This window comes from Hibiscus syriacus, unplaced genomic scaffold, assembly GCF_006381635.1.
Source record: "Hibiscus syriacus cultivar Baekdansim isolate YM2019G1 unplaced genomic scaffold, ASM638163v2 tig00002219_pilon, whole genome shotgun sequence".
Classification (NCBI taxonomy): domain Eukaryota; kingdom Viridiplantae; phylum Streptophyta; class Magnoliopsida; order Malvales; family Malvaceae; genus Hibiscus; species Hibiscus syriacus.
This window is the reverse complement of record NW_024061915.1, coordinates 1-113,797: the sequence shown is the minus strand read 5'-3', so window position 1 is coordinate 113,797 and position 113,797 is coordinate 1. Positions and strand designations below refer to the sequence as shown.

General features: G+C 36.5%; 6 protein-coding genes and 5 pseudogenes across 8 annotated transcripts; 3 read left to right on the top strand and 8 right to left on the bottom strand.

The window, feature by feature from the left end:
* Positions 1 to 16,764: 16,764 nt before the first annotated feature.
* Positions 16,765 to 17,270, bottom strand: LOC120138390. The gene has a single exon (XM_039153870.1). The coding sequence runs from the start codon at positions 17,094 to 17,096 to the stop codon at positions 16,773 to 16,775; it is 324 nt and encodes a 107-aa protein (XP_039009801.1). The 5' UTR covers positions 17,097 to 17,270; the 3' UTR covers positions 16,765 to 16,772.
* A 15,420-nt stretch (positions 17,271 to 32,690) lies between these two features.
* On the bottom strand, positions 32,691 to 33,401 carry LOC120138309 (annotated as a pseudogene).
* Positions 33,402 to 34,265: 864 nt separating this feature from the next.
* On the top strand, positions 34,266 to 38,896 carry LOC120138361 (ATP-dependent zinc metalloprotease FTSH 10, mitochondrial-like). 3 transcript variants are annotated; one of them, XM_039153855.1, is made up of 8 exons: positions 34,266 to 34,419; positions 34,508 to 34,730; positions 35,061 to 35,132; positions 35,504 to 35,630; positions 36,190 to 36,673; positions 36,851 to 37,618; positions 37,867 to 38,094; positions 38,304 to 38,896. In XM_039153855.1, exons 1-8 carry the CDS (start codon positions 34,369 to 34,371, stop codon positions 38,784 to 38,786), a joined length of 2,436 nt encoding a protein of 811 aa, XP_039009786.1. In that variant the 5' UTR covers positions 34,266 to 34,368; the 3' UTR covers positions 38,787 to 38,896. The 3 variants fall into 3 exon arrangements, with proteins under 3 accessions (XP_039009786.1, XP_039009782.1, XP_039009778.1); XM_039153851.1 differs by having other exon boundaries at positions 34,511 to 34,730; positions 35,504 to 35,637; positions 36,194 to 36,673; positions 38,304 to 38,786; XM_039153847.1 differs by having other exon boundaries at positions 34,369 to 34,419; positions 35,504 to 35,637; positions 36,194 to 36,673.
* Positions 38,897 to 39,286: 390 nt separating this feature from the next.
* LOC120138381 lies at positions 39,287 to 41,127 on the top strand. Its single transcript, XM_039153862.1, has 5 exons — positions 39,287 to 39,455; positions 39,764 to 39,852; positions 40,311 to 40,392; positions 40,498 to 40,562; positions 40,783 to 41,127. The coding sequence occupies exons 1-5, from the start codon at positions 39,414 to 39,416 to the stop codon at positions 41,027 to 41,029; spliced, it is 525 nt and encodes a 174-aa protein (XP_039009793.1). The 5' UTR covers positions 39,287 to 39,413; the 3' UTR covers positions 41,030 to 41,127.
* A 1,022-nt stretch (positions 41,128 to 42,149) lies between these two features.
* On the bottom strand, positions 42,150 to 47,516 carry LOC120138352 (annotated as a pseudogene).
* Positions 47,517 to 53,305: 5,789 nt separating this feature from the next.
* LOC120138341 lies at positions 53,306 to 58,579 on the bottom strand (annotated as a pseudogene).
* A 1,212-nt stretch (positions 58,580 to 59,791) lies between these two features.
* LOC120138302 lies at positions 59,792 to 88,294 on the bottom strand (annotated as a pseudogene).
* Positions 88,295 to 89,266: 972 nt separating this feature from the next.
* LOC120138292 (protein TRM32-like) lies at positions 89,267 to 97,261 on the bottom strand. Its single transcript, XM_039153808.1, has 6 exons — positions 97,077 to 97,261; positions 96,549 to 96,746; positions 96,283 to 96,368; positions 95,731 to 96,193; positions 90,030 to 91,118; positions 89,267 to 89,895 (listed from the first exon to the last, which is right to left on the bottom strand). The coding sequence occupies exons 2-6, from the start codon at positions 96,706 to 96,708 to the stop codon at positions 89,267 to 89,269; spliced, it is 2,427 nt and encodes an 808-aa protein (XP_039009739.1). The 5' UTR covers positions 96,709 to 96,746; positions 97,077 to 97,261.
* LOC120138319 (protein TRM32-like) lies at positions 94,662 to 95,651 on the bottom strand. Its single transcript, XM_039153827.1, has 2 exons — positions 95,514 to 95,651; positions 94,662 to 95,471 (listed from the first exon to the last, which is right to left on the bottom strand). Exons 1-2 carry the CDS (start codon positions 95,634 to 95,636, stop codon positions 94,680 to 94,682), a joined length of 915 nt encoding a protein of 304 aa, XP_039009758.1. The 5' UTR covers positions 95,637 to 95,651; the 3' UTR covers positions 94,662 to 94,679.
* Positions 97,262 to 103,062: 5,801 nt separating the features above from the next.
* LOC120138331 lies at positions 103,063 to 105,668 on the bottom strand (annotated as a pseudogene).
* A 4,213-nt stretch (positions 105,669 to 109,881) lies between these two features.
* Positions 109,882 to 110,352, top strand: LOC120138282 (17.6 kDa class I heat shock protein 3-like). Its single transcript, XM_039153800.1, has one exon. It carries the CDS (start codon positions 109,882 to 109,884, stop codon positions 110,350 to 110,352), a length of 471 nt encoding a protein of 156 aa, XP_039009731.1.
* The last annotated feature ends 3,445 nt before the right edge of the window (positions 110,353 to 113,797 follow it).

The following is a 113,797-nucleotide window of genomic DNA, read 5'->3' as shown; positions in this document are numbered from 1 at the left end:
TTGGTGGGATAGAAATCCCGAATATTTAGGGATTTATTGGTTTTAATTTGGAGTTTAGATTTTGTGAGATTTGAACTGTATATGATATATTTTCTTGATTGGTTTTGCTGTAGATGACAATAGTGAACAGTTGGGGTCAGACCGGAACAGTGATGGTGGCGGCGCTGAGGCAGAGAAGGGGAGGCTCGGCTTGAATGGCTGAGTCTGGGGAAGCTGAGGAGTCACACGGCGGCTGGAAGTCCAAAGAAGCGGCGGCTGAGTAGGGGATTAGGGTTTAAACCCTAATATGTTTTAGGGTTTGAAACCCTATCTGCTAGGTTGGGTCTGGGTAGCAGTGGGCTTCTGGTCTCTGGGCCAATTGGGCTTCGGGTTGTTGTAATGGGTCAGCTGGGTCACTTTGTAATCAGGCCTTAATTTGGCCTGCAAAATATGTAATTAATTAAAATAATAAATAACGATAATAATAATAATAATAATAATAATAAACCCGGAAAAAACCGGGTGTCTACAACTGCCCCTCTTTGCACATTCTTGTGTTAACAAGAATAGGGCAAAGATGAAAAGACATCAAGTTTTTATCTGGTTCTCTCCCTTTCAAACTTAGAAATTGAATAATGTTGGTTGTTGGGGACGACACTGCTCATACGTGATGAAGAGTTCGGGTCGTCTAAGGGAAACACGATTCCTACGTGATGAAGAAATCTGGTCAAGGGATGACACGGCTCATACGCGATGAAGAGTTCTGGTCAAGGGATGACACGGGTCATACGCGATGAAGAGTTCTGGTCATCCTTAAGAAGGGTGATAACTCGGTTCCTACGTGATGAGGACGGCTGGTTATCTAAGGTTGACATGGCTCCTACGTGATGAGGAAGTCTGGTCGTCTAAGGGTAGATGACATGGTTCATACATGATGAAGAACTCTGGCCATCTTTAGGAAGGGTGATAACTCAGTTCCTACGTGATGAGGACGGCTGGTTACCCTAATGTTGACACTCTCCTACGTGATGAGGAGATCTGGTCAGTTGATGTTGACTGATTCATTGCTTCAATAATGAAATAAGTCTTGAAGATCCTGTAAAAATGGTCATATGCCATGATTTCATGTTAGCAATATGCCCTAAGGATGATCTAAATGCATGTTTAAAGGGTTATGCTCAGTTCGATCCTGGCATTGGGAATCTCTCATACTCTTTGACCGGAATATGCGATATTTATGCGTTTGTCCATGCCTGGTTACTTCCTTGACCTCTCATTAAATATTCTTGACTTGGTCCTTCTGATCTACCCCGAGAGAGTTTATCTTGCCTCTTTGATTCTTTGGTCATTGATTGATTTTTCAGAGAAAATTCATTCAGAATGGTCTTTCCTTGTGGCATGCCTTTAAATTGGGACTTCTTTGCTTGAGAAAAGTATGATGTTGAAACTGATTTCTTAATTTAAACCCTTTTTTTCTCAATGGTTTGTTAATGATTATGGGAGCGTGCCTTTGTATGTGTTCTCTGGCGAACACCTGTTTCAAAATCCCCATACTCTGACACTTTTCCGAGTAAGGCATAATAACCGATGTTATTGATTAGTAATTTGGTGAATATATGCGAGGATATTGAATCAAATTCAAAAATTCACTGAAGATAGGTAATGAGAAAGTACAATCTTTTGGGACAAGAAAACAAGTATATACAAGGAAAACAATGGACAAATATAGTGAATATCAAATGCTGAGTCCTTCTATTTCTTCACCCAAATCTTTCTCGAAAGTTGACATGTGTTCGAAGATTCAGATCGTACAAAAATGTGTGAGCATGAGAGTCTTTCCTTAAACTGTTAGGCTTCCGAGGGAATCCACCATTTCAATTTCTGATTATTCGAGCCGTCCATTACGGATTTTCAACTCGAATCCTCCTTTGGTTTTAAGATGCCCATTTTGGGTTTTCATCTTGAACCCTCCTTTATTTATTTTCTTCTTTTTCATTTTTCTTTCTTTCTCTCTTTTTTTTTAAGTGTAATATCGTTTGACCGAATCTGAATTCACGGGATTAGGCAAATCTTCCCCATCCATTTCTGTTAACACCAAAGCTCCTCCTGAGAATGCCTTTTTTACAACATAGGGACCTTCCCAGTTCGGCATCCACTTCCCTCGAAAGTCTTTTTGCATAGGTAAGATCTTTTTTAGCACCAGATCGCCTTCACGAAATTCTCGAGGTCTGACTTTCTTGTCATATGCTCGTATCATCCTTTTCTGGTACATTTGCCATGGCAGATAGCCTCAGCCTTTTCTCCTCAATCAAATTAATTGATCAAACCTACTTTGTACCCAATCAGCCTCGTCCAGTTTCAACTCCATCAATACTCTCAAAGAAGGTATTTCCACCTCAACAGTAAAACTGCTTCCATCCCATATACCAAAGAGAATGGTGTTGCCCAGTAGATGTACGAACGGACGTGCGTAAGCAAGCAATGCAAAAGGTAATTTTCATGCCAGTCCCTATATGTTTCAGTTGCTTTTGTGATGATCCTCTTGATTTTTTATTCGCTGCCTCTACTGCCCCATTCATTTTTGGGCGATAAGGAGCCGAATTGTGATGTTTGATCTTTAAACTTTGTGCAAACTTCCTTCATTAAATCGTTGTTCAAATCAATGCATTATCTGTGATGATCCTTTCAGGGTTCCATATCTACAAATGATTTCTCTTTTTAGAAATCTGCACATGCTCCTTTTGTGACATTAGCATAAGAGGCAGCTTCAAACCCATTTGGTGAAGTAGTCTATAGCCACTAAGATAAAACGATGTCCATTTGAGGCCTTCGGTGAAATTGCCCAATGACATCGATGCCCACATTGAAAATGGCCAAGGTGCGTTCATTACATGGAGTGGTGAAGGAGGAACATGTATTTGGTTATCATGAATCTGGCATTATGACATCTTCGAGCAAATCTGATACAATCTCCTTCCATAGTGGACCAATAGTACCCAAACCTCATGACTTTTCTAACCATTGTGAATCCATTAGCATGTGTTCCACAAACTCCTTCATGGACTTCCTCAAGTATTTTCTTGGCCTCGATTCTATCCACATCTCAAAAGCACCTGATCCTTGCCCTTTTTATACAATATATCTCCATCAGGACATACCCCATTGCTAATCTTCTTAAGGTCCGTTTATCATTCTCCAGCTGCCTCCGGGTAAGCCCGATACTCACATACTGGAGAATATCATAATACCATGGGAGATATCATCCTCTTCTTCCTCTATGTTGCAACAATGAGCTGGCATTTCTCTTATACTCATCCGAAAGGTATCATTCGAGATTGATCATCGCCTTAAACATAGCTGCCAACGTAGCCAGGCATCTGCCATTTGATTTTCTTCAGAGGAAGATAAGCAAAGAATTTATTCAAACTCTTTGATCAACTCCATCACAAGTTCTTGTATTCTATCAACTTGGAGTCTCGAGTCATCCATTCCCCGCGAAGCTGATAAATAACCAGAGCAGAATCGCCGAATACTTCTAGGCTTTTAACTTTGCGCTCAATTACAGCTTGAATACCCAAGATACATGCTTCATACTCTGACATATTGTTAGTGCATTCAAAGGCGAGCCTACTAGTAAAAGGATAATGATCTCCCTCAGGTGAAACTAGTATTGCCCCAATTCCATGTCCCACAACATTAGAAGCGCCATCGAAGTTCATTTTCCATGCTTCATTTTTCGGAGTATATTCTTCAGTAACAAATATACTCATTAAGTCCTCATTTGGAAAATCAAATTTTACTGGCTCATAGTCTTCTAATGCTCTGCTTGCCAGGAAATCTGCAATAGCACTCCCTTTAACTGATTTCTGGTTCATGTAAACTATATCAAATTCGGACAACAACATTTGCCATCTCGCCATCCTTCCAGTTAGAGCCGTTGATTCCATCAGGTACTTTAACGGATCCAGTCTTGATATCAACCAGGTAGTATGATACAACAAATACTGTCTCAGCCTCTTAGTAGTCCATACTAAAGCACACAGCTTTTCGATAGAGGAGTATCGAGTCTCACAGTCAGTGAATTTCTTACTGAGATAGTAAATAGCTCGTTCTCTTCTTCCAATTTCGTCATGTTGGGCCAACACACATCCCATTGACTTCTCAAAGACAGTCAAATATAAAATCAATGGTTTGTTTAGGATTGGTGGCATCAAGACAGGAGCATTAATTAAGTAACCCTTAATTCTATCGAAGCATTCTTGGCAACTATCATCCCATTCTCCTGGGTTTCGCTTTCTCAGTAATCGGAATATTGGATCACATTTCTCAGTCAACTGAGAGATGAATCTGGCAATATAATTTAACCTCCCCAGAAAACCTCGTACTTCCTTTTGCGTTCTAGGGGGAGGTAATTCCAAAATTACTTTGACTTTACCAGGATCTATTTCTATCCCATTCTCACTGACTACAAATCCCAATAACTTCCCTGAAGTAGCTCCGAATGTGCACTTGGTTGGGTTAAGCTTGAGCTGGTATTTTCTTAATCTTAAAACAGCTTCCTTAAGACTTTTACATGTTCTTCTTCGTTTGTGATTTAGCAATCATATCATCCACGTACACTTCTATCTCCTTGTGCATCATATCGTGGAACAACGTAACCATTGCTCTTTGATATGTTGCCCCGGCGTTCTTAAGTCCGAAGGGCATCACCTTGTAACAAAATGTACCCCACATTGTCACGAAAGTTGTCTTTTCCATGTCTTCTGGGTCCATCTTAATTTGATTGTAACCTGAGAAACCATCCATGAAAGAGAAAAGAGCATGACCAGCCGTATTGTCAACCAAAGTATCGATATGTGGGAGTGGAAAATTATCTTTGGGGCTCGCTCGATTGAGATCCCGGTAATCAACACACATCCGAACTTTGCCATCTTTCTTTGGAACTGGCACTATGTTTGCTACCCATTCAGGGTACTTGGCCACTTGTAAAAATCCAGCATCGAATTGTTTCTTCACTTCTTCCTTGATTTTAATATCATATCTGGTCTCATTCTTCGAATTTTTGTTGAACAGGCTTGCATTCCGGCTTTATTGGTAGCTTGTGCATCACGATGTCAGTCTCCAACCCCGGCATATCTTGATAAGACCAAGCAAACACATCCCTATATTCCCGAAGAAGGCCTATAAGACCATCTCTTATTTTTGGTGAGAGTGAAGTGCCAATTTTAACTTCCTTTATATCCTCTTCTGTTCCCAAATTTATTGTTTCAGTTGTCTCTCTGTGGGGTAATATTTGTTTATCTTCTTGCTCCATCATTCTAACAAGCTCAAAGTTTAACTCACATTCCTCTTCATCTTTATAACCCTCAGATTCTTCGAGACACATATCATTTTCAAAATCAATTTGTGGTTCAAAGTATCATTACTCGAACAGTTGATATCTGAAGACCTGCGAATCAAAAAGGAGTATATTGGCTGTGGACAAAATTTTATCTAATTTATCAAGAAATAATTATCAATAAAGAATAAAGAATACTCAAGAGATGAATAAAATACTTGCTAAGATTAGAATGAAAGAAGAACACTGTTTCATTAAAGCAATGACAAATAACAATTTGTCCTTTTATAAAAGCCCTATTATATTTGGGTCAAAAGGAGAGATTTGTTATTATGCATTACTTTGAAAAGTGCTTATAGAACACAGGGAGTTCTTCAACATGTAATTGTTCAAAACATAGCCAGGAGGACACGGACGGATTGATGCCAATGAACACTCTCCAGTAAATCTTCTGTGATAACGTTGATGCTCAGGCTTCCCAATAAATCTTCAACAAATTCTGTATCTTCAATCCCCTGACTGTTTCAGCGTGTCAATCACAATCCTCCAACACAAAAGATTTGGAGAGAGGCGGAATGACCATGGGTCCCCAAACAAGGTCTTCTCCCTTTACTCTTGCCTTCCTCCTTTCCTTAAGCTTTTGTGCATCCTTGACTTTATCATGGTACGTTGGTTTGTATCCGAGACCAAAATAATTTCTTTTAGGAACTGGAGCCGGCCCTTCAGTGATGCCTTGCAGTTTCTTTCCCAAGCCTTTCCCTACCTTTGCTCCTCTAGCTAATGTCTCTTTAATTGCATCTTTGTATTTTTGAAATATGAGGAAGGGAATTCTTTTGCCTTCAGAGATAAAAGTAGCATTAACAAATTCCAAGGACTGGAAGAGGACTCTAGTGCATTTTCATCTACCCCTACATATGGTGCATCTGTAGTGATAGAGGCAATGATGTCTTCTTCCGCTTTGATGGTCACCAGAGTCCCATCAACAATGAATCGGAGCTTTTGGTGAAGGGAGGAAGGGACTGCCCCAGCCATGTGAATCCAGGGTCTCCCTAGCAAGCAACTATAACTCGGATGAATATCCATGACAACAAAATCTACTTCAAATGTTGTAGGGCCAATTCTGAGAGGGATAATCAACTTCCCCATTATCTTGCGTTCTGTCCCATCAAATGCCCTTACAGCATTGCCACAAACCCTCATTTGTGATACATCCACAGGAAGTCTATTTAGAGTGGCGAATGGCATAACATTCAAGGTCGATCCGTTGTCAATTAACACCCCTGAGACGATGACTCCTTTGCAATGAGCCGTAATGTGTAAAGCCTTGCCCCTGCCTTTTCCTTCTTCAGGTATTTCGTCATCATAAAAATAAATAAATTATCTGCATTAATATGATTTACCATCCTGTCCACGTTCCACTGGTATATCCTTCCCTACAAAAGTTTCATTCAGCACTTTGATCAGAGTATTTCGATGTACTTCCGAATGCAACAGTAGAGATAACATTGAAATCCGCGCTGGGGTCTTATGAAGCTGTTCCACAATATTATACTCGCTGTGTTTCAGAAACTTTAAAAATTCCTGAGCCTCCTCAATCTTAACAGGCTCATTCAATTTATCATCAGGATCTTTAATAACCACATCTCTTGCTTTATCAGCCTTTCCAGGAGCATAGCATCTTCCACTCCTGGTGAAAAATCCAACTTCAGCAACCTCTTCCTCCTTACTCTCAGGAGTATTAATTTGGCATGTATAGTCCCAGGGAACACTCTTGTTACTCTTGTAGGTAAAAGGCGCAGGGGTTTTGATTACCACCCTAGATGTTATACTTCCACTGCTGGCCTCGTAATTTGGTTTCGATATGACCAGGACAGGCTTTTTTAAATTCTTTTCAGCTTCCCTTGAATTTTCTTCAGAAGCGCAGATATATCTTTCATTCTCACTCATTCTTTCTTCATAGAACTGTAACTCCTGCTTGTTCATTAATTCTTGGACTATTTGCCTGAATTCTTAACAGTCCTGAATTTGATGACCATTTTCACCATGGTATTCACAAAAGTTTTCTGTCTTTTCCGTTGAGCATTCATTTCTAGGGTTCAACAACCCTCTCTTCTTTATTTGAGCATATACCCATTTCAGTGGTGTTCTTATTTCTTCAATTCTCCTCTTAATTCTCTGATTTTTCTCAATAGCGTTCACTCCCTGATTCTGATGATTTGGAAGCGGGTTTGCAGCAACACAGGGTGCTTCAGAATCATTAAAGGACACCACCTTTCTCTTGATCAGATCTTCAACCACTCTTTTAAAAGCGAGACACTTTTCAATGTTATGTCCTCTGAGATTTGCATGATATTCGCATGTCTCATTTTCGTTGAACCGTTTTGGATAAGGTGGTTTAATTGGATCAATGAATTTTGGTGACACTACGTGAGCTTGGACTAATCCATGGAAGAGCTCACTGTAAGTCATTGGTATGGGAGTGAACGTCATCCTTTCATTGTTATGCTCGCGCTTAGTCTCTCATTGGGATGAAGAAGAATTTCCCATCTTCGGCTTACTCACAGAGAAATTTACATTATTCACCTCTTCTTCTTTCCTTTTCACATAGGGTTTCTTTGCAGGAGTTTGGCTACCGACAATCTGCCCCTTCTTCAATGCTCTCTCGATCATCTCTCCGCACATCACGATATCAGAGAAGCTCTTAGTTGCCACTCCTAACATATGATCAATATAAGGAGATTTTAACGTATCTATAAACATGGTTATAAACTCCCTCTCAATAAGTGGTGGGTGCACTTGAGCAGCAATATCCCTCCAGCACTGAGCGTACTGTCGGAAGGTCTCATTATGCTTCATCTCCATATTTTGGAGAGTAACACGATCAGGCATCATATCGGTAACGTGTTGATATTGTTCTTTAAACGCATTGGCCAAATCCTTCCAAGACCCTATTTTAGCTCGGGTTAATTGGTTATACCATCTGACAGCTGACCCCGTCAAGCTGGCCTGGAAACAGTGAATTAATAGCCCATCATCCTTCACAAATCCTGTCATTCTTCGACAAAACATGGTCAAGTGAGCAACAGGACAAGTTTTTCCATCATACTTTTCAAATTCCGGCATTTTGAACTTTGGTGGTAATACTAGGTCTGGCACAAGACTCAATTCCTCTGCATTCATTCCGTCTTGAGAACCCTGCTTTCCCATTTCTTTAAAAAACCCTTTGCACCAGTCCTTTAAATGCTCTGGTACTTCTGTTTTAGGTTTCTCCATTTCCTCAGGATCTACATCAATATACTCATGAGGACTGTTTTGAGGGTTAGTCGTGGCCATTTGAACCTTTACAGCTGAAGACCCTGCAGGATTCTCAACTAGCTTTTCAGGTGAGATAACTAGTCTCGGGGTAGACTCCTGCCTAGAAACTTCAACAGGGGTAGTGCTTGGTTCTTTAACTGTTTCAGTACGTAACCCAGACATCTTGGTCATCATCTCATTCATCATATTAGCCTGGCTTTGCAGGATTTGATCTATAATTGACTTTTGTGACTGATCCATCTTTGCCTGCCATTCTTGTTGTATTCTTAGTAAATCTTCTTGCATTTCTTTCTTTAATTGATCAAGCTTGGCCTCCATGGCTCTACTTCGCGTGTGATAAGGATTGGAGTTTTTACTTGCCAGAATCGTCTGTCACATAACCCTTCGGAAATTAATTTTATTGTTCTTTTAAATTCGAATGCATATTATTGGTAATGTGCTATAAATGATACATTTTATTGGTGATGCATTATAAATGATGAATTTACTTATGCATAATGAATGATGCAAGTATGAAATGCAAATAAAAGGCGTTGACCCAAGCAGTAACCATTCGGAAATACTTTCATTGGATAAAAAGTTTCACTCATTACAAAGGAGTTATATTACATATAAGGCCTAACCCTCAGACTCAGCTCTACAATTTCATTCATAATGGCGATGATCTCCCTTGTATATTCAGAAACCGGATTTGTGCGCAGTTGGATGATCTCCGCTCTATTGGCTAATTCGTTCATGTACCGAGCCACTTCACCCATTTGAGCAATAGCTTCCCCCATCATGCGCTCGCGTTCTTCTACCAAGGATCGATAATGCTCATATGTATTTTCCCATCCCTTATTGATGCGTTTGATCTCTTTTTCTAGATTGGTAATATGAATTCGACATTTCTGGAGTTCACCCTTTAATTCTCTGATTTCCTTCTGGAAAGATTTGTTTTCTTCGAGAGCAACTCTTAGGTCCACTGAAACGGGAGGAACTTGCACTTGCAGAAGGGATTGCTCAAGGTTCGATACATGACTTTTGAGCTCATCATTCATAGCTCGAGATTGGTTCATTTCTTGTTCGAATCTCATCTGTAATTCTCCCATTTCTCTCGTGAGCTCATCTACTTGCTGACCTTTTGTAGAGAATCTCTGCATCCACGATCCAATCTCTGCCTGCTTTCTATCTAGGATTCGATTCCATCCCTGTCTCTCAGACCACATCTCTTCTTTCTTTTGCTTTCTTTCTTCTTCAAGCTCTAAAATTCTTCGATCTTTGTCCCCAAAGTCCTCAATTATACGGTTCATCTCAGTTTTTAACCCCTGGACTTGATTCTTTTCTTCTTCTAATTCTTTCAAGCTGACTTCTTTTTCTTCTTGGAGTTTTTGAGCTCTACGAGCCTCAGCTTTATACTGCTTGATCAATTCCTTTTTATCGGCGTCTAGCTCGCATACTTTTGCTTTTCCAGCTTCTATCTTCTTGATCTGACACTTGTTCTCAATTTCCAGACTTTTGATTCGCCGTCTTGCAGCTGCTAATTCTCTGGATCCAAGTCTCTTTCTCACTTGATGCACCCTTTGATAATCTTTTTTTAAGTCTTCTAAATTGGCTTCCACCTCCTCTTTCCGTTCTCTCATCATTATAAACTGTCTGGCATGAAATTCAGCCTCGATAGTCAACATGAAGTTTTCTCTCTCCATCTCTTCTATTTTCTTGGAATCTTTAGCCTTTTCCATTTCAAACTCAATTCTTTGGATTTCCAGATTCGAAGGGATATTTCTGATTTGTTCTTCTATCGACCTTGATCCCTCTCCAGATGTTAAAGGTATTTTATCATTTACCCTCCTGATTCTCCAGGCTTCATAATCAGGCGTTAAAATAGCATCCGCTCCAATTACTTTAGTCCTAAAAGTCATCCTCCAAGAATCAGCCACATCTTTGATTTTCTTTCTATAATTGCCTTCTTTATAATCAAATTCAGCACCAGTCAACCCATGAGTCACGGGAACAAACTGTCGGGCACCGTACTGTCTCAATATCAACAAAGGAGCGTATCCCACTCCTCCCCACAGTCCCAGTAATATAATCCAGTCCAAATCTCCACACTTGAACAAGATTTGTGTATGCATCAGCCACGGTGTTCGCCATGCTATGTTTTGACTTTGTAGATTCCGGAAGAAATCAATCCATTGATCTTTCTGAGATACTTCAGGCCACTCCTTCGTAAGGTACTCAGCAACAGGAGAATAATCTTTCAAAAAACGGTTATAGTTGACTTTTTCTTCCTTCCAGAAATGGCTTCTGATCCACACAGTAAGCAATTGAGTACAACCCATAAAACGACCTCCCCCCAACCTTCTACATATATTCAAAGATCGAAAAGTTTCAGCAAGAATTGCATGGACTGGATTCACCTCTCTTCCTAACTTCTCAACCAAATCGACTACTGCTAGCTCGATCAATCCCAAACATTTTGGAAAGATTACCAAACCATATATACCCAAAGCAAATACATCTCTACGCACGTTTTCATCTACGTGTGCTTCAGCTATCTTTTGTAAGTGAGACCACGGCACTCCCTCACTTTCTCCCTTGCGTTGCAAGCGATCATTTACCCATTTGTCGCTTGTGCCCGAGATCTTTGCAAGCTTTGACTTAAAAGAAGGCCCTTTTATCGACCGGGAGTAAACTTTGTCCACTTTAACGCTTGTCAAATTCAACAGAAATTGGTATTCCTCGAGGGTTGGAGTCATGTCCTCTCGGTTGAATGTGAAACAACTATAGGCCGGATTCCAAAACTGTATTATGCTTCGTATGAGAACCGGGTCTACCTTCACGTATATCAAATGAAATATATCCCCATAAGTCTGCTGAAAAGCTTGCCTCTCAATAAGATTCCAACTTTCCCAAATGGTTTTCAATCCCTGAAGCTCATTCTGTTTTAAAGAAGCTGGTGTATAATCAGACAGATCCGACACGTAGTTCCCTGATAGACTATCTCCCTGCTCTTTCTGCTTGGCTTCGAACCAGTTCCTTACATCTGCTGGATTCACTTCTTTGTTTAGGAAACTCCTTTCCATCGTGAAAGTCTTTCCACTTTATCGATACTCACAGATCAATCGCCTTTTCTAATGATATGTCTATGCAGTATGAAAAAAATAAACAAAACAAACAAAACAGTTAGTCAAAACAATTGCATAAATTTAACATAAAAAGATAAGTAAAACGGGAAATAAATCTATTCTATTTATGTATTATCTACCCGAACATGCTCTCTACCCTCCTAAATTAATTAAATTCTAACTGCACCTAAATTCTATTTCACATGCTTTAACAGAATAAATCTATTCTACACACTCAAAAATAAATAAATAAAATAAAAAGGTTAGAGGGTTTCTCCATTGTGTACGCCTATTTTGGGTACCTATTGACGGACAGAGGTTCAGTATGACTCTACCTAGTGTGACCATTCTATGGTTCACTATATGCATGGTTTCAGCTCTAACAGGAAAAAGGGACTCGAATTGTCCTTGATGTCGGTGCCCCCTTGGGCTACCAAACCCTCAATCCTCACCCATTACAGGTTTCAAATGGACCGAGTTCAATTCGAGGGGATTCACTACCTTATACCCATACGAGGAATAAATTCCTACGAAGGTATAAGGTATGTATCCCATGGGTTATTTGCCCAAAACTCATACGAAGAATAAATTCTTACGAGAGTAAAGCAATCACCCTAACTAATTTGGATCGAAACTCATGTCTAGAGCTCATGTTATGCTAATGAAAGTGATGTGTGTGAGGAGAAACAAACAAACCTTTGACTCAAAAAACAGGAAAAAAAACACTCAACGAGAACTAAAAAAATCTGAAAAAATGAAAACAATTAAAATGTTAGTATATAAAAATAAATAAAAATTCAATACATAGATCATAGTTTTACTAAAGATTCGAACTTATAATTTCCACCATAACGACCATATATAAGCGACCGACAGCCTGACTCTCTAAGTCCCCAGCAGAGTCGCCAAGCTGTCATAACCATTTTTTTTTACAATTGAATATATTTTTTTTAAACAATTATGACTTTAATTTGGAAAATTTGGTGATTTTGAATGGATTTGAATAAAATTGAAAAGAGTCGCATCGACCTTTGGGTTAGGTAGGTCAAATACCTAAAAACGTCTTTTAAAAACAATTTTAAGAAAAATAATTTTATAAGACAAAAAATTTGGTCTACGTTACCAAAGATTCATTTAAAACAGGTTCGGGAGTCGGTTACGTGTGGGGAAGGGTAAACACCCCACAACGCCCAAAATTGGTACTGTGTAGCTTACACATCGTCGTAAATGGTGAAAATTACAATTTGAATATAAAACTAAAATATGATTCGTTTATTGAGATTTAATTAATTTACTTCGAATTATTTTATCAGAGAAAATTCTTTAATTTGAAAGGAAATCTCGAGATTAACAATCCTCCGTCGGGAAAGTTAACTCGTCTATTTCTTATCTTTTAAAGAATATTCTCTCATCATTTATTTAAAAACGTATCGAATATAAAATGAAAATTTAAAATTTACATTCACATAAAATAAAGTGAGTGTCCCTTAAGGTACCACATATTACATCATTTTAATAAATTAATTAGTAAAATATACTCGACTTGTTACAAGTCCCTATGTCGTAAAAATGCCGTATCGGATCGTACCACTTCGACCAAGTGGTACTTTCCACGCCCATTCTACGCATACGTGTTCTTGAAAATATAATCGAATATTTCTTACATAGATAAAAATATAATGAAAATAAATGTGATTGGAAATACAAAGATTTACATTAAATTAAAGTAAACACAATACCAATAATTAACTAATGAGTAAAATGCACATCCATACATAAATGACTAAAATACAAATTAGTAAATATTACAGCCCAAAATAAATATTAAAACATTTAAGGGGCTAAAATATAATTAACAAATATTTAAAAAACAGTAAAAAAAAATAAACCATAAATCATATTAGGGACCAAAATGAAATGAAAAAAACATAAAGAACTAAACCACAATTAAGCCAAATGTTAAACAGGGACTAAAACGAAACATGCATAAAATAATATGGCCAAATTCGAACTCTAATAAAAATGTAATAATAAACCAGATAAGGACTAAAATATAATGAAAGTAAAATAAACAGACATTAATCGATATTTAACCCAAAATATGAGAGTAGTGATCAAGATAAAAGTTTCATAAATAAAGAGTACAATGTCTAAACTTTCAAAAATATTAACAATAACCAGTCCAGTGACCAAAATGAAAAAAACATAAATCACAGGTCCAAATTCGAAGATCATAAAACATACATAATATATAAACTAGTGATTCAAATAAAACAAAATAAAACTATAGTCTCGAAATAAGATTGCATGGATTTCATTTAGTGACCAGATTACAACCCTTACAAAAGCTTGAGGGACCTAAACTGTTGTTTACCCATAAATGCTAAGAACACGCGTGCAAGATTACAGAGGTAAGAGGACCAAATAGGCTATTAGCCCTTAATCCCATCACTCGGCCTCCCTCCTGCTTCAAAACGACGTCGCTCGACGTCTGAAATATAACCCCTTTTAGGGTTATTTTGAAACCCTAAAATCATTTGCTCACTCCCCATTTCCTCAGCCGTTTCACTCGTTCTTTCCTCCCCTTCCCTTCTTCCTCGTTGCCGAAGCAAAACACTCAACCCCGGCCACCGTAGAACGGTGGCCACGGGGTTTCACACACTACACAGTTTCCCCCTAAAATCGACCTAAAACTAAACCCCCACTCACAACCCAAACCCGAAACCCCCAAATCCGAAAGGTAAAAAAAATTACCTCCAAAGATAAAGCCTAATCACCCCGATGAAGCAATGGTGGTCGGTTATGAGTAAGCTTCGGTTCCTCTCTTTTTCCTTTCTGTTTTCTTTCTTATTTTCTCTCCTTTTTCTCTTTTTTATGTAAACCCGAATCTTTTTTCTGTCTTTTTTTTCTCCCCTTTCTCTCGTTCTATTCCCTTGATTTATGTTGAGTATTTGGTGAGATGATGATACCTAGTGTAGGGCATGGCTTTTTCTGATTTGGTGGGATAGAAATCCCGAATATTTAGGGATTTATTGGTATTTTAATTTAGAGTTTAGATTTTGTGAGATTTGAACTGTATATGATATATTTTCTTGATTGGTTTTGCTGTAGATGACAATAGTGAAACAGTTGGGGTCAGACCGGAACAGTGATGGTGGCGGCGCTGAGGCAGAGAAGGGGAGGCTCGGCTTGAATGGCTGACGTCTGGGGAAGCTGAGGAGTCACACGGCGGCTGGAAGTCCAAACAGAAGCGGCGGCTGAGTAGGGGATTAGGGTTTAAACCCTAATATGTTTTAGGGTTTGAAACCCTAATCTGCTAGGTTGGGTCTGGGTTAGCAGTGGGCTTCTGGTCTCTGGGCCAATTGGGCTTCGGGTTGTTGTAATGGGTCAGCTGGGTCACTTTGTAATCAGGCCTTAATTTGGCCTGCAAAAATATATGTAATTAATTAATAATAATAAATAACGATAATAATAATAATAATAATAATAATAAAAAACCCGGACAAAAACGGGTGTCTACAGTTTATACTAGTCTTCTCTCCCTCATAGACTAAATTATCAAAAGCCCCTTTTAGTTATATCGTTATATTAAATGTCAGTTGCTTCAAGCTCTGTCAATGGCGGTTTACTCATAGTAATCACTTCAGTATATTAGTAAGTATTGCTGAAGATGAAGTTGCTACAAATGGTGCAAGGAAGTTAGGAACATAATGAAGAACGTATTAGTCTATTGTTATACAAACATATCTCTGTGTTTAACATTCGTATTAGCGAAATCGAACCCAAAAAAAGAAACATACTCGTATCTTACATTTACACCTAAATTTAAGCTTTGGGGAGCTTTAATCTTCTTGAAAATTGAAGTGGTGGTATCCCTTTGTTTTGATGTAATTAATAAAATATAAATAAGACTGGCAGACATTTTAGCTAAGAAAATATGCTACTATTTGGTGAAGGGTGGAACTGACTGATGCAAGCATGATGGAAGAGCATGATTAAATGAGTATAATACATGCATCTCGGACACAATTCTTGGTTTAAGTGTGTTGTTGAGTTTAAAAATAGTTTTCCTTGTAATTTGTTTCCTCACGTTAAGAAGACTTAGCAGTCAGGATTTGCTGCTCCTTCCAATTAAGTTTTGAAAGAAATGTTTTTCACTGATTCTCATGCTTGTCATTCATCGTTTGTCCCCCTTTGAAGTAATCGTTTCCGACCCTCCAAATACCTGAAAGCTTACAGAACAAAATTAATCATATTTTCATTTACTGCTAGAAGAAGAACTTCTTGCACTAACCTGGATTGTAAAATCTTATCAAGTTTTGCTGCTCATCAAAAAACCAATTTCAGGCTTGAGCTGGAACAACAACAAAAAACGACCCAAACCCTTATTTAGAGATCATTCCATGGGTTTTCCCTTCCATCTTTAGCAGAACACACAGTTCCTGCCTCTTCTTCTGAAAGGGTAAGTAAAAAAGATGGGTTCTCATTCCCAATGCAGATCCAGTAGCCAATGATTTCCTATTATTATGTTGGCAGCTGCAACAGATGAAAGGAATCTCTGTGCCATCAATCAACACGCAAGAAAAGAAAGAACATAGGAAGAAATTTGAATAAATTACCAGTCAGAAGCCACCCCAAAAAGGATCAAATTTAAGTAGACCTTCTGATTTTGAGATCTGCTTTGATGAAGATCTCAAGGGGGTGGGGAAGCAAATCACATAGAGAAATGATTAAAAAAACTTTGCTAGTTTAGGATTTGAAATAAATCTATTTGTTGATATAGTCTTTTCTTACAACCATAAAACTTGTATCTCTTCTCATTTTATAATTACAAACGGAACTGAACTAATTAGAAAATGAAGGTAAGCAAGAAAAACGGTCTGAAATTTATCTGTAACTTGATGCAATGGATGTAAAAAACCCATGAGTTCAAGACAAAAAATCCAAGAATCATCTTGCATAAACGAAGTGGAGAAAAGGAATAGGAATTCCTACTGATCTATATATGATCATCTCCACTCGTCTTTTTTTCTTCAAGAATCTCCATGTTTATGCCAGCAAACAAGCATGGCAACACATCGCCTCATGATGTAAAATCTCGCCTTCTGTTCCTTGGCCATGCTACTACATTTACGCGAAACGGATGTCTTTTGTGAAAAACTTCTTGGTAGTGGACATTTAGACGATGAAGAAGAAGAAGAAGAAGAACATGAGTTTTTCTGTGAGAAACTCCTAAGAAGGGGAGCCTTGGAAGAAACACTCTTCGTGGAGAAACTCCTTGGAAGTGAGAACTTTGAAGAACTTGAACAATGGGTGCCTGAAGCTTCCTTCTTTGATAGCTTCCACTTATCATCCATGTAAAAATCTTGGAAGCTGCAACACTAACAATAATGGGATAGACAGTTCCCTCAAAGTTTGATCTCTTCAACATAAACCTGATAGCCTCTTCGTCTGCGCGTGGGAGAGATGAACAATGAAAAAAGAGAAGTTGAGAAGGGGATTTGACTGAGAAGGATTCCAAGGGCTGCAGACAGTAGTGGGACTATATGTTGTTATATATAAAGTAAAGTAGGGCTTCCCTCCTTAGAATTCGAGCTTTGTTAGTTTGATCTCATCAAATGTTTATTTAGCATTTTAAAGTGTCGATTCTCAACTCTCCTTAGGATTTTAGAACTGAGTTTTGAGTGTTACATAATAGGGAATGGATCATTCGTGCTGACCTGGCACTATAAATTTGGTCGGCTGTATGAGGAATTGTGAAGTCCTCATTCTTTGTTCATAATAATATTTTGCCTCATTTCTCAATCACATCACTCTTGGATGTCCATCATTTCTTTTTTCTTTTTTCTTTTTTCTATACACTATTGTCATACGGTGCTCCGTAATAATGCCAGTATTTTAAGTTTACATCATAAAATAACACACATGAGAGTGAGAGAGAAGAACAAAAGTGGAAGGAGGAGGGTGGTGAGGTGGGGTCACAGTATTGTTAGATGCTTCTTGTGATAAGGATCGTGTCCCTTTGTTGACAGAGTTTGAGGTTAAATTTTTCAAATAATTCTCTTTTGAAAGCTAGTGAATGGAACTTACACTTTTTACAGTGCCATTTTGATTCTTGACAGTGTCCCACAAACTATAAATGTTTGGGGGAGGGGCTCCTTTAGTCTCCTCTCCCCAGTTTCATGTTGGAGGCTTAAATTTCACATGTACCTTCCCTACCTGTAGTTGTACCACTTCTTTCCATTGGATCCAACTTTCACTCCACTGCCATTTATTGCTTATTCTTAGTCCTTAAAAACACTTTCATTTTTTGTTGATACGAGTATCGAAGCCCTCTCTCGAGACATAATTCCAGTGCCATATGATACTTCTGTCATTATGGACCATTGGATCTCTTCCATCCATCATATGACAAATTCAGGAGTTTATTCGGTAAGTTTCCTATTATCATATAGTTTATCTCGATTACAAATTAACTTTTAGCTTCTCAAAGCATTGCATAAATTATCCTCTAAGAGCCCCCATAGCAGTGAAGGATATCATTTGAATTCTTAGCTTCACGGAGTCTCAATTGAATTGAAAAAGGGTAAGCAATTATGATACGAGCCTAATGGTTTTTGAGAGTTGTAGACGAAGAAGAGAAATAAGAAAGGGATTACAGAAAACAGATACATTCATTCAGCAAATTCATAAGAAAAGTCTCAGCAGTACAGGGTTTTATTAATTTACAATGTACTGAATCTAGTGAGAATGTCAGTTGGCTGTACTGGTCTAACAATCTCTAACGATCATGTGCAGGTGTCATCTGTGCTTCTTGGACTGGAGACTTACAGGTTTGCTCCTTATATTCGGCTGAACAGGTAATGGGCTTCATCCTTATCTCTTTGGTTTTACTAGTCACCAGCTTCTCGTGTGTTTCTTTATTTGATTTCCAATCCCAAAATCCCCAATTTTTTGGCTCAAAATCCCTAACCCTTCTTCGATCATTCTCAATTTTCCTTCTTCATTTCTACCGTCTTCCTCCCCGATCGTGACAATACCCCCTTGACAGGATCCTTGTCACCAAGGATCGAATGATGGAAACTCAGCTCGTATCACCATATGATCTTCCCATGTATCGTTCGATGCATCAAGGTTCGACCATCTCACTAAAAGTTGAGTGACAAGTTTGTTGTCCCTCTTCACTATTATTTTTCCCATAATTGCTTGAGGATAAATCTTTATTTGGCCATCATCTTCTGCTGTAAGAGTCGTTGAAGGTGAAACACCCTAGTTCGTATACATCTCGTAATCGAATTAAAGATATCAAATCAATTTAACAGATATTTACTGAATTTAAATGTTTAAAAAAATTGTTTTGGTTTAAAATATTCTTTTTATCATTTTAAAAAAAATTCTTTTAGTGTATATAGTCATAACATAATAATTTATTATTCTAAATAAAGATGATTTTATGCCGCAATTAGACAGTTTTATGTTGTTTTATATCTATATACAACTGACTAATGTTGTTTGGTTTAAACTCATTTAAAAATATTCGTAATATTCATTCATAAATACGATTATACTGAAATTAACCAAACATTAAAATGGTTCTAAATTACTATTTCAGACCCCTTTTTAATATAAATATAATAAAGCAACCCAACATATATAATATACATGTCACTAATAAGTTAAAGTTATGATGTTTTATTGATACTATTGGTAGGTTTAATTTCCACAAGATGATGGCACACTCCTCACTTCACGTTCTTTTCTTTACTCAAATCTACGCATGAAAATCATCACACTCAAAATAAAACTTAGTGAGACAATAGCATAGCTAAAATGAGATAAAAACATAAGATTTCGTAAAACATTAGAAAAATAAATCTAAAATTAAAATAAAAATATTAAAACTTTCAAAACATATTATTCATGTTGCTTTCCTCTTGAAAACCTGAAAATCATCACACTCAAAATAAAACTTAGTGAGACAATAACATAACTAAAATGAGAAAAAAACATAAGATTTCGTAAAACATTAGAAAAATAAATCTGAAATTAAAATAAAAATATTAAAACTTTCAAACCATGCTATTAATGTTGTTTTCCTCTTGAAAACCAGATCATCTCATGATTTTATCAAAAATAATATAAACCATCATTAAATATAAAAAAACAACATCACATTCCTTCCATTCGAACATATTTTTCATTCGAACATATTTTAAAACTTTCACTTCAGTTATATATTCGATTCTTTCATATTCTTGTCATAACTTTTACATTTACTGTTATAGTTCATTGTATATGTAAGATAATACAAGGTTCGTGAGTCAGACGAGTGCTATCATATCAGAATCATAATATGCACACAAAGTGCAATCACATCTGAAAATATACTAGTGTACACACTGGTAACACCACAATATATCACATCAGAAATGAACACACATAGTGTTATCACATTAGAATCAGAATATGCACACAAAGTGCAATCACATTAGAATATATATATATATATATATAAGTGCACCCACCGATACACCATAGTATATTAAAATTGGAATATATAAGCACACACAATGCTATCATATCAGAATCGTAATGTGCACAGAAAGTACAATCACATCAGAATATATACTAGTGCACCTTCAGGTAATACCCCAGTATATTATATCACTCCACCACATGTACCCACGACTCTTAATGCAACATACAATAGGTTTTCAGATCATATTTCATTCATTTATAATTCAGCATTTTCAATCAGTAGCATTCTCATATATCATTCTCATAAAAAATCATAATTTAGCACAATTCATACCCTAATCATTCTTAAAATATTCATGTGAACATTATATAAATAATTCGTATTTAAAACAGAAAACATATTTTAAAATAATACGATGTTGACTTATCACAATTAATGTACTCATTTTAACACTTTACTTATAAATCAAAATATTCACTAAGTTTTAGGTTTAATCCTTTGCTTTCCATTGTTTCAACTACACTTTTATTAAAATTTTATATTATGGCAGTTTGCACTACCCTCAAAGAAATATTACTCTGTTTTAATATAGAGACTAAAAAATTATTATGTTTGAACCATTGAAAACTAGACTCAAATAAGAATCTAACCATATAAGGCACTCTGTCTATTTCCACTTGTACAATTTATAGCGAACTTTCAAAGTTGACTGACAGAAGCTATTTTGGGCAAAATCTGTTGTCCTGTTTTCTGACCTATCACTGATTAAAAATTCATATATTTTTTATACTCCTCGAAACCAGTTTTCGTTTGTTCTAAAGGAAACTAGACTGATATATGAATCCAATGGTATAAGATTCATCCTTCAATTATTTTTGTAGAATTTCTGGTAATTTTCTAAATTTACTGTAGATAACATAATTTCTAGGCATATTTCATTAACTTGTATCCTTAACAATTGAACATATAGGCTTGAATCATACTTCGCATACACTAAGAGTCACTTTTTAACGTAACTCCAACATTGGCTCATCGTAAGCCAATATTTGTTCGATAACATCAATACAAATTAAATGCACTCACATTTGCCTCGCCACCGAACCTTCTCGACAATATTCTTCTTGATCCCACACTTTTCCTTCCTTTCAAACTACTTGGATCACTAAATTTACTGTGGTATGACGATATTATATAATAATATAAAATATTCAAACTATATGTTAGTATCAAACTAAGATAATCTAAACGAAATTATAAAATTAGATATAAATAAAATCAATACTTGAATCGATATAAAACTAAATCATACTTCCTTCATAATTTCAAACTTCTCAAAAATGCTTATTTAATCTCATGAATATTTATTTCCATTATCAACGCTTCAATTTTTACCAATTACACCATCAAGCCATAAATTAAGAATTCTTTTTAGAATTCATATTAACTTTTTCATTTAATTCATAATGACCCTTCACCATTATGATCATTTTACATTAATCACATAAAATTTCCAACACCTTACTAAAATATTCAAATCAACACTTAAACATTCAAAAGCTTACAATTTCCTCCTAAACTTTCTTAGACTTTTCAATTTCAACCACACAACTTGATAAACTTGCAATTAAATCTCAACTTAATAATTAAACCCAAAAATCAGCATACTAAATATAATTTCCAGCATTGCAGTAATTACCTAAATGATACTTTCACATTTAATAAACTTGAAATATTGTCTCTATAATATTTATACTTTTCGAAATCCACCCTCAAGCTTTACCAAACTTGAAATTTTGTTCCAATCAACTTTCTAACTTAAAAATTTCAGCATTTCTAATATTAAAATTCAGCATTAACACTTCATCTATCACATTTATGCAATAATATCCCACAATTCTCAAAACTTGTATATTAGCCCTTTTACTAACTCAAGCTTCTAAATGGATCCAAATTGATTTCTAAAATACATAGAACACTTCTAATATCATTTCTAGACCATAGGAACTTTTTCAATATTTTCCTCTAATTTCCCTTATGGCCGAATATAACAAGTCTTTTAGGACTTGATTTTCATTTCATTTCAAGCATGAATTCAACTTCCTTAGATTAAATTCATGTTATTCTAACCATAACAACATCAAATTACATCAAAATCTCAACATTTCCAAAAACTCTAATTAGGCCAAATAGTATATAAACATGTACACATCAAATTAATCATCATACATGTCTTAGAATTAATCTCCAACCTTAAAAACATCAAAATTCTTCTTGAATTCTTCAAACTCCAAAAATCCTACATAAACCCTAATTCTCAATCTCAACACAAATGCATCTTCACCATGAAATATTGGTACCAAATGATATAAAATTTCATATATATTAATTCTCTATCTAATAGCTTAATCCAAAAATCAAGTGTATAACTTCAAAAATCAAAACAATTTTTTTACCTTGAGCAAGGTGGTTCGGACAAGAGAAGAATAACAAGCTGAAAATGGCTAATTTCTTGATTATTGTAACATTAAATTAGCCTTTACACCTATCTTTAAATTATTATAATTGAATTTTTTATTCAATTATGAGAAATTCCAAAACTAAAATTAATGAATCTTAAAAATTATCAATTGCCATTGTCATTTCCTACATTAAAATATTCTTTGGTCAAAGATGAATCAATTTGGCTTTGACTTTCTACTTTCGCCATGCAATTTTTTAAAATTGCATTTTAATTAATAAAATTCCACTGTTCAGTCAAATCTGAAAAATTACACTGTTCTAAGCCAAATTTATTTGATCTAAAATATGGAAATAATATTTTCAACTATTTTCTAACATCATTCAAAATTTTGTAAAATTTCGGTTTGATCCGATTATCTGATTTCAATACCGCTTTATTGCTTTATAGCTTTTAACACAAATCTCATACCTAAAATTTGATTCTCATAAAAATCTTTGTTTTAGACCAAACTGTTCATTTACAGGTTAAAATATATAATTTTTTTAAAATTACATTTTTAGTTCTTAAACTTTTCAAAGTTTACACTTTAGTCACAAAACTTATATTTTAGTCACTAGTTAAAATTTGGGGTATTACAGAAGGTATGATCGAATCCCCCACTATTTTCTCCAAGAGACTCGCATGAAATACTGAATAAGCAAGAAGATTCTGGTAAGTCCAAACAATAAGACACTTCTTCGATTCGTTCTAGTATTTTGTAAGGGTCATAGAACCTTGCAGCTAACTTTAATTTTTTTTCGAATAACCAGGGACATTTGGAGATGTGGTTCCTATTTGAGGTAAACTTCTTCACCCGCTACAAAGCTTCTTTCTGCTCGATGTTTGTATGCTTTTTGCTTCATCCTACTCAGGGTTGGGCTTGAAATAGCTATTCTTTAACAATTTGTCTCAGTTTTTCACGTTCTTTTAATATGACATCTACACTTTGCACATCAGATTCTGTTTTCCATGTCATGATAGGGGGTTGTAGCCATATAGGTCATTGAAAGGCGTTATTTTCAAGGTTGTGTGATAAGTGGTGTTGTACCACCATTCAACTTGAGGTAACCAATGTGCCCAGTGTTGAGGTTTTAAAAAAACAAAATCCTCTTAGTTACTGCTCTAGGCATTGATTAACACGTTCAGTTTGTCCATTAGTTTCAGGGTGATAAGCTGTGTCGTAGATTAATTGTGTATAGATGGACAAATCTGCATGTTGAGGATTTAAAGCCTTACTAAAAAATGTTATAGGTCTCCCCTCCTGAGATAGAAATGTTCCCACTCCTTTCAAATTTGCATCGGTTTCCAAATAAAATATTTTTGAAAAATTCGGCAGTGCTAACATTGAAGCAGAGCACATTGCTGCTTTGAGGTGATTAAAAGCGTCTATCCCTTCTTGTGACCAATAAAAGTTGTCTTTCTTCAACATTTGAGTCAACAGTTTAGTAGCTCTTCATAATTTCGAATAAACTGTCTATAGTATCATGTCAGTCCCAAAAAGCCTCAGAGGACTTAAAGCTCTTAGGTAGTGGCCATTGTTGCATGGAAGAAATCTTCGAAGGATCTGTAGAAACCCCTTTCTCCAAAATTATATGCCCCAAGTATTATACTTGTTGTTGGCCAAGAAAACATTTAGATCTCTTGACAAACAATTGATTAGCTTTCAGAGTGTCTAAAACAATTCTCAAGTGCTGCAAATGATCTTGGAGTGTAGGGCTATAAACCAGAATGTCATAAAAAACTAATACGAATTTTCTAAGATAGGGGTTAAATAAAGCATTCAATAGGGACTGAAATATAGCAGGAGCATTGGTAAGGCCAAAGGGCATTACCTTGAATTTGGAGTGTCCATGGGGTGTTCTGAATGTTGTTTTATAGATGTCTTCCGGTTTAATTCTGATATGTCAGTATCCCGAACGTAAATTGATCTTAGAAAAGTAAACTGCCCCATTAAGCTCATTCAACATATCCTCAACCACATGAATATGAAATTTATTCTTAATTGTTTGATTATTTAATTCGCGATAGTCGACACAGAATTTCCATGTTCCATCTTTTTTTTTACGATTAAGCAAGGAGAGACGAATGGACTTTTACTCGGCTGAATAATTGAGGAAGCTAGCATAGTAGTTATCTTCTGTTCGACCTCTGTTTTTTTTTTATGATGAGCAAAGGCGGTAAGGGCATAAATTAATTGGAGAAGCTTCAGGTCTCAGTGTGATGGCATGATCATGTTTGTATTTTAAGAGGAATCATGTTTGAAGTTACCTACATACTCATCATAATTATATGTACTTCCAACTCGGGTTCCATAACAGTCATTTTATGGAATGTAGTAGTATCCAGTAGAGACATTTTGCAATAAGTCGGAGTCTTGTTGTCATTGTATGACAATCAAATGAGCATCCTTATCAATGGTGAGTGTCATATTGTTAAAGTCCATTAGAATAGGATTGAAACGCTTCATCCAATCAACGCCAATAACCATGTCAGTGCCTCCAAGGTTTAAAATTCGGAAATCATGAGTAAAGGAATGCCCATGCATTACCCAAGTAACCTAGTTTGCCCTAACCGAGCTGAACAACTTTTATCCATTAGCAACAACAATGGCTAAGGGGTTGGTAGGCAACAACTCAATACCTTCATTCGCTCATCGATGTGTGAGGAAACTGTGGGTACTCCTAGTGTCAATTAAAATGCTAAGTGATTTACATTTTATCGTTTCCTTGAATTCGTAAGATATTATGTTCAATGCTACCATTAAGGGCATTGACAAAAATCTCTAATGTTTCTTCTGTTTGGTTTTCAGGATTCGTAACTTCTTGTAATTGTGCATCATCTTCTTCGCTATTAGGCTCATCGAGTGTAGTTGTCGAGTTTTACATTAGTGACCATGGGAAAACTTATCACCTCACTTGAAGCAAAGGTTGTCCAGTCTTCTGTAGTCAATGAGATTCTGTTTTTGTGGAGAGGTTGGAGTAGGTTTCGAGTGTGTTGTAATAGGTAATGGTCTTGAAAAAGTAAAGTGAAAAGTTTTTGAAGGGTGGTTTCTGTCGTTTGTTTTCAAATTTCATGGATAGTTCATACAACTTGGCTTGTCTAGAGGCCTCTGCTAATACTTTTGGATCAAGGGTTTTTACTTTGTGTTTAATGTCCTCCTTGAGTCCACTTATAAAAGGTGTGACAAAAAAGTATTCCCCTGAAGTAGGGTTCTGTAGCAGCATATAGGATCTTAGTTCCTCAAATCGATTTTGATATTCTTCTACTGTTCCTTGTTGCATCAATTGGCTAAACTCGTCAATGATATCTGAAAAAGATCTGTCATTGAATCCATGGTAAATATCCACCTCGAATTCATGCCAAAGTACTATATGTTTCTGCAAAATATACCCATCGAACCAAGTTTCAGCCTTCTCCACAAGATGCATTGTTGCCAATTCTACTTTTTCCTCTTTGAGAATATTGTAAAAATTTTAAAAAAATTGTGGCACTTTGGTACCCAACCCTTTGGGTTAGTGCCATCAAACAATGGTTAAGGTCTTGGCACCATAGACCCTGAACCCCAAATGATCCTCCTTGTCCTTTTTCTTTCATCCGTATAAATTTCTTGTGACACTTTTGTTGCACTGTTCTCCCCTACTTGCATATATGCTTTTTGGGTCTTTGAGTTCGAAGAAGCTCCTCTGGTTTGGATTTAAGTATACCAGGTTCGTCTGGTTGATATGAAAAGTGTGACTTTTCATTTATCACAGTCATGGTCACAGGTTTTTTTTTCCAGATTTTCTCCAGCAACTTTAGAAGGTTCAGGGATTCCTACTTGGTCATTGTCTGAGCTATTTGTCTCTTGCCCATCTTTCTTCCCAGTCAAGATGCTTAAGATCTGCTCTACATAACCCTGGGTAGTGTCCATCCTTGACTCCAGACTGCTGATGTGACTGTCTTGCGCTTCCCACCACTTAGAAGGGTTGGTTTCATCAGTTCCTCTCCTCACCAACTGTACTAAGTCTTCAATCTGCTTTTGTATTACATAAAGGTATGGTGTTTCTGCCATAGCCTAATTATTCTTCGACATACCAGCCAACGCTTGCAAGGAAATGGTGGTTCTAGATACCAATTAATACGAACTTGGGAGCCTACTATCTTACCTTCCCTTATCCCATATATATATATATGGAGAAAAAGGACAGCCATTTTAAGGGTTTTTTTAGAGAAGTTGTAGACGAAGAAGAGAAATAAGAAAGGGGTTACAGAAAACATACTTTCATTCAGCAAATTCATAAGGGAAAAATGTCTCAGCAGTTTAGGGTTTTATTAATTTACAATGTACTGAGTCTAGTGAGAATGCCAGTTGGGTGTACTGGTCTAACAATATCTAACGGTCTCGTGTAGGTGTCGTATATGCTTCTTGGGCTGGAGACTTACAGGCCGACTCCTTATCTTTGATTGAATAGGTAACGGGCTTCATCCTTATCGTTTTGGTTTTATTAGTCACCTGCTTCGCACGTGTTTCTTTATCTGATTTCCCATTCCCAAAATCCCCAATTGCTTTACTCGAAATCCCTAACCCTTCTTCGATCATTCCCAATTTCTCTTCTTCATTTCTATCGTCTTCCTCTCCGATCGTGACAAATTACTGCAGTAAAGCGGGGAATCTCTAGGAATCCAACATTTTCTGCTCTGATTTCATGGTTGATCTTAATAGATACTGTTACTTCTCCTTTAACAATGTTAGGTAAAGCAAAGAGCCTTTATCCCTTACTTTTTTCCCATAAAATTCTCCCTAGAATGCAGGCATGCTTACAAGAGGATATCAATCCATGACCACAATCTTGTGATGAAGAATATACTGCCTCCATGACTTTCCGCTTTATCCAAATTAGAAATATATAAAAAAGAGTATGTACGTATATAGAGTCACACTTTTCTCCTTTCTTATAGCTGAAAACAACAGTTGAATTCTGCTATATCTGTCCCACCAACCAACACATTAAATCATAAAAACTTTGGTACTTTTCAACTTGAAATCTTGGTCAGAAACACCAGTTATTTATAGTTATATTTTAAATGCTAGTAATATATATTAAGAATCATAACAGCTAAATTAAAATCATTAAAGTATCTATGGGAATTAGGGATTCACATGCACATGCAACCTTTAGGATCAGCAAACACAAGCTTGAAATTTCAAATACACACATACACACACATCTATATAAATGATTATTCTTCAATATGTAAATACATCCTCCTATTATAGAATATTTCGCCAGTGTGCCCTGCTGAACTTCACCATGTGATGAAATTGATTTCTGCAATGATGTTTCTTCTGGTATGGGGACAACCTGCAAAGATTTTCCAACTTAAGGAGATCTCTAATCTTAATAACTTTCTATCACAAACTTCATTCACTTTTCTAAACATATATAGTAATCTTCAAAGTGTACTCCTCAAAGAAATCTTTATATAGTTTGAGATAGAAAGGATTCAATGTTTGCTTTTTGAGATTGAAGTTTCGGGTTTTGTTTCTTTGTTTTTGGTTTGGTTACCGAGTACCAGTGTTTGCAAATTGTATTAAACTTTGATAAATGTTCCTCAAAACGTGGTGTTGACTGTCCACAAGACTATAACAAAAATAAAAGGGTGGTGGAATCTGAAGAAAGTAGAGAAAGAACATATATTGTTAATGAGACAATTTGACCGCTCAATGTTTTTTTTATAATGCAAGTTTAGGTCTTTGCTTTCATATGTTTTCAAACCAATGCTGGCTTTTAATTGTTGTCCATATTGCTATTAGAAAAATAAAAAGGACATTACAGTGAAAATTAGATATTTGGTGCTAATCTTATTACTCCTATTTATTTATTCTTCCTATAGGACCCGAGTTCAAGTAATTACGTTTGTAGTATATGCGCGTTATCAATAGTTTAAAAAAATTAAACATATATCATCTTATAATTATCGCATACTATTAATATATATATTATTTCATATGATATCCAAAAATACTAATATAATTTCCGTTCTCTTTACTTTACCTTTACTTCTTTTGAATCATATATGTAGATTATTAGATTTGATTGGTCAAACATATTGTGAGGATGGGTCAATATCAAATCACATGGTGTGTTGTAGATACAATAGAATGCATCTTTTTTAAACTTGTTTTTGTTAGGGTTTAGCGAAAATATTTTTAATTTTTGCAAAATGATCATGTGGGCTTGAGAATATCAGCATTTGGAGTCCCACATGAAGACATGTGCGCTGCATGAGAATGGCAGAAGAAAGCCTGTTAAACACCCTTCAATTTTTTTCTATTTAAAATAAAACATTATGGGAACCCTTTTTGTACCACAAATGGATTAAAAAGAAAAAAAAAACAGGTCAAAAAAATCAATAAATTATGTCTCAAAGCCTCCATTAATATAAATTTATGAAAACTTGAGTCAAAAAGACGTGCACATTTTCACGTTGTTTGTTCACTGTCTATTTTCATTACCAAAGATTATTGGAACACCCATCATCTTTCTGACGTTCAGATTTTGCCCAATGTTTTTTTTCTCAATATGTTACAAGGAAATCATGGTCTGAGATTTTGTTCGAAGTTAGAAAAGCTTGGTAATATAAAGGGTGACATGTTTAACACCCCTAGGACTCCATAAATAATTGCCAGTGGAGTTTAGGTCCACAATGATTCTAAAGTACAGTGAAAAATTAAACGAATTTAAAGTACAGTAAATAAAATATGAGAGAGAGTAAATTTTAGTGATGATTGTCATTTACCATTTTTTAAAACAATGAACTTAAGTATGTTTCTTTTTCTCATTTCTAAACTCAAAATGATTTAAATTTGCTTTATCTTTTTCATTGCAACAATGCAATAACCTTAGTTTGGGGGTCAAAGGATTACAATATTCTCAATGTATATGTGTATCACCCACACACACACACGTGTGTATATATATAATTGTCTAAACCTGAATTTTTTTTAAAGAAGATAACATTTTCTTAATCACTTAGAATCGTTTCTTGTGTTCTTTATATTTAAATACATACTCTGTAGGATCTTAATAATCAATGGTGGATCTACGTTGGTACAAGGGTGGACAAGTGTCTATCCCGAAATTTGAATTTCCTTTTGATAGTTCTATTTTATCAATACTGTCTACCTTAAATTTTATTTTTATTCACCTCATATGAGATTTTTGTATTGTTACTAGATACATATTCACCTTAAAAACGTTTATAGATCGTCATCGTTGATAACATGCTGAGAACGTCCTTGTGTTGCCATTGAATGAACTCCAAGGTTATCATGCATGCCGAAGTTCAAAAAATGTATTAGCATTTAGGTATATGCATGTTTGTGACATGTATGTATTAGTGTATATAAGCATATGCACGGCACGTGTGCCATGATATGCCTGTCTGGTACTAGGATTGGGGTTCGTTTTCAAAAAGACTGAGTATTGCTGTTATTTTGATCATATCTTTAATCTGTTTTAAGATTCCGTTTATGATGATTAAATTCGACAATCAAGGACGAACCTACGTTATTGGTGGGTTGGCGGTTGAACACAAATTTTTTTATATTGAAAAATATATAAAAATATCATTAATATTAATTGAGATATTTATCAATGTAAATCCCTTATTCTAACTTAACATATTTTTATTTCTAATTACACTTTGTCCTTGAACTTAGTTTCTGGTTCCATTCTTATTGACAATATTAAGTTTAAGCAGCAAAGTTGATTGTCTAAGGGGGGGGGAAGAAGATATAGGTGCTTCATGTGTTCTCAAAATCTATATATATAAATATATTATATCAAGTCAATATTTATTTACTTTTATACAATTTCTAAACTAGCCAAACTTTTCTTAGTTTAAACCAATCTTTTTAGATGTAATATTATTCGACAGAAAAACATTAGAAAAGCTTCATTTCATCAGAAATTTTGCAAGCATATTTTGGGACTTGTATACATCCACACACTTGTATAAGAAATGATGTATGCTATGATTTCATACGTTTAATCATCTGGATACTAGTTCATTCTGATCCCCTTAAATTCTTCAGGATGCTATACATGTATGGATGTTTATTTTGCATGAGTATATATCATACTCATAGTATAAAATAGCGGTTGCGGCATCTGTCGCGGTTGCGGATGCTGCGAACGTTTCGTAACGTGTTGCGACTGTCGCGGGCGTGATTTTTTAACGTGTTGCGGGTGTCGCGGGCGGTTGCGTTGTGTTAATATTGAGTCGCGGTGAGCTTCAAAACCGTTACACTGCGTTGCGGCCGCAATTTAATACCACGATCATACTGAGACATGTATCAACCTGCATGCGGAAGGACGTTCCATAGAAGAAGCATAAAATAACATGAAACAACATTCACCATTCCCTGAAGAGAAAAGCCACTACAAGTTGCAGATATCTAAAAGCAAAAGGGATATATCCAAATCTTCTTAAACTAAAAAACCTCTGAATCTTCCGTGGTGGAATATCTTGAACGTTGCAGCCGTCTTAAGGGTTGGGGATATCTAATATTTTTTTCAGACTAAGCCTCAAGCACCTAAGAAGGAGGAAAAAAAAACTGATCGAATTAATAGATGGTAAAGAAAAATTATACATCACCTGCAAACAATCTGCCGCCTTTGTTCGAAAGAGAAAAGCAAGGGTAAGCCAAAACGTTTGCTGATGCAGCATCATCAAGATTCCCATTTCTCTCGAGAAAAGAGAGACCTTTACTAAACCTTGCGAATCTTGATGATGCAGCGCCTGCAAACACTGACTCATCACCATGGCCACCATGACATGAGATCTCTCCCCATGCAAAATGCTAAGAAAAAAAAACCCTGAAGGGATAAGTTATATAGAGAGGGGGGAAAGTAAGAAGATCAGGTTGATTTATACAGGGTGTAATCTTCTGTACCAGAATACAATTCTTGAGGGCGTAAAGAGTCATCCATACCTAGCCCACTACAACTACAGGTGTTTAAGAAACAACAGTTTTTTATTAAGATAATGACTAATTAGGTTTTCCGGCTTTTTCGTGATGACATAATACACTAATGATGATTCTATAAGCACAAATTATAAAAGCCCAACACCCTGGGTTCTTTTAATATGGTATAAAATTAAATTAAGAAGCCCTTTCATGTGGATGTGAGGAATTACTTTGTCAGAAATCCAACTTTCAAAGATGCCTGATATTCTTGAGCACGCCAGCCAGTACCTTCCTAGATTTCTATATCCTTTTATTACTTATCTAATTTTACATTTATAGTACTCTATAATTTCATATCTTTTATAACTCTTTAAATTTATATCAGTAACATAAATTCGTACGTTTATTCTTATCTATGTTTTTTTTTAAATATTAGCTTATAATTTCAGTGTCCTAATGATTAAGTGACATTAATACCTCTTGTACATTAATAATACCTCTTGTATATGATTTTAACCTTGCTCTCTCTCTCAATTATAATAAAATAAGATTCTACTATCAACGTTGAAACCTTTGATGTCATATATCTCTCGCTATACATATTGTGAATTTTATGTAATGAGCCTTTCTCATGTTGTAGTTGGTTAAAGGATAAGATCAAAGCATGCACAAGATTACGGAATTTGTATGACATTCAAAGGTGGCAAGGCAACCTGGACACTTCCTCTCCACAATTTTTACAGAGTTTTCTAATGGATTATAATTCGTTGCAATCATAAAATGTTGAAAATAGAGAGTACGGATTCAAATATAAACGCTATTTAAATAGACAGAGATTAAGATGGATTAATATGACCACTGGCAATATCTTACTTTAGTGAGACATAATTAATGGATAAATAAAGGTCTCTTAAGATCATAATTAGTGGATAAGTTTTAGGGATATTTTTTCAAAGGTTAAATATGTTGTTATCCCTTTGTTTGATTTTTTTGTATCTATTTTACTTTGGAATCTCAAGCTAGTTCAAGGTTAAATAAGTAGTAAATAAAAGCATCGTAGATGCATATATCGGATGCCGAACCCACCTATAGGGCCCAAATTGGACAACAGCAGTTGGTACCACTACCTTCTCTGAATACTTTGCAAGATACAATGTTGAACTATATTGCATCAGAAGAGTTACTAAGATCAGTATCCACATTCCAACGTTGCTCCAACCTCCTGGGATTCGATGCAGCTCTGGTGCTTCAAACGCAGCAAGCCAGTGCCCAACCATGACTCCAACACAGAACAGAAGGCGATGCCATTTGGGTGGGTTCACATCCCACTTAGGATCACGAGGACGGCCATAATAATCTCCAAACAATCGTCTTCTTACACTAACATTGAAGAAAAAGAAATAGTGGTATACAAAGAAGAAGACAAGGGGCCAACCTTCAAGATAGCCATTGAAATAAGGCGGGGGTACTAGAGTTAGCCAAGTGAATACTGAACTAACAATTGCAAGTTGTTCTACAATGCTTGCCTCACCAGTCAAATGCTTTCGTAAAGCATGCAAGCCATATAAAGCAAGGGCTATAGCTACAAACCATGGTCAGAACAACCTACTCCAGCTGAAGTACATCCAAAAGAATGGATTGAAAACCAGATTAACAGTCCATTTGGTAGCTGCAATTCCAAGGGAAACAATAGCAGCCCATTTGACAATCTTTATAGGCGTTAACTCCAAAATAGTTTATTTGAGTGAATCAAAAGAGAGGTTTTTGAACGGGCCAAGCAAAAGGTTTCGAGAATCTGAGCTTGGAAGGTTGGAAAATGAGCATTCGAGAGGAGATAAAAACTGGGTTGTTGTTGTTTTCGGAAGTGGTGATGGTAAAAGACTGAAATTCGATGGGTTATGAATAGGTTTGAGGCTATGTTGAGAATAAGAGCCCTTGCATTGAAATTGTTTGTTGAAATGCCTGCAAGAAATTATCTGGTTGCCTTTCAAATTGAAGCCAAAAGGGATAGTTATCGACTGCAACAGCACTGAGGCAGTTTCCATGGCTCGTTTGAACAAAAGGAAGAAAACTACAATGGAAATCAATGGTGAAGCATTTGCTGTTTTCTTTAAGGATAAAAATGAAGAAATCTCTTATGCGGCCATCGACAATTCGCAGGTAAAGACGGATTTTCGGCCCAATTACTAACTAGGGCATTTATTCACAATGGCCCAACATGTTTTCTTCGGTATACCTATGCCCATTGGCTGAATTTTCTATTAAATAAATTTAAGCTATTGATAAATGAAATTTTAATGTATTCCAACAAATTATAAATATTAATTAAAATCCATACATGATATTTAAAATAAAAAATAATATTAATTCAAAGTAATATATTCTCTAATGTTACAATAATAGTTTTAAAATAATTATATTAAAAACAAATTCAACAATGGGCTACTGGGTCCTTACATGTGTATCTTGGCTGCCAAGAAAATGGAAAGGAAACGAACCGACCCCATTTGCTAATCTCTATACCAATACCATACTTTGTTCCTAATATTTATCATAATCTTCATTTCCCAATAAAACGAAATTCATACAAATGCATCGACTTTTTGACGCCGTTCACCATATTATTTCTTCTACTTAAATCTTCCGTATCTTGTTTTATTTTACCTCTGATCATTTTCTTCCTTCAACGTTCAAATTATGATATTTTCTAAGCTTGGCCGTTCATATTCCCGATCTTCTCATTCGAGGGTAAGTCTTTTCTTTTTTTTTAATTATATTTTATCTCAGTTCAATTTCTTATTTTTTTACGCTTATTCATCTGTTTTCTGAAAAATAGAAGTTGCTCCATCGTGGCGGTGGAGGTGGCTGTACCGGTGGACGCTCGCCGAGCTTGCCTCGTTTGAACGGAAACGTAGATCGACTAATTGGGGGATCAGGGTATTTGAGAGGATATTTATCTTCAATAGGAGCTTCAAAGGCTTTTTTGTCAGATTTAAATTTCGTTCTTGCTAACCCTAGAATCCGCCGCTTTTTCTCAAGTGAAGCCCCAAAGAAGAAGAGTAAGCGAAATATATCATTTTTTTATTTATTTCGAATTTTCAATGTTATATAATTTGTTCGCAAGTGTTAATGAATGTGACATTATTAGTTTTTAATAGCGAGATTGAATTATCTTTCTAATTTGAGGTGAGTGGATCAGTGGAATGGAATAAAGTATATTTTTATTGCCTTCGATTTAAGGGGTTGTTGGTATAAGTAGTTTAGACATTGTAATTTGTACCTTGAGAAAAAGCTTGAGGAGTTAATGAATAAATTCGTTTAGAAATTTTGAATATTGCATTGGCATAAACTTATAATTTTTACTTTTTGTTCATGTCTTCTATCTTCAGATTATGAAAACTTTTACCCAAAGGAAAAGAAGGAAATTCCAAAGAAAAATGACCAAAAATCTGACTCCAAAGGTGAGTACATGATCCTCCTCCCCCCTTTTTCAAGTCAGTTTTTCAATACTATCAATATCAATTCGCGGACCTGAAGTTATCGGTTTGACATCTTTTAAGGCTTTAATTCTATACACCTTCTCCGCTTGCAATCATGTGATGTGAGAAGCTGGAAGATAGGATTTTTAAAATTTCTCTTGTAGGATGATTTTCTTAGCCCTGTAGGCTTATACAATGTTGAGGTTGCTTACTAAAGTATGACACTGTGTCTACCTTTATTTTTCTATTTTAATGTATACAAGTCTTGTCTATGAATATACTCTGAAATTGCCTGCAAGATAGCTTGTATAGAGCTTTAACATTTTTTACTTTTTCTTTTTTATCAATTTCAGAGGACCCCAACACAGATGAGCAGGGAAACTTTCAGGAAACTTTCATGAGGCTTTTTCAAAATTTCGTTGCACCATTGTTAGTGCTTGCATTGTTTCTTTCTATGTCTCCCTGGACTGCTGAGCAGCAGCAACAAGTAAGCAATTCCCAAAATATTTCTCCCTAATTAATTTCTGGATATTTAAGTCGGTTTGTTTTTTCTTTGATGTGACAGTGATCTATTTTCAATGCTTTAGGAATGTTCATAATTTGAGCTTAAAAACATATATACTAGAATATTGAGTCATTTGTATAAGCATATGGTAAAAAAACATTTTCTTCCCTTTGTATTTACTAGTAACTTTTTGGTTGCATTAAGCATTTTCCTCTTACAAGTGATTTGTATTTTAAAGCATGTTCATCTCTGATTGGGTGAATTCTCCCCCGGTTTTAGCATTCCATGCCATCCACAGTTCAAGGTAACTAGTTAGTTCATTGTAATGAGTCTTATTTGGTTTTGGAATCTGGATCTAGAATTGAGTATTAGGTGGATAAAAAAATTAAATGAACCAAAACGTATACAGAATCAGTAATGATCATTGTTAGTATGGAAATTTTATTCTTTCTTCTAAATTTGTTTGGTTTTTAAATATAAGCAATGTTCATCTATTTTCTAAGCTTTGATTGGTATGCTATGGAAATCTTTCTTGCAGATTAGTTTCCAAGAGTTCAAGAACAAGTTCCTGGAATCTGGTTTAGTTGACCATATAGTTGTTTCTAATAAGTCAGTTGCAAAAGTGTATGTGAGGAACACGCCATACAATCAAACAAGTGATGATATTCTCCAAGGTCTTGGGAATGATACTTCTGTCAGAGGACATGGAGGTGAATACAAATGCTACTTCACTATTGGAAGTATTGAGTCTTTTGAGGAGAAGTTGGAAGAAGCCCAAGAAGCTTTAGGGATTGACCCACATGATTTTGTTCCGGTGACATATGCCTCTGATGTGATGTGGTACCAGGAGTTGATGAGGTTTGCACCCACATTATTACTTCTTGGAACCCTTATGTATATGGGCCGGAGAATGCAAGGTGGACTGGGTGTTGGAGGAGGTGGTGGTAAGGGTGGCCGTGGAATTTTCAACATAGGAAAAGCCCATATAACCAAAGTGGATAAAAATTCCAAGAATAAGGTTAGTTTTCTGTTTTGAGTCCTAGTACATAAAAAGTAAAACTAGAATTTGAAAATTTTCCAGTTTTCTTTGTCTTTATTTCCTAAATTCATGGGCTTGGCTTTTCTTTGTGTTGCTAGAATATGAGAAGGTACTCGGCCGTTATTTTCCTATCTTTTCTGTTTCTGGTCTGTGTAGGTCTATTTCAAAGATGTTGCTGGCTGTGATGAGGCAAAACAAGAGATCATGGAATTTGTGCACTTCCTTAAGAACCCAAAGAAATACGAGGACCTAGGAGCTAAAATTCCAAAAGGTGCTCTGTTGGTGGGTCCACCAGGTACAGGAAAGACTCTCCTAGCAAAAGCAACTGCTGGTGAGTCGGGTGTACCTTTTCTATCAATATCAGGTTCTGATTTCATGGAGATGTTTGTTGGTGTTGGACCATCCAGGGTGAGGAACTTGTTCCAAGAAGCTAGGCAGTGTGCTCCTAGTATAGTATTTATTGATGAGATTGATGCGATTGGTCGAGCAAGAGGTCGTGGTGGTTTCTCAGGTTCTAATGATGAGCGTGAAAGTACGCTAAATCAATTGCTTGTAGAAATGGATGGATTTGGAACTACTTCGGGAGTTGTTGTGCTTGCTGGTACTAATAGGCCTGATATCTTAGACAAAGCTTTATTGAGGCCAGGGCGATTTGATCGTCAGATTTCAATAGATAAACCTGATATTAAAGGCCGTGAGCAGATATTCCTGGTCTACTTAAGGAAGATAAAGCTAGATCATGAGCCATCATATTACTCTGAAAGACTTGCGGCTCTCACTCCTGGTTTTGCTGGAGCAGACATTGCAAATGTTTGTAATGAAGCTGCACTAATTGCTGCAAGAAGTGGAGGAGCACAGGTCACAATGGAACATTTTGAGGCTGCTATAGACAGGATCATTGGTGGTCTTGAGAAGAAGAACAGGGTAATTATCTCTTATAGTTGTTTTTCGTTTTTGTGATTTATCTAATATCCTTGAGAATATTGAAATTAGAACCTGTAACTTCTTTCAGTGGGTGGAACATTGCCTTTTTATCAGCCATTAGTGTGAGATGGTGATTATTACATTGCATGTTAAGTCCAGCGTAGTGATTAGATAACATTACATCATTATTTTATTCCTCCAATTTTCTTCTTTCACTCTAAAACCAAATTCTTCTGGGTTTCAATTAGGTAATCAGTAAACTCGAGCGGAAGACAGTTGCTTATCATGAATCAGGTCATGCTGTTGCAGGCTGGTTCTTGGAACATGCTGAACCCCTCTTGAAAGTGACAATTGTTCCTCGCGGAACAGCAGCACTTGGATTCGCCCAGTACGTTCCAAATGAAAACCTTCTCATGACGAAAGAACAGCTTTTTGATATGACGTGCATGACCCTTGGTGGCCGAGCAGCCGAACAGGTAAATTTCCAATTCCATGCATGGTTGGGTGCAAATAGAAACAAGAATTCAACGAAATATTTACTTGTATGCTCCCTTTTGAGTTTTGGGTTTTTGTCGTGTTATATTCCAAATACCAAAATATTCCAACATCGAGGCTCAAACTAGAACTCCAAGTATTTTAGTTACGGAATGTATGCATCTAAACTAATTTTTTCCCCGTGCTTCAGGTTTTATTGGGAAAGATATCTACTGGTGCGCAAAATGACTTGGAAAAGGTGACTAAGATGACCTACGCCCAGGTGGCAGTTTATGGCTTTAGTGACAAGGTAGGTCTCCTCTCTTACCCTCAGAGGGAAGATGGGTTTGAGATGTTGAAGCCCTATAGCAATAAGACTGGTGCTATCATCGATGGCGAAGTGCGTAAGTGGGTAGCCAAGGCATACAAAAAAACGGTGCAACTTATAGAGGAACATAAAGATCAAGTAGCGGAAGTTGCTGAATTGTTGCTTGAAAAGGAAGTTCTTCACCAAGATGATCTGGTTTGGATTTTGGGGGAACGACCATTTAAATCGAGCGAACTTACAAACTATGACAGGTTTAAGCAAGGGTTTGCAGATGAAGAAAAGAAGAGCACGCAAACTCCAGAGGGTGGAGCTGCAGACGACGAGGGATCCACACCCATTGTTCCTCCACAGGTTGTTCTAACTTGATCGGTTATCATGAATTTTGTACATTTGAGTTAATAAATTTTCTTCTTTCCACAACTGTTTTATACGCTGCATTTTAACAGTGTATCATTTGTACATTATTTTATTAAATACTTGAGGGGTCTATTTCTTTTGGGTTCATCTGTGTGGTCTATTTCTTGAAGGATATCGGGAGTAATTCACAAAATCCTTCAATATCGATTATTTATATTTTTTGCATTAAGTTTATATCATAAATGAAATGGTAAAAGATTTAGAAGATTCATATTTTTTGTATTACGTTTAAAAGAAATGATATATTTACTATACCGTGATAATATTTGAAGTTATTTTTTTCAAGAAAATCAATGAGATGTGCTGAGAAGGCAGTCATCAAATATACATAACCCGTAATAGATGCCAGCCGCAATTGAAGGGCCGGCCTTCCAAGACTTGAACCCATCAGTGGTTCGTCTAGATCGGCCCTGTTCGTACTCCTATTTCCCTAAACCCCCCCCCCCCTCCTCTCTTTTCTTCTACTGCTATTTCCCTCTTTCAAAATACCAAGACTCCTTGTTGCGACAATAATTAATTCGAATAATCTTATTTCCAAGGTCTTCATTTATCACTGAAGGAAATTTTGTCTCCTTAATGGCGAAGCGAGAGCTCTCCAGTACTTTGAGGGGTTTGAAGGTAATCCAAGAGCGCGAAGCTTTTTTCTCTTTCTTAGTAGTTTTCCTCCTTGATATTTTTGGGTTTTGTTTTAATGTATCTGGTTTATTATTATTATCATTATTATTATTATTATTTTTGTTGATTTTCTTTTGAATTTGCAGAAGTTTTTGTATTATAGGTTCCGTTTGTTCTCATAGGGTTATTTGAATTTTGAACTAGGCATTGTTTTAATTCACCTGGATTTCGTTTCTTTTTCGAGTTGGAAAAAGTTGTTATTTTTTAACTTGCTCGAGTTCTATTTTTCATTCTATTTCATGCAATAATAGTTCATGCAAAGGGCAGCTCAGAGAGAGGAGAAAGCGATTAAGGAAGAAGAGGTTAAACCTGAAGGGATTAATACTATTACTAGAAAATGGTACTAAAAGTTCCACCCTTTGTTTATGATTTGTCTTAAATCTCTAAACTATATTGAATTTTGTTTTTGCTTCAGCTTTGTTTTAGATTTCTTATGATATGCTACAAACCTTTGACATTATCATGCATCCGATGTGATTGTACCATTGCTTATTTATGGGTTATAGTATACTTCGTTTGCTCCATAACTTATCCTTAAACGAGCGAGAGAACAAACAATTCATAGTTTTTGCTTCCTGGGAGTTTAAGATTCTTCCAAAGCAGACCATTGAAATTGACCCTTAATAATTAAATTCTTCTGCAGGAAAATTATTTTTGTGAACCGAATGTAATGAGAAAGGAGGGCCTGTGTGAAAATAGATTTGCTAAGATGTACGTGTGGGATCTGCTTGCTTGCTTGTGAACTTGTCCTTGTTTCAATTTGTTTAACTACAACTTTTTACCTTTGCAAACATTCAGTGTTGTCATATTGGAAGGGGATCCTCGTCCCAGAGCAACTGTTGGGCGGATGTCATTTCAAAGTTTCAATCCTTCTATTGATGTGAGTTTAAAGGGTCAACTGACCTAAGAATTCTTGCCAATAACTTTCCATTTAATCTGGTTCTCTTGTTGCTTTTGTCCTCATTTGAAAGCATTGTCATGGTAGAAACTGAATGAAGCAGCATCAAATGAGTGTCGGCCAGATGCCTCTGGTGGAAGGACTTTGTCTAGGTGGGTATTATTTTTCTTTCTCTTTTTTCATGAGCTGTTGTTAATGTTCTGGTTATTCCTGAAAGCTTTGGAAAATAATGTTGCAGTATTGTGTTGTAATTATAAAAGTCTTAAGAAATGAAAGATTTGAATCAAACATTAGATACGTGTAGGGGGTCTGCAATGGTTAACTCGTGAGATGCATATTTTTATCTGACTTTTTGCCCTTGAATTGCAACAGTGAGAATGGATCTGCATCTGAAGCGACTGATTGTGCTAAAGTCAGCACGGATAAACACAAAGGTAATGGAGACCTTAAGAGAAAACAGTCCGACATAGTTTCTGAACCAGCACATCCAAATGAATCGCCCAAAAATAGTAATGCCTCTCACTCATCGCCAAGCAGCAGCAAGCCCTCCTCCAAAAAGCAGTCAAAGCGTGAGAAGCTCGACTGGAGTGTTCTCAGGCCACCAAAGCCTAATAGGTGATCCTATATATGAAATTGTCTTCAACATAGCGAGTACATTAAAATTTATTTTCATGTTCCCAAAACCCAATGTGTAACTCTGTTCTCGTTTTATTAAAATATCAGCTTCTTAACTTTCAGATGTGTTCATTTAAGTTGCATTACTCTCTCTCTCTCTTCCCTATCCCATTGGCAATCCACCTCAATATCAAAACCCTTATGGTAGTCTGATTTCAGAAGTCCTTGTTCTGTTCAATATCTTCTGCTCTAATGGAAGCTGCCTCAAACCAGCTTTCCGGTTCCTCAGCTGCCACTGCTTGTATGTTTCTGGTCTTTCAGTTCTTTCCATACTTTCACATGCCATAACATTAATGGCATCCCTTCCAAACATTTCTCTTTCAACTAGCAACCTATGTTTTGAGAATGGGCTTTTTAATGCTTGAACTAATTTATTTATTTTATAATAATTGTATTAAATGTGTTTTATATTATGTAAATTTGATGCATTGATAATTTATGTTATATACTTTTTTCCATTATAATAAATGATATATTAATCTAAACCCAAAACCATTAATGAATTTGATTAATACGAATAATGTATGAATTTATTTACAAAACAATTTAATCCATAAATAAATAACATAACAATTTCATTACTCAAAACCCACTTCTCAAATATCTTTTTCCTTAAAAATAAAATCCTTAACATTTTATAGGGGCTAACATGCATCTCTTTTTCAAGATCAGACATTTCCAGACTCGAAAAATCAGAGAAAAGAAAGAAAACCAATCCATTCTATTGTCAGCCTTTCAATTTACTTATCTGATACCTTTATTGTTTTAGCAAATTCAAACTCCAATAATGCATAAATTGCTTTTTGTGAAAGAGACTGAGGGTGACGTTCCAAGAGCTGGTACAAGCCAACCAATAGGAGAATGAGTGCATGATCATGCCAGAAAAGAATATTAATGATCTTAGCCAAATGATAAGCATACGTCCTCTTCATTTTAGATGCCAAAAGATTCAATTATTCTATTTATAATTTCAATTTGGGTTTTTCATGAATGGGTATTTTCTTTTAAAGAAAGTGTCGCCCTTTAAACCTCAAGATTTAATCTAAATAATTTACATATTCACCAAGTTCAATTCAGCTAGCACGTAGCAAGCTCTTATTACAACCATTTACAAAAGGGACAAGTATCGTTATTGGCAGAGCATACCATAAAATATTACATAGTACTTCTATTTCATCCTTGGCTTAACTTTTTTTTTTACATAATCATGATACAAATACAAGAAATCAATAAGAAAAACAAAGCAACGGACAATGTCCTAAACCCATCATCAAGCTAAGATTTTTTCATCAACATCACGTCGGCTACTAGCTATCATATTAGAGTTATGATAGAGAAGGCAGCTTTCCGGCAACGGCTGCTGCTTGGCTTGCTGCTGGGACCAGTAGGTGTGTGCATTTAGAACCCTGTCCAAGAGATCTTGGGGCACCGGATCCCCGCGCCTTTGCTGTGGGGATATCCTTGCAGTGTGCAGTAGAGTTTTCCACTTATCCTGCACGAGCCCAATAAAAACCATCACAACCATATGGAAATGTTTTCGATCTACTTATCAAGATGACTAAGAAACACGCTCTTTGTTTCCCATTTCCAACTGAAAGATCAAAAGCAGCATAAAGTTCCAGCAAGCCATATTACAAATATACAATTGTATTAAGCTAAAACCAAAAGATACAAACTGGAATTAGGCATTCGGTAATAGGCATGAAAATATGATAAACAAGATACGAGTAAGAAGCAGATTCACCAGCACTCAGCAGGTCGAGAGATTAGCCTAAGATAAGGATAAACAGTTTTTGCAGTGGCTTTATGAAAGTAGAGTTTGGACTTGCCTTCAAATCAACATAAGTGCGATGCTTCGCCTTATCAAAAGCTCTTAATTTAACATCGCGCCACCTGCATATCAATAAAGCCAATTAAACCATGACCGTATGCCTAACCCCACAAATAGGCCAACAGTTTCCAAGTTAAATCCACATTTTTTATGAAAACAACTTTCAGAGTATCTTCTGAGCTTTGATTACATTTTTTTCACAGAGCAAGCATTCATGCAAATATCTGACTGGGTATCATGATGAATTGATTGAAAATTAGCAAATAAGCAGCGTTTCTTGGTTAGGTTCAAACATACCTTCCGGTTCCAAGTTTCTCAACAGCTTGAACCAAGGCTTCAACTTCAGTAATAAAGAAAGGTCGACGAATTCTTCGCTGTGCAACTTCAGATTGCTTGGGTTTCTTATGAGCTCGAACCACAGCTAATGTCTCCATGCTCAATGCAGGTGCAGCTATCAATGCTTTAGATTCAGGTGTGCTTTTGTCAAACATGTGTCAGTAGGTGTGGATGCACAACCATTATTACTTTCAATGGAGTTTCCAGAATTAGGCTTGCGAGGCTTGGGTGAGAGATCACAAGTAACCTGATTATCTAAACCAGGATTTGCTGGATACCTGCCAAAAAACAGTATTAAATCATAAACTGAATCTGGCACAGTAACCAAATAACTCTTATTTGATCTGATGGTTAAGAGTATTTGAAAGAGGAATGAATAAGAATCTTGAATGAGACAAAATGTCAGCCAGCTCTTCAAGGCTAACACCTCTTGAATGAGAATACTGTTATCAAACAAAAAGTTGGCATCTTCTTCAAGTATTTAGGAGAAAAAGGTAGATCCTAGAAGATGAAGATTCTAATAGGTGCCAGCAATTGCAACATTATCCCGTTTTCAACAACAACAAAAAGAAGAAAAGAAAAAAACCACTAAGTTAAAAATACTTCTTTTCATATGTTTAAGTCTAGAACAACATGAGACCATACTTAAACCATCACAGACAAGTGGATATCTACTGAACCTGTAAAACTATTTTTATTACCTATATACAGGTAGTGGAGTGTCACGGATAAGTTTTAAGGGAGAATCCCCAGGGCATAATGAAGGGGGAGTATGAGAAGGGTTGGGCTCCAGGCTAAAACCTAGAGCATCCATCTGATTATCACAAGAAATCCCCGTCTGCAGCAGAGTTTTATTGTCATCCCTAACCTTCTTTCCTTGAAGAAGTACACCAACACACAATCCATCTCCAAGTATCGCCGTCACTGCCTCCATTACAGTCCTCTACAGATCAATTTCACATCATTAGAGGAAATGTAATTACCAAGCCAGCCAGTAGATGAGACCAGACAGTGGAATTACAATTTATGAAAGATACAGTCCAAGTATCCATCACGGATTGAAGTAAGATGGTGCTCTAAGGAAGAAATACAAATGCAGATAGTGATACTAATAGAAAAGACATAATTCTTCAAGGTCCAAAAGCAGCAAAAAGAAATCCAAGAGATATCTCTAAGCACTCTACTGTCAAATTTTGGAACGGCAGTCAAACCGACATTCTACCACAATGATCAGAATCATAGATCAGTATACCTTCAAAGAACCAACAGTTGCAGATTCTGGAACTTCAATAAACAATTCTGGCACCCTGAAAGATTTGATCCTGAGCTTCACTGAGTAAAGGGAAAGACATCTTGATGTAAGAACCTCTTTCAATGGCACATACCAATCAAGTGAAAAGAGTTACATGTGAATCACTGCATAAAAGGCTCTCATACCGTGGGAATTCCTAGAGGTGAATGATTGGTGTTGGTCTGCTGGTGAAGATGATTCTCCAGTGACTGCAAAAGATTTAGAACAAATCAGCAAAATGCAGATGTTAGCAATAAACACCAAGAAACGTAGTTACAGATGAGAAGTATTTAATTCACCTCCATGCATCTTTGAATATAGAAAGGAAGTATTTCCGTTGTTGTTGTTGTTCCAAGCTGAATCAGAAATGCCCTCACAGCTGGTTCCTCCGTCCGAGTTCGACTCTGAGCTACAGTAGAAAAACTTCCTTTTTTTGAAAGGATAGTTCCTTCCAGATGTTAAGCGTTTATAAGCTCTCCTATTACAGTAACCAGACTTCAAATTCTCATCTGAAGGATCAAGATATTCATTTAATTAAAAATTACACACTTGTAAATATCCTACATATGTTACCAGATGATATACTCAAAATTGAAATGATTTTGATTACAAGAAGCCACATACCATAATTGGAACACATCACATTCTTCGATCTTGAAGCAACTTTCCAGTATTTAGAAGCCAGAATCTTCCTTATTCTTCGGTCTCCAATATGAGGGGTTGACCTAAATGGTTCTCTTAGGGGGCTAGGGTGAGTACACCCTGAAGATTTTTCATCATCATCTCTACTAACTACATTTACATCATCCCATTTTTGCGGGAAAAGAAACAAGGGGATTGTGGTCCCTATAAGAACGTGCCTTAAAACTACAGTCTGAACTAAGTAGAGCAGGGGGTTTAACATCTGAGACCAGTGCATCCTCAAAGGAGCATTTATCAGCCACTTCTCCAATCGAAGCCTTATCAGTTCTATCCAGTTCCTCATCCGTCAACACTTTATTTCCAGACACTGGTTTAATACAATCACCAGATGTCCCACACACAGAGGGAAAACCTTCCATTTCATTCTTGATTTTGTCATTCATCAACTTCTGAGCATCAACTCTTTCTAAGCAATCAGAAGTTGCTACAAGGGCACCATTTCGAAGACTAGGGGATTCCTTAGAACTACAGTTTGGGTCACTAGTTTGTGGAATGGGTTCAGAAACAATGAATTCGGTATTGGCACCGTCTTGATTGCAAAATTCCAGCTTCAATGACTGATTTACATCCCCCCTTTCCTCTTTTATGGTATTTGTTTCAGCTGCAGGTTGATCTTCCGCAGTCCATGTAGTATTTGAAGCAGTTTCTTTATCTAGCAATAACTTTCCAGCAACAGTGGCCAGCAAATCAAATGCACTTATCTGGTTGTCTTCAACTCTCTTTCTAAACGGAACTCTTTTCTACAAAAAGGAGTGACAGTAGCGATTCAAAATAGATCAGAATATTTGCAAGTAAATATGAAATACAAAACTATCACACTAACCCTGGCTGATCTGGTTGCTCGAGGAATGGCAGGCACCTGATAGCCACTGAATCCATAGTCCAACCTCTTCTGCAACACCATGTCTCAATGATAGCACCAAATTGAACACGTCATTTGCGACTCACGGCATTCTTGAATCAATTTCCAAGACACTGAATGTAAGAGAAATAGAATCAATCAATGTCTCTAGGACCCTGGTAAGAGATGAATATAAGAGTTCAGCTAAATGATGTATATAATTAAATAGACATAAAAAAAACCACAACCATTTTAGAAATAAGTTGCAAAACAGAAAACTAAATTCAAGGCATGAAAAAAGTTCAAAAAAAGCAAATTTTCCTTCTATAAGAAAATAAACACAATAAAGACATAGCAAAAAATCATATGCCACTCCCAATTTTCAACTCCAAATGTTAAAAGGTAACTTCAAAAAGATCAACATAATCTGATCGGAAATGGAAAATCCATACCCAGCCCTCTACCTCAAGGGTCTTCTATGGAAAGATCCACATCAGATGCATAAAACCATAAAGTGCTTTTTTTCCTTTAATTTTTCAAATTGTTCAAAACATCAAAATTTTGTAAATTCAAAAAAGAGCTGGGGAAAGTGAAAAGAAATTAGCAAACTTAAGTTAGAAAGACAAACCCCTAAACCACAACAAAACCCCGATACAGAGTATTCAAAACCAAATAACCAACTCAGACGTCAACCCCATATATTCTTTGCAACTCAGGTAAAATTTGCTTTTAACAAGATCTAAAACCCTGGAGAAAAGATCTATCTTGAAAAAAAAAAGCTAAAAAGGATCTTTGATCATCCCCTCGGCTTTTCCGATAAATTGTCCAAGAAATCCAGATCGAATGCCTTATTGCCCAAATTCATCAACAAGCAGAAGAATTTAACGTCAAAAGTGACAGATTCTAGGAATTTTCAAAAGAAAACCGAAAACAGAGGATAAAAATAACAGGCATTTGAAGCTTAAAATATCAAAGCTCCGGTGTCCTTCATAAGCTTTGTCCTCGGATTACCATCGAAATCGAATTTTCCTTCCACTTTCTCACCATTTCTAGGCAAGCAAACAAAAGAGGCCCGAAAACTTTCGGCAGAAGGAAAATCTGGAAAAAGAAAACTCCTCTAAACTATGAACTTTTCGCTCAGAAAATGAAATTTACAACCAAACGTAAGATCGCAGAAAGAAGTAATAAAAATTAAAATTATCCTATCTTCCCAGGCGAGGAAAAGGAGAGATAAAAAGAACAATACTCACTTCTATTTTCTACCCCATATTTTCTCCCAGAAAACAAAAGGGAAATTTTCTCTGTGTTTTTCAAACAAAGGCCATTCGGGAATTTCCCTGAAAATTTACAATTTTTTTCTCACCAGAAAAGAAAACAATTTGTTTTCCCTCTTCTCTCTCTCTAATTGCCAAAACCCTCTGAAAACCACCTCTTTTTTTTCTTTTGCTTGCTTAAACCCCAGGTTTAATACCATTGTCCCCCTATGCTACCGGATCTATTCGTAGTCTTTGTTCCTATAGGATTTGGACACGTGGGGAAAACTTAAATCCTGCGGCTAAGACACAGTTAGCATCGAGAAAACCGACGGTTCACAGAGAGAGTGATTTATTTATATTTATACTTGGGAAACATTTTTCTATAAGACTGTAAACCTTATTTAATCTGTTTATTTTAATATATTAAATTTAATATTTTAAATTTTAAGATTAAAAAAATAATATTATAAGGTTTAAGATTTTTTGCTTAAACGTTGAAGTCCATATGTCTTCCATGAAAAAAATGAATAATTTATACATCTTTCTCTTGATACCGTAAAAAAAATCTTAATTTAAAAATATAATTTGGTGAGATCCCTGTCCAAGGAATTTTTCTTTTCCAACACCCGGGCGAGGAAGATGATAAAAATGTTTCGCGATTAGTTTTGAGAAATTTGTGGCCATATTTTTTTTAAAACAAAAACACGAATACCATTACCACGTAGGAAAAAGCACAGTAATCCTACGTGGTAAAAAGGAAGGCAGTCATTGGTCGCCTTTTGGTCCGTGTTATCGACAACGTTGTGGCTTTTTTTTTTCCTCTAAAAATTGAAATCGAAATGGCGCAAGAGGACTTCTGACGGTGAAATAGGAATCCCCGTCAATCTCAATGTTGAGTTGTTGACGGCGTGGTTTACGTGATGAATCCGGAAAGCCAGGACGGGGAAAACGTCCGTTAAATTTGAGGATAAGGGGGTGGGGAATCGTGGCGGGTCCTACATCACAGGTGGACCCCACATATATATTTTTTTTTGTCCTTAATAACGAAAACAACACATTAAGTGCGTTTGGTTCATGAAATGTAAGATTATCAGTGAGAATAAAAGATTATCAGAGAATAAGATTACTGATAATATTGTATTTTGTGTTTTGTTGGTTTAGGAGAAATGTAAGATTGTCGTGTTTAGCTAAAGGAATAAAAGATTATTGAAATATATATTTGATCAAATTATCCTTATTATATATTTGTTTTTTAACAAGTTAAAAAATATTTATAGATTTTTTTTAAAAAAAAATAAATTCATAAAATTTATATAGTTATTTTTTACAAAATTGAAAATATAAAAATTTTAATAAAACGATAAAATTTTATTTTAATCTCTTAACTTCATATAAAATTTTAATTATAGATTGTTTTGTAAATATAAAATAGTTTAAGGATAAATTTATAATTTAACCTTCGTAGAATTTTTTATTATTTAATGACAAAAGAATGATATTTTTGAAAAAAAAAATTAAGGGCATTTTAGTCCAAAACGTCGATAATCAAACAATACCTAAGGAAAGGGGTAATGACATTCCCGATAATATACCCCAAAAAATCCACTATTAGTGATAAAACATGATCGAAAATGAGATTTCTGACCAACCAAACGAGGAAATGTGAATTCCATTTCCATGAAAATCTCACATTTCCAGAACCAAACAACCCTTTAATTTTGTTGCAAGAAAGATCGATTATTTAGGAAATGTGATTAGATTAAAAAAAATGTCTCTTTCAATGAACTATAGAAAGGAACTTATAGTAGGTGTAACCAACTAAACTCTATGTTGGTTCTCTACATTCGTGTGCGCCTTTGATAAAGTAAATATTTTATTAAAGAATTTCTCAAATAAAAGTTGGGTAAAGTTCACGAATTGTCCTTTGATTATAAGATATTATTTTATTGAGTCTTTCAACTATTAAAAATTATAAAATAATCATCCGACTATATGGTGTTGTTTTGTTGAGTCCATTGACTATTAACAGTTACAAAATGATCATCTGACTGTTCATTATATTCCAAACTCATCATTTTTCATTAAAAAATTAATGATCGTCTGAGTTATACGTTAATATGCTAATTGAGATATGATAGTCGTTTGAGATTATGAAATAAGATTTTATCATGTCTTATTTAGCAGGTTAACGTCCACCTCAAACTATCATAATTTTTTTAACATAAAAGATGAGTTTGAAACTTATAAATAGTCATATGGTTGTTTTGTAATTTTTTAGTCGAGAGACTCAACAAAGCAATACCTAATATTGAGGGACTATTTTATAACTTTAAATAATTAGAGGACTAAAAAAATAACACCCTATAATCAGAAAATTATTTGTGTACTTTACCCATAAAATTTCATAATTAATTTGACTAATATTAATATGTTAATAAATGGTGTTTATTATAATAATTAGGAAGGTAAACTATACATATGATCATTACTATATTAATTAATTTATCATTTTTTCAATCAGATCATTTAATTTTACTAGTTTGATAATTAATAATAATTAAAACTTTATATAATTACACATTTGATTATCGTTACTTATGCATCTTATTTTTAAAAATTAATCAAATGATGATATGTGGTGTACCTATCCTATCATCTCATAATCAAATATATTAATTGATATGATTTAAATAATTAAATAATATTGTTAAAAATTAATAAATAGATTATCATATTAGAACTCTCATAATTAAATTATCTTTTATATAATTAACCTAATTGAAAAAATATTTTCAAAGCATTTGTATTCATATTTTATTCATTGATAGTGAAATCGGTGATGTGATTACTCAGTACAAGACAAGAGATAGATGTTAGATTTTGATGCTATTTTTTCTTTTATTTGTTTGATATTCGAATTGCATGAATTATTGCCCGTACATGCTTTACTTTGCTTGCGGAACTCGTAAAATTAATGAACAGAACAGTCTAGCATCTGCCAGTTTACAAGGACCGAGAACGAGAGAAGTACGATAGGTTCTATAGGGAGGAGGTTTATTGTAATATAATCAAAATAAAAACAATTACAAAATGTTATTTAAAAATACATTATTCATTTAAAATGTAAATTATTTTAAATATTTACTCAAAATATTATACCAAGAGTATAATGCCGGTGAACCGAAAACACTCTCATTTTGGATTAATTATTATGCTATTGTTAGTATTTAAATGTAAAGTTTTTAATATAATAACTATATTATCTAGATGTAATTATTATGATAAATAAGAGAATAACATGTGTTTAAGTGCATTCGAATTTATATTTTCCTAAATATTATAATAATAATCATGCTAATCAAAGTAAGACTCAAATAAGTTAATTCATGTAATATATGTTAAATATTTGATTTTATTATATGTTTTCTAAAATTAATAACTTTCAATTATATAATTCAACTAGCATTGTTATTATTACACCATACGAAAGAACTTAGGTATAAATATACATTATTTTAAACATGATTGAAATAGTTTTAAGATATAAAATCCGTATATATTCTTACACACACGCATAAAAGATCAATGAATTCCACTAGGATGAGTAGCTCCAAGCTTTTGCATTTGCATTTGCATGTATGTGCATGTCCAGATTAATGGGTGGGTCGGTTTTACTTACATTTGACACATAGTTCGTCTTTTAAATAATTTTCGTGTACATTATTATTATTATTATTATTATCCATTTCGTTTTCTGTAATTTTACAATTTTGACAATACGAATGATTAAAGGGAATTTTAATTTTTTTTTTGGAGTTTTAGGTTCGAGCGTTGTATTTGTAAGATAAATGTGTTTTATCAATAATTAAAATAGATTATTAATAGATATTATTTTGTAATCATTTTATATTTTTTAAGAAAAGAATTCGGTTATATTTTCGGGATTCAAGAATTTAAAATTATGCATGTTAGAGAAAGAAAAAAACAATTAAAATTGAGTTTTTATAAAAATAGTTTAAAATTCATGAACATTAAAGAAATCCCAGGAAAGCCGGGAAAAGTCAGCAGTCGTTGGCAGTCCTTAGGCGACAACCGTCGGATGCGATCAGGAGGGTAGAGTTGATTACAGTCGACAGTGCCAGAAGGAGTGGTCGACCAAGGAGGAAGTGGGTAGACTGCTTGAGATCTGATTTGAAGGATTTAGCCCTTACCGAGGACATGACCTCTGACAGAAAAGTATGGAGACTTAAGACCAGGATAGACGAGTAGTGTGGGTCACAACAATAGAGTGTAGCATCTCTGTCTTTTTTTTAATGCCTTTGTAGTAATTTCCATGACTTGTACTTTTTATACGTTTCTGTCATTGGAATTTATGAAGGCTTAGAACTAGGATATCGGAGTAATGTTGCCTTAGTTTAGGTTTTAACCCATTTGACTTTATTCCTTATCGTAACTTGCTATCTCTGACTACTGTGTAACCTTCTCTTCAGGTTTTCTCTTTTTAAATTTAGTCTGGACTTACGTTTCTGTCTATATGCTGAGATTTTTACGCAGGGATTTATTTGCAGGGATTATTTCCCATTACAGACACGCATATATAGACTACATATAAAGACTGTCCAACTATATATTTATTTATTTATACATGCATTGTATTTTATCTTTATTTTTAATTTTCTGACTGCCGGAGGTTTTCCACGGAAGTTGCTCCCAACCTGACGTTGGGGTCAACCTATTACTCTACTTTCCCCTTATCCCATTGCATATGGGAATAGAGTTTTGTTGTTGTTGTTCACATATTTAATATAAATCATTAAAAAAATCTCTAAAATACTTGTGTTTTTCATTCCAGGTATTTTTATTATTAATTTTCGCTTTCTAAATATTCAATTTTCTTTTTCTTTCAGATGTCTTTCTTTTAAAACGTCAGCTTGAATCGAATGAAATAACAGTGAAAATGATTAAATACTAAAATATAGGTGAAGTAGATGACAATCCTGAAACAACCCATAACAAAAGCATTTGTTGTTTAGTTGAGATGGGGGATGTTAAATGGCAACTTTATAGAATGGGAGTTTGGAGTGGAAGGAACTCTGCCATTTCTTATCGTAGAAGCAATGACCTAAGCTGAAGCAAGATGGTGTGAGCCTCGGATCACAAATTTTGTTTTGCACCCAAACATAAATTATTTTAAAAAAATCAAGATTTTATTTTGTTAATCACTTTTTTTAAAACATAAAATTACTCATAAAAAACTATAAGAATGGACGGATCTCGGAACTGTGGAACTAAGTAGAGACTATTTCTTACAAGCCAAACTTTATATATATATATATATATATTTACTTGAAGAAAAGCTTTCTTCCCAAAACAGGCAAGAAAAAGATAGCAGGTTGCCAAAATTCCAAGCAATTTGGGAAATTTAGGAGACGAATGGGTTGTTACCTGTCCGTATCCTCCAATCATGAATCATATATTTTCTTGTGATTAACCTCGAGTCTTGTAGCTACTACAAATTGAAAAGAAAAAAAACACACTACATAAACAACTGAAAAACACATTCAACTTAACAATGTCAAAAGAAATGGGACCAGATTTTGGAACAATCGAAACTAAATGAAAGATTCTGGTCTCAAAGCATTAGGGTGTGGTGTTTGGGTAAAAGCATTGTTGAATTCAAAATGATTTTGCATGAGCAGATAAATACAATGGAGCAACAACCTAAATGTGCTCTCCTCATGATGGTACAAACTACCGACACTAGACGGATCCAAGTTATTAAAAACATATCTCGGCTGACTTGTGAGTTTAGGATCAAATTTTGGATAATGGCTAACTACAACACGCAATTTGTTAAAAACCCACATCAACAAAAACAACTATGCAAAAGCCAAGTAATAACTAAAGTTGCTGTATCATCGTCATCTCATTACTAAACAAAAAACACAAACTGGGACTGTATACACTTCAATTATCATTTGGCAGTAGTATCACATATTTGTAAATATATACAGATAAGTAAACCAGCAAGATTGCTATGAAATTTTGAAAAATGTTGACACCTTGGAAAGTAGAACTCAACAAAAGAGCATTCCTTTCCATCCATCTATTCTGATGCTAGTCATCCACCATGCCCATGAAAAACACAAGTTCCTTAAGAAATTTGAAGAGAAGTGATGAAAAAGTGTTCTGAAACAGTTACAAGTTTCCCTAGTGATGATTATGATGGGATTTCGGAATGGGGACTACCAACAACATATTCCTTCTAACATGTAACACCGAATGTTACTAACTGCAAAGTGTAAAGGTATATATTAAAACACCAATACCTATTCGGTGATAAGTTACCATACTGCCATGGGTTGAACTCAATTGAAGCAATGTCAACCTCCTCTCTGCTGTCTGAGTTATCTACAGTAACCCGATGCTCAGTGTACTTGCCATTGTAGTGATAGATTTCCAAGTCACCCCAAGGCGTGGCTGAGACCTCCTCTGTCAAATCAAACCATCTAGGAGTAAACTGATGACCCTTGGCATCACGTGTCCTCTTTTCCGCTCTCTGCCTCTCTTCCAACCTGAAAAAAAAATCAAAAGGTAACACTTAAATATCTTGACATTGCACGGAAGATTTGATATTCTGAAACTATGAGAGGCAAGTAAACATTCTAAATATGTAACCATCTTTACCATACAAGAAAAATTAATAGAAGTGGCCGAAGGGAAAGAAAAAAAGTTTATTATCTTCCAGTGAATTCTCTGTTTTCATTTCTTCTGATCAAGGTACAAAGAAAGCAACTTCCTATTGAAGAGCCCCGCTATACTTTGTTTTCTTTAAACATTGGTGGATGGTCAATCAAGATGGAGAGTTTATCTTCCAAAATTCCCAAAACTACAACCCTTAAGTTATGCATCTGTTGATCAAGGTATCGGCCTCGAAACTATATCTGCAGGTATTGTTGCATCACCATAGCAAGCGAGGTTTGTATTCTAAATGGCATTGATAAGGGAAGATGAAATAAGGATCGTGCATGGTTAGGATTTAAGACCTAGTTTCCGGTATTCATTATATCATGCAAGAGGGAGGGAGACACAGAAATTGCTACATTTTCTTCCATTGCATTTCGGAAGTTGACAGCTTCATTTTAGACATTTTGGATGTATGCAAAAACTTTGGAGCATATTTTTCTGTTACATGTGTGTGTGAGTGATAAGGGGAGGGGGGGGGGGAGACCTGCTCTTCTCAGCACCAGCCTTTGATAAATCACCCTTTTCAAGTGCAAATCTATCAGGCCGCAGACGAGAGTCTGATGCTAACAATTTTTTAGGGGCAGTGTCAAAGCTGTTTATTTTATGTGCAAAATATGTAAACTGAAATTGGTCGTTTTTGGGAGTATCAGCAACATGCCAAACCTGCAGACCAAAAACAATAAAGAAGTCATAAATGTGATTAGCCTTGTTGATGAGATGAAATGTAAGGCCAAACTATAAGACAACCACATAAATAGAAGGGCTGCATTTTGCACATATAACATTTAGGTAATAAATGCATCAAGACTCAAAGGCTTTGACAAAACAAAAAGACAACCGACAAAATATTTAAAAATGAAATGCATCAAGAAATATTTCAAGGATAGATGCAATTGATAAGATGGCTAGGCACCACCATAGATACTTACATTCTGAAGAAAACTATAAACTGAAGCCATAGAGTAAGAAAAAGATGCATCCATTCAACATTATAAAGAATAGGTAAATATAGCAAATGGTTAATATTGTACAGTGAGGAAAAACATTATAAGAAAGAACCTCTTTTAGTTCTGTGCCCTGAAGGTTCCCCTTCCATATCACATGGCTGACAGCCCATTGACTCATTCCACTTCCCTGTCATCAATATTTTTGGTTCCTCAGCGGCATTATAAACATAACCATCCACTTCATAACGACCAGCTCTGCAATGAAATAATGCCATAAATCACTCTTCAATTCAACATTAACCACTAGCCAGATGCAACTGATGTAAAAGAGCATTTTAGAAACACAAAGACAATCACCGAAACAAATTTAGGGAAAAATCGACTGATCAATTACATAAACATATGCATCTGATTGGTATGAATTTCACAAATTAATTAACATAGAGTGCACTTCTGATCACATAGAGCCTCATCAGATTCAGACAGAACAAGAATAGATGACATGGGAACACAAGTGATGCAAGTCAAACATTCAAGTCAGAATTCATCTCAGAGCACACATATGCATGACAAAAACATACATATGAAGGTACTGCATATGAATGACAAAAATGCAAATGCTTAAACTAGTCTAAAAAATAGTATCGAGTTATGGAGAATACCCAAACCAGCCACATGGTTGAAAATATAACACAACTTTGTCCCCAGTAGTCAAATTTGTCATGATCATCTCTCCTGGGGAGTCAACCCAAGTTCGTCCGAATATCAGATTGTTAACCTTGGTGGGAGGAGGCACCAAATCTAAAACCACCCCATCTCTTTTAAGAGTAACACGTGTTCTGCAAAGAATAACCAACATGAGTATTACCTTCCAACAGATATTAACATATCTATATTATCAGAGAAACAAAAGGCATAATGGGAAAGCTAGTTTACAGAATGCAGCACTAATATTACCTTCCAACAGGATAAACATCAAGAGAATTCCCCAAAATTTTGTCTTTAATTTTGACGTGACATCATAAGTGAAATGTTCATTTTCAGCATGCCCAGCACTCATTGGAGGATGATGACTGACCTGAAATGATAATAAACAAATAAAGTAAACTTTGGATGAACTCAAATTGATAAAAATGAACATACATGACGCGATGTTCCCTTCAGAACATGAAAGAGAGTGGAAATGAAAGCATAGCATGCACATATATATAAAAAAAAAAAAACAAGCTTAAAATAATCAAATAACTTGAAAGTCACCTGTTCAGAAATGAATGTTACCCCTCCATGGTTAATCATCTCATATGTTTCCCCAATAATAGGATTAAAAGGTTTCCAAGTACGTTGGTAGGCATAGTACACAGATATAGCCCATGATGCTGTACAGGATCGAATCCCATTAAATTACAAACTAGAGCTTGCCCCATTAATTAATAAAGTTAACGAAGCATACTCACATGCGTATACCAGCCGGAGATAGGGGTCCTCACATTCGTCTGCTTGGTCCAACAAGTAGGAGTATTCCATCAACTGCAAAAGGCATAGCACATCTTATATTGAATAAGAAAAATGCTGCATACAAAGAAACAAATCTCCGCCAAGTAAACCTCTGCCATTTTCTGAAGCATAGTCATTGGTTCAAATATGAGGACAGGAAGCGTCACCATTGACGTAACATCTGAACCTATATATTTGTGCATCATTTTCCAGTAGCTCTCTCGCTCCTAACAATAATGATAAAAAGAAAAGAGTAGTCAAAATATCAGCTTCTATAACTAGTAAAATTAAAGAACGTGTGTCTCCATGGCTCCAAAGAATGAAAAAGTTACAATTACAAAGGACTATTTCTTTCCATCTCCAAATATTAATTTTCAAATAAAGCCTCAGTCTAATACTAAAATAAAAATTGGCAAAAAAGAAAGTAACTCAACCATTGCTAAAAATTTCCAAAGATAGAGAAAGCAAAGAAAGAATAAGATGATCTACGTTTCTGTCTATATGCAAAGATTTATTCGCAGGGATTTGCAGGGATTACTTCCTATTACAGACGCGCATATGAAGACTGTTCAACTATGTATTTATTTATTTATACATGCATTGTATCTTAACTTTATTTTTAATTTTCTGACTGCCGGAGGTCTGCCATAGAAGTTGCTCTCAACCTGGCGTTGGGGGCATCCTACTACCCTACCTCTCCCTTATCCCATTGCATATGGGAATAGGGTTTTGTTGTTGTTGTTGATTGTTATAAATATGTATACCTCCTGCTTCCATCTTCCTCTCTGAGCTTCGTCCTCAGCATCTTCTTTTCCTCCTTCTGGATTTATGACTTCTAACCCTTCATAACCTAGTAACCTAAAAACCATGGTAAAATGAAAAATGTATAATGCCTCCTTTTTAACTGGAAAATAAGACCCTTGATTAGGATGGACACTTAAAACATGGAGTCAAATCATACCAATTGCCCCTATAATTCACAATGACAAGTGGCAAGCAAATGCAATGTGCAAGGCATTGTATAAACTTATAAAATAAATCAAACAAATGATCTGATCACCTTTCTCGTGAAGTCCTTAAAAGCACACTTTATGATTACTCTATAATATGAATTATGAAGTTTGCAAATACAAAAAGCAGTAACTTACTAACAAAAACTTCTACACCTAGGCATACAAGATTTATTCAATCAACAGTCTTTATGAGCCATGATGAAGTTATTGATTAGTGACAACTATAGTGATATTCTGACAGTTTGCCCAAAAGCCATTCAAGTTGTCCAAGCAGTTACCAACCAACCAGGGAGTCCATTAAACAAGAATTATAGAATTGAGCTGAACAACATTGTCTGAAACAAGTAAAGTAGAAGTCTTCAATCAGCATATTGCATCTAACATGCAATCAATTCCAAAACCGACTTTTTTTCTGTCCATTTTTACTTAAAAAAAATAGAGATCACAATTCAATTAAACCTATAATTTGAAATTGTGTGCATTCAAATGAACTACAAAAACATCATACTAATTGCAACCCCCTCCCCCAAAAAAAAACGATTTCCCCCTCTTTAGCAACCTAAAATTAGCAAATATTTCCAGACGAACGGCGATATATCGTTAAAAAATCGATGTACATTCCAATCAAATATTTAACTAATTTAAAAAAATATCAAATCAGTTAAATTAACAAATCATTGAAATTTTTTTGAAATTTTCATAAAGATATAATCGTATAATCGGAATCGTCAACTATGTATTCTGAAAATTTGTAGGAAATTTACCCGTTGACAGATCTGTGCATGGCGTTTCCAAATAGAGATAAACCCGAGGTCATCGCTGCGAAAAACCCTTTATTCTCATCCTTCTTTGGACTTCCCATTTCTTTAAATTCCTTTTTTAAAATTGTTCGAAGATTAAACTTAAAAGTTCAATTGAATTAATTGGTTCTTATTCAGCAAATCGAAGCAAAGGGACTAAAATATAGAAGGGGATTCAGATTTTGAGAATTGAAAAAATTATTTGGGAGTGAAGAAGACGACGACAGGATCTGTAATTTCAGTGAAAACATCGATGAGAAGAGGTGGAATTCAAAGTATTTTTATAAATATACTTTCTTTTATTATTTTATAGTTTTTTTATTGGATGATGTAGTAAAATCTCACGCTCTTCGTGAACAACGTGAAGAATCCACAAAAATATATTTGAAATTTTGGGCAGAGTCAAAACTACGGACTTTGGCGTTTGTGCTTCACGCTTACTGAATGGGTAGACATCAATCTATAAAAGTGGGCTGGACGTGGCCCACCTCAACCCTCGTATTGGCATCCCCCGTTTTGTTTACTCAAATAAAAAAATTACCCGATTCACTTACCGGGCGTTTGGTTCCAAGTATATCATATTATCAGGAGAATAAAATGTGATTCCTCGTTTGGTTCGTATACATTCTCAACCTCCGGTAATAAGTTATTTTTAACTATGGTAGATTACTTATTCTCTTAGGTATTGTTATATTCACGGTATTTTGAACTAAAATACTTTTAATTTTTTTTAAAAATATCATTTTTATGTCGTTGAATAAAAAAAATTCTACGAAAGTTAAATTATAAAATTATCTTTAAACTATTTTAGATTTACAAAAGAAAATTCATAATTAAAATTTTATATGAAGTTTAGGGGTTAAAATAAAATTCTACCATTTCATTAAACATATTTTATCTTTTCAAATTTGTAAAAAAAATTATATAAATTTTTACCGTGACCATCCTTCCTCTAATTATTTGTTGCAACATGGTTCTTGAATCAAAGATACAGACATTTTTCAACCAACAACTGTTTGGGTTTGGAAACTAAATTACTAATCAGAAAAGGATTTAGTAACCAACAACCAACTCATCTAATAAGAAGACATTAAACCCTTAAAGTAAGATTAAGAGTTCGAATTTTAAAGTTTATGAATGAAACAAACTGATTGACAGTGTTACCTTATGAAGGATTTTTACAAAATTCGATTTAGAATAGTTGATTAATAGATAAAAATCGTTGATCAAATACAAAAGATTTAGTATTATATTTCTATCAACTTCAACGGTACCCGTCTTTCTTTCATATGATATCATAACATGACTAAATCAATGGGCCATGGGTTATCAATTTTCATATAAAAATCAGACTAGGCTGCTAATTTCAAAGCTCAACACAAGGAATGTTAAGGAAAATTACAGCTTTAACATATTAGAATCTATAAATGAAGAAATAACCAAGTTATTTAGTGTTTCTTAAGTTTAAGTTGTCTCCATTTATTCAACAACTACTCCACTCCCTCTTTCAATGTTGCCTCCCTCCCTTCTTTGAAATTCCATAATTTTCCACTTGGGTTGTACTCAATAATCTCTGCAAGGGCTGCTGTAACAGCACTGTATATTTCATCTCCATCCTCACTCTTGATGGCTTTCAATTGCTCATCTTCCTCGTCAAGTTTTCTCTGCAAATATCACATTTTTTAAAGTGAAGAAATCAGTCTATGGGGTGCTCAAAGGAAACCTTATGTTTGAACTAGAAGAAGCGCAAAGGAAGTTGATAAGTTAAATAACAGAGAACTGGAACTGGCACAAAAGAGCCTATGTTACAACTTGAATGAAAATGAGGAATGAAAATTTGAAGTATTATAATTGTTTACCAACAGAAGATTTGGGTTGATATATATATATATAGGAAAAATACCTTGGAATTCCCATCCTTGTCCGTGAGTATCTTAAAAGGATGCCAATTAGAATCTCTAAGGTAGTCCTGCAACTGGGAACAGCGCTCTGCTGCTTTCAAATTAGCTTCTACACCTGAGTATTTTCTTTTGGCTGCAATCCGAAAGGGCTTGATGTCCAGCTCTCCCATTCTCTTGACAGCAACAGAAGCACGAGTATTGGTGGAGATCAGGGGCGGATGCACTAAGCTCCCTAGGGGTCAAGTGCATCCCATTATTTAGGAAAAAATTTGAAATTTAGTATAATATGCTAAAGAAAAATAGAAAAAATAAAAAAATTTGTACCCATTACTTTTTAAGAAAAGAAAATTAAAATTTTAGACCCCATTTATAAATTTCAAGATCCACCACCGGTGGAGATAACTTTCAAACCCTGAAAACAAATAAATATCAAGTTTATTATAAGCAATCAAGAATTCAAGATACCAGCCCAACATCTCAACGGAGATCTAATGCATTATACGCTGAACTTACTGGGCATGAAAAATAATAAAATAAAAAGTTGTGATACATGATGTAACATATACTTACGGCGATTAATTCCTTTCGAGCATCCAGTAATTCATCATTTTTCTGGCGTTCGCTGACAACAAGGACTTGATAAAGCTCCTCCACACTGCTCCACTCTTCTTCCTTCTCTTTTAATTCCTCTAGAATTGCCTCCATCTTTTTCTTCATTTCCCCATCCCCTTCCATATGCTGCATCACTTCTATTTGCCCTTTCATGCTCTGTATCTCCAGCTCCAATGCTTGTTTAGCATCAAGTTGCTTCTCAAGCTCAATGATTTTTCTATGAAGTTTCTCCTTTTCACTCTGACATAGGAAGTGAATAAAAGGTAGGTAAAAAGCTAGAAAATTAACCCATATATTCAATAGTATTCAATATGAGGACTGGAAACATGCCTTCTGCTCTTCTGCCAATCTTAAGATTCTTTCATCAGCCTTCGTTTGCTCCAAGGTTGCCTTCTCATGCTACAGAGGGAAAAGGGTGAATCAAAATATTGTACAAATATTTTACTACTGCAAATGATAAGAAGGAACAAAAGGTGGAACTTTTGTAGTTAAACTTGAAGTCTGCTCGATTTTAACGAGTAAAGGTTAGCGAAAGATGGCGATGAGTTTTGTTTAAAAAAAAAACCCAAAGGCCAAAGCAGTATTCTTCACCATCATCTTTTCATGCTGAAGTTTTCTTGTCTCAGCCTCATTTTGAATCTCTCGATAGAACAACTCCTTCTCACGCTGCTCTAGTTCTATTTTCTGGTCAGAAAACTGCCAGGCCATCCTCTCATGCTCCAAGGAAATCTTCTTAAAATGGTCATGAGCATTCTGTTGCATCCTTTTAGACTCTGCATATTACATACCATTATCCATAAGAAACTAGCTATAATGAATTTAAATCATTTTAGAAGCTAATATTACAGGATACCTTCATTGTAAGCTTTGGTCATCTCATCCTTCTCATCCATCAATGCCCAAAAGGACATTTTTACCTCAGTATACTTTTTCTCCATTTCCTTAAGCCGTAGGTTCTTGGTCTCCAAGGTGTTGGTTAACGTTGTCACCAATGTTGAGGCCTTCCTGTGATCTTCGGCTTCTTTGTCCGAAACAGTCTTCAGGTCCCCATTGTTTTTAAGATAATTGCCAACTAATCCTTTTGAACAGTAGTCATCGTCACGAGCAACCCAACCATACACCTTATCTCTCTGCCTCCTAGGTGAAAAATAATCCTTCTTCCCAAACTGTTCTTGCTCAAAGCTCTTATCAAACATGAAGGCATTATTAAATCCATCCCACCCTTTCTTGAATTCCACAATGGCAAATCCAGAATGACCGTGTCGGTTCTGTCGCGACCGTCTTTCGGTTGGGCCCCAGAATTGGCTTCGACTTGGATTAAACGAATTGGAGTCGCCACCGACCACTTTAAAACGAATTTAGGTGGGTCGGACACCACCTTACCTGATCTGCGTTGTACCAGAAACGTATCGAGTTCGGGAGTCGGTTACGGTCAAGGAAGGATTAGCACCCTTGAACCGCCCTTTCGGTACCAATTAATTCACCGGTTGTCTTTAATTACGAAAATTGAAATTTAAATTAAGATTTAAAATATTCGATTCAAATTACTTACCTTTGATTGATTGATGTTATTACTAAAAATATTCAAAAAGAAATATCAAAAAAAATAATGATAATTAATTAATAAGCAAATCAAAGGAAAAAATATTAGAATAAAAATGTGACAAAAGAAGCAATGTTAGATTTCAAAAAAATAATGAAAACAATATGTAAAAAAAAATAATAATAATAAACATAATAAAAAGAGAAGGAAATCAATAATAATAATGATAAGAAATAAATTAAAAATAAAATAAAATGAAAAACGGGATAAAAATGTTAACAAGGACTAAAATGAAATAATTTAAAATATTATGACCAACATGAAACATATGCAATTATGATAAAATAAACCACTAGTGATTGAAATATAACTATTGAAAGATGCACGCCTGAAATAGAAAATTAAAACTTCATTCAGTGACTAAACAAAAACATTACAGGGAATGAAGGACCAAATGTGCGGTTTTCCCCCAAATTCTTGAAAACACGGGTGATAGAGGCCAAACGGCGTCGTTTCGTTTGGTAGCAAAACGGCACCGTTTTCTGTTCGAATATTTAAGCCCGAAAAAAGCTTTTTCTTTTGCATTCTCTTCATTTCTTCTTTGCTTCCAGAAAAGAGAAGGGGAGAGAGAGTTCAGACTCTCTCAACTTCCCTTTATCGGGGAAGAGAGCCAAAGCGGAGCTACGGCGGCGCACAGCGGCGCCGGTGGCCGGAACTAACCCAAACGCACCCAAAAGACGCCCTCTCTCACCCTTGACCTGAAAACCAAGTTAGTTTCGCCAAAAAACGTCCCTAGACGTGTAGATCTAGGAAATACCTTTTTGGAAAAAACCCGCGTCGCCGGTGACTTTTGGCGTTCCCGTTGCTTCGCACGGTGGTGATCTCTCTTTTTCTCGCTCTGGTTTTATTTTGGTTTATTTTGATGATTATATGTTGATCTCTCGATGATGGGTATGATGTTTTGTTTACTGTTTTTTGGTTATGGGCTTCGGTTGTATTGGCTCGTTGTTTGCTTGATTGACTATCTGGTTCTGTTGGTTTATTGTGTTGCTCCGTCCTTGGTTCTCGGTCGTTTCGACTGTTCTGGGTGTACTCACAGTGGCTTGATGATGATCTGGTTCGTGGGTTGTGTATTGTGGTTCTTGGTTCTCGATGACTCTCTGTTGTGTGGGTATTTTCTGTTGGCCGTGTTTCCTCCTCTTGGTTTACTGTACTGTTGATGTCCTCTTGGTGATGGTCGGTTTACTGTTCGGCTGTTCCCCCCTGAGTACCGTGGCTTGGTGGGTATTTATACCCACCACTGATGCTATCTGTTCTGCCCTCTACGGGATATTTCCGGTGATGACGGGGTCGTTCCCGTACCTTTCGGGCCTATCATTGCTTCACGTGGTCGGGAATCCCGGGATGGTGCAGTCCCGGTTTTCCCGGCCGGCCGGTTCTCCTCTTTGACTGGGTAACTCCCCATGCGGCGCCTGTTGCTTGGATGTGTAAACCCTAATTTGTAGGGTTTGGGCTGGTTCAGGCCCCAAACATATTAGACCCGAACAGTGGACTTCTCATAGACCCCATCTTGAACCTGGACCACAAAACAGAATAAATGAAATAAAATGAATAAAATAAATAAAATGAAAAGAAATAAAAATAATAATACTAATAATAATATAGACTATATAATATATATATCTCAAAAAATATATTTTTTAAACTATATATTATATTTAAAAACGTTTTCAAAACTATATACCATATAGTTTTCAAAAATGATTTTAAAAATATTATATAAGTTTTCCAAAATATTTTTAAAACTATATATTATATAAATTTTTCAAAAATGTTTTTTTTAAAACTATACATTATATTTTCAAAATGATTTCAAAAATATATGTTATATAATTTTCAAAATGTTTTAAAACTTATATATTGTATATAAGTTTTCAAAAACGTTTTAAACAAACTATATTATATATATATTTTCGGAAACCGTTTTTTGAAAACTATATGTTATATTTTTTAAAAACACTTTCAAAAATTATACTATATTATCGTATATATGCCTATAATAAATAAAAATAAAAAACTCAAATTCGGGTGAAAATGAGTGTCTACAGCTGCCCCTCTTTGTCCTTTTTCGTGGAACGAAAAATAGGACAAAGATAAAAAGACACAAATTTTCGCTCGGTAGAGTTGAAGAATAACTCCTTGTCGAATTGAGCTGCGGATGACCCCTCCGTCGCGAAGTCGAGTCCATCTCGAAATAATAGAGTTACAGCCGTAGTTCGGGATTGGAATGTGGCTTCTCGTTTGTAGTCCGTATTAGAAAATATTCGACTGGAAAGTAATTCTTTCACTCCACCATGTGGTTGACAGGCCCTCGAGCTGAATGAAATCGAACTCGACAATTTTATTGATAGATAGCCCTTCTTGCCTTGGGCTATGCTATAAATGATATGCCCTCGAAGTTGAGTGTAATCGAACTCGGGGGTCTTTGGCAGATAGCCCTTCTCGACTTGGATATCCTTCGTCGTGAAGTTGAAATCCAATCTAAAGATGAATGTTGCTGGTGAGCACGATTCCCTTCGTCGTGAACTTGAAATTGTGGATTGCCCCTTCGTCGTTAAGCTGAGCCTGGAATTGGATATCCTTCCTCGTGAAGTTGAAATCCAAGTAAGTTGTATTGTTCCAAGTCCAATATCCTCCGCCGTGAAGTTGAAATTGGCTCTGGAACTGGAAAATTGTTTATTGACAACCAGTCGTCCCTTCGTTGTGAAGTTGAACTTGTGTTGCCTCGAGTCCAATATCCTTCGCAGTGAAGTTGAAATTGGCTCTGAGTTTGGGAAATTGTTTATTGACAACCAGCGGTCCCTTCGTCGTGAAGTTGAACTTGCGTTGTCTGGAGTCCAATATCCTTCGTTGTGAAGTTGAAATTGGCTCTGAAATTGGGAAATTGTTTATTGACAACCAGCGGTCCCTTCGTCGTGAAGTTGAACTTGCGTTGTCTGGAGTCCAATATCCTTCGTTGTGAAGTTGAAATTGGCTCTGAAATTGAGAAGTTGTTTATTGACAACCAGCGGTCCCTTCATCGTGAAGTTGAACTTGCGTTGTCTGGAGTCCAATATCCTTCGTGGTGAAGTTGAAATTGGCTCTGAAATTGGGAAATTGTTTATTGACAACCAGCGGTCCCTTCGTCGTGAAGTTGAACTTGCGTTGTCTGGAGTCCAATATCCTTCGTTGTGAAGTTAAAATTGGCTCTGAAATTGAGAAGTTGTTTATTGACAACCAGCGGTCCCTTCGTCGTGAAGTTGAACTTGCGTTGTCTGGGGTCCAATATCCTTCGTTGTGAATTGAAATTGGCTCTGAAATTGAGAAGTTGGTTATTGACAACCAGCGTCCCTTCGTCGTGAAGTTGAACTTGCGTTGTCTGGAGTCCAATATCCTTCGTGGTGAAGTTGAAATTGGCTCTGAAATTGGGAAATTGTTTATTGACAACCAGCAGTCCCTTCGTCGTGAAGTTGAACTTGCGTTGTCTGGAGTCCAATATCCTTCATTGTGAAGTTGAAATTGGCTCTGAAATTGAGAAGTTGTTTATTGACAACCAGCGGTCCCTTCGTCGTGAAGTTGAACTTGCGTTGTCTGGGGTCCAATATCCTTCGTTGTGAAGTTGAAATTGGCTCTGAAATTGAGAAGTTGGTTATTGACAACCAGCGGTCCCTTCGTCGTGAAGTTGAACTTGCGTTGTCTGGAGTCCAATATCCTTCGTGGTGAAGTTGAAATTTACTCTCGAGCAAATTGTGAGTTCGAGAGAAAATTTTCAATCTGTCGAGTTGGTCGAAGTGTAGCTTCTTGCTGCCGAGCTAAGCAACCACCATCGTTCTTTAAAGATGCTTACTGTAGACGTTTGATTTCGACCATATCATATAATGAATATATTATATAATAATATATATATTTATACTTTTCTTTTTATTTTACAGAACCAAATAAGTATACAACGGCCCACTTGTGTTCAATCCAGTAACAAACCCTAAGGCCGATTAGGGTTCCTGATGTCTCGGCAATTTTCCATCTCACCCTAGCATCGCATGGTCAGCAGTCCACGTCCAGGAATCCCACGACCGAATCCCTCGGTCAATAACCATCACCAATGTCCGAGTTTCACGGTCACACGCAATGATCCCGAAACGTCCGACAACACCAACAACCCACGAAGGCAACCAAGTTAGAATAGGACTCAAATGCTTAGCAAATCCTAGGCTATAAATAAGGCATGTAATCAACACAGAAGGGGGGATTTTTTTTTTCTCAGAAGATAAATACCAGAGAGCTTTAGACACAAAAGTACTCAAAAATCCACGAAGCAAATCAGAGTTATTGTAATCGTTTCGAAAAGAAATAAAAAGGTAGCAGTGTTTTTACCTTTGTCCATCCGTTTTCTTGCCTTTGCATGCTGATTTCTAGGCCTTGCATTTTGATTCAAAAGACAACCCAGAAAAAAGAAAAAACGTTTTCAGCCGATGAACAAGGGGAGAGTTTCAAAACTTTGAAACTAGATCTACTCCCTGAGGCTCGTTATTTGTTGGATTTTTTTTCATTTTTGAGAAGCGTGGGTAAAGGGCTTTCGAACTGAAAAGAATAAATTTTTTTTTGCCGCCGATGAACAGCGGCCGTCGCCGTTCAACGGCGGCGGCGAGGCGGCGCTCGGAGGCCAAAGGCCGGATTCTGGAAAACCTGGTCCATGTTCTTCGTGTCTGAAGAACAATGGCGATAGAGAAATGAGAGAATGAGACGGGGCCTTTTTTTTTGATTTCTGAAGAAAGAAATGAAACTAAAAACTTTTTGAATCCTATATTAAGCCCGTTTCAGCCTTACGCCCGACCCGTTGAATTCCTCGGACCCGCGTGTTTTTGCAAGAAGCGAGAGATTTGCGTTTTGGTTCTCCAGTTTCAAAAACCTTTAATTTGGTCCTCTGAATTGATTATTGAACCCGAAATCCTTGTAAATTGACCCTTGAGTTTATTTCGTTTTCAATTTAGTCCCTACTATTATTATATACTATATTTTCATTATTATTATATTTTATTCCTTTATTTATATATATATATATTATGTATATTTTTATTTTATTTTATTATATTTATATATATATATATATACATATATATATATATACATAATCATCGTTATTTTTATTATTTTAAGTATTATTGATAACGTATATAAACATACATTTTTTTTCTTTTATTATTATATGTATATTTATTTCTATTCATTTGTTTTATTTTATATTTGATATTTATATATATTTTTTGTGTTTTTTAACATCATTATCGTTTTCATTTTATTCTACTTTATATTTTTTATTTTATTTTCATTATTCCTTTTTTATTTTATATGTACATATTTGATTATAGCTATTTATTTATTTATTTTTTTGTTTTTATTTATTACCATTATATATATCTTTTTATTTTTCCCAATGTTTATATCTTTATTATTATTACCATCATATATATTATTTTTATATTCTATATTTTCCTCATCTTATTTGTTTTCCATTTTACCTTAGGTGTTTTATTTGCATTTCTTATCTAATATATGTCTTGATCTTTTAAGGGTACAATTTAAGCAATCTAAGGTAAGTAATTTGGATTGTCATTTTACATTTTAATTTAAATTTACAACTTTCTTAATTAAAGACAACTGGAAATTACATAGTACCGAAAGGGCAGTTCAAGGGTGCTAATCCTTCCTTAGCTGTAACCGACTCCCGAATCCGACATATCTTTGGTAAGACGCAGAACAGGTAAGACATAAGGTATCCGATTAACCTATTTATTTTTAAATAAATAATCGGTGGCGACTCCAATCCATTTTTCAAGTCGAAGCCCAATTCCGGGGCCCAGAACCAAAAGACGGTTACGACAGCTTGGCGACTCCGCTGGGGACCTAGGTAAGCGAGTCAGGCTAAGGTAATTTCCAGTTGTCTTTTTAACGAAAAGGGTAAGTTTAAATTTTAAGGTAACATTTCGATCCTTATTGCTTACTTTTGATTATATTTTTCGAGTAAATAGTTGTACTAATCGTTTTCTCATGATTTCAGCTTTCCAAACATTTTTCATCTAAGGCTCTAAACCCGAGCTCCGAACCCGTTTTAAGTGGGGGTGAAAGCGACGCCTTCGTGTGAATTTATTCACCGTATGGGCCTAGCAAGTAGCCTTCGGGATTCATAAACCTTATGCCTTCGTGTGAATTTATTCTCCGTATGGGCATAAGGGAATGTGTCCTCTCGAGTTTAACTTAGTCCACACAAGCCTGTGATGGGTTTCGGACTAAGGGTCTGGTCGGTCCAAGGGGGCGCCAGCAAGGAGAACTCGAGTACCGTTTTTAGAACCCAAACCGGGAGGCTTTGAATAAATAGAGCCTACCCCAAAACCACATTCCAAAACCTAGGACATTTCTTTCCTAACCTTTTTATTTTTTATGTTTTTTCATTTAATATTTATTTTTATTTATTTTTATCTATTTCTATTTTTACTAACCTTTTTGCCTTTATGTTTGTTTTTAGCATTTGCATCATAACAAAATGCCATTGATCCCTAAAAAGGTGTTTATTAAAACTCAAATAATCTGAATTTATGGACAAAGGTGTCGTAATACAAGAGATTGAAAACGCTGAGGCACGACTATGGTCCGAGAAGACTCAAAGTGAAAAGGGAGACAGTCTTCAAGGAAGCTATGTGTCAGAGTTGGTTCGCTACACCCCTATCAGCCTAAAACAAAAACAATGTACAAGAGCTTCGAGATATCTGGGATAGTTGGAAGAATGATCGGAGACAGAAGTTCAGCCAACGGTACGGTGACATTGCACTCTTGCTTCATGTTAAAACTGATGAGCCCTTAATCAGAGCCATGGTCCAATTCTGGAACCCGGGATATAGTTGCTTCACTTTTAACCAAGAGGACATGGTGCCTACCATCGAAGAATACACTACACTGCTGCATTGTGAAAGCATCAAGCTTGAGCGAGCCTACATTAAACACATCAAAAGCCAACCCTTCAAGAATGCACTGGCCAAAGTTGCAGGAGTAGATGAGAAATGGGTAATCGATCGGACTCAGCGTAGAGGCAATGGAGAAGGAATTGAATGGATCCACATAAAGCAACTAATGAAAAACCACCCTGATGAGTGGAAGACTATAGACTTTTTTGCTCTGGGTCTGTACGGTTTGATTATCTTTCCGAAAGCCTTGGGGTGCATTGACGCTGCCGTGGTGGAACTATTTGAGCAACTTTCTAAACGAGTTAACCCAGCACCAGCCATCTTGGCCGAGACCTTTCGATCGCTCAACCATTGCCGAAGAACTGGCGGAGGAAGATTTACCGGGTGTATTTAGCTCCTTCAGGTCTGGATTCACAGCCACTTCTGGAAGACTAACGGGGTTGCCTACCGCCGTTTCAGCACCACCTATTCACCTCTAGGTGAATTTATTACCTTAAAATGGCATGAAGGCGCCTCGAAAGAAAAATGGATGAAGGTCTTTACGCATCTTCAAGACCGAGATATTGTCTGGAGAGCCCCTTGGTTATTCCTCAGTGATGTTCTTTTTCGATGTGGTGACTCCGACACTGTGACCTTACTTGGACTTTGGGGAGCAGTCGGGTATGCTCCGCTATTAGCACTTAGACAATATGGAGCACGTCAGTTTGTCCCAGCAACATGCGGGTTGGCTAGGTCAGAGTTTGAGTATCACGGCGACAGCTATAAAAAGATGATCAAAGAAGCAGCCGATTCGTAGAGGAAAGTATTCCGGATGGATGTTGTAGCTGCCAGAAGCATGCTCACTCCGGATTATGTGGAGTGGCGAAGATTAAGAAAGAATGACAACATCCCTGTGCCAGACTGTGATGACACCCGGACCATGGAAGAACATCTCAGGCATGTCCCTTCTGAACTCGAGATAGCCAAGACCGAGTTTGAAGCAGTGAATAATGAGCTGAAGCAAAGGATAAAGGAACTTGAAGCTGAACATTATCAGTGGAAGCTTGATGCTGACTCTCAGAAAGATCGGGCAGAAAAATTGGAAAAAGAACAAAAAAAGAGTTCGTTTTGAGCTCGAAGACTTGAGAAAGGGGTATCAAGATAAGGTCAAGGATAACTCCAAGTTGAAGGTAACCTCTGAATACTGGAAAGACGAAGCTCATAGCCTGAAAAGGAAGTTTGAGGGGCCTGATGAGAAAGCTTGGAAAGAACAAATGAAGACTGCCCAAAGACGTTTGGCAGATAGTCAATATCAGAACCAGTGCTTGAGAGTTCGGATAGCTGACTTAGAAAACGACATGAGAAAGATGACAAGACAATAGCTGAGTTAGAAGTTATTGTAGATGGGTTCAAGAGGCAAGCAAACGAGCTTCAGATAGTGCCTTTCGACGGAGGATTACAATGGCGTTTCCGTTGGGAACAAGCACAGCGAAGGGTGAGGGCCCGAGACGCAACCATCCGAGATTTCCTGGATCAAGTGCAAAAAAGCAGCTCGTCATCTTCACGGCCTAGCAAGGGAAGCTGGTGTGGTTCGACAAGGCATTCAACCAGTGACAGATGAAGGCAGAAGACTTGTCAACCTACTGGAAGCTGTTCGGGGTCTAGAGGATTTAGTCCGAATGTACCTTTAATCTGTTTTTATGTCTCTTAAAAGATAAGACATTTTTGTCTGAACAAGGGTTATTTATAATAATGAACACTTTTCTGGATCAATGCCTCCAATTGCATACATCATGCATTGCATTTCTTGCATTTTATATTTCATGTCTGTTTATTTTATGTTTTTCCATGTTTTTACATTCGTATTAACTAACAGAACATGTCTCAGACACCGAGCTTACCACCACAAGCATCAGATACACATCACCCGCACAATACTCGAGCAAAAAAGAGACAAATGGAAGCTAGAATGGAGAAAATCGAAGAGCACATGGCAAGACTTCAAAAGGAACTAGAAGATAAGATAGCTCAGAACAGTGAAAGTACTCTTGAGTCCATCAAGAAAAATCAGGAGTCCTTGGTTGACCAAATCGTAGCCAAGCTGTCGGGTCTACAGCAAGCTAGTGCATCAGGGGGGCATTTCTTCCGAGGGAGTGGCCATACCACCAACCCCGCAAGTGGTTATCTCACCCGGAATATTACCCGAGGACGCATCTGCTACTAAAGGGAAAGCAACACTACCCGGAGACTCATTCGTTACCAAAGCGAAAGTTGCACCTGCTGCGAAGATGCAAACTTCTACAATCGTCCCTGATGATCATCCGGATGATTATCATGTCCCAGACTTTGATGAGGAAGATAAAGCTAAAAAGATGGAAGAAAAGATAAAAAATATTAGAAGATCAAATAAAGATGGTCCAGGGAGACCATGATTATTATGGAGTGGACGCAATGGAGCTGAGCCTAGTTCCAGACTTGGTGCTTCCACCAAAGTTTAAAGTTCCTGAGTTTGAGAAGTTCGACGGGAACAGTTGCCCTTCAGCCCATATTACTATGTTCTGTCGAAAGATGACAGGATATGGCGGGAATGACCAACTCCTGATCCATTGTTTTCAAGAGAGCCTGTCCGGTTCAGCTATTCGGTGGTACAACCAGCTTAGCCGGACTCATATCAAGACGTGGAAAGACTTAGCCAAGTCTTTCTTGGAGCAGTATAAGCATATCAACGATATGAGACCAGACCGGGTCATGTTACAAAGCCTAGAGAAGAAACACAATGAGAGTTTCCGACAGTACGCACAGAGATGGAGGGATTTATCTGTGCAAGTTCATCCACCCTTGGATGAAAAGGAAACTAGAAAGCTGTTTGTACAGACCCTGAGGGCACCTTACTTCGGGCATTTGGTAGCAATCACGTCGGGGAGTTTTTCAGATTTAGTCATGGCCGGCGAAATGATCGAGTTGGCCATTAAACAAGGAAAGATTGAGGGAGGAAACTCCAGTAAAAAGCCTCCCATGAAAAACAAGGAGCGAGAGATCAACAATGTGAACACCTACAACGTCAACAAGGGGGTTACGATCTCAAGCTCAAATTCCACAGCAGCTGTACCATCCGGTACTTCTAGACAGAACCAGAGAGAACCAAGAAGAGAAAGGGAAAGGGAGCAGTTTGACCCCATTCCCATGACGTATAAAGAATTATACCAATAGCTCTTCGACACTCATGCAGTGTCACCTTATCCTATGAATCCAGTAAATCCCCCTTACCCGAAATGGTATGACGAGAGCGCCCACTGCGAATACCATGGCGGTGTGCAGGGGCATTCGATTGAAAGTTGTCTCGCATTCAAGAGACTTGTGCAACGAATGCGTAACAAGAATTGGATCACTTTCAACTCCGGAGCACCAAACGTCGCCCAGAATCCCTTGCCCAATCATCAGGAGACAGGAATCAATGCCATTACTACCGAAGGGGGCAAGAAAGTTAAATTGAGTGTTTAAGAGGTCAAATCTCCTTTGGCTTGGGTATGGAGCCAAATGGTGAAGGCAGGGCTTCTTGCACCATATCCAGATACGACAGAAAATGAAGATGGTAACCATTGTTGTTACCACAACGAAGAAGGACATAAAGTACAAGATTGCCCAGAGTTCAGATCGTTAGTCCAATTCATGATGAACCAGAAAGAGCTGGAGTTTTACGAAGAAATTCAAGAGTCTTTGGAAGCAGATGTTTGTGCCACCGGAGAATCATCAGATAGAAAATTTGGTAGGGGTAGTCCTTTGATAATTACCCCTAAGGCAAGCATGACAGTAACAACACCATCCAAGGTGGTAATCTCCGCACCTCGGCCTTTTCAATATAAGGACAATCGGCAAGTGCCATGGAAATACGAGTGTCAGGTGAGTACTTCCGGAGGAGGTAATAGTAAAGTGGGGCAGAGACCACTGGAGCCGTTCAAAGAAGATGTGTTGGTCGTCAATGAACCTATAAAGGAGGAAGAAGCTAAAGAGTTCCTCAAGATCTTGAAGCACAGCGAGTACAACATTGTAGAACAGCTCCACAACTTACCTACACGTACTTCAATGCTAGCACTATTTTTAAGTTCGGAAGCACACCGAGAAGCGTTGTTGAATGTCCTTAATCAAACGTTCGTGCCACAAGACATACCAGTCAGCAAGATAGATCGACTGGTGAACAATATTCAAGCTGATAATCTCATCTCGTTTTCAGATGATGAGATTCCATCAGGAGGAAGAGGCCGAACGAAGGCGTTACACATTACTACCTACTGTAAGGGGGCACGCTTTACCAAGTGTCTTAATCGATAATGGTTCAGCCCTGAACGTGATGCCTTCGATTACATTGAAAAGGCTACCAATAGATACCTCTCATATGAGAGCTTGTCAGAATGTGGTCTGAGCATTTGATGGGACCAAAAGAGAGGTAATCAGAAAGATTGAGGTACCATTGACCATCGGACCAGCCACCTATGATGTTGAGTTCCTTGTGATGGATATCATGCCGTCCTATAGCTGTCTTTTGGGAAGGCCGTGGATTCATCAAGCAGGTGCAGTACCCTCCACGTTGCACCAGAAAGTTAAATTTGTCATTGACGGGGCCTTAGTAATTATCAACGCTGAGGAAGATATCGTGGCAAGCGTGACCACGGAGGCTCCATACATCGAAGTAGACGAGGAAGCGGTAGAATGTTCGTTCCGCTCCTTGGAGTTTGTGAATGCCACATTTGTGGCAGAAGGAAAGAGAATCCCAAGACCTCGACTCTCCAAATGCACAAGGATGGAGATCAAGCAAACCCTAGGCCGAGGCGCCAGAACCGGGAGAGGTTTTTGGGAAATATTTGCAAGGGATGATCAATCCTGTCATTCCTATCTCAAAATTAGACCAATTTGGGCTCGGTTTTTAGCCCAGTTATCATGAAAAGAGAAAGGAGATCCAAAAGAACTGGGAGAGAAGATTGGCCAGATTGACTGGGAACGAATTTCAATGGAAGCCCATGACATTCCCGCCGCTTTTCAGAACATTCAAGTCAGGTGGTTATGTGTTTGAGACCACCACATCCGAGTTAGAAACGGCTCTGGAAGATCTGAACGTTAATGCCGTGACCACAGAAGATGTTGACAACGGAGATAGATCCGAGATATGCCTTCTGCCGCATGGGTTCGTGCCTAGCAGTTGGTCGGTGGAAGAACTACCTGTGGTTTACAAGAATCTTTCAGAGTAATATTCGAACTATCCCTATTTGCCTATGCCCAGGGCAATAGGTGATCTTTTGTAAGGGTGAATAAATGTTTTGTTTAAGTTTAATAAAGGATGTATTTTTCTTTTCCATGGCAAACAAATTTTTTTTTCTTTCATTATCTATCTCCTTCATTCCAGTACTTCATTTCCAGTTACTCTCAAAGTTAGTTCTTGACCATTCCGTGTGGGATATTATCCTCTCACACATACACATCTTCCTCCTTTCAGGTTCCCAGATAACGATAATGTGGGCACTAATGACCCTGATCCGGAGGTGGATTTTGAATCAACCATTTGTCTTGGGGAATTTGAAGAATGCGATAATGAAGAAGAGTACAACTTGCCTACCGAATTGTTGAGAATGATAGAAAAAGAAGAAAAGCAAATACTACCACATGAGGAGGCGATCGAAATCTTAAATTTGGGCACTGAGGAAGATCGAAAGGAGGTTAAAATCGGCACAACTCTTTCGACTGAAGCAAGAAAAAACCTGATAACCTTACTTCAAGAGTACGAAGATGTGTTTGCTTGGTCGTATCAAGACATGCCGGGACTAGACACAGATATGGTAGTTCACAAACTGCCAATCAAACCAGAATTCAAACCTGTGCAGCAAAAACTGAGAAGAATGCGACCAGAAATGCTCCTTAAGATCAAGGAAGAAGTCAAGAAGCAATTTGATGCTGGTTTTCTCCAAGTGGCCAAATACCCTGAGTGGGTGGCCAACATAGTGCCTGTGCCGAAGAAGGACGGGAAAGTACGCATGTGTGTCGATTACCGGGACCTTAATAAGGCCAGTCCCAAGGACAACTTTCCTCTGCCACACATAGACACTCTGGTGGACAATACGGCTGGGAACGCCTACTTTTCATTCATGGATGGATTTTCGGGGTACAATCAGATCAAGATGCATCCCGAAGACATGGAGAAGACCACTTTCGTCACAATGTGGGGAACTTTCTGTTACAAAGTGATGCCTTTCGAATTAAAGAATGCTGGGGCAACATATCAGAGAGCTATGGTGACCCTGTTCTACGACATGATGCACAAAGAAATCGAGGTTTATGTCGACGACATGATTGTCAAGGCACAGACCGAGAGTGAGCATGTCAAGAATCTAAGGAAGCTCTTCCAGAGATTGAGAAAGTTTCAGCTGAGACTAAACCCTAGCAAGTGTACCTTCGGGGTAACATCTGGAAAACTACTAGGCTTTATAGTCAGCAGGAGAGGCATACAGGTCGATCCAGATAAGGTTAAGGCTATCCAGAATCTACCTCCACCACGAACCCAAAAAGAAGTCCGAGGTTTTCTGGGCATACTAAACTACATAGCTCGGTTCATCTCTCAGTTAACCGACAAATGTGACCCCATCTTTCGTCTCCTCCGAAAGAATAGCCCTGGAGCATGGGATAAAAACTGTCAGATTGCATTTGAGAAGGTAAAAGAGTACTTGTCTCACACTCCTGTCCTGATGTCCCCTATCCCAGGAAAACCTCTGTTTTTGTATCTCTCCATATTCGAGAACTCCATGGGGTGTGTTCTGGGTCAACACGACGAGTCTGGGAAGAAGGAAAGAGCCATATACTACTTAAGCAAGAAGTTCACCGATTGCGAGGTCCGATATCCTCCTATTGAGAAGGTTTGTTGTGCCCTGGTATGGGCTACAAAAAGACTTCGACAATACATGTTATATCACACCACTTGGCTGATTTCCAAGTTAGACCCACTAAAATACATGATGGGTGTACCTGCTCTATCAGGAAGGTTAGCCCGATGGCAGATGCTTTTGTCTGAATTTGACATCGAATACGTGAGCCAAAAAGCGGTAAAAGGCAGTGCCATATCCGATTTTTTGGCAAGCAGAACTGATGAGAGCTATGAGCCGCTGGACTTTGATTTCCCAGACGAGGACTTAATGGCCATATCTTTAGAGGAAGCAAGCATTTCAACGGACGGTTCCTGGAGAATGCACTTCGATGGGGCATCAAATGCACTAGGACATGGCATCTGGCAATTCTAGTCTCCCCAGAAGGGAGTCACTACCCATTTACCAGCAGACTGAACTTTGATTGTACCAATAACATGGCAGAATATGAAGCCTGTGTCTTGGGAATTCGGGCTGCACTGGGGCAAAATATAAAGACTTTGCGGGTGTATGGAGACTCAGCCTTAGTAATCTATCAGCTCCGAGGAGAGTGGGAAACCAAGGATATAAAGCTGTTAGAGTACCGAAAACTAGTGTTGGATCTGCTCGAAGATTTCGACGAAGTCACCTTCCACTACGTGCCTAGAGAAGAAAATCAGATGGCTGACGCTTTAGCTACATTGGCAGCCGCATTCAGGGCTGGTGGGGAGTCTGAAATGATGCCAATCAACATGAAGTCGTATGAGTACCCAGCTCATTGTTACCAAATTGAAGAAGTGAAAGACACGAAGCCTTGGTATTACGACATTCTGCAGTATATCAAGCATCGGAGTTATCCAGAAAAAAGCCACCGAAACCGATAAGAGAACCCTTAGAAGGTTGGCAGCGGGATACGTCCTTGACGGAGAGGTTTTTATACAAGAAAAGCCATAATCAAGTTCTATTAAGGTGCGTCGATGCTGAAGAGGCAAAAATGATAGTGGAAGAAGTACATGATGGAGTTTGTGGAGCACATGCAAATGGGCATATGATGTCAAGACAAATAATGAGATGCGGATAATTTTGGTCCTCGCTGGAAAGCGATTGCATCAACTATGCTAGGAGATGTCATAAATGTCAGATTTATGGAGACAAGATAAATGTTCCACCCCATCCGCTTCATGTAATGACGTCACCATGGCCTTTCTCTGTGTGGGGAATGGACGTTATCGGGTAAATCCATCCGAAGGCTTCGAATGGTCACCGTTTCATTCTCGTAGCAATTGACTATTTCACGAAATGGGTAGAGGCTGCGTCATACGCCAGAGTCACTCAATCCACTATTTACAAGTTTCTGAAGAAAGAAATTATATGTCGGTATGGTCTACCTGAAAGGATTATCACCGATAACGCCACAAACTTGAACAACAAGATGATGAGTGCTGCTTGCGAACAGTTCAACATAAAACATCACAATTCCACTGCTTACAGACTAAAGATGAACGGAGCAGTAGAAGCAGCAAACAAAAATATTAAGAAGATAGTGAAAAAAAGAACTGAAACTTACAAAGACTGGTATGAGAAGTTGCCTTTTGCTTTGTTCGCTTATCGAACCTCGGTACGAACTTCAACTGGGGCAACTCCATTTTCACTAGCCTATGGAATGGAAGCAGTGCTACCCATTGAAGTCGAGATTCCGTCTCTCAGGGTCTTGTCAGAAGTCAAACTGGATGATGCAGAGTGGGCACAATCCAGATATGATCAGCTTAATCTGATAGATGAAAAAAGACTGAAAGCCATTCATCATGGTCAAATCTATCAGAAACGAATGATCCGAGCACATGACAAAAAGGTGCGCCCGAGAATATTCCGTGAAGGGGATCTAATCCTAAAAAGAATTTGGCCAGTCCAGAAAGATTTCCGAGGAAAATGGACGCCAAATTGGGAAGGACCTTATGTCGTGAAGAAGGCTTTTTCCGGAGGAGCCCTTATCCTGGCTGAAATGGACGGACTTGAGCTGCCACATCCCATTAACTCGGACGCAGTCAAGAAATACTTCGCTTAGGATGAAAACCCGAGAGGGCGTCCTAAGTTGAAAAAAAAAACAAAAAAACAAAAAAACAAAAAAACAAAAAAACAAAAAAACAAATAAACAAAAAGAGAAGAATGTTTAGGGTGAAAACCCGAAAGGGCGCCCTAAATTGAAAAAAGAAAAAGAGAAAAAAGAAGAGAAAATAAGGTGGGTTCAAGATGAAAACCCACAAAGGGCGTCTTGCAACCAAGGATGGGTCCAAGTTGAAAACCCGGAAAGGGCGATTTGGATATTAACGGTGGAAACATCCCGGCACATGAATCTTCTACGAACTCAACAAATCGGAGAAATGTTGCACCCTTCCAAACGTTGTCGCATTTTCAAATATCCTTTGGCAAAGGCTGCATTCAAAGTCACTAAAACGGCTTTTCAGCTCAGAAGTGCCCACGTTATCGAGATCTAAGACATTCATTTACACATCATTGTGTATTCGTCTTCTAGAATGTTTGCCATGTATTATTTGTTCTTCTCCTCCCTTATGAATAAAGATCATCTTTCCTCCAATTCCTTTCGAGCATCTTGAATTAGATTTAAACCTAATGGTTTATTTATTTTTTATGAAAGATAATCGCATATTACTGTACAAAGATTCATGGAAAAGTACAGGTACCCAGAAGCCGATCAAGGCTCATGCACATGATTGAGATGGTTGAGGAGCATCTCCAAAAAAAAAACCAGAATATGCACATCAGATTCAAACATTTGAAGAATTCAAGATCGGAACTTCAAGCTTTCAAAATCAAAGAGTCAACAACGACAGGCCACCGGAAATCAAGATTTCTCTCCAGAGCCCAGAATAACATATGTTGCCCATACATTTTAGGCATACCTAAGAGCATGACATCCATACCATCGCATATATGCATATCTTTGCAGGTTTTACCCAGAGCCAATTTCAACTTCACAACGAAGGATATTGTACTCTAGACAACGCAAGTTCAACTTCACGACGAAGGGACCGCTGGTTGTCAACAAACATTTCTCAATTCCAGAGTCAATTTCAACTTCACAACGAAGGATATTGGACTCTATACAACGCAAGTTCAACTTCACGACGAAGGGACCGCTGGTTGTCAATAAACATTTCTCAATTCCAGAGTCAATTTCAACTTCACAACGAAGGATATTGGACTCTAGACAACGCAAGTTCAACTTCACGACGAAGGGACCGCTGGTTGTCAACAAACATTTCTCAATTCCAGAGTCAATTTCAACTTCACAACGAAGGATATTGGACTCCAGACAACGCAAGTTCAACTTCACAACGAAGGGACCGCTGGTTGTCAACAAACATTTCTCAATTCCAGAGTCAATTTCAACTTCACAACGAAGGATATTGGACTCCAGACAACGCAAGTTCAACTTCACGACGAAGGACCGCTGGTTGTCAACAAACATTTCTCAATTCCAGAGTCAATTTCAACTTCACAACGAAGGATATTGGACTCCAGACAACGCAAGTTCAACTTCACGACGAAGGGACCGTTGGTTGTCAACAAACATTTCTCAATTTCAGAACCAATTTCAACTTCACAACGAAGGATATTGGACTCAAGACAGTATAAGTTCAACTTCACGACGAAGGGGCCGCTGACTGTCAACCGACGATTTCCCAGTTCCAGAACCAATTTCAACTTCACAGCGGAGGATATTGGACTCGGAACAATATTTGGATTTCAATTTCATGGCGAAGGATATCCAATTCTCAGGCTCAACTTCCCGACGAAGGGGCCCTGTACGATTCCAATTTCACAAACAGATTGACCCAACCTCACGACGAATGAGTCATCCGTAACGCATCAACACCAAAGTCTTCAGGTCGAGTTTCACCTTCACGACGATGTATCTTGAGCCAGAAGACGATTCAGGAGCCACTTGCTAAAAGCTTTGAGTTCGATTTCAACTTCACGACGAGGGATATCATGCTCAGAAGTTTCCAGTTCAACTAAACCTCACGACGAGGGAGTCATTTTGTGATTTAAACCAGTTTCAATATTGAATTTTAACTCTACGACAGAGAGTATTCGATACGGCCGAAATTTGCGTCTCTTAATCTTTGCTCTATTTTCGTTACACAACAATGAAAAAAGAGGGGCAGCTGTAGACGTTTGATTTCGACCATATCATATAATGAATATATTATATAATAATATATATATTTATACTTTTCTTTTTATTTTACAGAACCAAATAAGTATACAACGGCCCACTTGTGTTCAATCCAGTAACAAACCCTAAGGCCGATTAGGGTTCCTGATGTCTCGGCAGTTTTCCATCTCACCCTAGCATCGCATGGTCAGCAGTTCACGTCCAGGAATCCCACGACCGAATCCCTCGGTCAATAACCATCACCAATGTCCGAGTTTCACGGTCACACGCAATGATCCCGAAACGTCCGACAACACCAACAACCCACGAAGGCAACCAAGTTAGAATAGGACTCAAATGCTTAGCAAATCCTAGGCTATAAATAAGGCATGTAATCAACACAGAAGGGGGGATTTTTTTTTCTCAGAAGATAAATACCAGAGAGCTTTAGACACAAAAGTACTCAAAAATCCACGAAGCAAATCAGAGTTATTGTAATCGTTTCGAAAAGAAATAAAAAGGTAGCAGTGTTTTTACCTTTGTCCATCTGTTTTCTTGCCTTTGCATGCTGATTTCTAGGCCTTGCATTTTGATTCAAAAGACAACCCAGAAAAAAGAAAAAACGTTTTCAGCCGATGAACAAGGGGAGAGTTTCAAAACTTTGAAACTAGATCTACTCCCTGAGGCTCGTTATTTGTTGGATTTTTTTTCATTTTTGAGAAGCGTGGGTAAAGGGCTTTCGAACTGAAAAGAATAAATTTTTTTTTGCCGCCGATGAACGGCGACCGTCGCCGTTCAACGGCGGCGGCGAGGAGGCGAGGCGGCGCTCGGAGGCCAAAGGCCGGATTCTGGAAAACCTGGTCCATGTTCTTCGTGTCTGAAGAACAATGGCGATAGAGAAATGAGAGAATGAGACGAGAGCCTTTTTTTTTTGATTTCTGAAGAAAGAAATGAAACTAAAAAACTTTTTGAATCCTATATTAAGCCCGTTTCAGCCTTACACCCGACCCGTTGAATTCCTCGGACCCGCGTGTTTTTGCAAGAAGCGAGAGATTTGCGTTTTGGTTCTCCAGTTTCAAAAACCTTTAATTTGGTCCTCTGAATTGATTATTGAACCCGAAATCCTTGTAAATTGACCCTTGAGTTTATTTCGTTTTCAATTTAGTCCCTACTATTATTATATACTATATTTTCATTATTATTATATTTTATTCCTTTATTTATATATATATATTTTATGTATATTTTTATTTTATTTTATTTTATTTATATATATATATATATATATATATATATATACATAATCATCGTTATTTTTATTATTTTAAGTATTATTGATAACGTATATAAACATACATTTTTTTTCTTTTATTATTATATGTATATTTATTTCTATTCATTTGTTTTATTTTATATTTGATATTTATATATATTTTTGTTTTTTAACATCATTATCGTTTTCATTTTATTCTACTTTATATTTTTTATTTTATTTTCATTATTCCTTTTTTATTTTATATGTACATATTTGATTATAGCTATTTATTTATTTATTTTTATTTATTACCATTATATATATCTTTTTATTTTTCCCAATGTTTATATCTTTATTATTATTACCATCATATATATTATTTTTATATTCTATATTTTCCTCATCTTATTTGTTTTCCATTTTACCTTAGGTGATTTATTTGCATTTCTTATCTAATATATGTCTTGATCTTTTAAGGGTACAATTTAAGCAATCTAAGGTAAGTAATTTGGATTGTCATTTTACATTTTAATTTAAATTTACAACTTTCTTAATTAAAGACAACTGGAAATTACATAGTACCGAAAGGGCAGTTCAAGGGTGCTAATCCTTCCTTAGCTGTAACCGACTCCCGAATCTGACATATCTTTGGTAAGACGCAGATCAGGTAAGACATAAGGTATCCGATTAACCTATTTATTTTTAAATAAATAATCGGTGGCGACTCCAATCCATTTTTCAAGTCGAAGCCCAATTCCGGGGCCCAGAACCAAAAGACGGTTACGACACTTACGAATCAAGTATCCTTGACTCTAAAAGCTGCAAAAATCATGTATGCTAAAATGAGGAATGTGATGCACCTAAGTATGTCTAAGATGCATGCAACATGAATGAATTATGTGTTATCTCTTCGTGCTTTGTCTGCCAATCTGGTCCATGGAATCGATCATGCCCCATTTGCTTCTCGAGCTTGGGCTTTACAGACATTTCATATCTGAGATTGTTCTGTTTGAAAATGTTTTTCTCATTTTTCTTGTTTCAGGAGAGAAAATGATAAAAATGCTGTAAAATATTATTCGCAATTGAATCAAGTTATAAACGTGAGTTCAAAGAATATCAGAGGAATCAATAGCTCTTTTAACGTTTTCAGAGTTACAGCTCTTGGACCAGTGTCAAATGGATGGGTTGGCTTTAGCTTGGCCTCCTTTATAAGGTTTTGGAAAAAAATGTCATTTTTTTTGAAATATCGCAACATGCTTTGGCACTTCAATTGGGTGCGGACAAAATGACACAACTAGCATGATCACTTACTATACCTTTTATTTCAGTCCTCTGAAATCTTCTATTTGTTCAAGCTTTGTAGGCTCCTCTAACAAAGGCAGTGCAAAAACATCGGTCTAAAAATGAAATTCTTGAGTGCTCGTGTGTAGTTGACTATAACAGGTGTTCCTTAACTCCCTTAGTCCATTTTACCGAAAATTTCTTGCTTAGATAAATTTGATTTAATTTGTCGTTATCGGACTAGCTGAATCCATAAAGCCGGGGCGTTTAACCAATTGCTTTAGAGGGACAGCTTAATATTATAATCACAGTTATCAAGTTAACTGAAGGGTTCATCTCATCACAGAGTCTTCAGCCTGACAAGAGCAGTGGAGCAAACACCGAATTGCCAAGTGTCCGAGCAATGTCATGGTTTGAACGTAATCTACTCATAAGGCCAGGGCTTTCAAGTTTCCTCTATAACCAATTGCCTTAGCGGAATAGCTCAGTTTTTACGGATTTAATTTCTTAAGATTGTCAAGAAGAACCTGTCATAGTCTAGGTGTTTTTGAAAGTCAAGGAATCTCATCTTTAGAGTTCAATTTTCAAACAACTGACCTAAACTGGATTCACCTACTCGACTCTTTCATTTGTAAAGATCATCATCGTCATTGAACGTCCTAAATAAAAAGCATAGTAATGGTCATATGCAAATGATGCCCCATGTTGTCCGCACCTTATGAAAGGAAAATGTTATATTGGTTAATTACAAGAGCAGGGTACGGTGTTTAAGTGTATATTCTGGGTAAAGTCAAAGTCCTTGTTTTAAACTGCGTCAAAGATCTGTAACTTTGAACCACTTACAGAGTTTCTTAATTCATATGATATTCAAAGAATTGCAAGTTTTCAAATGTGATTCATTGCTTATCATCTTTAAAGTAACATAAATTTATTCAAAAGTCCTTACAAAAACTTAAGAAATAATGAAAAAACAGATTCAAACAGAATGCCTCAAATGATGAAAATGATCTTCCTCACTTGGATGCCCCCAAATTGTTAAAGTTGATCCGATTCTTGTTACGTATTTTCTGTATGATTCTCTTGATTGTGGAGTAATTCTCGATAGTGCGCCCTGGGACTCCGCTATGATTTTCGCAACGAGCGTTCTCATCATACTATCTGGGGTACGGGGCTTCATGGATTTCCCTGGATATGGTGACACCACATGTGTGTGTTAAAAAGTTATTTGTAGAGCTCTTTGTAGGTCATGGGAATAGGGTCGAAATGTTCCCATTTTTGATGAAACATGTGAAGATAATTAATGTGAATGTAAAGAAATGAACAAATGCAAAATGTTTAAATGCATGATGCATGAAATGTCCGAGGCATTGATCCGAAAAATGTGCCTATTATTCTGAATAATCCTTACTGGGGACAAAAATGTTACGTCTGAAGAGACAAAAAACTTTTTGATGGTATAGATCCCGCACAGTCTCTCGAAAGTTGATTCGTCTTCTGCTTTTTCACCGGTTGAATATCCTGTCGAACCATTCCGACTCCTTTGGCTAAACTTGTGCGGGTGATAGTTGCTTGCCCCAAAAAATGTCTCGAATGACTGCATCTCCGGCCTTCACTCTATGCCGAGCTCGTTCCAAACGAAAGTGCCATTGGAGCCCTCCATCCGAAGTTTGTCGACTTATTTTTGGAATTCATCAATAATGGTCTCCAGCTTAGCTAGGGTTTCACCATCTTGTTCTCGTAATTTTCGAAAGGACTCTCCGGGTCAGTAACTATTTCCTCGTCTTGCCCCTGAAACCTTTGCCTCTAAGTATTCTTTGATACCGGTTGGACTTCTGAGCTTTTTATCTCTTTGTATTATAACCCCTTTGTCCATTAATGCAGATTATTTACATTTAACAAACACATTTTTGGTGGATCAACACCTCGTTTTAATGATGCGAATGATAAAAAAAATGCCAAAAAAATGAAAGGAGAAAAAAAAAGTTAGTGAGATAATGATGATAAAAAAATGATAAAAATGAAAAGTCTTACCCCACATGATATCTACCCCACATGCTTATTATTCCTACCCGGACATGATCTCTATCCCGCATGCTAATTTCAAACAAATCATAACCGCATATTTGTCTAATTCGCATGCTTTAAACATAAAGTAAAGCAGGAAACAAAGCAACCTAGGGTTTGAAATGAAGCTTTGGGGTGAGCTCTAATTCCTTGTATTCTCCCGGTTTAGGTTCTAAAAAACGGTACTCGAGTTCTCCTTGCCGGTGCCCCCTTGGGCTTACCAGACCCTTAGTCCTAAACCCATCACGGGCTTGTGTGGACTAAGTTAAACTCGAGGGGACACATTCCCTTATGCCCGCACGGTGAATAAATTCACACGAAGACATAAGGTATATGAATCCCGAAGGCTACTTGCTAGGCATATGCGGTGAATAAATTCACACGAATGCGTCGCTTTCACCCCCACTTAAAAGGGTTCGGAGCTCGGGTATAGAGCCTGAGATGACAATTTTGAAAAAATCTGAAATCATTAAAAAACGTCAGTACAACTATTTATTTGAAAAATAATCAAAGATAAATAATTGGAATCGAATAAATAAATTAAAATTAAAATTTACCATTTTCGCATAAAAAGACAACCGAAAATTAATTTCGGCCTGACTCACTTACCTGTCCCCAGCGGAGTCGCCAAGCTGTCGCGACCGTCTTTCGGTTGGGCCCCAGAATTGGCTTCGACTTGGATTAAACGAATTGGAGTCGCCACCGACCACTTTAAAACTAATTTAGGTGGGTCGGACACCACCTTACCTGATCTGCGTTGTACCAGAAACGTATCGAGTTCGGGAGTCGGTTACGGTCAAGGAAGGATTAGCACCCTTGAACCGCCCTTTCGGTACCAATTAATTCACCGGTTGTCTTTAATTACGAAAATTGAAATTTAAATTAAGATTTAAAATATTCGATTCAAATTACTTACCTTTGATTGATTGATGTTATTACTAAAAATATTCAAAAAAGAAATATCAAAAAAAAATAATGATAATTAATTAATAAGCAAATCAAAGGAAAAAAATATTAGAATAAAAATGTGACAAAAGAAGCAAATGTTAGATTTCAAAAAAAAATGAAAACAATATGTAATAATAATAATAATAATAATAATAATAAACATAATAAAAAGAGAAGGAAATCAATAATAATAATGATAAGAAATAAATTAAAAATAAAATAAAATGAAATGAAATGAAAAAACGGGATAAAAATGTTAACAAGGACTAAAATGAAATAATTTAAAATATTATGACCAACATGAAACATATGCAATTATGATAAAATAAACCACTAGTGACTGAAATATAACTATTGAAAGATGCACGCCTGAAATAGAAAATTAAAACTTCATTCAGTGACTAAACAAAAACATTACAGGGAATGAAGGACCAAATGTGCGGTTTTCCCCCAAATTCTTGAAAACACGGGTGATAGAGGCCAAACGGCGTCGTTTCGTTTGGTAGCAAAACGGCACCGTTTTCTGTTCGAATATTTAAGCCCGAAAAAGGCTTTTTCCTTTGCATTCTCTTCATTTCTTCTTTGCTTCCAGAAAAGAAAAGGGGAGAGAGAGTTCAGACTCTCTCAACTTCCCTTTATCGGGGAAGAGAGCCAAAGCGGAGCTACGGCGGCGCACGGCGGCGCCGGTGGCCGGAACTAACCCAAACGCACCCAAAAGACGCCCTCTCTCACCCTTGACCTGAAAACCAAGTTAGTTTCGCCAAAAAACGTCCCTAGACGTGTAGATCTAGGAAATACCTTTTTGGAAAAAACCCGCGTCGCCGGTGACTTTTTGGCGTTCCCGTTGCTTCGCACGGTGATGATCTCTCTTTTTCTCGCTCTGGTTTTATTTTGGTTTATTTTGATGATTATATGTTGATCTCTCGATGATGGGTATGATGTTTTGTTTACTGTTTTCTGGTTATGGGCTTCGGTTGTATTGGCTCGTTGTTTGCTTGATTGACTATCTGGTTCTGTTGGTTTATTGTGTTGCTCCGTCCTTGGTTCTCGGTCGTTTCGACTGTTCTGGGTGTACTCACAGTGGCTTGATGATGATCTGGTTCGTGGGTTGTGTATTGTGGTTCTTGGTTCTCGATGACTCTCTGTTGTGTGGGTATTTTCTGTTGGCCGTGTTTCCTCCTCTTGGTTTACTGTACTGTTGATGTCCTCTTGGTGATGGTCGGTTTACTGTTCGGCTGTTCCCCCCCTGAGTACCGTGGCTTGGTGGGTATTTATACCCCACCACTGATGCTATCTGTTCTGCCCTCTACGGGATATTTTCGGTGATGACGGGGTCGTTCCCGTACCTTTCGGGCCTATCATTGCTTCACATGGTCGGGAATCCCGGGATGGTGCAGTCCCGGTTTTCCCGGCCGGCCGGTTCTCCTCTTTGACTGGGTAACTCCCCATGCGGCGCCTGTTGCTTGGATGTGTAAACCCTAATTTGTAGGGTTTGGGCTGGTTCAGGCCCCAAACATATTGGACTCGAACAGTGGACTTCTCATAGACCCCATCATGGACCTGGACCACAAAACAGAATAAATGAAATAAAATGAATAAAATAAAATGAAAAGAAAATAAATAATAATAATATATAATAATAATATAGACTATAATATATATATATCTCAAAAAATATATTTTTTAAACTATATATTATATTTAAAAACGTTTTCAAAACTATATACCATATAGTTTTCAAAAATGATTTTAAAAATATTATATAAGTTTTCCAAAATATTTTTAAAACTATATATTATATAAATTTTTCAAAAATGTTTTTTTTAAACTATACATTATATTTTCAAAATGATTTCAAAAATATATGTTATATAATTTTCAAAATATTTTAAAACTTATATATTGTATATAAGTTTTCAAAAACGTTTTAAACAAACTATATTATATATATATTTTCGGAAACCGTTTTTTGAAAACTATATGTTATATTTTTTAAAAACACTTTCAAAAATTATACTATATTATCGTATATATGCCTATAATAAATAAAAATAAAAAACTCAAATTCGGGTGAAAATGAGTGTCTACATGTTCCAAAGAGGATGAACCCTCAATGGATTAAATGCCTTTTCTGTCAAATCTTCACGCAACCTGCTTCCGCTTCCACCCACTTTCCTTCCATTTTGTATTGTCGTTGGTATATTGGCAATGATTCCCATCCATGGATAAACAAACACCTCGTCATCTTTCTTTTGAAGGTTAGACATCTGATCATCAACAAATAACAAATAGGCATCTTTTAAGTTTGCCAACACCTAGTTGAATCATGCAGATATTAGACACGATATTGTCTCTAAATACTTAGCAATCAAAAAACAGTCTGTAGAAATAGAGAATGCTTGTTTAATGATAGGAAACCTTAACGGATTTCAAGAAGTTAGGCAACGGAAGGAGGTGAAAAGCTGCTTCGTTTTTAAATCGAATCGTTTTTAGACGTCTGTAAAGTTTCTCAACAGATGAAAATATTTTCAAAACAGTACATAGTAAGCATCTACAAACGTAAATCCCAGATGACTTCTGAGTGTTAAGAGTTATATGAATCAAACAAGAACAAACCAAATAGAGAAACAAAATAGAAACTCCCCTTGTTTGGTTACGAGAAACAGAGAAAAGGAAGGAAACGGTGTAGACTGTAGACAACAGAGAGCTAGGCCGTATACAAATAGTGAAATCATTAAAACATGATTTTTGTATCTTTTAATATCATATTCTTCTTCATTCACTATCTCGTCAAAGCAAAACATGAAAAACATAAACCTCGAAGTGAAAAGCAACAAAAAAATGGCATTGCCTTGTAAAAGACGAAAAGTACTTACACCGTGAGTAAGAGGAAAGCTTGAAATATAGGGTTTCTGGGAAAAGAAAGCAACTGAAATTGTACATCAAAAGCGAGAGAGCTCTGCTTAGATATTACGTATTCTGCAAATGAGGCGCTCTGCTTTGTCTCTCGACATGAATATCTTGTCGTTCCATATTTTCCTTTACCAACACGGATAGCGATCCCCTGCGCCCATCCTCAAAATAGGTGTTTCGTTTTAATTTCTTTTCACATCTAAAATCTATTTATTTATTCAGAACTCATAATTTATTGCACGTTGCTTAAAAATTTAAATGTACAAAATTTTAGTATAATGTATGTCCAATGTAGTTTATTTTATACTCATAAATTGAAAAATATTAAACGATTAAATATGTTTATCCTCATAAAAACAAAGAAGTTATAAAAGCTCATAAAAAATTAAATCTGCTAGCTCAAGTGCCACGACTTCTGATTCGGCTTGAATGCTCATCCAGGCGTTTCTGTCCAAAACTCTAGCAACAATAGCATCCAATGACCGGTCATGTTCTGGTTGGGAAGCCAGGTTTTTGCTAACTTTGATCCACACTTCTTCAACAACATCGTTTCTCTTGAGCTTCAAGCTAATGCTAGTGTTGAAAGAGAAGTGCTTGGGGAAATATACAGATGATTTTTCACCCATCTCAAGTAACTCTTCATCGACGAGATCGAAAATCAGTCGGTGATCACGGTTACTTCCAAATTCATCAATGGTGGATTCCAGTTCAGGATGCAATAGAGTCTCCAATTCCTTGAACATTGATGGGTCCAATGGTTGGTCCGGTGAGAACCATATTTGGCGCCCCTCATCTCGTGTGAAACCTGAGAGCTCCAAAATGTCTTTGACATAATTGTACCAAGGATCAGCCTCCCTATCTGGTTCAAAGAATAGGAGCCGACTGCTGTTTCCCATGGTTTTATTGTCAACACTTTCCTGGCTTGTTCTGCGCCTTTCTTTCATAAAATACTCTGCTTCACTCTCGGGAAAGTTTGAATGATTCAGTCCTAAACCTGATAAACGTTTAGCCAAAAGAGTTAGCAGCCACTTCAACAATGAATCAGGAACAGATAAAAAAGCTTTGTTAATTGTTCATTGGTTGAATCTTAACTACATTGATGTGCAAGTTCATATTATAGACATTTACCTTCTGACAATGGAAGCTTCGCTGTGTTGGTCATGCCACTTAAATCTGAAGTTGATTGCGTCAGCTCAACTGCATCTTCATTGAATTCACATGGTTTAGCAATTTGTTCACTGCTTTTATCCACTGATAAACCAGTTGAACCACGGCTATTCAATCCTTCTCGTCTGTTTCCCTGCGATTCAGCCTCTATAACGGCTTCTACTTGTTCTAAGTTATCAATATCTTCAGGGAAACTAGTTGGTTTTGGTTCTATATGAGCATCGGTTTCCTTGTCTGCATCATTATCTTGGATACTCCTGATTGGGATCTCCGATGAAAAAGCATGATAAGGCACCTCATATAGAAGGGAGCAAAATGATTCAAGATCAGATAGGGATGAAATCCTCCTGAAAAACTTGGGAGCATTATTCCCTCTTGATGGAACTTCATCTTCATTTCTCAACTTTAAGCTCCTTGAGTGATTCAAATTGGCTTCGTTGCTTGCACTGTGCTGAAACAACCGAGTGTATCTCTCTAGTGACTCATTTATAGACTTTGTTCTTATCATCATTCTGAGTCTACCATTGTCGATATCATGATCTTCGGTATTGTTTGGAGGACAACTACTGGCCATTTTATCAGAGCTTTCCAATGCCTCTCTCTCATTTGTGGACAATGGATCTCTTGAAGAAACAAGAAGGGTGAGCTCATTGGACCTTGTATGGTTAATACTCTTTAGCCTTTCCTTAAGGGTCTGCTTTATTCTCTGCTTAATGTCCTTGAGACGATTCATAACTAAATGATTCCATCTTTGGGAATCAGATGCCTGGGGTGAAGAGCTTGCTTCTTCCTTGACAAAGCCCTGAAAACCATTGGCGCTCCTCGTCAAGGTCTTTGACTTGGATAATTGAGCACCTGCGATGGATTTTTCGCCCCTTCGGAATGACCAAACTTCCTTCTGCTTGTGCTCAAGTGTACTAGACCTAAGATATCCACTGCGAGGTGAATCAAGCATCGGAAATGAGCCTGATTTTGTTAATTTTACTGCCTTTGAAGTTTGCTTTCCAGGAAAATGATGTGAAATACGAACCTCAGGATCCTGAAGAATATCTAGGAATATTATCATGTATGTTGTATTATCATTGCAATGCCACTTATCTCAATAAACAAACACAATCAGTTACATTCTAATGGGCTACCTGAACAAGAAACGTATTACATATGCGACAAAATACTCTAATCTCACTCCAAAAAACACCATAAATGATATGAAAATTTCTCATTTCAATAGTTTTCTACAACCCTGTAAAGCATATTTGCTACATTCTTTCAGATTTTAGCAATGCACCTTGTTTCAGTGATAGAACTAAGACAAAAAAGCTCTTATACGTGTGTTTATGCAACTTTTAGCCTTTCAATACGGAGGTTAACTTTAAGTCCATGGTTACCTAAATAAGAGTTAAAAGAATCCATACCATAAGGATTATTGCAATTCTGATACCAATCAAATGTATATAAGCTGGAAGCGCATTGCGATCTACAACTAATCCACCATTTAGTTTGCCTAATCTAGCGAACAGAAGCAATGAACAATAGAGTTGAGCTTCTTTTTAAATCAAATTTGGCAAACCGAAGAACAGGCTAATTTTATCTAGTCTCTAGAATGTATCGATTTGATGGCTAGACTGACACTTCAAGCAGCAAAATATGGATATAGCTTAATCCACCAAACGAGGAAGACATATGATATATAAGTAATTTGTTAGCAGATAATCATCGAAACACAAAAAATAAATTCAATAAAATTATAATCAACACACTAGAATCGGAGAGCAAAAGAAATAATGTTGGAGCTGAGATTTAACCTTATCAACCAGTCCAGCTGTTGCACCAGAGCTCCGAACTCTATCTTCGATTAACCATCCAGCTGGCAACCAAGTCTCCGGAGGCACCACGTGTCGCTTCTCCTTAGGCTCAGCTGAGGAAGATGAGATGTCCGGGACTTGTTTCGGCGTCTCGGACTGACAGCCATTAGGAGGCTCAAACGATTGGCTTTGGCCGTTGGCGTCGATGAAAACTCCGGGTTTGAGGAGAGGATCGGAAGGTAAATCGGATGTGGAGGGTTGAACCGGGCTTGACATTGAGAAGAGGAAAGAGCCGAAAGGACTTTTCGACGTTTCGGAAAAAAAAACAGGGCAAAATGATACGGCACGAGATGGATTCGATTTAGCGTATCTGTACCTAAATCACCGCTAACTCAATAAAACCGTACCAGATATGGTAAGAAATCGTAAAAAACCGGGAAATTTATTGGCAGATTTTTTTGAAAACTAAATTTAGAAAATTATGAGTTTAGTATCTAAACTATTAATTTTGGTCTAGTTTAGTATATAAACTTTTATTTTTCAAAATTATACCTAAAGTTTAGTTTTTGTTTCATTTTAGTACCCCTTTTCAAAATTTAACCTTAAATTTAGACATAAATTGAAAGTTTTGATACTAAAATAGACCAAAACTTATAGTTTAGGTAAAACACCTTAAGCTTTAATGGTGGTACTAAAATGAAACAAAAACTAAATGTTAGGTATGGTTTTGAAAAAATTGAAAATTTATGTACTAAAACGAATCAAAACTAATAGTTTAGATACTAAATACATTATTTACCCAAAGAATTTTGGTATCAACAAATTACAAATTTAACAATTGAACTCTATTATCATTCTATTTTACTCATCGTATTTTTTTTTAAAAATTCATTTAATACTTAAAGTTTATAGATTGATTTTTGTCACTCCACCGTTTTTTTCTTTAACTTGATGATGAAATAATTTATTTTATTAATTATGAATGGCCATAAATAGTAATTAATGTTTTATTCAATATTTTTTTTAATTTTTCCACTCTTATATTTTATGTTCTTTTTCTTCTAAAATAGAAAAATACATCTTTAATGAGGGTAGATGGTCAGTGAAATCAAGATGAGAAATTGAGCATGCATGAAGGGTAAAATGAAAAAAAAAAATGTAAAAATTATTTATTTAAATTAATTCATAATATCCACTAGGGGTGGGAATAGGCCATGCCAGGCCAGGCTTTAATTGGCCTGGGCCTGACCTACACTAATTTGTATTGGCCTGGGCCTGGCCTGTGGCCTGTCAAAGGCTTTTATTTAGGTCTGGCCTGGGTCTGTTTAAAAGCCTGGCCTGTTTAAAAGCCTGTTTAACAATAAACATTTAATATTTTCAGTTTAACCATTAATTTTAGAGTAAAATCCCTATTAAGTCACTCTAACTTAGTATATTTTACAAAGTAGTCACTCTAAATAGACCGGCCTATTAGACTTATAAGGCTTTTTAATAGGCCTAAGCCTGAACTGTTTAGTTAAATATGCTTTTAAAAAGGCCTGGGCCTGACCTGTTTAGTTAAATAAGCCAGACTTTATACAGGCCAGGCCCAGACCCCTGGAGGCCGGCCTGGCCTATTCCCACCCCTAATGTCCACATAAAATTAACAGGAGAGTGACAAAAAATTTAACATATAAAATTTAATAATTAAAATAAAAAAAATAATATACAATGACAAAAAATATTCTAACATATCAACATTTAACACCGTTAAATTAAATTATTGGATAGAATTAAAAATATAAGGGACATTTTTAAAAAAAATACAAGGGACATATTTAATATTTTAAAAGTACATAACCACTTTGAGAGATTTGATAAAGTACAAAACAAAAGTTTTATGTACAAGTAAGACCAATTAATTTACCATATATCCTACAACTAATAAATATTGTTATTCGTACATAAACAAGAATTTCTTCGAGAACGCACATTTCATCAACGATCAAAATTCATGTACTGTTGAAAAAAGGGAAACGGTAATATTTGGCCTAAATGACTTTCAAAAACAAACAACTTCATCCAAAAGCTCATCAAAAATTAAATCTTCTAGCTCAAGTGCCACCACTTCTGATTCGGCTTGAAGGCTCATCCAGGCGTTTCTGCCCAAATCTCCGGCTACAATATCATCCAATGACAGGTCATGTTCTGGTTGCGAGGCCAGGTTTTTGCTAACTTTGTTCCCACTTCTTCAACAATATTGTTTCGCTTGAGCTTCAAGCTAATTCCAGTGTTGAAGAGAAGGGCTTGGGGAAATACACCGATGATTTCTCACCGATCTCAAGTAACTCCTCGTCAACGAGATTGAAAACCAGTCGGTGATCACAGTTGCTTCCAACTTCATCAATGGTGGATTCCAGTTCAGGGTGCAATAGATTCTCCAATTCCTTGAACATTGATGGGTCCAATGGTTGGTCCGGTGAGAACCATATTTGGCGTCCATCATCTCGTGTGAAACCTGAGAGCTCCAAAATGTCTTTGACATAATTGTACCAAGGATCAGCCTCCCTATCTGGTTCAAAGAATAGGAACCGACTGCTGTTTCCCATGGTTTTATTATCAACACTTTCCTGGCTTGTTCTGCGCCTTTCTTTCGTAAAATAGTCTGCTTCCCTCTCGGGAAAGTTTGAATGATTCAGTCCTAAACCTGATACAAGTTTAGCCAAAAGAATTAGCAGCCAAGTTTATTAATAATCATTGGTTGAATCTTAACTACATCGATGTGCAAGTTCATATTATAGACATTTACCTTCTGACAATGGAAGCTTCACTGTGTGGTTATGTCACATAAATCTGAAGTTGTTTGCGTCAGCTCAATTGCATCTTCATTAAACTCACATGGTTTAGCAATTCGTTCACCGCCGGTTGAATCACAGCTATTCGATCCTTCTCGTCTGTTTTCCTGCAATTCAGACTCTATAACAGCTTCTACTAGTTCAAGTTTATCGATATCTTCACGGAAACTAGTTGGTTTTGGTTCTATATGAGGGTCGGTTTCCTTGTCTGCATCATTATCTTGGATACTCCTGATTGGGATCTCCGAAGAAAGAGCGTCATAAGACACTTCATATAGAAGGGAGCAAAATGATTCAAGATCAGACAGGGATGAAATCCTCCTAAAAAACTTGGGAGCATTATTCCCTCTTGATGAAACTCTATCTTCATTGCTCAACTTTAAGCTCCTTGAATGATTCAAATTGGCTTCTTTGCTTGCACTATGCTGAAACAAACGAGTGTATCTATCTAGTGACTCATTTATAGACTTTGTTCTTATCATCATTCTGAGTCTACCATTGTCGATATCATGATCATCGGCATTGTTCGGAGGACAACTACTGGCCATCTTTTCCGAGCTTTCCACTGCCTCGCTCTCATTTGTGAACAATGGATCTCTTGAAGAAACCTGGAGGGTGAGCTCATTGACACTTGTATGTTTAATACTCTTTCTCCTTTCCTTGAGGGCCTGCTTTATTCTTTGCTTAATATCCTTGAGACGATTCATAACTAAATGGTTCCACCTTTGGGAATCAGATGCCTGGGATGAAGAGCTTGCTTCTTCCTTTACGACGCTTCGATAACGATAGTCGGTCCCGGTCAAGGCCTTTGACTTGGATAATTGAGCACCTGCGACTGATTTTTTGCCCATTTGGAAGGACCAACCTTCCTTCTGCTTGTGCTCAAGTGTGCTAGACCTAAAATATCCACTGCGGGGTGAATCGGGCATCGGAAATGAGCCTGATTTTGTTAATTTTACCGCCTTGGATGTTTGCTTTCCAGGAAATGATGTGAAATACCGACCTCAGGATCCTGAAGAATATCTAGGAATAAATCTTTGTTTACCTTAAATATCTCCAAAACATCCACAGCCTCAACCTGATTGTATGAAACTTGTTTATTGAGCTTTATAGACTCTGGCTTCAGATTTCGAGTTCCCCTATTATTATTAGCATGCTTTCCAGAATTCCCTTCATGTTCGAAGTGTTGGTCTGCATTCTTGCTTTCATGGATATCAGGCCTTTTACTCTTTGTCGAGGTCGTATAGGAGGTGTCGCCTTGCTTGCGGACAAGGATAATTGGATTCATCCAACCTAGACCGAAACCTGAATGTTCCAGGTGATGGGTTGAATCAGTTTGCTGCAACTGTGATTTTGCAGAATGCCCCAGAATCCAATCTTTATTTTCGTTCTCTTCCTTAGCCTTCTCTTTACTAGTTAACCCTTTTGTGGGCGCGTTGCCAGACCTTTTGTTGGTTGGTCCTGCTTTCCTTGTTTGCTGCTGAACCTGTTAAATTAGGCCAATCATTTTGTATTTAGTTCATCCCCATGTCCAATATCTGTAAGTGAAAATCAACTAATATTGTGTTAGCTTACTTGGATTTGTTCAGCCTCGGCATCTAATAACCTTTGGGATTCCACAGGTTCACGTTCCATGGATAAAGTTTGCGGATTTGCACACCCTGCGATTTCGAAAGAAGAAAAAAAGATAGAATCATACAAAGCTAGCATTTTTTGTTGTCTAATTGTACAAACTAACACGAAACTCTCGAACAAGCATCGAAATGCTTGTTAATTGCAGTTCGTAATAAGAAATTTTCTGAATTTGATGAAAGGGATGAGGCAAGGTGAGGTTTTATTACATCTCGAACGTCTTCCTCTGTTGAACTTTCTGTTTGGGAGAATCTTTTTGACATTATACCAATGACGGTGGTCAAGAACATTAAATATGCCCCCCATGCAACCTGGATGATAATTCTCCAATTCAACATCATCAGACCGTTGATGAACTACCCTTCCCATGTTGAACACACGACAGCCTCAATTGATTCCTGTTAAATCTGATAAATCAGACAAGAAAGAAAAAACAATTATCCTCGAGTGTTTAATCTGCCTGAATTAATCAGCAGAGAGGACTCGTGTTTGACAAGTTTGTGAAAAAAATGGATATTTTTAACATAAATTTTTAGAACAGAAGATGAACAAGAAAGGATGAAACTCATTAAAGGAATTTCAAGGTCAAGGTGATGTAAACATCAGAAAAGATTATACAGCAATGAAAAAACAGCTACCTTCGATAAATTCTGAAACATTAAATAAAATTAATCAAGCATCACAACAACAGATAAGAGAAAGAGAAGAAAAGAAACATCAGAACCTTAAAAGCTTACCTGAAATAACAGAGAACTCAAGATTTTCTTCAAGCATAAGAGAGCTCAAAGCACTAAAGCAAAGCTAGAAAACGGAAGACAGAAACCCCAAATCTATACAGAAAAAGGTTTTCTACATAAAGAAATAAGAAGGCAGAAAACAGGGTTTCTTTAATCTGGCCAAGAAAGAAGACGAAGAAGGTCGTTAGTCGTAGTAAAGTTTTAAGAGGACAAAAGGGGGGAAGAACCGGTGTTTAGACGCCAAAGTTGGAAAAAACAAGCTTCATTTTACCCGCCAAGACTGGTCCACACTTCTATAGTTTTAGACAAAGCCAAGTTCAATTATACACATTGCCCGTCAAACACAAAAGGTTACGTCTACCTGACCAAACAATATTATTGAATATTATAACAAAATATCATTGATAAAACGTTGAACTCCATTTTCTGCTGGTTACCAAGCCTACAAAAACCAGTACATTTCACCAACTTTTAGTTGTAAGAAGAAAGGGACTGAGATTGTAGGTTAGGCTGCTGTGGTCAATCCGTAATTTAGAACATAATGATTTTGTAACGCTGCTGTGAAGTTTTAACTTTGAATTGTTTTTGTCCATATTCCATGAATTTATCTTTGAAGATGCCAAGAAAAAATAAGGTGTTATTATCAGTGTATGACTGGTTCAAACTTCAAAGGGGGTGTGCATTTAAATAGTGGAATATACAAAATGAGGATTATTTAAATTGAAGGGTCAGTCAGCAAAATTATATTATCAAGTGCAAATGGACCATGTTGCTTCAATATGGAAGTTCTAGATTGATGTTTGACGACGAGTCATGTTAGGAAAAACATCAGACATTTTAAAGCAGCAGATAAAAGAATAGTTTTTTGTTGTACATATAAATTCCTGCAGCTGCCTGAAGAACGAGGGAATATGGATGTAGACTAATTCTAAAGCTGTTTGGTGTAAAGTTGACGTTGTGATTTTAGTCCAAGTTTTGAGATGCTTTCAAGCCCTAGATTGGACTGGTTCAATCAAAGGTTTCAAATTTTGACTTGAGAAGGGAGTGTGTCATGGGGTTCCCCCCCCCCCTTCTGGAAATTGCAGTCGCACCCAAATTTTCCAAGGTGAAGCTTTAACAAACGTAGGACTTCTATTATAAAATTGATTCTTTTAATTTAATTTGTTTTGAACACACCTTCGATATTTGAAACATAAATATTAATTAAAGGATCAAACATCTAATCATATTCGTTGATATAATAAAAAAATCAAGAGTAAATTATGCATTTAGTATCTCAACTTGTTCCATTTTAATCCTTCAACTATTTTTTTAAATTATATTTTGATTTTATTTTTTAAACAAATAGAATGTTGTTATCCAAGGAAAGTGGTGAACTGCTACAAACAAACATGGGTATCTAAAAAAAAGATACTCAACCCAAAAGACTCCAAGCACAACAAACAGAAGAATTCAAAGAACCAATCCTTATCATTGATCGTAATCAAATTTCTTGTCGAATTTCGAAAGATCCTACAATTCCATTCCTCCTGCAATACATACATAATCTTTTTCTAAATCCCAATAGAAAAATGGCATTCAAAGGAAAGATGAGATCTCGACTCAACACTACAGCACCAAGAATACGTTTATCATCCACCATCACGTCCATCCTTCTTAATCGGTCCTTAGTCGCCAACCTATTAAGAATAACAAGTCAAGCAATCATTGCATGTTTAGGAATACGTAATAAGAACCAAACAAGTTTACTCCACTGCACCCTATCCTCCCTCTTCTAAACTCAAGCCATAACTACTTGGTTGAAATTAGAGCCCCTCGAGATAACAAACCACTCGAAGGTAAAGCTTCACTTCTCAATGCAAAAGCCTTCCTAAGGCTCCAGCTGAGACTGCTCTTCACCTCCAAGTACCAAAATCATTCGTTTTAATAATGTAGGCATTCCCCAAACCACTCACAAGAAACCTTCATCAGTTAGGATGCTCCTCACCAATCGAATGAAGCACACCTCATTCCAGCATTGAAGTTTCTTCAAGCCTAATCCTCATTCAGCTTTTGGAAAATAAATTCTATTCCAACAAACTATATTCTCTTTTAACAAGGGCAAACGTAACAGGAAGAATGTTACGATTACCATATTGGACAACTCCCAATAATAAAACTTGCTTGTATTTTCCATACAAGAATGTACCATCAATTTGGACAACGGGTTTACATTATTTCACTACATAACGCATTGTGGGTAAGTCCAAAAAACACGGTGAAATTGGCATCGATCTCGAAAAACTCGATCATTATGGTAAGCATGGCTAGTTTCAAACTCAATTATTGTCCCAGGATTCAATCATTGAACCAGGTTAAACCAACTGGATAGTTCATTGTAAGATGAATCACATTTGTCGTGTAGTTTTATAATGACATTATGTTTTTGCCTTCCATGCTTTTTTGTATGAGACAGTGTACCTATATTGAGATTGTATTGTAGAAATTAGCAATGCAATAGGTATGTGGGAGCTTGCTCTGACCAAGGGCATAATGGCTTGGCAAATCACGTTGGAGTCCAAATTTAGATGGTTCTGGTTGATCCATATGCATAACATGTATGGGGACAACTGTATTTTGTTAGTTCCCATATGCCGATCTTCTTCCTCTTTAAAACGCGAACCATTCAATTGCAGTCATTATCACGTTGGACAAAATAACAAACATACTTTCGGTGGTAAATCGATCGACTCTGGACTGAACTGAAATATGAATATTGTAATTCTTAATTGTCATCATTGCTTCTTCTTTAGATGTGAACTCCATTCCACGATATAAATCACCATTATTAACTGATGAATGCCTCCCATAGTCTCCAAAATTGTGAAAAGCCGGACATCGATGTCTGTGACCCATACTGCGGTTGAGGTGTTTGTGGTGGAGAACCACCCGCAACATAATTCACGTAGAAACTAAGTATTGGATTCGTAAGCATAGTCGAAAATATCCGCTAATGGGTCATAAAACCCTGCGGGCTTTGTGCGAAACCAAACAGTGGTGGCATCTGAAACAACAGATATGGCATCTGAACTTGCGGATGTGGCATCTGAACCGGTTGTAGTGGCTTCTTAAACGGTGGTGTCCCCATGTGAATTGGAGGGCTAAGGATGTAAACCGACGTCACTGGTTGCTGGTTTGATGGTTCCAGTGGCATAGCTGAGGACGACTCAGAAACATGTTATTCGTCTAGTAGTGGGGGGACGATGATGTTGTGACGTTGGACTTTTTTTCGTCGACGATGAATTGCCCCTTCGTGCTTTTGCTGAAAGTAAGAATGACTACCCGTTTGAGTTGAACATTCAATATAGTCATCTAAAACCATCAACCAGTTTCTGTTATATACTTCGATGGGGCAAGCGTTGATGTCGGTTCTCCCATATCGTCAACCAATCTCTATGTTTCACCAACCAATTTACCTCTTTCTTGTCCCGTCTATCGATGTTATGCATATTGAGGTTCCTTGGTGCTTCTGGAATAAATTATGTAAACCCAAACTGACAAACACACGATCAATCGAATGCCACTCAATATAACATAACAAATAAGGGGCACAACTGCCACACATACATCCAGTATCCCACTAAGGTTAGACGAGATGCAAACCCTCAATTCGTCATTCAAATATGACAACCATTTGAACTAAAACAAAAATATAGGTCTCTTATCAAATTAAAATGAGATTCAAATTATATAAATACAATTAAATAAAAAATTAAAATTAAAAACGTACATCTATACCAACTTTATGGTCAATGAGTAATCAGATATCTTGTAATTCTTGTGGGATATCACGATGATTTTTCCTATTACTTGATCAACTATTTAATATAAAAATATATGTTTTCTATAATAATTGAAAATATTATTTAAAAATAAATTTACTATTGATACCTTTAAAGGAACGAAAAGACATATGATTCATTCACGATCGGGCACAAAGGCATGTGGTATCATGCCCACGATTGGAGAAGCATGATATAACCGTCAATAGAAGTCTTCTTATAATTCGTAGTCTGACACATTTCTCTAAACAAAAATGCCAACACTGCAGAGCTCCAACTCAATGTGACAACTACTTCAAAATCGATCAGATGCCTCAACCACATACAATGGACCTGGTTCTGAGATTTTTTAGGCATCAATATACCTCTAATGTTGTAGTATATGCTTGGGCAAATGATTTTGCCTCGTCCTCCGACCCAATTTCGCGCAACTCTTTAAATTCACTTTTCAACCACGCTAATGTTATTCGGCCATTGTTGAAACTAGTCGAATAACTTCCAAGATACTCTCTGCATAAACCCCCAATCATCATCTGCCACACCATAAATGACATTTCCATCGACTAGGAGCCCTAGTTGCATTGAAACATCCTCAGCATAATGGTACACTCCCCATGGTAGATGGAACGTATGTGTCTCTGGCCTCCATCTCTCAATTAGTGTAAAAATCATGGGCAGGTTCAAGTTTACAACCTCCTTCAATTTTTGCTAAGTAATTGAATCTAGCCATAGACAAATATGGCCAGATAAGCCTCGTTGTTTCCATCTTCTTGTTGCGAATAAAACTTATAATATACGATTTTCCTAACAAATAAATTCTAACCATTAAAATTTGAGCTACTATTTCAAATTATTTAAATAAATTCTAATAATTTAAATAATATATAATTGATTTCATAATATTCAAATTTAAAAAAGAATAGTTTTGTATTCTTACTGTGTTGGCAAAATGACTCAAAATATGATCAGCATCCAATCACAACAACGCACCTTCCATTTTTTTAACTTCAATTAATAAATATTATTGGTAGCCCAATGGGAAGGCGGGAAATCGGGGCGGGAGGGGAGGGGGAAGGGCGCCCAATGGGATGATCCTTAGGGTGTCAGAAAATTCCAGTAAGGCGCCTCTGGGGATGCACCTTCCAAGGGTATCAGCAGTTTTATCAGGTGTCAGCGGTTTTCGACTAAGGCGTTTCCTACCAACCGCGCCTTACTCCTAAAGCGTGTTTCACTAAACTCACCTCCTTCTCTCAAGTGTTAGATCGAGCAATATTTACAAAACGATGACTGACAGGTAATATTTTATTTATACGGTGATTTTTTGGTCAAATTGCCTAAAATTATTGGTTGAGTTAATTCATGTCCTCTCGTCTGGATTATATGTTCGAGAAATTGGAGTCAAAAACGTTGCACTGTCTACTAAGTTTCAATAAGATTGTATGTAAAATGATACTAAATTGCTTTGATTAGGTTTCTGGGATGAAAATTTATGTTTCTATAACCTATAGGCACTTGATCTGTTTTATCTTCTTAAGATAATGTTTTTGAGAAAGAACAACCTAATTGGCGTTTCTAGCATCATGAAGCTGTCTAAAACATCTGTAAAAGGAAAGCTGAAGCACCAAGAGAAAAACAAATATATGACCTGCTATCCTACTATTATTAGGAGTCTGTCCCCTTCCCTTTACTCATTGACCCTGCTATCCTACTATTATTATCCACATCTTACCTTCTTTTTCATCCCATTAATGGATCATAAGTTTAAAACTTTGATAGGGTCAAGACCCAATTCTACCTTTGACTTTTCCAAGTGGGAATTGGAAGCAGCCATTGGAAAATGTTGACAGTCACATTCTAGAAGAAGAAAAGGGGAAAATCTTTTATTTTTGGAATTATTTTTTTTCTCAAGAGCAATGCCACTTCAATCTAGAGCTAACAAATATATGACCCGATGAAGCTTCAAGCAAACTTATCAACTTAAACCTGCAACTCATTTCTTTTACTTATTTTCCCCCAAAATCTACATAAGCAAATGGACCTCCCCTCATCTAATATGTAACAAATATGGGTCCACAACTGGCCTTGATTGCTTGGTTTTTTTTCTCCCATCATGTGAAAGGGGATGTCTTTGATTGACCTCGCTTGGGATACTTCCAAGGGCCATGTTTTTTCAAGGCTTATCCATCCACTCATTTTCAGCAGCGATCCTTCCGGAGCCTCGGCCACCGATCTTGCTAAACGAACCAACCGCGGATAGGCTCTTGAAGCTGCTGCTTCCTTCACTGAAATTCCTGGACTTCCTCGGTTTTCTCATCTTCGAGGAACTAACATCCCTGATGTCGTGATCGGCTTCATCACCATTCTTTATCTTGGCTACCACCAACCGGACGATGGTGCTCCGGCAAAAGGGGCATACCGGGGGTGTTAGACTTGCGGTTGCGGGGTTTGGCTTCTTGTGGCAGCACAGTGCCAGTGTGCATTGTGCACACATCTGGTGGCCGCAGTCTTGAACTTCAATTGTGCAGATTTGTTCAAAGCATATGCAGCATAGTTCGGTATCACTAGCCTACATCGAGTATTTCCCCGCAAATATCATCAGCTCCATTACAGCAACTGTTGATTGTTATAGAGGTGTACTAAAGGAAAATACAGTAAAAATAATTATGCTGTGAATTGCTGGACCATGAAATTCAAGACTTTGTATAGCATCTCAACATGAAGGAGACCAAACTACTGGTATGCGAGGACCACAGATGAAACCTAGGCTCAAGAGAAAGTCTATAGATAATCATAAAGAAAACTAGGTAAGGATATCAAGCAAACACAAAATGGTTGAAGTTTATACACCAATTACTCATCATCGTAGTCTTAACTAATGACAAGGAAGACTTAACTTTGAACAAAAACCGGACTATTGATTCATGAACTAGATCCGATTGAAGTTAGAAATGCGAAAGAAAAGGCAAAGAAATCATTTGAAGGAAAGCATCCAACATTTTACCTCGGAAACTGTTGTCTAACCCGGAGCAGAATGTGAGGGTGAAGGAAGTAAGTAAGTTGTTCCCTTGAGGATGTTCTTCTCCCTTTCCCGGTTTGCCTCCATTAAGGCTTGTTCTAATAGTGTTTTTGCCTCCTCGTTAAGCTCACTGATGAACTTTAGTGGTGCTGGCCAGACAATAGGTTCGGCTGATGAAGGATTTAGCAGAGCTGCACATGCTCCATGTTTGTGCTTTAAAGCAACTACATAGGGTATTCTCCTGTAAACATACAAAAATTGAAATTTAGGAAGGAAATATAATGAGAAAAACTCAGGAATCGCATGCAATGCTTTCCCAAAACATCAAGAAAATACGACCTTTGATAAGGTAATACCTCAGATATCTATATACATAAAAGTAATCAGACCATACCCGGATGCATCTCTTTGAAGACGATCCGCACCCCATGCCAACAACTTGCGGACGCAATCAAGAGATCCCCCTCTAGCAGCTAAATGAAGAGGTGTGCTTCCAGGACAACTGAGGAAAACAAAAACCAATCATTTCTATCTTTAAAAAACAGAAACACAATAACAAAAACAATTGTAAATTTGTAATCAAGAACTGTGCAGGAATTATTACACATATCCACCGGTTGAGGCGCAAGCGAGGGCACCGTTGTCTAACAGGATATGTAGGCATTCAGGCCGCCTTTGACGAGACGCTAAGTGCAAGGGAGTAGCTCCCTTGGCGTCTCTTATATTCACAAAACGTGCATATCCCTGATATCAAAGCCGATCAAACATATAAGATCAAGTAAAAACTGAGATCAATGGTCAAAATTAATTCAAAATAGATTGGAAAGAAATATTTAAACAATCTTGATTGAGAGAAGAAACACACAAACACACCATGAAAAAGCAACAGGGCTGGATTGAGCGGAAAAGAGGATAGCTTGAAGGCAGTCGGAGTGACCATAATAGGCTGCATAGTGCAAGCAAGTTCTTCCATTAATGGAGTCAAACTTTAAGATCTGAAAGCATAAATCAGATCATTCGAATCAAATTTATATTTCGAATACGCATAATGCATTAAATCGTAACTTTAAAAATGATTTTAAAAAATGGCTCACATTTGCCCCAGCTTCAATGAGCTTCTTCACGCAGGATATCTTCCCATGCATTGCAGCCAACATAAGTGGAGTCTGAAAACATTCAAAAGAATGAAAAATGTACAGAAAATATATAAACCCAAAAAAAGAATCAAAGCTTTAGAGAGAAAAAATGACCTGCTTTGACGATTTACTACATCCGGGTTCACGGATTTCTCTAAAAGCATAGCCAAAATCTACCCAAAAAAGAAAATAAATCGTTTTCGCATCAAGCGGATGAAACCAAATATGGATCCAACAGCTCAAAACTAAGTAAAATGAAGTTTAAAAGAAGAAGAACATTTAATCCAAAAGCTATCTTCAAAAACTTGCAAAATGATTACCCACCTCGATCTGACCATAAGCAGCAGCTATATGAAGAGAAGAGTGGCGATCATAAATAGTTCTATGATGTAAAAGATTTGTTTCTCTCTTTAATAAAGCTTCCACAGTTTCAAGGTCTCCAACTTGAACTGCACTAAACAATACATTCTCTTGACTCGCTCCACAACTCAGCCCTTGACCCATCTTTCAAGATAGAAAACGGGGCCTTGCACTTTCTTCTGCCCTTTCACCACCGTCGTCGCCGACTCCCTCCGGTGATGGTGGTGGTGGTGGGTGGCTGTCTGGCCTATCTCTCAATTTAGCTAAAAAATATTCACATTCGTGTAGTCGTCTTTAAAGGCTAAAAGCGAGTGATTTTGATTTGGATAAACTACGTTATAAGTCCCTAAATTAATAGTAATATTCTAAATAGTCACATAATTTCAGAAAGTTACATTCAAATCATTTAATTAGTCGAAAAAACACATTTCGGGTTTTAGGCTTCTTGAATCGGGAGCTTCATTTGATAATCTAAACATGAAGAGGTTATTTTTATAAGATAAAGAACATTTCTCATTTCATTAAATGATAGATGATGTAGATTCGAGTTCAAAAAATTTAAAAGTTTTAGGGTAATTTCATAATTTTTGTGAGAGATTCGTAAGAATTTAATTTGATGAATTGAACAAAAGATTAAAGTAAATTTTATATTGAAATTTAAAATTAATTGATCATCATATCGATAATCGATGACAATCAATATAATAATATTTGACATGGTTATTATGATAAATTATGTATTGATTTAATTGTAATTTTCTAAAAATTAAATATTTTTAATAAGTAAAATATTTTATATTAAAAGTTTCTTTAATATTTAGTAACTAAATAACATGTTTGTAACAATTAGATAATTGACTACTTGAGTAACTAATTTATAATATTTTAAACTTAAATGACCCTTTATATAGTATTATTGATAATTGAGAGGTCCTTGATGTAATTTACCCTTTCTTATTTTTTTAGTTTTTAATTTTTATAAATGTTGGAGTATTTAGCTGACACGAGTTATCACTTATCAGATGCTTTTCGGGACAAATTAAATTCTTGTATAGACAATCCAAATGGAAGACCTCAGCCGTGGATTACTTTTGTCGGTGCGCATTAGGCGTACGATTGTAAGGTTAAATTGGAGAGGATGAATAACAAAATTGAAACGTTTAGCCAATAAAATTGCTGCGTGCAATTCAGAGTTATGGTCTTCTTACCTAAAATACCCTTTTCGTATATATATTTTTTTTTTCACTTTTATTAATTGTCACCTTGGTCTACTGGTGAAAATCAAGTCAGCTTCCTCCAATTATCTTCTCACCAAAGATAAAGTGACAGTGTCTAAGACTAATGAAACGACGACGTTTTACCCCTCAAAAGAAACTTCATTGATTGCTTTCAGAAAATGTAGATCTGGCACAGTAAATTGAAGTTTGAAAATCCATTTTGGTGGAAAGCTGATTTCTTTAAAAGGAATTATATTTTGTATAGTCCAAGCAGCTTTTTTTTTTTTTGCCTAATAAGCGACGGCAGTCTAAAGTAATCAAGGGATTTGATTTTTGGATAAACAATACAAGCCATCACTTAATTATATGAAAATTTTAATTTGATTATTGATTTTTTAATTTTATCAATTAAATTATATTTTTTGTTATTGGTTTCGTATTTACTAAATCGGAATGACCAACATCGTACACCTAGTTTTGGTGGATAAATTTCCCAACAAGGATTTTCTACTTACACAATGACTCAAACTCGAGACTTTGCTTAAGCGATATCAAACTGCTTACCAATTGAACCAACCCATGTTGGCTATCAATTAAATTATTTAACTATTTAAATGTTATCCATTAATCATTAATGATCGAGAAACACAACAATAATAGTGCACCATATTTGAACCCTGATTTTTATGGGAAATCTGATGATTCTTTTATATGTATTTAAATTATTTTCCCAATTCTTGAAAGAGATTGTTTAATTTAATTAAACATTTTAAACTTTGGGGTTGGTGTCAAGGCATTTGGGACTAATCTCAAGATAATTAGTGATTAAGCCAACTTAGTAACAAATGGTATCAAATTCTATTTTTTTCATTTTGAACAAAAGAGAGGTAAAAATGTCTTAGCAAATTACAAACAGATAAAGTATGCAAGTTAATTTTAATAGTTTTCATGTCATCTAAAAGGATTAATTTGTTACTCTTCATATATTAGATGACAATTTTTATTTTTTTTCATAATCAATGACTCGGTAAAAAAACTCTTTATAATTGAGGGATTATTAAGTGCCAAGTGCTGTCATAAACTCATCTCATACATGTCTGGGTACGTACCCGGATATAAAAAAACGGTCTTCAATTCTAAAAAATTTATACCTAATATTTGGTTAAATTACAAGTTATGTCATATAAAATCTTAAAATTTACACAATAGTTTCTAAAATTATAACTAAAATCATAATAATTTAAAATTTATACGGTGGGTAGTTAATGAATGGACAGATGTGAGACAGGTTGATATGGGGCGGATAAAATCTCAAACCCATCACCTATACACTACTTACGACGAGTATAATTTTTTTACATCTATACCCATCCACTATCTACCAAATCTATATCCATCCCCATTACAGATACGATATAAAATCCACAAAATTATAGGGTATGTCATCCCTACTAGCTGCTCACCTTGTTTGCATCCATTGATTTAATATTTTAGAGTTAAGCAGCTTTACCTATTCAAATATATAATATTCTAAATATCTTTTATTCAAACAAGTTCTTTTATTATTTTAACGGGTATTGAACTCGATATAACAAGGAAGAGGTGTTAGAAACACTATTGGGTTATTTTAATGTAAGATTACAACGGTTCCTTATCCAGGTTTCATAATTATCCTTTTGTTTTTCCTATCAGATCATGTGTTGAAAGCTACACTGAGAAAACACCAACGAATTCAGATTATTGAGTTTCCTGGTAGAAAATAAAATTATTAATATCAGTAGATATTTACTTCTCGAAGCTCTATTTTTATAAGAGTTTGCAACACCTAACTACTGATTTGACTTTCGTTTCCAATTGAATCGTTCCAAATGATCCATCGAGCGGGTCCATATGAATGGTCTCTTCAAGCAAACGGTTTTGTTGTTTTATGTTTTAGTTTTTTCTTCTCCACGGAGAAGACCATCGATAAAGATAGATTTAGGAAAATTGACAAGTTGCTGCAACTTGTGCCCTTACATGTATATAGCGAGTTGCACAGGTTGTCGAGTATACTAAACCCTAATTTAACATACAATCAAGAGAGAGGGTCAGAAGCATCCTTCGGCTGAATTTTATATATGCATTCAAGATGGTTACAGACTTGCAGATTGTGAAGTGTAAAAGAGTTTGATTTATAGTTGGTTTTGCCAGCTGATTATTCATGTTTTGAAGTTTGTTGGTAAAAGGTTAGGCATCCTTTGGCTGAATTTTAACTTGTTTCATGATAACACGAGTGTTTGGTTTTGACTTGTGTCGTATTTTCAGTTTTGTTTTGCAGTACAGAAGTACATGTAATATAACAGCAGCTTTGCTTTGAAAATAACAGCAACGAAAATCACTTTTATGTTTATGTTTTATCTTAGGAAGATCCAAAAATACATGTTATTTTCACCATCTGTCATGCATGATGACAGGGATGAACCTTCAAGACTCAACCTACCACAAAATTAATAAAATCAGACCCCGCTACAAAAAATACATTTTGTATAATCAGACATAAGATGCAAAATTGGGCTTATGCCTTGAAAACCTAGAATTAGTGCCTAATGATCTAAGGCTTGAATCACCCTCGACCACATCCTATTTGTTATTTTATAGGGCCATAGTGGCTAGGCTTTCTAGTTTGGGCCATCCAACAACCCAGGGAGAGGTAACCAAAAATGAACAAATATTTTTTTTAAATGTCCAGATAAGCAACAGCCCCAAATTTACTCAATTTTCACGTCAGAATCTGAACTATAATATATATTTTTCCTTTTTTATTTTAATCTAGAGTTTCTAAGTGGTATTATTTAATATAAGGATTCTAGTGTTCGAATTTAGATATTTAAAAATAACAAGTATTTTAAACTACTAAAATAACTTTAATTCGTACTATAACATATATCTTCTTGAGTAATGCTAGTTAAGCTTGTAAAATATCATAAAGAATATATATATATATATATATTATATTATCCAATCATACCCATTAAAGAACATTTATTTGAATTATTCAAGTATGGTGGGAGAAATGCCATGAAACTACCAGAAATCTCTTGCAACTAATAAACTATGAATAATTATTTTCCCTTTTCAAAAACTAGAAGCCTCTTTCATTTTTGTGTATCACTTGCATTCCATCGTGAAGAAGATTAAAGGGAAAAAACTTCCTTTGGCAATTTGTAGAAGTTTTTCATTTTTGTGTTGATTTCTTGTTCTTCACATTTTTGCATAATGTCCCAGCCAATTCTAAGCCTTTTCGGTGGTCGAAGAACCAATGTGTTGGATCCGTTTTCTCTAGATATATGGGATCCTTTGGACGGGTTCCTCCTCAACTCTGCCTTGGCTAACAATGTGGCATCATCAGGCTTGGTTAATGCAAGGGTTGACTGGAAAGAAACGCCCCAAGCTCACGTTTTCAAAGCTGACCTTCCAGGGCTGAAGAAAGAGGAAGTGAAAGTGGAGGTTGAAGAAGGGAGGATTCTGCAGAAAAGTGGAGAAAGAAGCAGAGAGCAAGAAGAAAAGAATGAGAAATGGCATCGCGTTGAGCGTAGTAGTGGCAAGTTCCTGAGGAGGTTCAGGTTGCCCGAGAATGCCAAGATGGATGAGGTCAAGGCTAGCATGGAAAATGGGGTCTTAACTGTCACTGTCCCCAAGGAAGAGGAGAAGAAACCCGAGGTCAAGACCATTGACATTTCCGGGTAATATTATCACTACTTCAAACGGAGAAAATTAAGCAAATGGTTGTTTGTGCGTGTGTTTTCCTTATAAATGATGTAAGATGTGTTCTGTCGCAGGCTTTTGAGTTTGGAATAAAGTAACGCTTGTTTGAAAGTGAGCGGCGGATCCTCTCCCGAGCTGGGTTGGGGTTTTGCCTTCAGCCTTGGGTTCTCCTGAGCATGGCCTGGGCTGTGAGGCCTTTCTTTTATTGTTGTATCCGTATCAGGCCTATCGTACCCCTGTTCCCCTCTTTAATGGAATTTTATGATGCTCAATAAATAGACAAAAGAACAATTTTGGATTAAAATAAAACAACCTAACTTTGAAATATAAATAAATTGAGAAAACATGAAATAAAAAATAATTCCATTTAAAATAATTATTTTAAGAGATGTGATACAATATTAATTATCGTTTATCATATCATATTATTATGAGAAAATAACTTCAGTGACAGAAAATGCCTTATAATATACGATTTTAACCAACGTTTTTTGGATTTGCGAAAATGACCAACAAATTCGCAACGCGAACTACTATTTTGCTACCCAGTTTCCAAATTCGCAACACAGAAGTCAAATTCGCAACACAAAAGTCAAATTCGCAACACATTAGTCAAATTCGCAAAGCGCGCTTATTTTCGCAACGCAAATTTTATTTTCGAATTCAAAACACAATATTAATTGAGAAACACAAATGTAAACAATATTATCGCAAATCATAACCTAAAACCCTAAATCACAACTCAGCCCCATCTACATCTCTCACTCTCTACGGCGACATCCGTCCCTATCTCCGACGAAATCTGTCTCCATCTCCGGCAAATCCGTCTATCTCTATCTCTCAGAGCAACCCTCACAACCATTCATGGTCATAAATGGAAAATCAACCACCGAGGGTTAGTTTAATCTCTTATTTTTATTTTGAAATTGTTGTATTATTATTAGATTTTGCTGATATTGATGATAAATTTACTGGTAATTTCAATATATAATCTATAACTATTTCACTTAGATTGCTTAGTAAATTCATTCAGTTGCTGTCAATACTGCCATGTGAAGTTAGTATTTGTCTTTATTTTGTCTTTTTGTTGAAGAAATGCAATTCATTCAAGTTTTAATTTGCAGAAGAATAGTTTTTGAAACTTAAATTCGCAACACGAAAATGAAAATCGCAACGCAAACATGAAAATCGCAACGCGATTTTAGTTTCGCGTTGCGGTTTTCATTTTCACGTTGCGATTTTCATTTTCGCATTGTGAATTTAAGTTTCAGAAACTACTTTTATTCTGCAAATTGAAACTTGAATGAATTGCATTACTTCAACCAAAAAACAAAGACAAATACTAACTCACAGTGTTGCGAATTTAAGTTTCAAGAATAAACTACTACTCTTTATGTTGTCCTTGAACCTGCACTAAACCTATATGTTGTCTTTTAAATGTTTATATAAGTGCTTACTTCTAGAATGTTATCTGATGTTTTGTGAACTATGATGGAATGACTTGGGTGAATACCGTGCTAGTTTGAAACATATTGGCTTTGTTTCACTGTTTAATATCATGTCTGTTTATAGTGTATAATTTGTAGTTTTTGGTATATCTAACTTTGTTTGTTTATTGTTTTTGTAGAAATTTTTTCGGCTGCATTGACCCTTAAGGAATAAATTAAGCATAGCCACTAAAATTGCGTCGACGCTTACACTTCTACAAAGAAATTGTTTGATGATACTTGCTTCGGGCCATGGCTGAAAGTACAACATCCGGGTGGAGATGCTATGTTGACACATTTGTTTCTTCAGACCATGACTAATGATCTACCTGAGAGGATACAACGTGGTGATGAAAAGATATGGTTTCATTTTCCTCCGGCGACTTGTTTTGGGCGGGAGGAGTTTTGCTTAATAAATGGTCTACGCTTCGGACACGATGATGTAACCCGGTACACTAGTCATATCTCTCCCCCATCATGGTTATCTCGGGTTTTTCTGAGCTGGCAAAGTCGAAGCCGAGTTTACAAGTCGACGACTTGAAGAGATTATTTGTTAAAGATGGTTTTACTCGGATAGATGACCTTGATGTTGTCCGAGTAGTATGCCATTTATTACTTTTGCATGCCGGTTTTTTAGGCAAAGAGGGCAGAAATCTATCTCTAAGGACCTAATATTATTGGTAAAGGACCTAAATGCATGAAACCTGTTTTTGTGGGGTTCATATCTATGGAAAGCTATCTGGAAAAGTTGTCGTCTGCCTTTGAGGAGCGAAAAATTTGCGGGGCGATGGTTCTAAAGACACTTTGATAGGCTTTACTTGGGCCTTAAGGTAAGAATTTCTATATAATGTTTCCAAAATTATAATTGATTTTAACAATTACTATGTTTGTGTATTATATTTTGTAGATTTGGATATTTGAGGCTTTCCCCAGCATGCAGACATATGCGATAAAAAATCAAATGATATTCCTAGCTGGAAGAGGATCTGCCATTGGATTGGGAAGAGTTACTCCATACACGACGATGAATGATGTAAGTTAACACACAAATAATACCATATATAAACAAGTTATTACTATTCACGTTTAACTTTGTTTGAGCTTTTATATTATTAGGAGGCCAACTATCCATTACAGAGGCTGACACCTACAGAGGCTGAGCTTGCCACTGATTGGTAGCAAGCTAGTAAGCGGTTTTTTGATGGGACGGATGATGAGCACCCCCCACTTCGAGAGCCATCACCTGATCGAGCTGATTCTACAACTTGACACCCGGAGCCATCACTGATCGAGCCTCTTCTCCACCTCCACCCACCATCACCTATTCCATCACATCATCGAGCCTCTTCTCTACCTCCACCATCACCTATTTCATCACATCATCGAGCCTCTTCTCCACTATCACCTCATGATAGGCGACCGTAAAGAGGCCACGACATTTATCTCCTGTTCTCCACCTCCACGGGATGAGTTAGGGGAGTTACGTGATGGTCGGTGTTTTGCGTCATAAGGTCGGTACTTTACGTGAAGACAATGGTGCATGGTGTGAGAGGTTCGATCTTTACGTGGTGAGGTGGATTTTTTTTACGCGATGTCAATGGTGCGCTACGTGGTGAGGTATCTACTTTACGTGATGAGGTTGTCATTCTACGCGAGATTGTTTCATCGTTGCAGAATGATGTTCATACTCTACGCAATGGTAAATTGTTTAATACTATACTAAAAATGCAAATAAACCTTTTTCGTTATTATTTAATTATTATTTACTGATTTATGTATTAATTTATTTCAGCGGCCTGATCAGTTAGATGCTTTACGTCGGGTTTTTCTTGCACGACAGAGTTCACGCATCAGACGTCGTGCACGTGCCATTACGTCTCCATTCACCCCACTAGTGCCAATACTCCGTAAGAAGAAGCTCGATGCACCTATCATCGTTC

Excerpts from the sequence above, each read along its gene's own strand:
- LOC120138390 (XM_039153870.1), bottom strand. The coding sequence starts at position 17,096 with ATGGATGATAAGTGGAAGCTATCAAAGAAGGAAGCTTCAGGCACCCAT.
- LOC120138361 (XM_039153847.1), top strand. The coding sequence starts at position 34,369 with ATGATATTTTCTAAGCTTGGCCGTTCATATTCCCGATCTTCTCATTCG. Across the intron at positions 35,133-35,503 it reads CCAAAAATCTGACTCCAAAG|AGGACCCCAACACAGATGAG; the intron begins GTGAGTACATGA and ends TATCAATTTCAG. Across the intron at positions 37,619-37,866 it reads GTCTTGAGAAGAAGAACAGG|GTAATCAGTAAACTCGAGCG; the intron begins GTAATTATCTCT and ends GGTTTCAATTAG.
- LOC120138381 (XM_039153862.1), top strand. The coding sequence starts at position 39,414 with ATGGCGAAGCGAGAGCTCTCCAGTACTTTGAGGGGTTTGAAG. Across the intron at positions 39,853-40,310 it reads AATACTATTACTAGAAAATG|TGTTGTCATATTGGAAGGGG; the intron begins GTACTAAAAGTT and ends GCAAACATTCAG. Across the intron at positions 40,393-40,497 it reads GTTTCAATCCTTCTATTGAT|AAACTGAATGAAGCAGCATC; the intron begins GTGAGTTTAAAG and ends TTGTCATGGTAG.
- LOC120138319 (XM_039153827.1), bottom strand. The coding sequence starts at position 95,636 with ATGCCCGATTCACCCCGCAGTGGATATTTTAGGTCTAGCACACTTGAG. Across the intron at positions 95,472-95,513 it reads CTCAATTATCCAAGTCAAAG|GAAGAAGCAAGCTCTTCATC; the intron begins GCCTTGACCGGG and ends AGCGTCGTAAAG.
- LOC120138292 (XM_039153808.1), bottom strand. The coding sequence starts at position 96,708 with ATGGGAAGGGTAGTTCATCAACGGTCTGATGATGTTGAATTGGAGAAT. Across the intron at positions 96,369-96,548 it reads CAGAGGAAGACGTTCGAGAT|GGTGTGCAAATCCGCAAACT; the intron begins GTAATAAAACCT and ends TCGAAATCGCAG. Across the intron at positions 91,119-95,730 it reads AAACAAAGATTTATTCCTAG|ATATTCTTCAGGATCCTGAG; the intron begins ATATTCTTCAGG and ends TAATATTCCTAG.
- LOC120138282 (XM_039153800.1), top strand. The coding sequence starts at position 109,882 with ATGTCCCAGCCAATTCTAAGCCTTTTCGGTGGTCGAAGAACCAATGTG.